This window comes from Podarcis vaucheri (assembly GCF_965113315.1).
Source record: "Podarcis vaucheri genome assembly, chromosome: 15".
Taxonomy (NCBI): domain Eukaryota; kingdom Metazoa; phylum Chordata; class Lepidosauria; order Squamata; family Lacertidae; genus Podarcis; species Podarcis vaucheri.
Genome location: NC_138753.1, coordinates 46219829 through 46341724, shown reverse-complemented (window position 1 = coordinate 46341724; position 121896 = coordinate 46219829). Strand labels below are relative to the sequence as shown.

General features: G+C 46.0%; 1 protein-coding gene across 2 annotated transcripts; it reads right to left on the bottom strand.

Annotated features, from left to right (window-relative positions):
* Positions 1-489: 489 nt before the first annotated feature.
* Positions 490-111560, bottom strand: PLEKHA2 (pleckstrin homology domain containing A2). Of its 2 annotated transcripts, XM_082200579.1 has the most exons (12): positions 111417-111559; positions 58660-58823; positions 51475-51531; positions 49924-49972; positions 42520-42617; positions 36155-36262; positions 28626-28766; positions 27305-27373; positions 25496-25566; positions 18777-18840; positions 7655-7732; positions 490-4640 (listed from the first exon to the last, which is right to left on the bottom strand). In XM_082200579.1, the coding sequence occupies exons 2-12, from the start codon at positions 58798-58800 to the stop codon at positions 4287-4289; spliced, it is 1230 nt and encodes a 409-aa protein (XP_082056705.1). In that variant the 5' UTR covers positions 58801-58823; positions 111417-111559; the 3' UTR covers positions 490-4286. The 2 variants fall into 2 exon arrangements, with proteins under 2 accessions (XP_082056705.1, XP_082056706.1); XM_082200580.1 differs by lacking the exon at positions 28626-28766 and having other exon boundaries at positions 111417-111560.
* Between the last annotated feature and the right edge of the window lie 10336 nt (positions 111561-121896).

Sequence of the window (121896 nt, the reverse complement as noted above, 5' to 3'; positions counted from 1 at the left end):
CACTAAAAGAAACCAACAGGGTTTCAAATTAGGACTACAATGCTACACATACTTACTCTGTGGAATGCAGTGGAATTTGCTTCAGAGTAAAAATGCACAGAATCACATGGCATGTGTGTTTCAAACACAATATAGGAAGCCTGTTGTATTTACACACATTTCACCTAGACCAAACAACTTTTTCCTTTAGCAAGTTGTAGGGCAGATTGAAATGGAGCAGAGGAAGAACTGGAGCACAATGCTTTGCAGCCACCTGCCCTCTGCCTATTAAAAGCAGACAAGGATTCCCAGGAAATTATTGGCAAACTTGACAAGGTACTCACGTGTTTAAAGTACAAGTTAGTGCAAAGGAATACTTATTTTGAAAAACACAACAGAACGGTATTGGTCAAATGTACATTTTTGTAAGCAAAGAAAAAGACAAATGGTCATCTGGTTCAATACTACTTCCATTCATTCAAATGAATTTTCATAGTTTCCAGCAAAGTCTACTTTTCCAGCATAGATCTCTTTTAATAATTATTTTGCATGTATTCACAAGGAAAAAGCAATGTGTAAGCCTCTTCTTTTCCTATAAAAGAGTAGGGAGTTAAGGTGCACAATCCTGAAACATCTCCCATCTTGAGCCTTGGGCCACATTTCAACATTATTAATTTGATTAATTCATTCTTTTGGGATGGGGGTCCACAGCTCAGCAGCAGAGCACATGCGGTGCATGCAGAAAGGACCAGGGCTGTGATGTGCATGCTGAGATCCTGGGGGGATGCAGAAAAAGTGCAGAACGTGGTATCAAGACGTGGTGCAATTCAGCTTCTTGAGAAATTCCACTTTTTAAATTTGGAGGCTGACAAGAGAAAAAGAACAATATTTTGACAGCTACAAAGTGTGTTGGCAATGCCTGCTAAAGAGCAAAACATGGCTGCAGTCTTGGGCACACTTGCTTGGGGAGTAGGCCTCACTTAGTAGGACTTACTTCCAAGTAAGCAAGTAATACTTGAGCAAGTTTTCTTCTACTTCCTTGCTTTTCTCTAGCTCCCTTTGGACATTCCAAATAAATTGGCGTAGGGAGGGTCAAGCTGGCACATATTAGCTCTGTCCACACTATCTCCATCCCAACAGGGCACAGCTTCAGACCAGGCTGGCAGGGAGAGGACAGCCTAGGGCAGCCTTTGCCCACCTGTGGCCAGCCATTTGTTGCTGGACTAAAAGCTTCTATCATCCCTGGCTATTGCCCATGCTGGATTGGTCTGATGGGGAGTTGCAGCCCAAGCATACCTGTCCCTACTTCAGACTGTCGTGCATGGAATATGAAAATATAATGAGAATGCCTGGTGGCCAACATGCTTGCTGGCCTCCCCACACGCTGCTCAGAGGGTCGCACAAGCATCGCACAAAATGTCTTAAGACTTTTATGATGAGAAAAACCAGAATAAGTGATGCAGATAGTAAATAAATTATTTTTAAAAATATGCAAACAGTATTTTTTGTGTGTGCAGCACACACAGTTAATTCTCTGTTTCCTTATTGCTTCATATATTAACGAGAATCTGTTCCAGGTCAATGTTGGCATTAAAAGGGGTGGGGGGAGTAATCTAGCTTGATACAAGTTATCACAGCCCACTCAAAAAACAAATAAATATCTTTTTGTGCTCCTGAAAAACCTGCCATATAAAAAGGGAGCATACCTGAGTATATTCTGACCACAGACGTTCACACTGTTTGAGAGTAGTCTTCGCATAGCGAAATCCTGTTTGATTTTTCCTTGCTAGATTTGCGTTTTGCTTTGCTTTCTGTTTTAGTCAGGCACCCGGAACAATTTAGGGGGGGAAATGATCACAACCCCACCCCTTTGCAAAGGCAAACGTTATTTAGATGACTACATTGTGACCTGGAAATATGGGAGAAGGAAACATTTAAAGAGGAGCTAGTCCTCACTGTGAGGACAGACTTTCCTTCTGTCCTGGACATTCAGAGCTAAGAAGTTCACTTAATGCAGCTATGTCACATCCAAACCATACATGTAAAGCACTCCTTATACCACTGTAACCGTCATGGCACCCCTCCCCCCCAGAGAATCATGGGAACTGTCATTTCCTAAGGGGTCTTCTAATAACTCTCAGCACCCTTGGCCAACTATAGTTCTCAGATTATCTGGAGGAAGCCATGGCTATTAAAGTGTTCCAAGAGGGCTGTAATTGCATGGTGTGGCTGTGATAGCAACCAGATTGTTTGTGTGTGACAGTCCTCATTTAGGAAGCCAGAGCCAAGGGCTGAATTTTAGAACACTGATTCTGTTGCACTAACTTTTATCACATTCTGTCTGGCCCTTTCTCTGTATTTCTTCATACTCCAGGCAACACAAGGAAGGCTGTTAAAAAAATCTTAGGAATTAAATCTCCTAGGCTGCAGCGCAGTTGCACAAACGCCATCTAGGACAGGCCTCCTGTAGCAAGTGGGTCTTGCTAGTCTTGGGCCTGATAAGCATCAGTGAGGCATTCACAGAAGGTCGGCGGTTCGAATCCCTGTGACGGGGTGAGCTCCTGTTGTTCGGTCCCAGCTCCTGCTCACCTAGCAGTTCAAAAGCACAGCAAAGTGCAAGTAGATAAATAGGTACCGCTCCGGTGGGAAGGTAGACGGTGTTTCCATGCGCTGCTCTGGTTTCACGAGAAGCGGCTTAGTCATGCTGGCCACATGACCTGGAAAAACTGCGGACAAACACTGGCTCCCTTGGCCAGTAAAGCGAGATAAGCGCCACAACCCCAGAGTCATCCGTGACTGGACCAAATGGTCAGGGGTACCTTTACCTTTACCTTTGGATGCATCGGAGTGCAGGGCAGGGTGGAGGAAAGAGCGGCGGCAAACATATTCTGCAGGCAATTGAAGTTCCTGGCCTTTCCAGGTAGGAGTGGAAAGATCTTGGCTGAAGTCGTGGAGATCCGTTGACAAATAATGTAGACAGCGTTGAATTAGATGAGCTAAGTCTGTTGTGGCACAAGACAGCATCCTGGTTTTAGATGCAACTGAGTTTTTGGTTGTGCCAGTTCTGGAAAAGTTCTTCATGGATTTCCTGTTGTTTTTTTTACTATTATTATAATGGTCTCACACACCAGCTGAAAGCACACTGTGTAAATCTGGGGTGGGGAACCAGTGAACAGTCAGGTGTTGGTGGACTTCAACTCCCATCATCCTTGACCATTGACTGAATTGGCTGGGGCTGATGGGAGTTGGAATCCAACATCTACAGGGTCATAGGTTGCCTGTGCTGGTGTAAATATAGCTTTAGCCAGTTGAACACACTGTAGATCACCAGAATGTCCCCATACCAGAGTTTGAAGAATTCCTGCCATAACCTTGCTTTATTTGCCCCCTGCCCCAACCTTCTGTGCAACTGCAGTTGATGCTGCTGTGTAGGAAAGGGCTATGGCTCAGTGCTGGATCAAATGCCTAGCATGCAGGAGGTCCCAGGTTCAACCCCTGGCATGTCCAGGTAAGGGTAGGAGAAATGCCCCTCTCTGAAATCCTGGATGGACAAGTTGTCTCAGGATAAGTCAGCTTCCTATGCTCCCTTCTGCAGGAAAAGCTCTCCAGGAACTCCACTTTGTTCCAACCCCTTGTACCTTGACAAAAAGAGTGTATGGCCTTCCCACATCAGCAGCATGGCTCACTGAAGATGAAGAGCATCTGTTACACACACAGGTTTCTGTGAGAGCTAGAGAGTTAGACATTCACATCAAAACTGACAGTCCAACACTGTTCCACAGGATTTCTTCAAAAGCCACAATTATGGAAGAACCCTCAAAGTCCTCTCCCACAGAAGTTAGGAGTGCTGCCTTCAACTCCTCTGCAGATCAAGCATGCAAGCCAGACCACCAGTGTGCTGCTACAAAAACAGTGGGGTGTACCTGGGCACATTGCCAGAAGAGGTCAAGATGACTCCAGTGAGTGACTGACACACACACAGAGAGAGAGAGAGAGAGAGAGAGAGAACACCCATACCAGGTTTCTAGCTGAATGGCAAAGGTGGTCTCTCCTTTACTACATGGGAAGGCATCTGAGATGAAGAAACCACATCACACTGAAAATGTGCAAGGAATGACTCCAGGGCTGGAGGTTGCATCTCATGTGCTTCCCATATTTAAGGTCATCACATCACAGTGACTGCTCCAGCTCCAGCTTCCTAAGCATGTGCAAGCTAGCTAGCATTTGCCCCAACACATCCATGTGTCAGGACCAGGGAAGCATCAACATGGTCTGTACATCGACAGGCGCTGCTTTGCAGTGCACAGTCACACATCCGAGGTCCGGATGCTCTCGTCATCCATGTCAAAGGGAAATGGATGCTCTTTAAAGTTCTGGGGCTCCGACCTGTGCCGGAGACGCCCACCCTGCGTGGCTCTAGCATCTCGCTGGGCAAACAGAGGGGAGAACTCCGAGTCCTTCGGCAGGCCGGCCTTCTGCTCTGCTGCAGGCTGCGGCTTCCCTTCCGACTGGGGCACCGGCATCCAAGGCAGCCAGCACGAGGCCGACGGGCTTTTGGCTGAGGCCTTGGGCTCCCCTCCCAGATGCTTCAGCCTCTCAATGGGAGGCACGGCTGAGCTGGGGCCTCCGCGCTTGTTCACCGAAACAGATCTCACCAAGTCCTGCATGGGTGGAGGGGTGTGGGTGAGAGAGGGAGAAAAGAGACACACCTTACAGCTTATGCATGCCAGAGGGGGTGCCAGCACAGTGCCCATGGGTGCAATGGTGCCCCTGCAGTCTTCCCAGGGACCGATGAAGCCCCTGTGCTCCCTTGGTCATGTGGAATGCGGTGGTTTCCTTTTTCTCCCTTGAAAGTGACTGTTTCCTACTTCATCTCTATGTGCTTTTTTATTTTTATTTTTTATTAAAGATTTTCTTGATTTACAAAAGTGTTTGCAATGTCTCTCTCTCGTATTCACCCCCCCCACGTAACATTTTTACAAATCAGTTTCATTTGTTGAGACATTAGGAAGAAAAGGGGGAAAGAGGTAGAGGGGGGGAAAGATGGGTGGGGTTGGGGTTGGGTGGCGATGTTTCTATTTTACTTACTATATGTAGGGTTTGGTGTCAGTGTTGCTTGTGCAGGTTCTTTGCTGTTTGCTTGTGTTCCTTTGGTGAGAGAGGTTGGGGTTGGCCTAGGGTGTGGTTATTTATTTGTGGTTGGCTGTGGTGGTCTTTGTTTTCATGTATGAGTGGAGTGGGTGGGTGTTTTGGATCAGGTTAGCCATATTGATTTGTATGCTGTTGGTGGATTTTTATTGTTGTCTTGCTGGGCTGTGTATGTGATAAAGGGGAGCCATACCGGAGTGAAGGAGTCTTCTTCTATTTGTCCCCGTGTCAGTTTCAGTTTATTGGTTAATTTTTCTAGTAGGTCTGTTTCCCATACTATCTGGTACCATTGGTCCATGTTTACTCCTGACAGGTCTCTCCAGTGTCTGGCTATGATGCTTCTGGCTGCTGAAAGTAGGTGGGTTATGAGTTCTTTGTGGTGTTAAGTGGGCATTATTGTCTTGGAAGATGTTTAGTAAGGCCAATTCTGGGGTGATTTCTAATACTTGCTTGATTATTTTACTTATTTCTCATATAGCTGTTGTCCAGAATAGTTGGATTTTGGGGCCCTCCTGCCACATGTGGAGGTATGTGCCTGTGGAGGTGTACCCTCTCCAGCATTTTGGTGAGGTTCCTGGGCGTATTAGCACTAGTTTTCTTGGTTTTAGGTACCACCTGTAGGTGATTTTTAGAGTGAGTTCTTTTCTTTTTGTTGATATGGATTTAAAGAGGGGGTTTAGATCACATTTTGATCCATTGAGTGGGGTTAACCTCATAACCTATGTCATCCTCCCTATGTGCTTTTCAAGGTTCAGACTAATTCTACTGGATTCAACTTCCCCAATGACTAGTTGCTTAATATACATAATTTGTACAGGTTGAAGAATTCAGCATTTCTTGGTGCAGAATATTACCGTATTTTTCGCCCCATAGGACGCTCCGTCCCATAGGACGCACCTAGTTTTTTTGGGGGGAAATAAAGGAAAAAAAAATTCCCTTTATTTCCCCCCCAAAAGCAGGTCGGGGAAACAGAGCCAGGTCGAGGAACAGCGGGATGGCGGCGCTGCGCCTCCCTGCTGTCCCCCGAGCTTGTGGGGCTGGCCAATGTCTGCCCCGCGCGAGGGGCGCTCTGCATCAGGGCGCCCCCCCCTGCGGGGCGGCAGGCTGCTATCCGCGGCGTGGGGAGTCTTGCCGGGAACTCCGTCAAGGCTCCCCACGCTGCGGATGTCTGGCTGGCGAGGGGGGCGCTCTGCTTCAGGGCACCCCGCCCGCCGGGCGGCAGGCTGCTATCCGCAGTGTGGGGAGCCTTGCCGGGAACTCCGGCATCAGACATTAAAAACTTCCCTAAAGAGGGCTGCCTTCAGTTGTCTTTTAAAAGTAAAATAGTTGTTTATTGCTTTGACATCTGCTGGGAGGGCGTTCCACAGGGCAGACGCCACTACCGAGAAGGCCGTCTGCCTGGTTCCCTGTAACCTTACTTCTCGCAATGAGGGAACCGCCAGAAGGCCCTCGGCGCTGGATCTCAGTGTCCGGGCTGAACGATGGGGGTGGAGATGCTCCTTCAGGTATACAGGACCGAGGCCATTTAGGGCTTTAAAGGTCAGCACCAACACTTTGAATTGTGCTCAGAAACGTACTGGGAGCCAATGCAGATCTCTCAGAACCGGTGTTATGTGGTCCCGGCGGCCACTCCCAGTCACCAGTCTAGCTGCCACATTCTGGATTAATTGCAGTTTCCGGGTCACCTTCAAAGGTAGCCCCACGTAGAGCGTGTTGCAGTAGTTCAAGCGGGAGATAACTAGAGCATGCACCACTCTGGCAAGACAGTCCGCGGGCAGGTAGGGTCTTAGCCTGCGTACCAGGTGGAGCTGGTAGACAGCTGCCCTGGACACAGAATTAACCTGTGCCTCCATGGACAGCTGTGAGTCCAGAATGACTCCCAGGCTGCGCACCTGGTCCTTCAGGGGCACAGTTACCCCATTCAGGACCAGGGAATCCCCCACACCTGCCCGCCCCCTCTCCCCCCAAAACAGTACTTCTGTCTTGTCAGGATTCAGTCTCAATCTGTTAGCCACCATCCATCCTCCAACAGCCTCCAGGCACTCACACAGGACCTTCACTGGTTCTGATTTAAAGGAGAGGTAGAGCTGGGCGTCATCTGCATACTGATGAACACCCAGCCCAATAATAATAATCAGGCCCACAAAACTGAACTGCATGGGATGGGGGTGGGTTATAAAGTTGCTCCAATTTCTAGCCGCCAATTTCTGCTTAATTTCTAAGCCACAGAATTATGATTAATATCTCCCCCCCCCCGGAAAGTTAAGCAAGTTTTGCCAAGTTGCTTGCAGCAGCTGTAGAGAGGCGGACAGATACATGTTCCCATTGCATAATGCTCATTAATTTCTCCGATCTCACCCGCTTTCCACTCCCGGTTTCTGTGGGATCAAGCCAAAGACTAGAAAGCTGCCTCCAGGAAGTGAGATATTTCTCAAATGTTTGCCCAAGACATTAAAATGGATGATGTCTGCTTAAGAAAACAAGCACAAAAAACTAATTAATTCTGCATGCAAAGGATATGACCTACCCTAGGGCAGCTCTTTAGGGCCTGCACAGCCCCGCTGATCTCCTTGATCCAGCTGTGCATGTCCTCAGGGCTATAGGCCTGCAGAGAGAAATAATAAAGACATCAGCCAAAAACAACACAGCCCACGAGACTCCCATCCCCAGAGCTGGATTATGCTGCACCATGACATTTCAGGCCAGGAGGAGGGTCTGCGGGTGAACTGACCTAGTGATTGACAAGTGGATAGCCTCATCCACCAGTCAGAGCTGCCTTGTGGGGCCAATACCCCACTCCTGCACTAGCCAAGTAGCTACCATGTTTAAGTTCCTTCCCATCGTGTTAAATGTGAAAAGAAGGGGTGAAAAGCTGAATGTTCACATCATGAAGAAGAGACAGCAAGACCTAATCAGATTAGAATCATAGAATCATAGAATCATAGAATTGTAGAGTTGGAAGGGACCACTAGGATCATCTAGTCCAACTCCCTGCAATGCAGGAATACGCAGCTGTCCCATATGGGGATCAAACCTGCTACCTTGGTGTTATCAGCACCATGCTCTAACCAACTGAGCCATCTGGGCTTGAATTAGACTCTAATAGGTTCTGTGTAAGTTCCATGTTGGACCCAGGACTGCTGGAGATAAGCACTAGACAATGGTTGATCTGTTTTGAAAAATATAAGGGCCACTCCAATAGACCTGCTTATTGAACATTCAACTGGACTTGCTTGCAAGAAGCTTATGTGGCAGTTAGCCTGTTTCCAGTCTCTCTGGAGCAATCTTCTTATTTGTTTGCAGGGCAGTGATATGACAATGAGCATTTGCCCCCCATTCATTCTGATTTGCTTGCAGCATGTTTACATTTCTTCCTGTTAGGCATTTGTTCATCCACACTTTTCAATGAATTTTCTCACCTCTCCCCAAACTACAAAGTCAGTGTGTTTGTTTGGTTTTTAAGTGGGTTTGTTGCGCAGGGGTGACAAAGGCCTGTCTGCAAATGTAAATCCCCTCTGCAAAATAGAGTCTACACTACAGGCACAAAAAGTTCACCTGTTGCCATGCAAACTTCCACCAGGGGACAGAAGTGAGACTTCAGAAATACATTTCTTCAAAGCACACATACATACACATCCCACAAAAGCAACAAATCCCCAGGGCCTTTTTTTTTTTTTAAAAAAAAATAGGCTTTCTGAGAAAGGGAAGCAGTTGCCTTCCAGATGGGCAGCACAATCTGAGAATGACAGCTCAGCTACATGAGTAAGCCCTACTGAAGTCAACAGGATTTGCCCACACATAAATAACAGCTAGATCTCACCCCAAATATCAAGGGAAGGGAAAGTTCTTGTCACTGACTGCTGCTCATCACAGCAAGGAGTGAACAAACACGGAGTAGCAGGGGATGCTCTCATCCTGGCCTTGAAGAAAGACACTGGAGAAGCAGTGTGAGCTAGTGGTTATTTATTTCATAAAATGTATACACCAGTTTACTGGGGGGGGGGGACGACCTCAAAGCGGTCAGAGCAAGGGTTGCCAATGTGTCACCACGGGCAGCACAATGATACCCTTGCAATCTTCCCCTGGCACCCGCTAAGCCCCTGAGCCCCCACCTCCTGGCCTCTTGCCTACTTTCCCTTTCCCTGAAAAATACATAGAGCTGAAAGTGGAAGTTGGAAGCATGTCACTTCCCCCCATTTCAGCTCTATATAAGAACCTCAGAAAAGAGTCTTCTGGATCAGGCCATTGGCCCACCTGGTCCACCATCCTGATCTCATAGTGGCCAACCAGACGCCTGTGGGAAACCTTCAAGCAGCACCTGAGCCGGAGAGCCCTGTCCCCTCCTGTGGTTTCCAGAAACATGGTGGCCTCTGGCTGTGGAGGCGGAGCATAGACATTGTGGCGAGTTGCCCTGGACAGCCTTTTCCTCCATGCATTTGTCCAACCCTCATTTAAAGCCCTGCAGTTGGTGGCCATCACTGCCTCCTGTGACAGGGAGTTCCATATTTTCTTTTATCTGTCCTGAAACTTCCAACCTTCAGCTTCACTGGATGACCCTGAGCTATGGAGGGAAAAATCTTTTTTCTATCCACTTTTTCCTTTGGTTTACTGAGGAGTTCCGGAAAATGAAGCAGGATCTCAGACAGCTAGAGCGAGTATGGCAACGGACTCGTGACGGAGCTTCAAGAACATCTTATAGGGTGCTTATGAAAGCCTATGAGATGGCTATGAAAGCTGCTAAGAAATCTTACTTCTCGGCCTCCATTGCATCCGCTAGCTCTCGCCCAGCACAATCCTCTCCCAGGTGCTTTTTAACATTGTTATGAACCCCCTTGCCCAGACTGTCCAGAGCTTTGGGCTGCGCTGTCACCAATATGCTGATGACACTCAGCTCTATCTGCTGATGGATGGCCATACCGACTCGGCCCCGGACACACTGACCAGATGTTTGGAAGCTGTGGCTGGATGGTTTTGTGGGAGCCGATTGAAACTAAATCCTTCGAAGACAGAGGTCCTCTGGCTGGGTCAGGATGGTATGGGGATGAGGGACCAACTCCCTTCTCTTGAGGGGGCCCAGTTAGTGCCATTGTCTTCCGTTAGGAGTTTGGGTGTAATCCTTGATGCCTCCCTTTCCATGGAGGTGCAGGTTACAGCAACAGCCAAGGCGACATTTCCCCCCCTTCGCCGCATCAAGCAGTTGGTCCCTTACCTTTCCCGCCCCGACCTGGCCACAGTGATCCATGCGACGGTCACCTCCAGGCTTGACTACTGTAATTCGCCCTTGAAGCTGTCCCAGAAACTCCAGCGGGTGCAGAATGTGCAGCGAGGCTCCTCACAGGATCTCTGCCATGGGAGCATATTCACCCAGTGCTTTTCAAGCTGTACAGGCTCCCGGTGGAGTACAGGGTCAGATTTAAGATGCTGGTTTTGACCTTTAAAGCCCTTCGCAGCCTAGGACCCTCGTACCTACGGGACCGCCTCTCCCGGTCTGCCCCACGGAGGACCTTAAGGTCCATAAATAGCAACACCCTAGAGGTCCCGGGCCCTAAGGAAGTCAGATTAGCCTCAACCAGAGCCAGAGCCTTTTCAACACTGGCTCCGGCCTGGTGGAACGCTCTGTCTCATGAGACCAGGGCCTTGCGGGATCTGATTTCTTTCCGCAGGGCCTGTAAGGCAGAGGTGTTCCGCCTGGCCTTTGGCTTGGAGTCAATTTGATTCCCTCCCCCTCTTTCTTTTTTCCTTTCTCCTCCTGTGAAAAGGCTGCATCTTAATGTTTTAATGTTGTATTTTAATCTTGTTTTTTAAATTGTATTTTAATCAACTTGTTTTTATTATTGATTGTTAGTAGCCTTGAGCCCGGTCTTGGTTGGGGAGGGTGGGGTATAAATTATCATCATCATCATTATTAGTTGCCTTCCAAGGCTCAGATTAACTCCACTAGCTCCAGCTTCTGCCAATATCTCTGGGAAGAGTAAAGTGACCCAAGGGGGGCACCAAATGTGCCTTTGGGCAGATAAAGGTTGGCAGCTCCCTGCATAAGTGTCTCAGACTCAAGGAGTCAGTCTCCGCTCAGCTAGGAAGCTCACTGGGGGTCCTTAGGCCCATCACTCTCTCTCAGCTTAAATCTAACTCACAGGGGATAAAATTAGGCAGGTGAGGAGAGAACCATGGATGCCACACTTGGAGGTGCTTGGAGGAAAGGTGGGATACAGATTAAGTAAGTGTTTGTTCCTTTCCTGCCAAAGTACTACATCAGTGTAGACAAGATGCTGTCCTCTTGGTGTTATTGGACTACAATGCCCACGATCCCTACAATGCCCATAATGCTGGCTGGGGCTGATGGGAGTTGTAGTCAACAGCATCCAGCAGGCACATTGGCTATCCCTCTACCACAGCGGCCAGCCCCACTTCCTCTTGTGAACAGGTGTCGTGGAAGATGCTATGGCAGTGGCAAAGAGGTGGAGGTACAAGACTCAGCAAGAGCAGAAGCTTCTTTGCTGTTCAGGCCGGCCAGCAAGCCAGACCTACTGCTTTACATCATGCTTTTCCTTCAAGAAGCTCTGGGTTGTGTACTTTGATCAGAATCCAAGCATTCCTGTGGTTTGTTGCCTGCAGGAATCAACCTTTTCTTCCTGTTCCACTGAATTCCCAGAAGGCCTCTGTCCCTGGCACTTTCCCGCCTTGTTGGCTCAGCTCAAGAATGGGGAACCTCAAGCATAAGCCCCAAATGTGGCCCTCCAAGGCTTTCTATCTGGCCCTTCGGACTCTCCCCAGGCCACACGCTTCCTTACCAGGTTGGATAGAGGAGATACAGGGGGCTGCTACATCGATTGCATAGGGATTCTCCAGATTTAGGAAGGAGAAAGTGTGTGTGAACAGTAGTTGCAGGAGAATGTCACATGGAGTGGGGTTTTTAAAGGAGGCACAAGGGGTTCCATATTAAGCTGAGGTATGGATGGGCTCTGAATCCAACCGCTGGGCCCTATACTGCCTGCTCTGAATGGCAGCTGTTGTCCAAGGCCTTAGGTCTTGCTAACCAATATATTTTTAACTTGAGACCCCAGGGATGGAATTTGCCTACTTCTACAAACCAAACATATGATCTCTTGCTTCTGAATCAAAGTGCTGCCCAACATGATGTTGGCACGCTCTCATGCACAAGACCTTACCACACAGTTATGTGACTGATAAACAAAACTCAGCCAGGTGCAACTCCTTGACGTGTGCATAGAACAGTAATCTGCTTTGCAAGAACCATTCTGAAAAACATATTTCCACCTGCCCCTATTATTCTGATCTCCTCTCATGGTTAGAGCATCTGCTGTGTATGCAGAAGGTCCCTGGCATCTCCAGGTAGGGCTAGGAGGAACTCTGAAGAGCTGCTGCCATTGACAGCACCGAGCAAAATGAAGCAACCGTATGACTAAGTGCAAGGCACCTTCCTATGTTCCAAATCTGAGTGAACGCTATCAAAACAAACTGAAAATATTCCACATATAGAGGCTGGTGGGGGCAGACACACAGCTCTGGTGCTGTCCAACATCTGATGCTGCTTGAGTTGTCAGAGACTTGAACTGGCCACCTTCTCTACCCTTGGGGGCTAATCCAAATGCTAGGCTAGAACACCCCCACTACCCCCCACAAACAGCCGGGCAGAGGGGGAGCACATGTTTGCATATGGCTGGCGTCAGGCATAGACATGGCTGGGGACCCAGCGAGGGCCCACACTCCACCAGGGACCCCCAGAGAAGAGCACCTTGGAGCCTCTCCAGACTGGCAGACTGGGAGGCCGTGGGAAGCCCTGTGCACAGAATACCAGTCTGTTCGCAGAAGCTATGGCAGTTAAAATGTTACATAGCCAGGTTTTAGAGGGCCTCTCCAGACTGGCAGTGGTCCCTTGGCCCTTCCAGAATGGGCATGAGACAGCAACGCAATGCATGCAAAACACACACAGAGATCTGACTGGGCTGTGCTTTGATGCAGACATGCGGCTGCTGGTCACCAGCAATGGCACCCTTGAGTCATGCTGCCCATGTCCTCCTCGGAACACGCAGTTGTAGTCACCCATGGCTTTCTCCTGCTAGCAGCAGCCAATGATACATACACTGATATATTATGGGGAAAGGAGGCAGATGATGAAGTGAAGATGCCAGATTTGGGCAACATCCTGTTATTTGCCTTAACATGAAGATGGATCCTGTTTGTTATTTTCCCTTGCATTACAGTTCCTTTGAGGGTGTGTCTGGAGGATAAGGACACTAACCACAAGGCCTATGTTCTATCCCAGCAGCAGAGGAGGTGTCCCTCTGACTACCAGCTGAGGGGACTCACAAGCGGAAAGAGTGGCACTCAGGTCTTGCTGGCAAGCTTCCAATGGGCATCTGGCGGCCACTGCACAACATAATGCTGGACTAGACAGGCCTTTGGAATGGTCTAGCAGGCTCTTCTTATGTCCATGGGACACCCATGTCCCAAGAGGAGCAGCTGGTCTCTATTTTCTGAAACATGCCTCTGGAAAAACTACTGCCCACATTTCTGGCCTTTGCAGGATACCTTGAGATGCTAAAATTCACCCAGAAGGATCGTAGCTCAGTGGAAGATCATCTGTTTTGCATGCAGAAGGTTCCAGGTTCAATCCTGGCCATCTCTGGGTAGGGATGCCTGACATCCTAGAGAGCCACTGCCAATCAGTGTGGACAATAATGAGCTCCAGGGACCAATGGGTTTGACTCAGGATAAGGCTCTTATTCTATATTCCTAATGGTCTCAAAAGTGAGGTGCTAAAATCTCCATTCCTGCCCTCCCCCCAAAATTTCTAGAATATCTTAATACTAATACTAAATGATGTTAACATTTTTAATTATACTGGTGGTGGCAGGTATGGGATTATGCCCCAAGATCTGGTGATGGCCAATCAACCTTAAGAGGAAATCAAATTCACAGAGGATAAGGTTACAACTGGCCATATGCCACAACATGCCAATGAATACCAGCCGCTGGAGAACACAAGTGGAAGAGGGCTGCTGGTGGACTTCCTTCCCATAAGCTGCTTTAGGAAACAGGATGCCGAATGAGCATTGGCTTTGAGCTCTTCCTATGTTTGTAGGGCGGCATACAGGATTCCCCGCTATTTTATCCTCACAAATCTGTGAGACAAGTTAGGCTGAAAGATAGCATCAGCCCATCCAACATCACCCCATGAGCCTCTTGGTTGAGTGGGGCTTTGAGCCCAGGTCTCCTTGGCTAGTCTGACTCTCTTAGCACGACTCCACAGCTGCATATACAGAGAGCAGCCTGCCCATGAATAGCCAGGAACTGCACAGCTTGAGGTATATGCTGGACTCTTGAGCACCCTGTGCAAAACCCCAACTCTGTCCACTTTCACTTGTTGCTGAAGGCTCTAAGCCAGGAAACAGGGAAGCTGTTGCCCTCTGGGTGTCATTGGACCACAAATCTCATAAGCCTTAGGCATTGTGGCCAAAGGGCAGAGATGGTGGGAGGGCCAGTTGTTCCCTATCTCTACTAGAAATGGCTGACCTGTGCAATTCTCCAATGTACAGTTCTGCCATTCACGTCCGTGGGGATTGCACAAAGTAGCTTTCAGGTGGATTGTGTATTTAGGAAGCTTCCTCCCCAACGGTGCATAACACAGGAAACATAAATGGAGAAGTCTTCTTCAAAGAAGACCTAGACCAGCTCTACCACACACTGTACATGTGAACAATCCCCATCTTTATGGTTCTCTTTTGCACCTGCACAAATAACTTTCACTATAAATATGATGGAATGGAGAAGTGAAATAGCTGCAAAAGCAGGCTGCCCTTGGTATGGAGGGCCCCAGAGGCCAAAAAGGAACTGTGTACAAAGTCTCAGCTCACTCAACCCTTTCTGCTTGAAAGGTTGTCAGCAAAGCATCCTGTTTGGCAGGGCAAGACCAGAGTTAACTGTTAAGGGCTAAATTTACTGTAGAGAAAAATAAACTTAAAAACAAACACAGTCCTCCCAACTGGGAACCAATTCTGAAATTGCATAATGTGTGCTGATCACTTGAGGACCAGTATACACTGATGTAGGGACACGGGTGGCGCTGTGGGTTAAACCACAGAACCTAGGACTTGCCGATCAGAAAGTTGGCGGTTTGAATCCCCGTGTGCTGGTCCCGGGGGAGGTTACCATGGGGCGAGGTCCAGGACCTGAGTCGAGGGTCGGCAGACAGTCCTCCACGGGCGAAGCGGGGTCAAAAGCGAGGAGCCGGGCAAGGACAGGAACTCTGGAGGAACAGGACTGGGTGCTGGCCGAAACAGCTCTTCAGCGACGTTGCTCCTGCAACCTGGGACCGGGCTGACTGGCCTTTATCTTCTCTGAGGCCAGGGGCGGTCCCGGCCCCAGGAGACCCGCCTCTCCTGGCCTTAAGGCAAGCACCTCCTCCTGGGAGAAACCAGTTCCCTCCGCCTCTCTGCCCTGAACCTCTGCAGCTCAGGAGAGGCTGGAGGGTTACTGGACCCAGGGGGAGACTCACCTTCCCCTGACAGGGCTGGGAGAGGCGCACCTGTAGGCACTGTGTCCTCAACCACCTCCGGAGCCAGAGTGGATTCACCTGGTGCCTGCTCCTGAGGATCCGGCACAGGTGCAGGCACTTCAGAATCCAGGCCCTGCCCCAGTTCAGCCGGCCCTGGAGGCGGGGACTCCTGTGCAGGCTGGGATTCCTCCGGTTCAGCCTCTGAATCGGATTCCCAGGCCATCACACCCCGCGACTGGGTGAGCTCCCGTTGCTCGGTCCCTGCTCCTGCCAAACTAGCAGTTTGAAAGCACGTCAAAGTGCAAGTAGATAAATAGGAACCGCTCTGGCGGGAAGGTAAACGGAGTTTCCGTGCGCTGCTCTGGTTCGCCAGAAGCGGCTTAGTCATGCTGGTCACATGTCCCGGAAGCTGTACGCTGGCTCCCTCGGCCAATAAAGCGAGATGAGCGCCGCAACCCCAGAGTCAGTCACAACTGGACCTAATGGTTACCTTTACTATTACACACTGATGTATATTTATCACTATAGAAATATTCTGGTTAGATAGTAGGGATGGATGGAATTGTCAATTTTGGCTTCTCTCAAGTTTCTCATTTCCACATTGGTTTGTGGTATTTTTTAACCAGTCATGAGAATTCATCAGCATTTTACTGCAGATTTATTCTAATATACATATTTATGTATGGAATTTCATTGAGTCAGTCTATCTATCTATATCTATCTATCTATCTATCTATCTATCTATCTATCTATCTATCATCTATCTATCTATCTATCTATCTATCTATCTATCTATCATCATCTATCTATCTATCTATCTATCTATCTATCTATCTATCTATCTATCATCTATCTATCATCTATCTATCATCTATCTATCTATCTATCTATCTATCTATCTATCTATCTATCTATCGTATATATTCATAACACAGACTTTCCAAATATGTATGTTATTTGTTGTATGTTATTTTCCCCAATACATGTATCTTTACGCAGAGGCAGTTTTAGGGGAGCGTGACCAGTACAGTACTGGGTGCTACATTGCAGGGACAACACAACAATGCTCTAGAACAGAGTGCAAGGGCGGGAGCACTAAATTTTAGCACTGAACAGGGTGCTGCTGAAATTTGAGAGCCTAAACTCCGCCACTGCTTTATGCACACTTTACTGTATTATATGCATTTTCCTACATGCTACTTGGCTGGAGAACTGCAATGCAAAATTTGGAGAAGTGTAAATTTTGAAGAATGCCTGTGCTTCAGTTCTCATAGTGTTTTAGAAAAATGTAAATTTGCTAGGTTCACTTTTAAACATTAACTGAATCGAATTTCTCCCCCATCTCTACACAGAGGAGTCTTCTGAGGACTATGACTCATCAAATGCAGCACAGAGATATTCTGGGGGATGTTCTGGGGTGCAGGTAGACCCTGGTGTGATGGACAGACCATTGGGTCCTCCTCCTGGAGGCTCTTTGCCAATCACAGCAGGGAGGAGAAACGGCCCATCAGGAGAGAGTGAGGAGGGTAAAGAGAGAAGCTGGCATTCTAACTGGCCTGGTCCAGGGAAGTAGCTAAGGGTGTTTGGGGCAGAATTAACTGGTTTAATTTCCTCATGTGGAGCGAAGAGGGCTAGAGATGTTTTACAGGCAGAGTAAAAGCAGATAGCCATTCTAGGAAGAAATAATAGAAGCAGTTCTGTTGTGGAGGATTATAGCTAAGAGTTCTTGTTTAAACCTGAAACAGTATTTCTGACAGAAAATAAGTATTATGCCTTTAACAGCAAAGCCGTCAAGCTTTATCCTTCATGCTGTGTTTATTTATAATAATTAAAAGATCAATTCCATTGTGCCGCAGCTTCAAGGATAAAGTTGTCACAGGAGCCTCTATAGCTGCAGATTTACATTATATGCTACCGCATAAAGTTAAAACATGAATTATCGGTTGTTATAGACAGGGAGGGACCATGGCTAAAAACCCCCAGACTTGGTCGTGTTTCCCCTTTCCCATTTGCTACATCTGTCGGTGCCTGAGCAGCAGCCGGCCACATGTCAGCCAGGCTCTTTGGGCTGCTGGTACCATATTTTTCGCTCCATAAGACGCACTTTTTCCCTCCTAAAAAGTAAGGGAAAATGTGTGTGCGTCTTATGGTGCGAATGCAGGGGGGAGGCAGGCAGGAAAAGCCCCCAAGAGCCACACACAAGCTCCGCAAGGCTCTTGGGGGCTTTTCCCCAGGAGGGAGAAGGGACTGACGTGGCCAGTCAGTCCCTTCTCCCTCCTCATAGGAAAGCCCGCAGGAGCCGCACACCCTTTAAAGAGCGCACTGCTTTTGGGGGCTTTTCCTCAAGGAGAAAAGCCCGCAGGAGCCGCAGGCTACTCAAAGGGTCTGCTTTAGCTGCGCGCCGCCTCTCCGGCCGGGAGAGGCTGCACGCGGCTAAAGCAGCCAGAACAGCGAGAGGAACCATCCCGCTGGCTGCCTTGGCTTCTGCCATAGCTGAGTGCAGCTTCTCCTGGCCGGAGAGGCTGCGCGCAGCTAAAGCAGCCAGGACAGAAGCTAAGCCAGCCAGCGGGATCCATAGCCACGCGCAGCCTCTCCTGGGAGCCAGAGGAAGCCAGGACAGCGAGCGGGATCCTGCTGGCTTTGCTCTTTGGGGCTGGGGGGGGGGGAACCCGGGCTTCCCCCGGCAGCCCCGAGAAGCTCTGGGAGAAGCGGGCAGGTTGCGCACAGCCTGTCTGCTGCTCTTTGGGGCTGGGGAAATAATATTTTTTTCTTGATTTCCCCCTCTAAAAACTAGGTGCGCCTTATGGAGCGAAAAATGCGGTAATTCTTAAGTCTCCCTGAAGAGGAAGTCAGAGAAAGCGGAGGAGATTCCAGAGCTCCTGGCCATCTTCCCCCGTCCCAGCTTTATGCTAGCATTCTCCAACCTGGTGCCCTCCATATGGTTTTGGACTGCAACTCCTATCAGCCCCAGTCAGTGCAGCCGCCTGACCTGGAAGAAGGCAAAGGAGTCCTAAAGGGTCCCTGATGCCAGACTTCGTAAAGGAGTTTCTCTCCCAGGAACCCCTGGGGTGCTTCCCCCAAACTGCCCTCCCTGCCAAGTTTCCACTGGTCAGTAAGGAGGGCATTTTACCTGGATATAGAAGGTCCTGTAGCTCGTTGTGATTTCAAAGAGATTGTCCCTCATTAGAAGATCACTAGAAAACACAGAAGGAAAAGCTGACATGTTGAAACCACACTTTTCTTCTTTATGTGAGTTATTTTACAAAAGTGTTGCAGTATTCCTTTGGCAAGACATTAAATGGCTAATGCACCATGTCATGAGACAAAGGTTCTTAAGAGCAGGAGCAGTAAGGCAAGGCCTACAAGGCCTACACAATCATTCATTAACTGCTAACTGTTAACAGCAAACTGCTGAATCATTATGACTCATCTACAGGATGACTCATTCTCTCTATAGATTTGCATCCTGTTTGCAGGCAGGCCAGTGTAGTGCCTGTGCCTGTGTGTCTTGTTGCAGGGAGAGCGGCTCCAGGACTCCAGTTAATCAGTGACTATGACTGTGGCTCTGTGAAGAGTCAGGTAGCTGCTATGAGCACTCTGTGTATGCTCTTTATCTATGCTGTTTCTGAACAAGTTTATTTTCTTAAGTAAAAGTTTTATTCAGTTTATGAAGAAGATTCTGTGTTGATCAATTTACCACTGTGCAACACACCATGTAATACACACATGCACACACAGGCCAGCAAAAAACAACAGTTCTCCCACACTATTAAGTTGTCTTCTGGAACACAAAATAAACCTGCAACCACCAGTGAGAGAACAGCTGCTTTGCCTGCAGAAATTCCAAGTTTCCCTTCCCAGCATCTCCAGGCAGGGCTGGGAGAGGCCCCAGTCGCTTTCCAACAGTGGAAACGTCCACCTCTTGAAAATAGGCATTATTGCCTTTTGTAACTTCCTTGACTCTGGCTCCGCTCACGTTGGAGACATGAATACCATGGGTATGCATAGCCTGTGTGTGTACCCCAAATTAGAAGGTGAATCAGGATAATTTGGCAAAGGTTCCAGCTCATGTTTCCAGGACAGATTGCATCTGTAACAGTCTTGCCTTGAGGAAGATCAGATCCCCTTTTTGAAAATAGGGACAACATTTGCCCTGAGGCAAAGAAGGCATTGAGGAGTTCAGCCCTTTCTGTGTCCCCTGTTTGCATTTCACCATCTTCTCCTCTGAGTGACCCCACTGTTTCTTTGATATTCCTTTTGCTACGAACATACCCATAAAAGCCTTTTTTGTTGCTTTTAACCTCTCTAGCAAGCCTGAGTTCATTCTGTGCTTTAGCTTTTCTGACTTTGTGTCTACACGCGGCTAGCTATTTGTTTGAATTCCTCTTTGGTGGTTTCCCCCCTTTTCCATTTTTTTGTACACATCCTTTTTTAATCTTAACTCAGTTAAAAGTTCTTTAGATAGCCACCCTGGCTTCTTTAGGCACCTTCCATGTTTCCATCTCATTGGTATTGCCTGACGTTGTGCTTTTACTATCTCCCTCTTAACAAACTCCCAGCCATCATGAACTCCCTTTCCTTTTAGTATTACTGTCCATGGTATCTCACCCAGCACTTCCCTAAGTTTTATGAAGTCGGCTTTCTTAAAGTCAAGAAATTGAGTCCTAGTATGCTTGGCTGCTCCTTTCCGCTGTATAGTAAACTTCAGAAGAGTATGATCACTCGCGCCTAATGATCCTTCCACTTCTACCCCACTAACCAGGTCATCAACATTGGTTAGGACCAGATCTAAAATGGCTGTTCCTCTTGTTGCTTCTCCCACTTTCTGGACAATGAAGTTGTCTGCAAGGCCAGCGAGGAATCTGTTTGACCTTATGCTCTTGGCTGAGTTTGACATCCAACAAATATCCGGGTAATTGAAGTCCCCCATTACTACTATCTCCCTTCCTTTTGCATGCTTGGCCATCTGTTCCAGGAAGGCATCATCTATGTCCTCCGTTTGGCTTGGGGATCTATAGTAAACTCCCACAATGAGGTTCTTGTAGTTTGGATCCATTGCTCCGTGTCCGCTTCTCTGGAGCAGCAGAAAACAACCTTTCTCCCTCCTCTATGTGACATCCTTTTATATATTTGAACATGGCTATCATATCACCCCTTAACCTCCTCTTCTCCAGACTAAACATGCCCAGCTCCCTTAGCCGTTCCTCATAAGGCATCGTTTCCAGGCCTTTGACCATTTTGGTTGCCCTCCTCTGGACATGTTCCAGTTTGTCAGTGTCCTTCTTGAACTGTGGTGCCCAGAACTGGACACAGTACTCCAGGTGTGGTCTGACCAGAGCAGAATACAGTGGCACTATTACTTCCCTTGATCTAGATGCTATACTCCTATTGATGCAGCCCAGAATTTCATTGGCTTTTTTAGCTGCCGCGTCACACTGTTGGCTCATGTCAAGTTTGTGGTCAACCAAGACTCCTAGATCCTTTTCACATGTACTGCTCTCAAGCCAGGTGTCCCCCATCTTGTATTTGTGCCTCTCATTTTTTTTGCCCAAGTGCAATACTTTACATTTCTCCCTGTTAAAGTTCATCTTGTTTGTTTTGGCCCAGTTCTCTAATCTGTCAAGGTCGTTTTGAAGTGTGATCCTGTCCTCTGGGGTGTTAGCCACCCCTCCCAGTTTGGTGTCATCTGCAAATTTGATCAGGATGCCCTTGAGTCCATCATCCAAGGATGAAGAGGAACCATTGATGAGCACCCTTTGGGTTCGGTCAGTCAGCCAGTTACAAATCCACTGAGTGGTAGCATAGTCAAGACCGCATTTTACCAGCTTCTTTACAAGAATATCATGGGGCACCTTGTCGAATGCCTTGCTGAAATCAAGGTAAGGTACATCCACTGCATTCCCTTCATCTACCAGGCTTGTAATTCTGTCAAAAAACGAGATCAGGTCAGTCTGACATGACTTATTTTTCAGAAATCCATGCTGACTATTGGTGATCACAGCATTCCTTTCTAGGTGCTCACAGACTTTTGCTTAATGATCTGCTCCAGAATCTTCCCTGGTATTGATGTCAGACTGACTGGGCGGTAATTATTTGGGTCCTCTCTTTTCCCCTTTTTGAAAATAGGGACAACATTTGCCCTCCTCCAGTCTGCCGGGACTTCGCCTGTTCTCCAGGAATTCTCAAAGATGACTGCCAGTGGTTCTGAGATCACATCTGCCAGTTCTTTTAATACTCTTGGATGCAGTTCATCTGGCCCTGGAGACTTGAATACATCTAAACTAGCCAAGTATTCTTGTACTATCTCCTTAGTTATTCTGGGCTGTGTTTCCTCTGCTGAATCATTTGCTCCAAATTCTTCAGGTCGGGCATTGTTTTCTTTATTGGAGAAGACTGAGGCAAAGAAGGCATTGAGGAGTTCAGCCCTTTCTGTGTCCCCTGTTTGCATTTCACCATCTTCTCCTCTGAGTGACCCCACTGTTTCTTTGTTCTTCCTTTTGCTACGAACATACCCATAAAAGCCTTTTTTGTTGCTTTTAACCCCTCTAGCAAGCCTGAGTTCATTCTGTGCTTTAGCTTTTCTGACTTTGTGTCTACACGCGCTGGCTATTTATTTGAATTCCTCTTTGGTGGTTTTCCCCCTTTTCCATTTTTTGTACACATCCTTTTTTAATCTTAATTCAGTTAAAAGTTCTTTAGATAGCCACCCTGGCTTCTTTAGGCACCTTCCATGTTTCTGTCTCATTGGTATTGCCTGAAGTTGTGCTTTTACTATCTCCCTCTTAACAAACTCCCAGCCATCATGAACTCCCTTTCCTTTTTTCCTTTTAGTATTACTGTCCGTGGGATCTCACCCAGCACTTCCCTAAGTTTTATGAAGTCAGCTTTCTTAAAGTCAAGAAATTGAGTCCTAGTATGCTTGGCTGCTCCTTTCTGCTGTATAGTAAACTTCAGAAGAGCATGATCACTCGCGCCTAATGATCCTTCCACTTCTACCCCACTAACCAGGTCATCAACATTGGTTAGGACCAGATCTAAAATGGCTGTTCCTCTTGTTGCTTCTCCCACTTTCTGGACAATGAAGTTGTCTGCAAGGCCAGTGAGGAATCTGTTTGACCTTATGCTCTTGGCTGAGTTTGACATCCAACAAATATCCGGGTAATTGAAGTCCCCCATTACTACTATCTCCCTTCCTTTTGCATGCTTGGCCATCTGTTCTAGGAAGGCATCATCTATGTCCTCCGTTTGGCTTGGGGATCTATAGTAAACTCCCACAATGAGGTCTCTGTTATTCTTCTCTCCCTTAATTTTGACCCAAATGCTCTCACTTTGGCTTTGAGGTTCTAAATCTTGGATCTCTTCACAGGTATACACATCCCTGACATATAACGCCACTCCTCCTCCTTTCTTGTCTGGTCTGTTTCTCTGAAATAGATTGTATCCCTCCATTATTACATTCCAATCGTGGGACTTATCCCACCAGGTTTCAGTGATGCCTATTATGTCATATTTAGTTTGCTGTACCAAGAGCTCAAGCTCATCTTGTTTATTTCCCATGCTTTGCGCATTAGTGTACAGACATTGAAGTCCATTAATCATTCCCCCGTGTCTCTTATTTAAGGATTTTTTCCTCCCACCACTAGGTCTGCGTGCTGTTTGCTCCATTTGGTCTATGACATTTGGATGATCATCTTCATCAATTGATAGACTCCTACCTTCAGGAGCACTGTCTCCCTCCCCCACATTAGTCAGTTTAAAGCCCTCCTGATGAGGTTTCTGAGATTTTTGGCAAAAACATTTCTCCCAACCGTTGTGAGGTGCAGCCCATCGCTTGCCAGAAGTCCATCTTCAAGAAACTGCAGTCCGTGATCTAAGAATCCAAACCGTTCCTGTTTACACCATTTGCGAAGCCAGCTGTTAACTTCCACTATTTTTCCCTCTCTCCCTGGGCCACGTCGTTCAACTGGGAGGACAGATGAGATGACAATTTGTGCATTTAATTGCTTCAATTTCCTGCCCAGAGCCTCGTAGACTCTTTTGATCTTCTGGAGGCTATTGCTTGCAGTGTCATTGGTTCCCACATGAACCAAGAGGAAGGGGGATTTGTCAGTGGGTTTTATGATTCCTTGCAGTCGTTCAGTTACATCTTGGATCTTAGCCCCGGGGAGACAGAGTCGTCCATGACCAGACCTAATGGTCAGGGGTCCCTTTACCTAAGTTTCCTGGTATGCTCTTGAATCCCTCTTACAAAATACCAGCAGTCTGAAGGTGCCCTGGGCTGCTTCCCAAAGTTACAGATACAAGTCAAATCTTGTGGCTGATGGAAGAGGGTGAAGGTACAGGAGAAAGAACCCGTTCCCAGGGCAAACCTCTCTCCCACACACACCCAGCTGCTGGTATTAGCTGCACAAAGGGAACGTAAAGTAAGGCAAATTGTGCTGGTGCTTCTTCTTTTCACAGCTAACAGATGCATGGGGGGTGGGGTGGGGGTGGGGAGATAGAATGCCCTACTTTGCATGTCATGGAAAGATTCATGAGTTACTATGAGCAACCATATAGCACTACTGGGAACACAAACTAATATTCCAAGCTTAGAATTTATGTCTGAACAAGGTAGTTTGTTTCTCTTCAAATAAACCATAACCCCGTTTGGACAAAACACTAAGCCAAAGACTACAGTTTCTGCTCCTATATGCACTAGGGAATAATTATCTTGATTTGCATTGCTAGTGGGTGGTTCTTAAGACCAGAGGGCTAGGAGGTTGCCTGCTCTTGATGGGGTTACACTCCCTCTCATGGAGTGGGTATGTAGCTTGGGGGTACTCCTGGATCCTTTGCTGTTGATCGAGGCTCAGGTGGCCCAGCTGCACCTCTATCTGGACAGGGGCAGCCTAACTATTGTCGTCAATGCTCTGGTAACCTCTAGGTAAGATTACTGCAATGTGTTACACACAGGGCTGCCTCTGAAGACAGTTCGGAAACTTCAGCTAGTGCAGAATTTGGTGGCCAGGCTGCTCACCAGAACAAAATGGTTTGAGCATATCACACTGATCCTGGCCCAACTGCACCAGCTGCCAATTAGTTTCTGGGTCCAATGCAAAGTGCTGCTTTTGACCTATAAATCTGTAAATGACCCCTATGACCTACCCGGACCCTGAGATCATCTTCTGAGCCTCTTCATCATGTGCCTCCTCCAGAAGAGGTCTGGAAGGCGGCAACACAAGAACAGGCCTTTTCTGCAGTGGCTCCCATTTGTGGAATGCTCTTATACATCTTTAGGCACCAGTCAAAAACGACATTTAAATGTATTGGGGGGTTATTGGTTTGTTTTTTGTTCTTATTTTTATTATGTATCTTATGTTTTTATATTGTAATTTTATTTTGTGAACTGTATACAAATTTGAAGAAGAAGAAGACGGAATGAGAGAGACTTGGTTTAGGTCCATGGTCTGTGAGAGAGGGTTTAAACTTCTATTCCCCTCTGAATCAAATCACTCCCCCCACTTTAAGCCTTTTCCTTAACTATTCCATGATTAGGCACCTGACTAGACAAGCTGAAGTTCCATTTGTGTCGGGCAAGAGAGGAACTGCAAAGGGATGACAGAGCTCTTCCTACCAATCTTAGCAGCGATCTTTTCTTTTTAAAGTCCCATATTTACAGGGTATATACCGCTTTTCATCCCTGTGCAATTGCCAAGTAATTGGGGCTGCCGCTATCTCTATCTCTCCAGTAAGGTGCTGGGGCCCCCAAAACCTTGGGTCTCACTGGTCCTCACAGACAGAACCTGCAGAAGTTGGCTCCAAGTGCCAATGCCAAATATAAAACCCAGCTGGAAACAAAAGCCATACCCGGATTTCACTAGACATTCATGAGTCTTCAGCACATCCTTCAGGAGGATTGATCGCAACGGCTCTTTGTCCTGAGGAGACAAGCAAAAGAGACGCCAGGTAGTTGAACTGTCAGCAATGAGAGCAGAAAATCTAGGCAAGAGCAGTTAATGGAGCCATTGAGTTGGCAGATGAGCTTCTGGGGAGCTGGTGGCAAGAGTAACATTCTTGGGAGGAAAGGTTACAACTTTTGAGCATTTTAGTAGGAAAAAAGTTAAGTTATGGGGCTTGTGTATACATGATAGAACTGTAGAAAGCTGTACAAAGAGGCAACAGAAGCTTTTCTAGACCTTGGGCTCATCCCACAAAGCCAAGTATTGAAAGATTCAGGATAGACAAAAGGAAAAACTCCTTTGCACAGCGCTGAGTTGAACAAAGGAATTCACTACCACAAGATGTAGTGATAGTTGCCCAACTGGATGTCTTGAAAAGGAGGTTAGAAACATTTACTGAGTGTAAGGCTTCTCCATGGTTGCTAGTCATGACGTGGAATAGTTGCTGGGAGCACAGTTTGTAAAACATGGCTGTGCCTATGTCCTGCCTGCTCGCATCTGGCTGCCCATAGTGAGAAAAGGATCTTAACTGGATGTACCATTAGCCTGAAACAGCAGCATTACTCTTTGGTGCTTATGACCATAAAGCAACTTCCCTTTTAGTCACCTTAATCTTCAATTGTCCAAACCTGACTCCCTCACAGCAGTCAGACAGCATGGGGCGGAGAATGCGATCCAGCTGGCCGACCAGACCCTTCTCTCTCCCACCCAGCCACCCTCCATGGGCTCTTTGGTAGGTGGGTGGGGGGGCCCAGCCGCTGAGGTCACTGTCATCAGGGGAACTGCTCTGGCCCACGCCATTTCTAAACAAACTGCGTGCAGAGCTTTGCAGGCACCTCTGGTCAGATGACGGGCAGCACAAACCCACTTTCAGCCCAGTTGCAGCTTTACTACACCTGCACCTGATGCCACCATGCACAGGAGTTGTGGCCAGCAGTTTTCCACCACAGACATAGCAGATTCACATCAGCCTCCCTTTTTTGCTTAATGGAAAACAGGCATTTGTCCTGAAGGAACTGGGCCCCTTGCACCAGTCACGAGAGCAGCCAAGAGCAAAAGGCAATTCTCAAAAGGCACAGCAGCCTGGCTTCCCTCGGGGGTCACCACTCTGGCTCCTGCAGCAGCCGGAACACAATGCCTGCAAAGCTTTTCAATGATGCACTCTGACTCTAAGCTTTTTTAAAAAATTAAACTTAAAAATCAAGTCTCTAGCCCAGGGGTTGTCAACCTGGTCCCTACCGCCCACTAGTGGGCATTTCAGGATTCTAGGTGGGAGGGAGGGGGTTCTATGGCACAAGCTGAATCCTCCTTCCATCGAGCTCTGGTGGGCAGTAAGGAAATTTTACCATCAGGAAAGATGCATTAGTGGGTGGTAGGTATAAAAAGGTTGACTACCCCTGCTCTAGCCCTTCTAGAAAGAAAGTTACAGAGCAAAATGTGCAGTTACGTTTTAAGCCATTTCTGAAAAAGGAAGGCGAATGTGGAGTAGCCAACCAGTACATTCTTCTTAGTCGGAACGTTCCCTGCTGCTGTCTTTAAGGGCAGGATGCCAAGGGTGGCTGTTTCTGTAGTTTTGTGCTGTGCCATGTTCCTTGTGGCAGCCCATTGGTGTGGTGCACCAGCCCCATCACAGCCATTTTGTGACTGGCCCCCAAAGCACTCTCTCAAAATGCAAAATATGCCCAGAAGTCCAAAAAGGTTGGTGCCCTCGGCTTACCTGCTCACACTTGAAGTAACTGATGGAAAAGTCATCCAGGGTGAAATACCGCCGTTTCCAGCTCTTCCTCTAAAAGACAGAAACAACCCCTTTTGGATGCTGATATATTCTATCAAAGTCTTCCACAGCTGTCCCAAACATCCACATTTCACAAGAGCCTGTGATCTTGCTCTCTGCACCATACAGACTTAACCTGTGTGATTTGCTGCCACCAGGTTAGATAGCTTTTCAAAACAACGTACAAGAATGGATAGTTTCGGGATGGGATTCCTCACCCACAGGCATAATAGTGCCCTTGTGTACAGAGGCTCTGAATGGTCAGTGTTTGGGACAAGCAGAGGACAGCATGGGAACCAGACCCTTGGCCTGACCCATATCAGGACTGGGGGAATCCCTGCAGATGTTGTTGGCCTACAACTCTCAGCATTCCTGATGGTTGGCTGTCCCGGCTGGGGCTGATGGGAATTGGAGGCCAGTGTATCCACTCAAAATGCTCTCTCACAGGTCCAGCCCTACCATTAGGCAAGATGTGGCAGCTGTCCCAGGTGGAATGTTTTTGTCTTGAAATGACAGAAAACTGGTAGCTATTTTAAATTTACTATTGATGTATTTTTACTGCCAGATGAGGAGGGGAGGTGCTTATGAGATGTGCTGTCTCAGGTGCCAAGATAACTTAGGTACCATGACTATAACTTGAGGGGGTGGGGTGGGGGCTACAGATAGGTGAATTTCTCAGTTTCACTCTCTCTCAGTCTTCAGTTCAGTTCTCCACATTTCCTCATGAGTTTGTAAAATACATTTTTAAAAGTCCTCATAAAGATTTATCAGCATTTTAGTGCAAATCTCTCCTAATATACACTGTTTTTATTTAACTTTGCCAAATATACACTTTCACATTTCCCCCCACTAATGCATGTGCATTTCTCTGCACACTTTACCTGAGTACATGCATTTTTGTGCACATTGCCTGGCTAGAGAGCGTCATTGCAAAACCCAGAGAATTTCAAATTTTCAAAAGAAACACTGTGTTTTGGTATGCAATATTTCAGATAGTGCAAATTAAGTGGGCTCGGCTTCAGATGTGAACCAAAACGGATTTCTTCCCCATCCCTAGATAGCTGACACTGTTTGCTACTCCATCTCAGGCAGCAAAATGCTGTGGGCCTACCTGGAATTCTCTCCAGGAGTCACCACAACCACCTTCATGTTCAGTCACCCCCCCCCGAGCCTCACTGGACGATTTCATCACCCACAACGGAAGCACCAGGTTTTAAAACTCAGCCCCACTTCATCACCAAGGCCGGCCAGGGCAGAGACCTACCACATTCCCCTGCTTGACACAGTAGCCGCTCTTGAGGACGGGTGGCCCAGGTGGCGTTTTGGTACTGGGGATGTAACTCTGGGACCGTTTCAGAAGAGGATGCACTGCTGGCTCACCGCTTTCGGAGCCATCCCCTCCATTCTAGGAGAGAAGGGGGGCAGGGAGAAAGCACACACACCAAGAATCAGGCTGCCACTGAGGCTGGACAGGAAAGGAACACTGGTCATCTGTTTTGCCAAAGTCCCATAACTGCCACACAAGACCCCAAGAGCCAAACTATATACAACACTTGTATGCAATTAGTCATTAAATGTAAACTGCAGGCATAGGGGCCTTGGTCAGGATTGGGACCGTGGTTTGTGGGGGTTAATAGGTGCCTTACTCCTTACCTACTATAAATGAGAGCTCCCTCTTCCCCACAATTCAAACAGCAGCCAATTCCTACTTCAGCATAGGAACTTTGTACCCAGCCAGATGACTGGTCTATTTAATCCGGTACTGTCTACACTGATGGGCGGCAGCTCTCTGGGGTTGCAAACAGGGGTCTCTCCCAGTCCTACTTGGAGCAGAGCAGATGGCCTAACTGAGCTCTTTCCCAAAATAGGTGGAAGCAGGAAGCAAAGGCTGCTACTCCTAACTCCAGGGTCCCAGTTTGTATCAGTCTGCAAAATCCAGTTATGTAATGGCACCACTGCTTCCTGAATAAATGGCATCTGGCCCAGTTTGCCCCTTCTTTATGGTCATTTATGTGGATAAAATTAATTGAGAGCCAAGCCAAGGCGGTGCAGAAGGGAGCGCTGGGAGCAGTTTGCAGTCCATCGGACAAGGGCTTCTGACTCCCAGATTATTAACAATACCAAGAACTGAAAGATTTTCCTCTTCCAAATTAGGCTGCTGAACCAAACCAAGTTTAGGTGGAAACCAGGAGTTGATTTTTGTGTGGAAGGACTGATACTGAAAAACAAATTGCTGGGTGTGCATGTGCTCAGAGACTCCCTGCTGCTTTCAAGTGAGCACGCCCCACCTGCACCACTATTTTGAACATGGGTCTGGTGGGTGGACCTGTGGGGTTTGTAGATCCTGCAAGCCTGATGTCTGCCACCACTACCCTAAGCGCAGTGGTGAGATTGCTGGCCTTGGGGACAAGGAAGTGCAGCCCCAATCCATGCACAACCACAATGCTCCCTGGGTGACTCAGGGCCAGGCATTCTCGGTCAGCCTAACTCAGACATGAGAATGGCATGAGACCTTGGACTGAGTGACATCAGTTGGGATTATATCAAGGCCTGTAATTCTGTATCGAGGAGATTTCAAAACTAGCATCAGAGGCCGCTGAGCCAGTCAGATCCATTCCTTTGTAAGATAGTGTCCTCAGCTGACCAGCTAATTTGCCACCATTTACAGGTCCAGAGAGGTTGCCCTGTTGCCTTAGAGACAAATGGGTGCAACATTCCTCTCCCACCTCACCCAACTGGAAGCAACATCACCTTGTAAGGTAGAAGAGCACTAGCTTGTGCTTTGTGCGTGAGCTTTGGCCAGTGCTGCAAGCTGGCGGCACAGAGGCTCGTCTTGCTCCATGCTGGACCCAAAGCTCATGGTTCGGAGATCTCCCTGGGAACCTAAATGGGAGGCAAGCTCTTTGGCAGTGCGAATGCTGTGAGCCCTTCCATCTTATGGTCAGGTTGTAAACAAAACCATAAATCCTAAGGATACCACAGTCTCCGTTGATCTTCATTCCAAGGAAACCAAACCCTGCAAAAGCACTGGAACCCCTGAAGTCTTTCGCTGTTTGGAGACTGGGTGCATGCAACAATAGGATGGGATACAAAGTGATACCCAGCATTTCCCCAGCTTAATAATTTGCCTATGGCTGTGCACCCTCTCTGGGCATGAAAGGGAATGCAAGTGTGTAACTCCAGCTCCTGGTGGTGTCAGAACAAAGCTCCTGGAATGACTGGGCCTTGTATGAATAATCCAGTCATTTGCCTTTTCCTGGGGACAGGGATGGACACAGCATCCAGTTGTTAAAATAAAACTTTTAAAATTTATTTTTTTAAAAAAACAACACAAAATTCAGATTAAATTTTAAAATGTAACTTAATAATTGCACAAAAAATCATCTTTAAATGATGTATTCTCTCCCCAAAATCAATTTTTAAAAAAGATCTACTATAAATATTTTTTAATTGTAACTTTATAACAAGAATTGCAGGAAGACTCAAATTATAATATGTATTCTATCTCAAACATTTCTAAACATTACTTTTATCTTAAAATAAATATTTTTATAAGCAGATTGGGGTTTTGTGTGTGAGGCTATAATTGCATTGCAAAATTTTGAGGAGTGTGAAATCCAGATATGCGTTATTGTATGCATATTAATCTGGAATTACAGATCAGATTAGTTTGAGTGGAATTTGCAAACAAATAAATTCCTCTAGCATCCCAACCTGGTGAATAAAGCGGTCCTTTCCAAATAAAGCCACTGGTCCTGGAAACCATTGGGGCAAGGTCTGCTTGTCATTACCCAGAGCCCTGGCCCAATCTTGTTATTGTGTCCTGGCTAAAATTGGGATTCTGGGGTCCCTTTCAGGACAACACCACTTAAGGATGCCACAAAGCACAAACCGACCTGAGAAAACAGCTTCCTTGCCACATGGAGTGGGAGGGAAAGGAAGGGAAGAGAAAGAGAGAAGTGGTGTGTGACATGGGAAATGAATTTTTTCACTCGCAATTAACAGAAATGCAGAAAAATAAGCCAGTGACAAAACACTAGGCTTCCACAAGCTTCCCTTGGCTAAAGAGAGAGTGAATGAAGCAAACTGTTCGTCTGATGCAGCTTTGACTTCTACAGAATGGGAGCCAAAGAAGAAAGTGGGCTTTTACTGGCTGCATAAATTTAATGGGTGAGTGCCTGCAGTCCCCAAAGGGAAAAGGGGGCAGACACTGGGCGCCATTGTGTGGTACATTTCAGGTAGCCCAAGTGGGGCACCAGGCTCCCTTGGCCTGAAGGGCCCCCAACAAAGCACACCTCCCCAGTGCCTGTGCCATGGTGGGGAAGAGCCAGGAGTGGGTTGGGGAGTGGGATTCTTCACAATCCCACTCAAGCTGGCCAGACCTTGACAGCAGCGCAGAGCATTGGACGTGGGGAGGAGGAAACATCAGTTCACAACAATACAAAGCAACAGCAGCAGTTAATAAAACAGTTTCCATCCTAAAACTAAAAGTCTGGGGAAATAAAAGGTCTCTGTCTGTCACCGGAAGGACAGCAAAGCAGGCAACAGGCATGCTTCTTTGAAGAGCAGGTGGTAGGAATTATTTTTGGATGCTCCCTTGTGTAAAACATTCCCTACAAGTGGAAATCTAGCAGTGGGCTGGAAGCTCTCTCATTGATGTGGTGGTTTTATTGTTATTATTTTCTTGCAAGGGATTACCTTAGGGTGACAGTGGCCATGCTGCATGGGCCTGTTTCCTTGCCTGTTTCCTACTTCTTCCCACAGCTCCGAGAGGGAAGAAGCAGAATTGCACTATGTTTGAAAAGCTAGGTGCTCAACTCCTTTGGCTCTGCTGAGAAGCCAGATGCATCAGGCTTTTCCTCTGTCCTTCTCAGCTGCCGCCTTGCTGCAGCCATTCCACCAGCTGCAGAAGAGGAAGAGCTTGAAAGCTGCCAGGCTCCTGTCAGCTCAGCTAAGAAGCCCGTTCTATCGAGGCGTCTTCCATCAAAGGTCACCTGGCAGCATCTATTCCATCAGGCTTCAGCATGGGCATGAGAAGAAGCAACTCAGCTCAGCGACATTTGGCTCCTCCACTTCATTCCATCGGGACATGACAAAGAACTAGGGCCTGAGTTTGATTTCCACCTCCCAGTCTCACAGTTCCCCTTCCTTTTTGTGTCCTGTCTTTTTGATTGTGGGCCTGAGGGCAGGGACTGTCTTATATACTCATCTTTTAAAAGTGACCTGGGACTGAAGAGAGGGGTAAAAACACTTTCAATAAACTAAGAAATGCTTTAAAAAATGGCATCTCCCTGCAGTCTAAAGTGGCACTGTCTTCTCTACCATCTCATTCTACTTTTGTGCCAAGCAGTCCCAGGTCAGCAATTAAACTGGGTCTGCTAATTGGACACAGAAACTATGGATACCTGCTGCTTGTTCTCAGCAGAATGAAGCAGAGCATCTAGAGGTCGAGTGAGTGTGTGATATGCACAGCCAAGCCATTTAATTAAACATGTGGGGCCAAGCCTTAATTAAGGGAGACATGCAACTGACAACAGGTGTAATGAAAAGCTGGAAAGACTTCCTCTTGTAGTTCAAGTACTCTGTACCTATTGGGTTGGTTGGCACTGTTTCTTTCATGCCCTCTCCTGCCCTGTCCTGAGGGCTCAGGGTGGATAGCAGCCTGAGAACCACAGGCCAGCAAAGCCAGTAATTAGGATACTGGGATATAGAACCAGAAGTCAATCTACATGTTCAGCAAAAGCACACAGGATAGTCTTTCCTGGCACTGAACCACTTGCTTGAATGCTAAGATGGCCAGGTAAAAGACAGACACAGAGAGAAAGGACACAGAATCTGCATCTTCAACAACTGCATAGATGATCCCTACAGTGTGTGTAATTTTGTATTGCGCTTTAATTGTACTATAATAATAATCTAATAATTTATTATTTATACCCCACCCTTCTGGCTGGGTTACTGCATTTGCTATTGCAAGGGTCGGCAATCTTTTGGGACCTATGGGAACGTTTGCAAACTGTTGTGTGCACCACAGGTGTGCTGCAACTCTTGGCTACCAACTGTAAAGACGGCTTCTGTTGGCTAAAGAAGGCTTCTTTCGAGCCTAATTTCAGCTGGGGGATGTGACTCTCTGGCGCCAGGGAAGGTCTCTGCAAGATGCACATGCCCACAGGTAACCCCTATTTCACTGTATCACTAGGCAGTTCATGACTAGGAGCCCACTGAGCCAAAAAGCAGCATATAAGTAAACCACAATAGGAGAGGAATAGAAGAGCGTATTTGAGGAGATGTGTAGCTTGTCATGCAAACTACAGCTGCTAAAATTCCATCTTCTCCACAACTAGTAAAGGTGAAGGCATTCTGCACTTGCCCAAGACGCATGGGGGGGGGGATGGAAAACTAGGGGGAACAGGAAGGAAAAGTGCTTTTGAGAGGAAGACATGCCTGCTGGCTTCCTGGAGAGAAGCACTCTGCATGGCAACATTATTTGGCAGGTACCACTGTGTTCTTTTTGCTTCTTAGCCACATTTCAGGTCATGGCTCAAAGGAAAACGCTCCTCCAGTCTCTTCCCTAACCTTCTGAATCCTGCATCACAGGATGGGCAGCCTCCTCTTTAAGAAAGGCACACACTGCTAAAAAGAGGAGGGTGGCACACTTTTCTCTGGCAAGTTGATGAGGCATGACAGGCCATTTGGCAAGGAGGCAAAGCAGCTGCTACGCCCCAGATTTTGTGATGCCCAGGGGTTGGGCAGGGTGGTATTATTGCTGTACCAGCAGGCGGTGGGGAAGCTGCATCCTTGCAAATGCTGCGAGACTCTGGCTCCCATCAGTCACATCCGCCAGCACCATCCATCACCTGGAACTTGCCAGAAACACCTGGCTGGCCACTTTGGGAAATAAGGTGATGCACTGGGAGGCTCTTTGCACTTATTTTACTGGGCTTTGTTTAGGTCCTCATGGCAGCCGTAGCTAACCTTTGGCCCTCCAGTTGTTGCTGAACTCCAAGTCCCATCATCCCTGACTGCTGGCTGATGGGAGTTGGGAGGGGCAACATCTGAAGGACCACAGCTTCCCCACTCTTGAGTCAGATCAGGATTCACTGCCATGCTGTTCATTTTATCACCATTCACTGCAACTACAAGAGGTTGTTGTGCTTTTTTGGCATGCATCCCAGCTAACCGGGTCATTGCCTGAATTTTTGCATTGCATTGCCCTCACTGCTTACGTTTCCACCCAAAGCAATGTGCACATTGTTGCACGCAAGCCCCAATCTCTGAGTGGTGAGAGACTCCAGGGGTGCTTCCCCAGGGTTCAGTTTCTTTAGAATGCAAGTCAGCACAGACTGTGGTGTCTTTTAGGACGTATTGTTTTGTGTACACATGCACGCAATGCAAGCACAGGATGGAAGGGATTGCAGCATCACCACCCCCACAGATCTTGTTTCCCCATTAGCCCCAAGCCCAGCACGGAACAAGACATGTCTCTGTGTCTCCCTCCAGCTTCCAGCACTGGCCCCCGCCTCATGCACAGTGCCCCCTTGACCTATTGCTCTCCATCCTGGGTGAGGCAACCATTTGTCTCTAGGGCAACCTCTGCAGACTCATAAATCATAATAATTTTATATTATTATTATTATTAATCAGAGTATTAACTGGCCAGCCAAAGCCATTCACTTAACTAAGGGACTGGTTGGGTCAGTTTCCTCTTATCAATTCTACCCCACATAAACAGGACCACAACTTTGGGATGTAGGGTATCATCCTGACTGACCCCCCCCCCCAACTCATAATAGAATATATCTGCACCTGAAGACAAAGAAGACTCCAGTCCATTGAAGCATATGCCAGAATAAATGTGTTAAAATTTAAAGTGACACAAGACTTACTTTTGCCACAAGACTGACTAATGCAGTGTCAGGGATGTGACTGAATCGAACGCCTGGGAAGAGTCAAACTCTGAAGATGAAAGAATGCAGACAGAGCAGGAGTGGGTTAGCTTGCCCCCCCCTTCACCAAGAGTTTCCAGACTCAGAGCAGCAGACTCGGACAGCTCGCAGGCAGAGGGAGGGGAAGAGATAGACGGCATTGAGGAGGTTGCTATGCAACCAGGTGAGAAACAGCGTTCAGAAGGCTCTTCTTTTAAGAGCGGGGTGGGGTGGGGGTGGAATTCCACCCACCTTCTCCCCGAACCAGAAGAGCTGAATGGGTTAAAATGCAACAGAAGTGCAAGAGAGGAAGGACTGGACTTTGGTGCCCTTTGTGCTGTGACAGAAGGGGAGACTCAGAGTGACCAACTTGCATCAAAGTGCAGCAGGCTGGGAGCCACGCTCTGGATGTAATTTATAAATAAATGCACCATAAAACTGCCAGAGACTTGTTAACTCTTATCAGGGCTTGCTTGCCTGCCTGAGATCATTACATGCAACTACCCTTCTGGAAACAAAACCATGGTTCCATGGGATCTTTGATCAGGGTCAAGGGACCAACCCATTATTAGAAGGGCTCATGCCTACATATTATATGTACACCAGGCCTCCACATGCCCTGTCTGGGCCCAAGTTTGCTTATTTTCTCCTTCCCTCCTCATACCTTTTTCCTTTTGTGCTATGTATTTAGATTGTAAGGCTGCAGACACAGGCTGTGTGCTTTTAAACTGGTCTTATATAAGCCACTCTGGGGGCCTTTTTGGCTGCAGAGTGGGGTAGAAATGCTGTAAAGAAATGCTGTAAACTTCTCCACCTCCATCCCTTTTCCAAAGCAACAGATTTGGCTGACCAGCCATTCCCTTCTCACCTGGTTGACTGAGATTGGCGTCTGCACAACCACCCCACCAATGATCTCAGTCCTGTAGGGACGCTTGACAACTTCTGCAGTTGGAGGGAAACTTTCACCCTTTGGAACCTAAGAGAGAGAAAAGGACAACTTATGTCTCGTGCCCAAAACCAAACAACTGCCTTCTCAAAATCTGCCAGGCTCTTGCTGCAAGAGACAGCATCCTTCTAAATCCCTCCAAATGTACCCTTTTTTGAAGTGCTTTTATCAATTGCTAGAGTGACACCTGAGGATGTATATGAAATCCCATTCAGCAAGGATTTCATAGAATCATAGAGTTGAAAAAGACCATGAGGGTCATCTAGTCCACCCCTGCAATGCTGGAATCTTTTGCTCAATGTGGGACTCAAACCCATGACCCTGAGATTAAGAGTCTCATGCTCTATCCAAGACCAACAAAGAGTCCAGCTGATTTGTAGAATTCCTGCAGTACTCCACTTTGAAATAGGGGTGCATACTGGAAATAATGGGCTGCATTTATTTGCATGATATACCTGTACTAAAGAAAAAAGTTGGTGCTTTAAGATCAAATTATTTTGCTCGATTATTTTTTGACAGATGGACTTGCTGGATTTGAATGACACAAGAGCCCCCACCCCAGCACAAAATCTGATTTGTGGAATCTTGCATATGTGTTGCACATTCTTGATAGTATTTTTAAAGTGTACATTTTTAAAGACCCAGAACTCTTTAATGGGATCTATGTATCATCTTTCCAGCACTAGCAAAGATGTCTTTGTACTTCAGCCCTGGTCCAACTTTTCATACCACAGCCTTGTCACACAGGCAGTGGGGAGGGAGGTCAAAATTTGACGCCCCCTCCAGTCCTTACACTGGCTGGCTGGGCTTTGCAAAGCTGGGAACGCACAAACTAGCATTTGGGAAGGAGGAAGGAGGACTCTTGGACCCTGCCAGAGCCTCATGCCTCCTTCCCAAAGTGCCTTGCTTTCACTTCTGCTTGACCCACACTTTCTAGGCATGGGTCCTAGTGGTTTGCCCCTTCCCTGGCTCCTTTCCTAGTGCTATTTTTCTAGCAAAAGAGGTGCTAGAACTCACCATGAGCACCTCCCTCTTTCTCGTAGAATGGCACCTGAGAGGGGCCAGAAATGAGTTCCGGTGAGTTCCCCCTGAAAAAAGCCACAGGAAAACCTACCCTTTTGCTTAAATTGGGGCAAATGTCAATCTGGAGAAAACCTGATTGGCGTTTACTCTGAGTGCTAAAGATTGGGTTTCCCTGGGGGAAAGTGGTGGGGAGTCTGGATGAGCCCCAAGTCTTGTTTAATTGCACCACCTTCAATAGGCTTCACTCTGCCTAATTCTAAAACGCACTGAAGTAACCATTATATAAATTAATAATAAAATTCCCTTGTATTAAATTAGACAGAACTGCCCATGATTTCTACAGCCATTCTTCTTAAATTAGTATCTTACTCTGTTTCCAACGTTGTCCTCACACCAAGCTTGCTACAACCTCCATATTTAAAAAAAACTTCTTTCTCTGAGGGATTAGTACCTTTGATTTGCAAAGCACAATACCCAGTCTCCTCTGGTGGTTCTACAGCATATGGAGCCATTCATGTATCTATTTCCTGAACTTTCCTCTCAGGTGCCTCCCTCTGCTCCTTCCCAATGCCTGCCCTGCATTGTCCTTCCAGATGGGGGGATGGCGGTGGCAGGGGCAGCAGCAGCAGCAGCAGCATGGCCCTTCAGGTGCCAAGCAGACAGAGATATCTAGCAGCTCTCAGCAGCTCCTTGGCCAGAGTACAAACCTAAATGTGGGTCTATATCAGATTCAGGAGGAGTCTGTGGCTTTCAACATGCGTTTCCCCTGCCTAATAGCAGAAATTCTTATCTACAATCTGGTAGCAAATGCTGGGAGGATTCACTTTCCAACCTTCGATCAAAGAGGTGAAGGTACTCTGTGGGCTGGGCAGGTAAAACTTGCTTTTACTAGGCTAACACCTACGTGACCCAGATCTTCGCCTCAGCTGGTCCGGTACATAACATTCCAGAGCGGATCTCAAACAGCTAATACGTGGAAGGAATTTCAGAGGCTGTCTGCATGCGAGTTCCCCATAAGATGGTTAAAAGGGCTTTGCTGGAACAAAGGGAAGCTTCCATCTAATCCCAGACACTCTTTTTCCCATGGTGGCCAACCAGACACATCACAGCATGAAGGCATGAAGGCGTTTCTTGAAGAGGATTAGACAAACTCACATGAGAAAGGGGCATCAATAGCTCATTTCATCAGATTTTGACCTTCCTGGAGCTATATGCTGCTGGGGGTTGGGGCTGGGGCCAGTAGAGGGAAAGGACAGGGCTGGAAGTGGCTGGAGAGCACTGTTGATTTCTGTCAACTTCTTCCCCCGTCCCCTACCTGCCCACCACCACTTGCACAAAATTAGAGTGAGGGTCTCATGTGGACCTCAGGCCACAGAGTAATGCAGGGATGGGCAAAGAGCAATTACCTTCACCCTGTACTTGGAGGGGGAAGAAGCTATTGGCAATTTTGACCCTAGCAAATGCCTATCAGGGTCATATTCCCACATGTGAGACCTTCCAGGGCCCACATGGTGACAAAAGTCAGAGGTTTCTACACACATTTCCCTCTCCTGGCATTATCACACTTCAAGGAAGCATTTGAGCAGCCAAAGGCCTTTGAGGAAGGGATGAGCAGGCCAGAGAGAAGCCTGACTGGCCACGTTTGGCTCCCCGGCCTGAGGTTGCTCCCCTCTGGTGTTTTAATGATACACATATGTTATGTACTGAATTGAATAGGATCCAAAATGCAGCAGTCTGATTGGTCCTAGAACAATAGGATTCAGAATGCAGCAGTCTGATTGGTCCGCAGGAGCCACCCAATCCAGCTCCAGGTGGAAGTGAATCCGCAACCTGATTGGCCTGCAGGAGAATCCCGGAATTAGCCAATCACGTGGGGCCCACTGTGTAAATAATGTATATAAAGCAGACATTCTGGGGGAACTTCCATTCCTCCTCACCACTATGAGCTGAATAAAGAGCATGAAATCCACTCTCGACTCCGAGTTATTTCACCATATTTGCAAACACAACTTTGCCCCCACTTGGTGCTCACATTTAATACATCTTAGATGTATGCCTAACCATAACACAGCATGCAAATGAAGCCACTATTGCCTAGATTTAGGAATCTAAAAAGGCTTCCTTTCATATTCATTTCTCAGTTCTTAAGATAATAATCCATGTTCCAAAACAGCAACCAGTTTTCGAAAGTCAAGTTTGGCCAGCTGAAGGGGAAGTAGCCAGCCCTCATGGACAGGGAAACAGGAAACAAGCATGTAATAGGAGCACACCTTCCTGTTTCAGAAGCAGCACAGCAATTTTACAGGGTGAGTGAATATGGGGAATTTAGTCAAGTTGCTGTCAAGTCATCCCTGTATTTAAGGCACCAGTGGCCAACCATTCTGGCAAGTGGGGCATGAGCCATGCCCACAGAGCTCTACCAAAAAACACTTCCTGCCCCTTCTCCTTGCAGGGTGGCAGAGTTGACAGGAGACCTCTATCGCCCTCACAGAGCTGCAGTTCTCAGCATTCCCTGTGAAGAGGGATTGGTTCCTAAACCACTGTGGGCATTATTGCTCTTTGAGGGGTATAAGGGTCCCCTAACAACCCTCAGCACCTTCAACAAACTTCAGACGCCAGGATTCCTTGGGGAAGCCATGACTGCTTAAACAACTATGATACTGCTTTAAATGTATAGTGCAATTGGGACCCAAGAGAGGGGGGGCATTGATTTTCTTTGCCTTTCAATGGGAAGCCACCTAATTTGCACGTCTTGAACCAATATGCAAATCTCATACTACTCCGAATTACTCCAACCAACCCGTGAGTACAAAATGTATCATATTAGGGGAAAGTGTGCAAAAAACCAAAACAAAAACCAACCCACCCTATTTTAGTGCAAACAACATGCAAAAATGAATTTTATTATGGGAAATTACTTTCAAAGATGTGTGTGTGAGTCAAAATTGCACACAACAATATGTTTAATAGGAAAAATTCACACAAAAATGCTGATGGATTTTCAAGAGTGTTGTGTTTTTTAAAAAAAAGACACAAAAATTGCTTCAAAAATGTGGAGGCCTGATTCTAAGACAAGAAAAATGAGACACCGAAACTGACCGACTTGTCCTTTGCTACACAGCCCATGTGCATCTCCCCAATGCTCTTAGAAGATGCCTCTAGGCCTTCAAACGCAACCAATGGCAGAGAGTAACTGCTGTATGGCACACAAGCTGCCTTTCCGTCCCTATTGATCAGTGGGGAGCCACTGGCCTGTCTCCAAGGAAGCTGGACAAAAAAAACCACAGGCTTAGATCCCTGCAGCTGCAGCTGCAGCTGCAGCTTGGCAACAGGTCTAATGTAAGCTATGCAGGAGGAGAGTCAAAAGGCAGCAGGCAGGGGGCATTTGATCTTCCAACCGCAGGTGTTGGCAGTGATACAAGATGCACCACACACCTTTCCCCAGTGCCAGAGCCATCAACACACCGAGCAAGGCATCCTCAACCCAAGGTTCCATATGATGTGGCAAACACCTGCCATCATGGAGAGAAGGAAACATCCCTCTAAGCTGGCCCCTAAAGTAAGGGGCTTCCTAGGCTCGGCTAGAGAAGTTTCGGGTTCCATATACATGTCACCACTAAAGCAAAAGAGAGTATCTTCCCCCTCCGTCAGGGAGTTAAATTCACACAATACACTGCTTCCAGGTGATCACGCCAAAAATGTGGGTAGTTCTTTTACAGGTTGTTGTTGTTTTTAGAACAACTCTTACAAAAGAAATGGGAAACCAGTGGCCCTCCAGAGATGGTTAGACTCCAACTCCCATCAACTCGAGCCAGCATGGTCAATGGTCAGGGCATGATGGGAGTTGTAGTCCAACAACATTTGGAGGACCCCAGGTTCCCTATCTTTGCTAACTGGGAACAAATGTTTGCTTTTCTCATGTCATGAATTACAGGGCAAAGCTTGTTCAAATTCTGTAAACAACAACAACAACAAATTAGATGTATATGCCGCCTTTCACCCAAAGATCACAGTTTACAGTATAAATCAATGTATGTACCATGGAAAGGAGGGTATATTAACAGCAGCCCATTTTTTCCATGGCATATAGAACACATGTAGATTGGTAAAATGCCCTGGGGAGAATTATCACACGCCAGGGTATCTCAGATTGGTTTGGCATTGGTCTGACAAGTGGTAAGGACAATTTTTACTAGATGTTGGGCACAGCTGGGGGAGGCAGGTTGGGGAAGGCTACTCTAATGTCTAACCCCTCTTTCTTCTTACTGGACTCCTGTTCCTGTTTTCTGCTAGGTGAGTGAGAATGGCAATTAAACGAACTCAAGTTCTTCAGAACCTGCAAATTCACCCCACCTATCAGAATTACTCTGAATAAATTATAAATCCATGCAATTTGTAAAATTGCTCAGCCTTGCTGGTCTGCAGGTGCCCAATTGCAGTTGCTTTTGCAATTCTCCTGAAGTAACTTTAACTAGAATAAATGGCTGGGGAAGCGTAACAAAGTGCTGTGGGTGCCCCCTCCCTGCCTGTGGTAGTACATGACTTTTCAGGCTATAAAATACTGACAGCTTATAGGGCCTTTTTCCTATTTGTGTCCCGGGTGTTCTATCTGTTTTGCATTTACTGGGGTGAGTTGTTAAGGAAAAAGTGGAGGAGGAACCTGTTTGTTATTACTTCTTACTTTACTATTTAAAGACTTTCTACACTGCCTTTTTACATTGGGCACTTCCAGATAATCGGTGTTTTCAGATGGGATTCAGTCATATACCAGCAAAAATTGGTTCAACAATTATGACTGGGAGGTCTTGTACAACAAACAGACTTCCTCAAAGGCCACATTTTTTGCAATAAGGTAAGTGACAGCAAAGTAAAGTGTGGAATAACATTTGCTTTGATGCAATGTTGTTTAACTTCCCCATAAGCAAATTGGAATGAATGCTCATTTAATAGCTAACATTGTCTGATCTACCTGCAAACTAATCAGGATGAATAAAAGAATAATTGGGGGGGGGGGAGAAAGATAAGACGTACTCCCTGTACCATAAGTGCAGACCCCTCTTCTTCCCCTTCCCCCAAATTAATGCACTCCACCTGTTCAATTATGTTTTAGGATTTTGGCCAAGATGCCCACATAATTCAGCTGAAAGGAAAGGAAAGAAATCCCTACATTTCAACCAGATTAAAGCCTGAATAAAAGGAAACCAACACGACCTCTTCTTTCCACTGAACACCAAAAAGATACCCAAAGCACTGGGCAAACCTACCGTGATCTTGCTGGCCCGATTTAGTGCCTCCACCCAGTCCTGCAGGTCCTTTTGGTCATTGGCTTGCAAAACATAGCGCTGAGACAACGCATTAATAACTGTGGACACAGAGATCAGTGTCAGTGTTTGGCACATTTAGCACATTTCTCCCCCACCCCAAATTCTGGAAATTGTAGTTAAGGTAAATTTAGCTCTATCCCTGCCGCCCTAATTTTTATAGATGCCGAAAAGGCCTTCGATAATGTATCCTGGCAATTCCTCATTAAATGTATGGAGAGGGTAGGAATAAGAGGGCCATTCTTAGAAGGTATCAGAGCAATCTACTCAAACCAAAGAGCGAAACTTATCATTAACGGCAACTTAACAAACTCATTTAAGATCACAAAGGGTACAAGGCAGGGGTGCCCATTGTCACCCCTGTTATTTATTATGGTCTTGGAGGTTATACTGAATAAGATTAGAGGAACTTCGGAAATAAGAGGAATTAAGATAGGCAAAAAAGAATATAAAGTCAAGGCTTATGCCGACGATCTTGTAATATCAATAGAAGAACCTTTAGAGAGGATAAATACAATCATTGATGTAATGGAGGAATTTGGGAGGTTATCTGGGTTTAAATTGAACAAAATTAAAACAAAAATGTTGGTTAAGAACTTAGACGAACAATCAAAAAGCAAAATTGAATTAGAATCTGGGATAAAGATATCAAAAAAGGTTAAGTATTTGGGTATTTGGCTTTCAACGAAAAATATAAACTTGGTGGAGGACAACTACAATAGAACGTGGAGAGAATGCAAAAGAGATTTAGACAGTTGGAGTAGATTACACCTCTCTTGGGAGGGGAGAATGGCCGCCATCAAGATGAACATCCTCCCCAAAATGATATTCCTATTTCAAAATATCCCGGTAATCAGGGGCACAACAATGTTCAAGAACTGGCAGAGGACCCTTTCCAGATTCATCTGGCAGGGTAAAAGGGCCAGAATCAAATACAAGTTGCTCACTGATAAAAGAGATAGAGGCGGGTTTGCGCTCCCAAATTTACAACTATATTATGAAGCCTCGTGTTTATGCTGGGTGAAGGAATGGATAGTTTTGGACAATACCGACCTGCTGGACTTGGAGGGTTTTAATGCTAGATTTGGTTGGCATGCCTACCTATGGCAAGATAAGGGAAGAGTGCACAAAGGGTTTTCTAATCACATCATAAGAGGAGCGCTGTTGGAAGTGTGGAATAGATGTAAGAACTTGGTAGAAAAAGATACCCCGCTATGGCTGTCACCCGTAGATATTCTAGTAAACAAAAAAGTGAATATGGAAGGTAGAAGATGGACTTATGCTGAACTCTTGAAAAGATCTGAGAAAGGATGGGAAATTAGACCCTACGAAGAGTTAAAAGATAAACTAACGGGGTGGATACAATTCCACCAAATTAATTCTTTATGGAATGAACATAAAAAAGCTGGAATGAGTAAAAACAAATCCAAATTCCAGTTAGAAATAATAGAAGGGAAGTCTAAACTCCTAACTAAAATGTATAACCAACTATTAGATTGGGATACTATGGATGAGGAAGTCAAAGAGGTCATGATCAAGTGGGCTATAGACATAGGACATCCTTTAGAATATGAAAAATGGAAAAAATTATGGACCAAGGATATGAATTTCTCAGCATGTGTCGGGCTCCGAGAAAACATGGAAAAGATGATGTACCGTTGGTACATCACCCCAACAAAATTAGCTAAAATGTATAAAACCGGAGATAAGACCTGTTGGAAATGTAAGAAGAAAGAGGGAGACTTCTTTCATATGTGGTGGTCCTGTGATGAAGTAAAGAAGTTCTGGGGCGCCGTTTATGATGAACTAAAAAAGATGCTAAAGTATACTTTCCCAAAAATACCCGAGGCATTCCTTCTGGGAATGGTGGGCAGTGAGATCAATAAAGACGACCAAACCCTATTCCAATATGCAACAGTAGCCGCTAGGGTACTGCTAGCGCAGAATTGGAAAAAACCCAGCATTCCAACAATTATGGACTGGCAAACCAAACTAATTGAATATATTGACTTAGCAATAATGACGCAGAAGATTAGGCATCAGAAAAATACTAAATTTATTAATGATTGGAACAAATTTTTTTCATACATGGAGATGACGTTAGGAAACACCAAAATCACAGTAGGTATAATTTAAAAACCGCGAGGTTGAACACGACGATTAGTAAAAGATGCTGCTGTAAATATTGTTGAGATAGAGGTCTCGTGGTGGTGGTGGGAAGTCAAAGAACGTAAATATTGTATATTGATTCCGAATTATTTTACTATCCTTGTTTTTTATGTGTTTTGTTCTATTATGTATATGTTCTTTTTTAGACGTTGGATTATAATAAAAATTCTTTTTAAAATTAAAAAAAAATTAAAAAATTTAGCTCTATGAAGAGTAAACAACGGTTCCCAGGATTCTTTGGGAGATGCCATGTGCTTCAATCGTATAGACTGGATTTGACATTGGGGCTCACCTGAACAGCTCTCTTGATCCCCCCCCCTTTCAGATGAAGAAAACAATTCTGTTCTGGAAGGCATTTGCCCTCACAGAATCCAGTCTGATCTAGTTGCTGGTCTTAGCACTTAGATTTAAATGGGTGTCTACATTAGGGAATCGAAAACCAAATGTCAATCTAAAGTTCTTGGCTTTGGTTTTTATGGCTGGGTTTCAAACCTAGCAGTTCGAAAGCCCGTCAAAGTGCAAGTAGATAAATAGGTACTGCTCCGGTGGGAAGGTAAACGGCGTTTCCTCTGGTTCACCAGAAGCGGCTTAGTCATGCTGGCCACATGACCCGGAAGCTGTACGCAAGCTCCCTCGGCCAGTAAAGCGAGATGAGCGCCGCAACCCCAGAGTCGTCTGCAACTGGACCTAATGGTCAGGGGTCCCTTTACCTCCCTTATAAAGGTAAATTCTGCAAGTGGGACCTGAAATAAAATGCCACACTGTATGCTCCCCTTCTAACAGAAGATCTCTTGTTCAGGGTTCTGGCCAGCCAGCCAGACCCACTCTCCTCCAAGGTAGTATAAATGGTTAGGGCAGGAATGGGGAATATTGAAGTAATGTTGTGGACTACAATATCACCAGACCCACTCAGCCAGCATGGCCAATGGCCAGAGATTATGGGTCCGTACAATTGGCAGCTGAGGCCTTGTTGGTGGTGCCACCTCTGGGGGCTGCCTGGTTTGCACTGACCTATGATGGGGCCTTTTCAATGGTGGGCCCCTGTTTGTCTGCCTTCCTTAATACTGACATTCAGGAAGCATCTACAAACATTCTTGCTTAGGCAGGCATTTGATGGCTGTTCCTGGCAAAACCAAAATCAATGGCTAAGAGAATGCTTTTAACTGTTTTTAGAGTGGTTTTAATCGTGTTTAGTACTGATGTGCTTTTCTGTTAGGGTCCCAAACAGACCAATGCACCCTCCTCCTGACCCCTCGTTTTCTGTTTTATTTTTCCAAATGACACTCAATATTCTGTGGTTTTGGAGAATACTCCAGTCTCACTGGGTTGTTCTAGAATTTTAGAAGGGGTGGGATTTGTTTGTTTGTTTGTTTGTTTTGGTACTTCTGCCAGCTTCAGGGTTCTCCGAGGCAGGCCAGTACCATCCTCTGTATTCTGGGTGGTCTCATTTTGCCTCCATTTCCTTTGGGACCAGAGTTTGCTATTAGGGGGAGTGAGATTGATATTTCATTGAATATATTTTTATTGTTCACAACTCTGATAACTGCATTTAAAAAAACAAAATAAAAAATACGTTGTGCTGGGGAATGTAGATTGGAAGTTGAAATGCAAGATTTTTTTTTTAAGAGCAAATGTTACTTACTGCTTGTACACAACCACCTTTTGGATGGGGGTTCGGTTATCATGCTCTTCTGAAGTTTACTATACAGCGGAAAGGAGCAGCCAAGCATACTAGGACTCAATTTCTTGACTTTAAGAAAGCCGACTTCATAAAACTTAGGGAAGTGCTGGGTGAGATCCCATGGACAGTAATACTAAAAGGAAAGGGAGTTCATGATGGCTGGGAGTTTGTTAAGAGGGAGATAGTAAAAGCACAACGTCAGGCAATACCAATGAGACGGAAACATGGAAGGTGCCTAAAGAAGCCAGGGTGGCTATCTAAAGAACTTTTAACTGAGTTAAGATTAAAAAAGGATGTGTACAAAAAATGGAAAAGGGGGGAAACCACCAAAGAGGAATTCAAACAAATAGCCAGCACGTGTAGAAACAAAGTCAGAAAAGCTAAAGCACAAAATGAACTCAGGCTTGCTAGAGAGGTTAAAAGCAACAAAAAAGGCTTTTATGGGTATGGGGTCACTCAGAGGAGAAGATGGGGAAATGCAAACAGGGGACACAGAAAGGGCTGAACTCCTCAATGCCTTCTTTGCCTCAGTCTTCTCCGATAAAGAAAACAATGCCCGACCTGAAGAATTTGGAGCAAATGATTCAGCAAAGGAAACACAGCCCAGAATAACTAAGGAGATAGTACAAGAATACTTGGCTAGTTTAGATGTATTCAAGTCTCCATGGCCAGATGAACTGCATCCAAGAGTATTAAAAGAACTGGCAGAGGTGATCTCAGAACCACTGGCAGTCATCTTTGAGAATTCCTGGAGAACAGGCGAAGTCCCGGCAGACTGGAGGAGGGCAAATGTTGTCCCCATTTTCAAAAAGGGGAAAAGAGAGGACCCAAATAATTACCGCCCAGTCAGTCTGACATCAATACCAGGGAAGATTCTGGAGCAGATCATTAAACAAACAGTCTGTGAGCACCTAGAAAGGAATGCTGTGATCACCAATAGTCAGCATGGATTTCTGAAAAATAAGTCATGTCAGACTAACCTGATCTCATTTTTTGACAGAATTACAAGCCTGGTAGATGAAGGGAACGCAGTGGATGTAGCCTACCTTGATTTCAGCAAGGCATTCGACAAGGTGCCCCATGATATTCTTGTAAAGAAGCTGGTAAAATGCGGTCTTGACTATGCTACCACTCAGTGGATTTGTAACTGGCTGACTGACCGAACCCAAAGGGTGCTCATCAATGGTTCCTCTTCATCCTGGAGAAGAGTGACTAGTGGGGTGCCACAGGGCTCTGTCTTGGGCCCGGTCTTATTCAACATCTTTATCAACGACTTGGATGATGGACTCAAGGGCATCCTGATCAAATTTGCAGATGACACCAAACTGGGAGGGGTGGCTAACACCCCAGAGGACAGGATCACACTTCAAAACGACCTTGACAGATTAGAGAACTGGGCCAAAACAAACAAGATGAATTTTAACAGGGAGAAATGTAAAGTATTGCACTTGGGCAAAAAAAATGAGAGGCACAAATACAAGATGGGTGACACCTGGCTTGAGAGCAGTACACGTGAAAAGGATCTAGGAGTTTTGGTTGACCACAAACTTGACATGAGCCAACAGTGTGACGCGGCAGCTAAAAAAGCCAATGCAATTCTGGGCTGCATCAATAGGAGTATAGCATCTAGATCAAGGGAAGTAATAGTGCCACTGTATTCTGCTCTGGTCAGACCTCACCTGGAGTACTGTGTCCAGTTCTGGGCACCACAATTCAAGAAGGACACTGACAAACTGGAATGTGTCCAGAGGAGGGCAACCAAAATGGTCAAAGGCCTGGAAACGATGCCTTATGAGGAACGGCTAAGGGAGCTGGGCATGTTTAGCCTGGAGAAGAGGAGGTTAAGGGGTGATATGGTAGCCATGTTCAAATATATAAAAGGATGTCACATAGAGGAGGGAGAAAGGTTGTTTTCTGCTGCTCCAGAGAAGCAGACACGGAGCAATGGATCCAAACTACAAGAAAGAAGATTCCACCTAAACATTAGGAAGAACTTCCTGACAGTAAGAGCTGTTCGACAGTGGAATTTGCTGCCAAGGAGTGTGGTGGAGTCTCCTTGTTTGGAGGTCTTTAAGCAGAGGCTTGACAACCATATGTCAGGAGTGCTCTGATGGTGTTTCCTGCTTGGCAGGGGGTTGGACTCGATGGCCCTTGTGGTCTCTTCCAACTCTATGATTCTATAAAGACCATCATGCGTTTTGCAGATGGGCAGAAGGAGTGCAGTGTATGGTTCACAGAATTCAGCTCTCTAAACATCTCAGTTTTAAAGTCAGATATTATCTCCTTAAACATCTTCTGGCTTCTATGGTTGCAAGGGTTTGCATGGACAAAATCCTCTCAAAAACCGGAGGGATAGCCAAGTCAGTTTCCCGAGGGTTGAAAGTGTAGCTGAGAAAGGAGGGAATCAAATTCACACAATAAGCTTGTGGTGGGGTGGGAGGAATCTGAATCCACTTCAAAGGTGCATTAAGGCACTCCTTGAAATATAAACTATGGTCTGAAGCATCCTTCACTAACCTGGTGCCTTCCAGATGTTATGGACTACAACTCCCATCAGCCTCAGCCAGCACATGCCAGCTGGGACTGATGGGGGTTGTGTTACAACACATCTGGAGGGCAGCAGGTTGACAAAGGATGAGCTCTGTTCTCCTGCCTCCCCCCTTACATGTCATGCACAACAACAACAACAACAACAACAACTTATTTATAGCCCGCCCATCTGGCTATGTTTCCCCAGCCACTCTGGGAGGCTCCCAACAGAATATTAAAAATAGAATCAAACATTAAAAACTTCCCCAAACAAGGCTGCCTTCAGATGTCTTCTAAAAGTCAGTTGTTTATTTCCTTGACATCTGATGGGAGGGCGTTCCACAGGGCGGGCGCTGCTACAGAGAAGCCTCTCTGCCTAGTTTCCCGTAAGCTCACTTCTTACAGCGAGGGAACCACCGGAAGGCCCATGGAGCTGGACCTCAGTGTCCAGGCTGAATGATGGGGATGGAGACGCTCCTTTGGGTATACTGGGCTTAAATCGTTGAGTTATGTTTTGGAAGTAAACTTAACCATGGATTGCTGGTTCAAATGTAATGGCAAATTATGCTTTGATGAAAATAGGAAGTGACAAAAGTCTGAATGCAGACCAACATTCAGCCCACGCCATCTAACTGGCATAGTGTTAGCTTTCCTCTGCAACCACGAAATGAAATTAGAGCCCTTTTGGGGAGACTTGAACTAAACAGCCATATTACAGAATCACTGGTGTCCATCTTCTCTTTGATAGACAACTTATGCATCAGCGTCCCCTAATTGATGGCTGAAAGTAACATTGAGTGATGACTTGTGTACATAAACCTAAGTCATACAGGTTAAAAAGCCACAGGTAACATTAAGTGTTGCAAGTGCAGCTGCTTGTTTTCAAGTGCACTGTGCTTTGAAGGCTTACATGCATGTGTGAACCAGCCCTTTCCCTTCCCCACTTCCCTGGAATGCCTTCTACTTACCAAAGCAGAGGGGTGTTTTTGGCTTTTGTTTGGGGGGAGCCACACTGACCTGCAAGGAAAAAGGGAGGTGAGACAGCTGATGACGCAGCCCTCAGTAATTTTGTCCTAGCTATTGGGTAAGTTGCAAAGGTTTTTCCCAGGGTGCCTTTAGCATAGCAGGCAAACACTCAGCACCCTAAACCTTTCTCAGGCAGGATTGAGCAGGTGAAGCCTTTCCTACCATGCAGCATTTAAAGGAGGGGAAATCTTTTGCAAGGCCAAGGGCCACATTCCCTTGCAGACAAATCTTTGGTGGCTGCATGCTGATGGTGGGCATGGCCAGAGGCAAAACTGGGTGGGTCAACAGCTGTGACTCTTTCCTTTGCATAGCAGGCTACATTCCAGCCATATCAAAAACAGAGGTTCCTCTGCATCCCCCATCCAGGCAAGAGGCAGCCTTTGTCACAGGTCCAGGATACTTAACCAGGGGCATCTTGCCCATAGAGGCCAGGGTGCCACGTTCTGGAGGGTGCCAGGGAAGAGGCGGAGGATGGGCGCGGCGCCTCCCAGCATCCGCTTGCCGCCCTTGCCCGCCTTGCTGAAGCAGCAGCACACCCGGAGCCTTCGCCTCTTCCCTGCCGGAGGAGCCACCCTGCAGCTGCTGCCCGCCTCCTCCAGCTCCACAAAGCTGCTGGCAGCGCCGTAAAAAGGTTGGCAACTCTGGGAAACGGGGGTGGGGAGTGGGGGTGGCTGCCGGAGGGATCTTTGCAGCATGACGCCGGATATACTTAAGATGGCCCTGTACTTAAGTGAGCCTTCATTGACAGCAACACAGGGCTCTGCAGCCAAAGGACCAGAACAGGAATGAATGGGGAAGACTGCGCCCCTCCTGATGTAGGGCAACAACTGCCATAATCCCTGAGCACCGGCCATGCTGGCGGGGGCTGTGTAGAGTTAGGCTCCAACAACAGTTGGAGGGTCACAATTGCCCCCGCCCGTGGACCAGAAACTTGGCTGTTAATAAGTGGGTAAAGCTAACATTTTAGAAATGGCACACTTTGCAATTGGCCCCCTGACCGCTGGGTTGCTCTCTGCCCCAGCAGCAGCATCATAGTTCTGCCTTCTTCCTCCACATTAGGCAAAGGCTTCCTCTTTCCCCTGAGAAATTATACTTTCCTCAACTGAGGATTTGTGAATCACTGGGTTATGCTGGGCAATGAGAAACAGGTTTGTCCCCAGTGGAAGTGGTGGCATTTTGTGTCCAGCTATGGATACGTTGCTATTGCAGCTGAATGCCTACTCAGCAGCACTGGGGCATGCAAACCAATATAAAGAATGCAGGAATGGTGCCATCCTTGACCAGGGATCTGAAAACAGCCCATCCAACCAAACTCAGATTTTGCCTATGCTGTCACAAGCTCAAATGGTTATAAGAGTAAGTGCACCCATAGTTATAAGCACAGAACTGGTGGGCTTAAAACAATAGCAACAAAACCTTGAGGGCTAGAAAAGTGGAGAAGAGCAACAGGCTCTGCCAGGTTCCCGCCAATCGTATCTCCACCTTGTTCTTACCTTCGAGATGTAGGTCAGCTGCAAAGATCCCACTGCTTTGGCCCCCACAGCCAAGTTCTGAAATGGGTTAAAAAGTCAATCAGTCAAGTGGTAATGAACAACCAAACCCTCAGGTTGCTTATTTAGAATTAGTGATGACCAATGGCAAGGATGCTAAAATTGAGCGACTGGAGCAGCCTTCTTCAAGCAGCCTAGCGTCCTCTAAACCCCTAACCCCTGGCCATGCTGGCTGGGGCTGATGAGAGATGGAGACAACTGGAAGGCACCATGTTGGAGAAGGCAGCTGTGGAGGATCTGGCCCACTGCCTGCCTGCCCTGGAGCATGGCTGCCCAAATCTCTTTTCTGATGAGAGCAGCTTTTGCATCTCATTTGGAAACCAAGGACCCAGAGTCTGGGGGAACAATGAGGAGGCACATAATGCCAGATGCTTGAAGTCCAGTGTGAAGTTTCCACAGTCTGTGTTGATTTGGGGAGCCATGTCATCAGCTGGTGTTGGTCCACTGTGCTTCATTCAGTCCAGGGTCAACGCAGCCATCTACCAGGAGATTTTGGAGCACAGACAAGCTTTATGGGGATGCTGACTTCATTTTCCAGCAGGACTTTGGCACCTGCCCACACTGCCAAAAGTACCAAAACCTGGTTCAATGCCCATGGGATTACTGTGCTTGATTGGCCAGCAAACTCGCCTGACCTGAACCCCATAGAGAATCTATGGGGCATTGCCAAGAGAAAAATGAGAGACATGAGACTGAGCAATGCAGAAGAGCTGAAGGCCATCCTGGTCTTCCGTAACACCTCAGCAGTGCCACAGGCTGATCGCATCCATGCCACGCCACATCGAGAAAGTAATTGATGGAAAAGGGGCCCACACCAAGTACTGAGTACATATGCATGCTTCTACTTCTCAGAGGTCCAATATTGCTCTATTTGCAATCCTTGTTTTGATGATTTCATTTAACATTCTAATTTTCTGAGATTGTTAATTTGGGGTTTTCATCAGCTGTAAGCCATGATCATCACAATTATAACAAATAAAGGCTTGACATATCTCGCTTTGCATGTCATGAGTCTATCTCATATATTAGTTTCACCTTTTAAGTTGAATTACTGAAATAAATGAACTTTTCCATGATATTCTAATTTTCTGAGTTTCACCTGTATTTGTGCACCTGGTTCTTCCTGCCTAAGTGCAGAACCTTACATTTGTCCCTATTGAAATTATTTTTATTAGCCTGGGCCCTTTTTCTCCAATCTGTTAATGTCATTTTGAATTCTTATTCTGTCTTTTGCAGCATTAGCTACCCCTCCCAGTTTGGTGTCATCTGTACATTTGCTGAGCATCAGGCCAAGGGAAAATACCTGGCCAAGCATCACACATTATGTTTCATGGCTGAACAGAGCCCATGAGGACAATCCCATCAACTGTTCATAGACAACTGTTCTTGTCTAAATCTTCTGCCCATGTGTGTTATAGCACACTGAGCCCTTCTACTGTTCCTTTTAAAATACTAAATGGATAGATACTGAATAAAATCTGTGGTAGTTACTTCAAATGGATGAGTGCAAAGGAAGGGGTGCAGATCCCATACCAGCTTCTAAACTGACTTTGTTCAGTTCTCAGCTTGCAAAGTCCAGTTGTCTAGGGGGGTTTCCCAGACAAGACTTTTTGTTGTGGCTTCCTTGCAAAGATTCTCAGACAGTTCAAGGCATGATATGAGTCACAGCAAACCGCTGGGTCAGATTTCCTCTTTGAGCTCATGAAGCTGAGCTTCACAAGAGCTGGTGTGTGTGAGTGTCTATTTTGATGTCTGGTGGCAGCATCCAGACTTGAGATCCTGTTTGCAGGGTTCTGTCTGGTGTTCTGGAGTGTGAGACAGGAGCTGGGTCTGAGTTACCATAGAAGGTGAGTGCTGTGGCCTTAGGAGAATGGAAAGGAGCAGAGGTGGAAAACATCAACTATGCTGACTGACAGCTCGAACTGAGCCTTTGGATTGGCCAGCCCTGCTATAAATATGAGAAGCCTGGCTTTCTGCCCCCCCCAACAAAGAAACATCTCCCTGCTGGCCAAGCAACTGCTCTAGCATAGGACCCTCTTTGCAGCTATAGCAATGGACAGCAGGGCTGGCATTAAGCAGTGGCATGGTCAGGCATCTGCCAGGGGCCCACACTGCAAAAGGGAGCCACCAGGACCTGCTGCAATGGGGACATGCTCATAAAACTAGAACACATGGACTTCCAATGAAGCTGAACATTAGACAATTCTGGACAGAAAAAAGAAAGTCCTTTGCATAGCACATGGTTAAACGATGGAACTTGCTCCCAAAGGATACAGTGATGGACATCAACTTGCATGGCTTTCAAAGAGGATTAGACAAATTCATGGAGCTATGTTTTACAATGCTTCTGAATTCTAGTTGCTGGAAAGCACAGGAGGGAGAGGGGTCTTGTGCTCAAATCCTGCTTGTGGATTTTTCACAGGCATCTGGTCAGCCACTTTGAGAACAGGAGGGGAGACGGGATGAGCCACTGGCCAGATGCAGCAGGCTCTTCCTATACTCTTAGGTTCTTAGCCTCACACTGGAAATTATCTTAAACATCATTGAGTCCAACCCACCTTCTCCACACATGCCCACGATAGAAATTTGCCCACATAACTGGCAGAACCAGAAAGGGGGGAGACCTGCAGCATCACTCCAATAAGAGCCAAGGAGCCTGAGGCTACCAGGTGCCAGGATCACATCTCACGAGCAGCTTAAGCTCCATTCTCAGTAATATTAATTTACCCACCCCTCATTGTGTGATCCCAGGGCAGGTTGTAGGACAATAAAAAAGATAAAACAATTTCCATAACGTTAAAATACAACCAAGTTCAGCAGAACCAAGAGTGGGTGAGGATAGAAGACCAGCCATAGGTCATCACGGTAGCAGCACTCAAACATCCCATGGAGATTAAAGGTAAAGGTAAAGGTACCCCTGCCCGAGCGGGCCAGTCTTGACAGACTCTGGGGTTTGTGCGCCCATCTCACATCTATTGGCCGGGGGCCAGCGCTGTCCGAAGACACTTCCGGGTCACGTGGCCAGCGTGACAAAGCTGCTCTGGCGAGCCAGAGCCGCACACGGAACGCCGTTTACCTTCCCGCTGGTAAGCGGTACCTATTTATCTACTTGCCCCCGGGGGTGCTTTCGAACTGCTAGGTGGGCAGGCGCTGGGACCGAGCAGCGGGAGCGCACCCCGCCGCGGGGATTCGAACCGCCGACCTTTCGATCGGCAAGCCCTAGGCGCTGAGGCTTTAGCCCACAGCGCCACCCGCGTCCCGCCCCCATGGAGATTACTGCCCCACAAAATCCTGGGCAAAAGAGGTAGGTCTTTATCTGGCGCCCACTGCACAGGTGAATCAAGAATGTGCAGAAGAGCTTTCTCCAACCTGGTGCCCTCCAGACATGTTGGACTACTATTGTCCCACCGTCCCAGCCCATTCGTGGAAATTAATTGGAGAAAACATCTAACTGCTCACCTCCACTGGTGGTGCTCATCCTCCTGTACTGCAAGGGCCACAGCAACCTGACTTAAATATAGTTCAGAGATCTATACAGTCACAAGTTTGTGGGGTAAAAGTGGAAGGATCATTAGGCGCGAGTGATCATGCTCTTCTGAAGTTTACTACACAGCGGAAAGGAGCAGCCAAGCATACTAGGACTCAATTTCTTGACTTTAAGAAAGCCGACTTCATAAAACTTAGGGAAGTGCTGGGTGAGATCCCATGGACAACAATACTAAAAGGAAAGGGAGTTCATGATGGCTGGGAGTTTGTTAAGAGGGAGATAGTAAAAGCACAACGTCAGGCAATACCAATGAGACGGAAACATGGAAGGTGCCTAAAGAAGCCAGGGTGGCTATCTAAAGAACTTTTAACTGAGTTAAGATTAAAAAAGGATGTGTACAAAAAATGGAAAAGGGGGGAAACCACCAAAGAGGAATTCAAACAAATAGCCAGCACGTGTAGACACAAAGTCAGAAAAGCTAAAGCACAGAATGAACTCAGGCTTGCTAGAGAGGTTAAAAGCAAAAAAAAGGCTTTTATGGGTATGGGGTCACTCAGAGGAGAAGATGGTGAAATGCAAACAGGGGACACAGAAAGGGCTGAACTCCTCAATGCCTTCTTTGCCTCAGTCTTCTCCGATAAAGAAAACAATGCCCGACCTGAAGAATTTGCAGCAAATGATTCAGCAAAGGAAACACAGCCGAGAATAACTTAGGAGATAGTACAAGAATACTTGGCTAGTTTTGATGTATTCAAGTCTCCAGGGCCAGATGAACTGCATCCAAGAGTATTAAAAGAACTGGCAGATGTGATCTCAGAACCACTGGCAGTCATCTTTGAGAATTCCTGGAGAACAGGCGAAGTCCCGGCAGACTGGAGGAGGGCAAATGTTGTCCCTATTTTCAAAAAGGGGAAAAGAGATAACCCAATAGTGCCACTGTATTCTGCTCTGGTCAGACCACACCTGGAGTACTGCATCCAGTTCTGGGCACCACAATTCAAGAAGGACACTGACAAACTGGAACGTGTCCAGAGGAGGGCAACCAAAATGGTCAAAGGCCTGGAAACGATGCCTTATGAGGAACGGCTAAGGGAGCTGGGCATGTTTAGCCTGGAGAAGAGGAGGTTAAGGGGTGATATGATAGCCATGTTCAAATATATAAAAGGATGTCACATGGAGGAGGGAGAAAGGTTGTTTTCTGCTGCTCCGGAGAAGCGGACAAGGAGCAATGGATCCAAACTACAAGAAAGAAGATTCCACCTAAACATTAGGAAGAACTTCCTGACAGTGAGAGCTGTTCGACAGTGGAATTTGCTGCCAAGGAGTGTGGTGGAGTCTCCTACTTTGGAGGTCTTTAAGCAGAGGCTTGACAACCATATTTCAGGAGTGCTCTGATGGTGTTTCCTGCTTGGCAGGGGGTTGGACTCGATGGCCCTTGTGGTCTCTTCCAACTCTATGATTCTATGATTCTATGATTCTATGATTCCCGGCAGACTGGAGGAGGGCAAATGTTGTCCCTATTTTCAAAAAGGGGAAAAGAGAGGACCCAAATAATTACCGCCCAGTCAGTCTGACATCAATACCAGGGAAGATTCTGGAGCAGATCATTAAACAAACAGTCTGTGAGCACCTAGAAAGGAATGCTGTGATCATCAATAGTCAGCATGGATTTCTGAAAAATAAGTCATGTCAGAATAACCTGATCTCATTTTTTGACAGAATTACAAGCCTGGTAGATGAAGGGAACGCAGTGGATGTAGCCTACCTTGATTTCAGCAAGGCATTTGACAAGGTGCCCCATGATATTCTTGTAAAGAAGCTGGTAAAATGTGGTCTTGACTATGCTACCACTCAGTGGATTTGTAACTGGCTGACTGACCGAACCCAAAGGGTGCTCATCAATGGTTCCTCTTCATCCTGGAGAAGAGTGACTAGTGGGGTGCCACAGGGTTCTGTCTTGGGCCCGGTCTTATTCAACATCTTTATCAACGACTTGGATGATGGACTCAAGGGCATCCTGATCAAATTTGCAGATGACACCAAACTGGGAGGGGTGGCTAACACCCCAGAGGACAGGATCACACTTCAAAACGACCTTGACAGATTAGAGAACTGGGCCAAAACAAACAAGATGAATTTTAACAGGGAGAAATGTAAAGTATTGCACTTGGGCAAAAAAAATGAGAGGCACAAATACAAGATGGGGGACACCTGGCTTGAGAGCAGTACATGTGAAAAGGATCTAGGAGTCTTGGTTGACCACAAACTTGACATGAGCCAACAGTGTGACGCGGCAGCTAAAAAAGCCAATGCAATTCTGGGATGCATCAATAGGAGAACTTCCTGACAGTAAGAGCTGTTTGACAGTGGAATTTGCTGCCAAGGAATAATAGAATCATAGAATCATAGAATCATAGAGTTGGAAGAGACCACAAGGGCCATTGAGTCCAACCCCCTGCCAAGCAGGAAACACCATCAGAGCACTCCTGACATATGGTTGTCAAGCCTCTGCTTAAAGACCTCCAAAGTAGGAGACTCCACCACACTCCTTGGCAGCAAAGGAGTGTGGTGGAGTCTCCTTGTTTGGAGGTCTTTAAGCAGAGGCTTGACAACCATATGTCAGGAGTGCTCTGATGGTGTTTCCTGCTTGGCAGGGGGTTGGACTCGATGGCCCTTGTGGTCTCTTCCAACTCTATGATTCTATGATTCTATGATTCTATGATTCTATATCTTGGGCCCTTCCCAAGGCTGCTTAGAACTTAGTGGAAGAGGTTACTGAACCACCCAAATTGGTTCCTTTGTCAAGGCAATGACTTTGGCTGGCCACTTCAGTACGCTATTTACCATATTCAAAGAGGTTGCCCTGTTGCCATAGATACAAATGGATGGGCCTTTTCTCACCTCACCTGACAGGATGCCACAACATTATATGGATGGGAAACAACGGGTCAGGCGCTGTGTCTGGGAGAGTTGGATGCAAGAGTTTGGCCCTATATCCCAGTTCCCACTGTCCTTCATTCCAAGGAAATGGTGCCTTGGGTAAGCACACGGCACCCTTGACTGCGCACAGGTTGCTACCTCATCTGTCCCCCAAGAGGAGGAAATTCTGGGAGCGGGAATAAAGGTCACTCCTCTTTCCCAGCCTTACATGTGTTCCAGCTATTAGTGCTGGCCTTACTGCTGGATTTAGACAGGATAGTGCTAAAGCAATAAATAGACACAGGTCATTGCAGCTGGCACCCTTCAAACAAGATCTAGGATTGCAGGATGCTATGAAGATCTAATGGGAGCTTCTCTTCAGGAGCAAACAACAGCTTTTGCATGCTGCACACATTCCAGACCCAATGGTCAGTATTTAAATCCTTAAACATGCACATCAACTGCTTTCATACAATTAACATTGAGTCCAGTTTGGGCTGAGTCTCAGTGATAAAGAAGTAGCACCTCAACATCCATCTCATTGTTTTACCAAATGGGGCACTAAGACTTTGGAATGTGCTTCTTCTTTTTATCACATGATTTCTATATAAATCTAACAGGACTGGGGGAGGGGGGACTCTACAAAGGACCTGAAGAATGTCACAGAAAGGCTGCTGCTTTCAGGTGGGCCACTGGTGTCTACTTCTGAGGACAGGCATTACCTGGGGATTGTCCATGTACCACAGAAGGCTATTGGCCTGGGTATCCAGGATGAAATATCTTCGCAGGAACTTCCCACAGGACTCATTGTCCTCAATGTCCAGGAACCCACAGATTCGGTTCTGACGATCCACATAAGGCATTCCGGGCTCCTTCTAGCATCACCCTGTGAAGCAGATACACAGAGATGTGAACCAGGCCTTTTGTAAGCATAGGTGCCCTGTACAATGTCCCACCACCCTTCCTTATTCTTGCTACAGAGATCTCTACATCTCGGGACTTCCGGAGGCGGCGCGAAACGGCAATGGCGGTCCTCTTCGTGCTGTGAAGAGGGGCTCCGCGGAAAAGGGTTGTCCGCTGCAGCAGAGCGGAGATCCGTTAAGAAAACCCACAGGCAGAGTGAGCCTGTGGTCGTGGGACTCGGCGGGCACCAGGAGCGACCCTGGAAACGAAGAAGGAACCCCGTAAGGGGCTCCGGAACGTGGAAGGGGGAGCGGTGCTGTGAGTTCATCGCTCTTTCCGCGGAAGCGAAGCCGCGCGGCTGCTGCTGATGAGCGCTGACCTTTCTTCCTGGAACATCAGACTCTAAACTTCATACTCGTGAGTAAGAATCACAAGATTTTGGGAACTAAAATTATTAAATTCGGCTGAAAATGGGAGACATAAACAGGAAGTCCGCCTTCCGATTCTGCTTAAAGATCAAAGCAAAGACCCCGACAAGCGGGAAGCGCTGAAAGGGGATTATAAAAGAAGTTGGCTTTATCGTGCAAAGTTTGAACTCGCTATTTAGAAGCAAAAAGGACTAGTTTTGTGCCAATTGATTGGACTTGGATTGGAATTGTTCCTTTTCTTGGTGGATTATAAAAGTCTTGAGAAACCAAATCTACGGGCTGTCAGGATACAAAAGAACTGTCAAATTGCGGAAACTGTATTCGATGTTGAATGTGCTACTTTTGAGCGTTACTGCTGGATACAAATAAGGAAACTGTTACTTGCACCATTACTGATACTTTGTCTTAACTTGGGGAAAGCTCTGCAAGTTTTAAGGGATATTGAAGGTGCCTCTGCAATTTTTTTTCCTTTGGACTGCTGGGATTTTAATGGCGGAAAAAGTTTTTCTCTTTTTCTGAAATACAGGGGAGCTCCCCCTAGCGGATTTGGGATTACTTAGTCTCTGGGAACTGCATATTGTTTTGTCTATCTTTTGCCTGGTTGTTTACACTTTGGACTGTCTTTCCCATGGGATTTACATGGGAATTTACATGACCTTGACACATAGACAGCTGTGGAATGAGTGGCTCAGGAAAACCAAGGGCTGCCAAATCAAAAGCAAAACAATCTGTACAGCAATTGTTACAAACAACTTTGACTGTGCAGCCACGTAGATCATCTGTCCCAACTGTTTTAAGCCAGCAAGAAGGAGAAGTTGAGCAGCCAGTCCCAGAGGATATGGCTTCAGGAGGGCTTGACCCAGTCTCAAAAGAAATTCTGGAACAACTGGCAGTTTTAAACAAAAAAGCTGATGAACAGTCGACAAAATTTGATCAAGTTACAGCCACTATCAACAAATTGACTGAGCAAGTCTCTCAAAATACACAAGCAATTGGGAACCTTCAAGTAACAACTGCAGAAAACCGTAAGCTGGCTGAGGAAGCCAATCAAAAAGCAGAACAAGCAAATCAGAAGGTTGAGGCAATAAAAGGGGAGGTAAGGCCACTGTGCAAGCAAATCAACGAACAGCAGGCCTATCTGTCTATGGTGGAATTGAAGAATCGGGAAAACAACCTCAGATTAAGAGCTATCCCAGAACTTGAACAAGAAGATTTGATTGGTTATTTGACATCAGAACTATCAAAGTTCTGGGGTACAGAAGAAGATAAGGACTTTAAAAATTTTCCCTGTGTAAAGGTCAGAGGGGGCAGGGTTTCTGTTGAGGCAGGGGATTAGCTGTGGGAGGAGCTTAGCAGAGTTTGCAGGGCAGCAGTTGAAGAAGGAGCAAAAAGGGTTTTATTGTGTGTGTGTTTCTTTGTGGCTGATTAGCTGTTTTCCCTGTGTAAAGGTCAGAGGGGGCAGGGTTTCTGTTGAGGCAGGGGATTAGCTGTGGGAGGAGCTTAGCAGAGTTTGCAGGGCAGCAGTTGAAGAAGGAGCAAAAAGGGTTTTCTTGTGTGTGTGTTTCTTTGTGGCTGATTAGCTGTTTTCCCTGTGTAAAGGTCAGAGGGGGCAGGGTTTCTGTTGAGGCAGGGGATTAGCTGTGGGAGGAGCTTATCAGAGTTTGTAGGGCAGCGGCGCGCGCCTAGCGGCGCGCGCAGTTATACCCATCTTTTAGATTTAGGGGAGCTAGTCTCAAACGTTTGTTGGGGGAGACCTAGTTTTTTTTTTGTGGGGGAAGTTATTTGTCCTGTCTTCAAGCTTTTTATGATGGAGGACCTCTGTAGCCACCCCCAACGACACGATGGAAGGGGAGGGAACAGCTGCAGTCGCCTGCGATTCCTGCGCAATGTTTGCCATCTTGCCAAAGGTTGCAGGCAGCTTTACCTGCAGCAATTGCATGTTGATTGCCCTTTTAAAAGACAAAGTCCAGCAACTGGAGGAACGTGTCGCTACGCTCCAAAGAATTAGAGAGCTGGAGCTCTTCTTGGAAGCAACAGAGCACACCGTCCCCACCAAGGAGGAGACAGGGGACTCCCCTGAGAAGGAGGCTAGTTCACCAACACAGGAGCCAGATATATGGAGAAACGTGACTCAAAGAAGTAGGAGGCCCAGGGTTCACTCTGATTGTTTAGAAATACACAATCGCTTTGAGGTCCTCTCCCCTAGCATGGAAGACGGAGAGCATACTCCATTTGAGGATCTCTCCCTCATTACAGTCGATCAGGTATATGAAGACGAGCAGCAAAGTCAGTCCTCAGGGAATGTGCAGGCGACCTTGGAACGGACAGCTCACGGAAGAACCCCGACCAAACCCAAGAGGAGGCGTGTAGTGGTGATAGGGGATTCCCTACTGAGGGGAACAGAGGCAGTGATCTGTGGGCCTGACAAGATGTCTCGGGAAGTGTGCTGTCTCCCTGGGGCTAAGATCCAAGATGTAACTGAACGACTGCAAGGAATCATAAAACCCACTGACAATTACCCCTTCCTCTTGGTTCATGTGGGAACCAATGACACTGCAAGCAATAGCCTCCAGAAGATCAAAAGAGACTACGAGGCTCTCGGCAGGAAATTGAAGCAACTAAATGCACAAATTGTCATCTCGTCTGTCCTCCCAGTTGAACGACGTGGCCCAGGGAGAGAGGGAAAAATAGTGGAAGTGAACAGCTGGCTTCGCAAATGGTGTAAACAGGAACGGTTTGGATTCTTAGATCACGGACTGCAGTTTCTTGAAGATGGACTTCTGGTAAGTGATGGGCTGCACCTCACAACGGTTGGGAGAAATGTTTTTGCCAAAAATCTCAGAAACCTCATCAGGAGGGCTTTAAACTGACTAATGTGGGGGAGGGAGACAGTGCTCCTGAAGGTAGGAGTTTATCAATTAATGAAGATGATCATTCAGATGTCATAGACCAAATGGAGCAAACAGCACGCGGACCTAGTGGTGGGAGGAAAAAATCCTTAAATAAGAGACACGGGGGAATGATTAATGGACTTCAATGTCTGTACACTAATGCGCAAAGCATGGGAAATAAACAAGATGAGCTTGAGCTCTTGGTACAGCAAACTAAATATGACATAATAGGCATCACTGAAACCTGGTGGGATAAGTCCCACGATTGGAATGTAATAATGGGGGGATACAATCTATTTCAGAGAAACAGACCAGACAAGAAAGGAGGAGGAGTGGCGTTATATGTCAGGGATGTGTATACCTGTGAAGAGATCCAAGATTTAGAACCTCAAAGCCAAAGTGAGAGCATTTGGGTCAAAATTAAGGGAGAGAAGAATAACAGAGACCTCATTGTGGGAGTTTACTACAGATCCCCAAGCCAAACGGAGGACATAGATGATGCCTTCCTGGAACAGATGGCCAAGCATGCAAAAGGAAGGGAGATAGTAGTAATGGGGGACTTCAATTACCCGGATATTTGTTGGACGTCAAACTCAGCCAAGAGCATAAGGTCAAACAGATTCCTCACTGGCCTTGCAGACAACTTCATTGTCCAGAAAGTGGGAGAAGCAACAAGAGGAACAGCCATTTTAGATCTGGTCCTAACCAATGTCGATGACCTGGTTAGTGGGGTAGATGTGGAAGGATCATTAGGCGCGAGTGATCATGCTCTTCTGAAGTTTACTATACAGCGGAAAGGAGCAGCCAAGCATACTAGGACTCAATTTCTTGACTTTAAGAAAGCCGACTTCATAAAACTTAGGGAAGTGCTGGGTGAGATCCCATGGACAGCAATACTAAAAGGAAAGGGAGTTCATGATGGCTGGGAGTTTGTTAAGAGGGAGATAGTAAAAGCACAACGTCAGGCAATACCAATGAGACGGAAACATGGAAGGTGCCTAAAGAAGCCAGGGTGGCTATCTAAAGAACTTTTAACTGAATTAAGATTAAAAAAGGATGTGTACAAAAAATGGAAAAGGGGGGAAACCACCAAAGAGGAATTCAAACAAATAGCCAGCACGTGTAGACACAAAGTCAGAAAAGCTAAAGCACAGAATGAACTCAGGCTTGCTAGAGAGGTTAAAAGCAACAAAAAAGGCTTTTATGGGTATGTTCGTAGCAAAAGGAAGAACAAAGAAACAGTGGGGTCACTCAGAGGAGAAGATGGTGAAATGCAAACAGGGGACACAGAAAGGGCTGAACTCCTCAATGCCTTCTTTGCCTCAGTCTTCTCCGATAAAGAAAACAATGCCCGACCTGAAGAATTTGGAGCAAATGATTCAGCAAAGGAAACACAGCCCAGAATAACTAAGGAGATAGTGCAAGAATATTTGGCTAGTTTAGATGTATTCAAGTCTCCAGGGCCAGATGAACTGCATCCAAGAGTATTAAAAGAACTGGCAGATGTGATCTCAGAACCACTGGCAGTCATCTTTGAGAATTCCTGGAGAACAGGCGAAGTCCCGGCAGACTGGAGGAGGGCAAATGTTGTCCCTATTTTCAAAAAGGGGAAAAGAGAGGACCCAAATAATTACCGCCCAGTCAGTCTGACATCAATACCAGGGAAGATTCTGGAGCAGATCATTAAGCAAACAGTCTGTGAGCACCTAGAAAGGAATGCTGTGATCACCAATAGTCAGCATGGATTTCTGAAAAATAAGTCATGTCAGACTAACCTGATCTCGTTTTTTGACAGAATTACAAGCCTGGTAGATGAAGGGAACGCAGTGGATGTAGCCTACCTTGATTTCAGCAAGGCATTTGACAAGGTGCCCCATGATATTCTTGTAAAGAAGCTGGTAAAATGTGGTCTTGACTATGCTACCACTCAGTGGATTTGTAACTGGCTGACTGACCGAACCCAAAGGGTGCTCATCAATGGTTCCTCTTCATCCTGGAGAAGAGTGACTAGTGGGGTGCCACAGGGTTCTGTCTTGGGCCCGGTCTTATTCAACATCTTTATCAACGACTTGGATGATGGACTCAAGGGCATCCTGATCAAATTTGCAGATGACACCAAACTGGGAGGGGTGGCTAACACCCCAGAGGACAGGATCACACTTCAAAACGACCTTGACAGATTAGAGAACTGGGCCAAAACAAACAAGATGAATTTTAACAGGGAGAAATGTAAAGTATTGCACTTGGGCAAAAAAAATGAGAGGCACAAATACAAGATGGGTGACACTTGGCTTGAGAGCAGTACATGTGAAAAGGATCTAGGAGTCTTGGTTGACCACAAACTTGACATGAGCCAACAGTGTGACGCGGCAGCTAAAAAAGCCAATGCAATTCTGGGCTGCATCAATAGGAGTATAGCATCTAGATCAAGGGAAGTAATAGTGCCACTGTATTCTGCTCTGGTCAGACCTCACCCGGAGTACTGTGTCCAGTTCTGGGCACCACAGTTCAAGAAGGACACTGACAAACTGGAACGTGTCCAGAGGAGGGCAACCAAAATGGTCAAAGGCCTGGAAACGATGCCTTATGAGGAACGGCTAAGGGAGCTGGGCATGTTTAGCCTGGAGAAGAGGATATTAAGGGGTGATATGATAGGCATGTTCAATTATATAAAAGGATGTCACATAGAGGAGGGAGAAAGGTTGTTTTCTGCTGCTCCAGAGAAGCGGACACGGAGCAATGGATCCAAACTACAAGAAAGAAGATTCCACCTAAACATTAGGAAGAACTTCCTGACAGTAAGAGCTGTTCGACAGTGGAATTTGCTGCCAAGGAGTGTGGTGGAGTCTCCTACTTTGGAGGTCTTTAAGCAGAGGCTTGACAACCATATGTCAGGAGTGCTCTGATGGTGTTTCCTGCTTGGCAGGGGGTTGGACTCGATGGCCCTTGTGGTCTCTTCCAACTCTATGATTCTATGATTCTATGATTCTATGATTCTATGTTTCTGCTTTCAGACTGGGAAGAGTTGTGAGGAAAGACAGATCAAGAGATTGCCTGATCATTTTGAGATCCAGGCAAGAAAGAGACAAAATATTAGGCCTACATTTTGGAAAATCATTAGTAATTCAAAGCAAAAGAGCAGAAATTTACAGAGACATACCGAAACAACTTTTGGATCTCAGAGCTACATATACAGAACTAGCAAGACTATTGAGAAACAACTCAATTCCCTACAGTTGGGAGTTCCCTCAAGGATTATCTTTTAACTTCAAGGGAAAGAAAGTTAAAATTAGAACAGCAAAAGACCAACAAAAGTTTCTCAACGATCACGGAGAGGACCTTCAGAAGGGAGCAGCAGCATCTTGGCCTCCACCTCCGTCTGCACTGGTACCAACACCAGCACCTCTGGGTCCAGACGAAAAAGAAGACACACCACTATAGTACCAACAGATTGATCCAGGATGTCTCTGCAGCTCCTTAGCTGAAACATTAATGGTGGGAATTCCCCGGAAAAAAGAAGAAGAATCTTTCATATATTGAAAAAAGAACAATTGGACATTATTTGCTTGCAGGAAACGCATGTGACTAGGCGCCATAGGAAAGTGTTAATTAACAAAAGACTAGGCCAAGAATTTATTTCATCAGACAGAGTGAAGAAAAGTGGCGTGGTGATTTATGCAAAGGAGAACCTGTCACCGAAATTTTTATTTAAAGATGAGCAAGGAAGAATTTTGGCAATTGAAATACAAACACAAGGAGAAAAATTTTTGATATTAGGAATTTATGCACCAAATGAGGGGAAATCAGAATTTTATAGGAAGCTGCATGAGACAATGCTGGACTATCTGGACTATACCAACATCATTATGATGGGAGATATGAATGGGGTGGTCTCTACTTACATGGATAAGTCACAAAATCAAAATTTAACTAAAGAAGGCAGACTACCTAAAACTTTCTTTGAACTAACTGACAGTATGGACTTGATTGACATCTGGAGGACAAAGAACCCCCTAGGTAAAGAAGGAACATTCTTCTCTGAGGCCCACCTGTCATGGACAAGGATCGACCAAATATGGACAACTAGAGGGCTGGCACCTAAGACCAGAAAAGTGGAAATCTGCCCAAAAACCTGCTCCGACCATAACGCTTTGAAAGTGGAACTGAGACTTACTCCAACTGGTTCCTTCAGATGGAAAATGAATGACACCCTACTAAGAGACCAGGAGATTGTGAAGAAGGCCCAAAAAGCTTTAAAAGACTATTTTGAAATTAACTTGAACACTTCGGTGGAAAAGAGAACAATCTGGGACGCAAGTAAAGCAGTCATGAGAGGGTTTCTGATACAACAGAATACGATTAAGAAAAAACTCTGGAATGGAAAAAAGGATAAGTTACTAGAGAAGATAAGAGATGGAGAGAAAAAACTGAGATTAAGACCAAAATCAAAAGAAGTCCTAAGAGAAATTAAATTCCATCAAGCACAATATGCGAAATTGATAAACCAAGAAGTGGAATGGAGAATTAAACAAATGAAACAAAGATCATTCGAATCGGCGAACAAATGTGGGAAACTGCTAGCATGGCAGTTGAAAAAGAGACAAAAACTGAACTTTGTTACCAATCTGGAGGTTGAAGGGAGAAATATTCAGAAACCAGAAGAAATTAGAAAGTGTTTCCAGAGATACTTCAAAAAACTTTTTGCGTAAGGGACCCAGGAAGAGACTGAGATAGATCAATTTTTAAAAGTTAATGGATTACCAAAACTATCTCAGGAGAAGAGAACAATCTTGAATCACAGAATAACACAACAGGAAATACAGGGAGCCATTCAGAACATGCAACTAGGCAAATCTCCAGGCCCAGATGGACTTACCTCCAAGTACTATAAGTTATTAAAAGACTACTTGATACAACCACTCCTGGAGGTTTGTAACCAGATTATGGAGGGGAAGAAGGCACCGGAATCGTGGAAAGAAGCTTTCATCACATTGATACCTAAACTGGAAACTGAAAAGACTCAACTCAAGAACTACCGTCCCATCTCACTCCTAAATGTGGATTACAAAATTTTTGCAGACATTTTGGCAAGTAGATTCAAAAAAGTGTTAAATGAAGTAATTCATAAGGACCAGGCAGGCTTTCTCCCAGGCAGACATTTGTTTGACAACACTAGGAACATTATTGACATTTTGGAGCTTTTGCAAACTAACATTAATACTAAAGCAGTGTTAATTTTTATTGATGCGGAGAAGGCCTTTGATAACATTTCTTGGAAGTTTATGAAGAAAAATTTGGAAGGGATGGGAGTGGGACGGGGGTTTGAAAATGGAATAGAAGCAATCTATTCAGAGCAAAAAGCTAAACTGATAGTGAACAATGTGGTGACAGAAGAGTTTAAAATTGAAAAAGGAACACGACAGGGGTGCCCTCTATCCCCTCTTTTATTTATCTCAGTCCTGGAGGTGCTTTTGAATATGATTAGGGAGGACCGGTTGGTGCAAGGTATACAGATCGGAGTGAAACAATATAAATTGAAAGCTTTTGCAGATGACTTGGTTTTAACATTACAGGAGCCAGAATCTAGTACAAAAAGAGTTTTAGAACTGATTTATGAGTTTGGTCGGGTGGCGGGATTTAAGTTGAATAAGCAAAGAACTAAAGTTTTGGGGGAAAACTTGACACCTTTAGAAACAGATGGGTTTCAGAAGGAAACAGAATTAAATGTGGTTAAAAAAGTGAAATACCTAGGGGTTAATTTGTCTTCCAAAAATCTGAATTTATTTAAAGATAATTATGAAAAATGTTGGTCAGAAGTTAAAAAGGATTTAGAAATTTGGTCAAGATTGAAACTTTCCTTGTTGGGTCGAATTGCAGCTATAAAAATGAATGTATTGCCAAAGATGTTGTTTTTGTTCCAAACCCTACAGATTGTGGACAGAGTGGAATGTTTTGGAAAATGGCAGAAGGATATTTCTAAGTTTGTTTGGCAGGGCAAAAAGCCCAGGATAAAATTTAAAATATTAACTGATTCAAAAGAAAGAGGGGGATTTGCCCTGCCAGACTTAAGGTTATATTATGAAGCTGCAGCCTTCTGCTGGATGAAGGATTGGTTTCTGTTAGAAAACACTGATGTCCTAGATCTGGAAGGGTTTAACAATTCTTTAGGATGGCATGCATATCTGTGGTACGACAAGGTAAAGACTCACAAAATGTTCAAAAACCATATTGTCAGAAAAGCATTCTTTATTGTCTGGACTAAATACAAAGACTTATTAGAAAGCAAGACCCCGAGATGGTTGTCACCAATAGAGGCTAAGGCCCGAAAAACCCCCAATATGGAAGCCGTTTGGCCAAAATATTGGGAAATAATAGAAAAAATTGGAGATAATTGGAGGTTGCAGAGCTTTGAAAAATTAAAGAATAGGGTGCAAGATTGGTTTCATTATGCTCAAATTCAAGAGGTCTTTAAACTAGACAAAAAAACAGGAATCCAGGTGGAAAAATCGAAATTAGAGACAGAACTGTTAGAACCAAAGACTAAGGTTCTTGCAAGAATGTATAATTTGCTGCTTAAATGGAATACTCAGGACGAGACGGTCAAATCAGCCATGATAAAATGGGCACAGGATATCGGGCATAACATTATGTTTGAAGACTGGGAAAGGTTATGGACCACTGGTATGAAATTCACGGCATGTAATGCCTTGAAAGAAAATATTATGAAAATGATATATAGGTGGTACATGACCCCAGTCAAGCTTGCAAAGATATATCACCTGTCTGACAACAAATGTTGGAAATGTAAGGAGGCTGAAGGGACATTCTTTCACCTCTGGTGGTCCTGTCCAGGGGTGAAGGCCTTCTGGGAAACAATTTACAATGAGTTAAAAAAGGTATTTAAGTATACCTTCCCCAAGAAACCAGAGGCCTTCCTCTTGGGCATTGTCGGCCAGAAAGTGTCAAAGAAGGATAGAACTTTTTTTATGTATGCAACTACTGCAGCAATAATTCTCATTGCAAAATACTGGAAGACACAAGATTTACCCACACTGGAAGAGTGGCAGACGCAATTGATGGACTATATGGAATTGGCAGAAATGACTGGCAGAATCCGAGATCTGGGAGAAGAAACAATGGAGGAGGATTGGAAAAAATTTAAGGACTATTTACAAAAATACTATAAGCTATATGAATCTTAAGAATTTGCATGATCTGGAAAATTTAGCTTCAGCAATTAAGACTTGGTAATATGGGAAACTAAGTTATAACTATGAAAGGACTAAAGTTTAAAGTAACACGGTATTTAATTTAGGACAAAAGTAAACTGATAATAAGCACCTTAGACTTAAAATATATTATTTTAAAAGTACAAAAGAATGCATGAAACAAGGTAATAATTTGCTGATATTTTTATTGTAAAGAATGCAGTGTGAGGGAGACTTGGGGAAGTCCGGTTGGTGAAGGAAAAATGTCTCTGAAAGATGGATTTATTTTTCTTTCTTCTTTATTTTTCTTTCTGTTATTTCTCTTTTTATATCTGACTTTATATCTGTACCTGGAAAGCAATAAAAATATTTTTTAAAAAAACAGAGATCTCTACATCTCATGACTCAGTCGAGTGACAGTGCTGCTGCCATGCAGTCTGTGTGTACCAAGAATGACATCATTATTTGACAGAGCACTGTGTGAACTTTTCTGGGCTCCAAGACTGGTCAGAAGAGGCCCCACTTAAGTGTCCACTATTCAAATAATATCATTCCAGAAGCCACAAAGGACAGGGCCTTTTTAGTGGTGACCTATGGAATTTCCTTAAGTGGGATGTGCTGTTTCTAAAATGACCTTAAAGCAGAGGTTTTCAACCTTTTTGAGTCCCCGGCTCCCTTGACCAACTACATTCTTTCTGCAGCTTCCCAATGGGGCTCAGGAGCCCAGCTATGTCCCCCCCCCCCTTGCCTGCAGAGCCGGCAGCCCCTCACCCCTTTTCAATAAGAATAATAATTTATTATTTATACCCCGCCCATCTGGATGAGTTTCCCCAGCCACTCTGGGTGGCTTCAAATCAAGTGTTAAAAACAATACAGCATTAAATATTAAAAACTTCCCTAAACAGGGCTGCCTTCAGATGTCTTTTAAAGAGAAGATAGCTGCTTATTTCCTTCACATCTGAACGGAGGGCGTTCCACAGGGCGGGCGCCACTACCGAGAAGGCTCTCTGTCTGGTTCCCTGTAACCTCACCTTTCGCAATGAGGGAACCGCCAGAAGGCCCTCGGTGCTGGATCTCAGTGTCTGGGCTGAACGATGCGGGTGGAGACGCTCCTTCAGGTATACAGGACCGAGGCCGTTTAGGGTTTTAAAGGTCAGCACCAACACTTTAAGCAAGGTTAAGCTTAAAATTCTACAAGGAAGGCTCAAGCAGTATGTGGACCGAGAACTCCCAGAAGTGCAAGCTGGATTTAGAAGAGGCAGAGAACCAGAGACCAAATTGCAAGCGTGCGCTGGATTATGGAGAAAACTAGAGAGTTCCAGAAAGACATCTACTTCTGCTTTATGACTATGCAAAAGCCTTTGACTGTGTCGACCACAGCAAACTATGGGAAGTTCTTAAAGAAATGGGAGTGCCTGATCACCTTGCAGCTTGCAGGGCAGCGGTTGAAGAAGGAGCAAAAAGGGTTTTCTTTGTGTGTCTTTCTTTGTGGCTGATTAGCTGCTCTCTCTGCGCAGTTTGATCCATCTTTTAGATTTAGGGGAGCTAGTCTCAAACGTTTGTTGGGGGAGACCTAGGTTTTTTTGTGTGGGGAGTTATTTGTCCTGTCTTCACACTTTTTATGATGGAGGACCGCTGTAGCCACCCCCAACGACACATTCTCAAGATGGAGGGGGATGGAACAGCTGCAGTCGCCTGTGGTTCCTGCGCAATGTTTGCCATCTTGCCAAAGGTTGCAGGCAGCTTTACCTGCAGCAATTGCATGTTGATTGCCCTCTTAAAAGACAAAGTCCAGCAACTGGAGGAATGTGTAGCAACGCTCCAAAGAATTAGAGAGCTGGAGCTCTTCTTGGAAGCAACAGAGCACACCATCTCCACCAAGGAGGAGACAGGGGACTCCCCTGAGAAGGAGGCTAGTTCATCAACACAGGAGCCAGATATATGGAGAAACGTGACTCAAAGAAGTAGGAGGCCCATGGTTCGTTCTGATTGTTTAGAAATACACAATCGCTTTGAAGTCCTCTCCCCTAGCATGGAAGACGAAGAACAGACTCCATTTGAGGATCTCTCCCTCATTACAGTCGATCAGGTATATGAAGACGAGCAGCAAAGTCAGTCCTCAGGGAATGTGCAGGCGACCTTGGAACGGACAGCTCACGGAAGAACCCCGACCAAACCTAAGAGGAGGCGTGTAGTGGTGATAGGGGATTCCCTACTGAGGGGAACAGAAGCAGTGATCTGTGGGCCTGACAAGATGTCTCGGTAAGTGTGCTGTGTCCCCGGGGCTAAGATCCAACATGTAACTTAACGACTGCAAGGAATCATAAAACCCACGGACAAATACCCCTTCCTCTTGGTTCATGTGGGAACCAATGACATGCAAGAAATAGCCTCCAGAAGATCAAAAGAGACTACGAGGCTCTGGGCAGGAAATTGAAGCAATTAAATGCACAAATTGTCATCTCATCTGTCCTCCCAGTTGAACGACGTGGCCCAGGGAAAGAGGGAAAAATAGTGGAAGTGAACAGCTGGCTTCGCAAATGGTGTAAACAGGAACGGTTTGGATTCTTAGATCACTGACTGCAGTTTCTTGAAGATGGACTTCTGGCAAGCGATGGGCTGCACCTCACAACGGTTGGGAGAAATGTTTTTGCCAAAAATCTCAGGAACCTCATCAGGAGGGCTTTAAACTGACTAATGTGGGGGAGGGAGACAGTGCTCCTGAAGGTAGGAGTCTATCAATTGATGAAGATGATCATCCAAATGTCATAGACCAAATGGAGCAAACAGCACGCAGACCTAGTGGTGGGAGGAAAAAATTCTTAAATAAGAGACACGGGGGAATGATTAATGGACTTCAATGTCTGTACACTAATGCGCAAAGCATGGGAAATAAACAAGATGAGCTTGAGCTCTTGGTACAGCAAACTAAATATGACATAATAGGCATCACTGAAACCTGGTGGGATAAGTCCCACGATTGGAATGTAATAATAGAGGAATACAATCTATTTCAGAGAAACAGACCAGACAAGAAAGGAGGGGGAGTGGCGTTATATGTCAGGGATGTGTATACCTGTGAAGAGATCCAAGATTTAGAACCTCAAAGCCAAAGTGAGAGCATTTGGGTCAAAATTAAGGGAGAGAAGAATAACAGAGACCTCATTGTGGGAGTTTACTATAGATCCCCAAGCCAAACGGAGGACATAGATGATGCCTTCCTAGAACAGATGGCCAAGCATGCAAAAGGAAGGGAGATAGTAGTAATGGGGGACTTCAATTACCCGGATATTTGTTGGATGTCAAACTCAGCCAAGAGCATAAGGTCAAACAGATTCCTCACTGGCCTTGCAGACAACTTCATTGTCCAGAAAGTGGGAGAAGCAACAAGAGGAACAGCCATTTTAGATCTGGTCCTAACCAATGTTGATGACCTGGTTAGTGGGGTAGAAGTGGAAGGATCATTAGGCGCGAGTGATCATGCTCTTCTGAAGTTTACTATACAGCGGAAAGGAGGAGCCAAGCATACTAGGACTCAATTTCTTGACTTTAAGAAAGCTGACTTCATAAAACTTAGGGAAGTGCTGGGTGAGATCCCACGGACAGTAATACTAAAAGGAAAAAAGGAAAGGGAGTTCATGATGGCTGGGAGTTTGTTAAGAGGGAGATAGTAAAAGCACAACTTCAGGCAATACCAATGAGACAGAAACATGGAAGGTGCCTAAAGAAGCCAGGGTGGCTATCTAAAGAACTTTTAACTGAATTAAGATTAAAAAAGGATGTGTACAAAAAATGGAAAAGGGGGAAAACCACCAAAGAGGAATTCAAATAAATAGCCAGCGCGTGTAGACACAAAGTCAGAAAAGCTAAAGCACAGAATGAACTCAGGCTTGCTAGAGGGGTTAAAAGCAACAAAAAAGGCTTTTATGGGTATGTTCGTAGCAAAAGGAAGAACAAAGAAACAGTGGGGTCACTCAGAGGAGAAGATGGTGAAATGCAAACAGGGGACACAGAAAGGGCTGAACTCATAGAATCATAGAGTTGGAAGAGACCACAAGGGCCATCGAGTCCAACCCCCTGCCAAGCAGGAAACACCATCAGAGCACTCCTGACATATGGTTGTCAAGCCTCTGCTTAAAGACCTCCAGAGTAGGAGACTCCACCACACTCCTTGGCAGCAAATTCCACTGTCGAACAGCTCTCACTGTCAGGAAGTTCTTCCTAATGTTTAGGTGGAATCTTCTTTCTTGTAGTTTGGATCCATTGCTCCGTGTCCGCTTCTCCGGAGCAGCAGAAAACAACCTTTCTCCCTCCTCCATGTGACATCCTTTTATATATTTGAACATGGCTATCATATCACCCCTTAACCTCCTCTTCTCCAGGCTAAACATGCCCAGCTCCCTTAGCCGTTCCTCATAAGGCATCGTTTCCAGGCCTTTGACCATTTTGGTTGCCCTCCTCTGGACACGTTCCAGTTTGTCAGTGTCCTTCTTGAATTGTGGTGCCCAGAACTGGACACAGTACTCCAGGTGTGGTCTGACCAGAGCAGAATACAGTGGCACTATTACTTCCCTTGATCTAGATGCTATACTCCTATTGATGCAGCCCAGAATTGCATTGGCTTTTTTAGCTGCCGCGTCACACTGTTGGCTCATGTCAAGTTTGTGGTCAACCAAGACTCCTAGATCCTTTTCACATGTACTGCTCTCAAGCCAGGTGTCACCCATCTTGTATTTGTGCCTCTCATTTTTTTTGCCCAAGTGCAATACTTTACATTTCTCCCTGTTAAAATTCATCTTGTTTATTTTTGCCCAGTTCTCTAATCTGTCAAGGTCGTTTTGAAGTGTAATCCTGTCCTCTGGGGTGTTAGCCACCCCTCCCAGTTTGGTGTCATCTGCAAATTTGATCAGGATGCCCTTGAGTCCATCATCCAAGTCGTTGATAAAGATGTTGAATAAGACCGGGCCCAAGACAGAACCCTGTGGCACCCCACTAGTCACTCTTCTCCAGGATGAAGAGGAACCATTGATGAGCACCCTTTGGGTTCGGTCAGTCAGCCAGTTACAAATCCACTGAGTGGTAGCATAGTCAAGACCGCATTTTACCAGCTTCTTTACAAGAATATCATGGGGCACCTTGTCAAATGCCTTGCTGAAATCAAGGTAGGCTACATCCACTGCGTTCCCTTCATCTACCAGGCTTGTAATTCTGTCAAAAAACGAGATCAGGTTAGTCTGACATGACTTATTTTTCAGAAATCCATGCTGACTATTGGTGATCACAGCATTCCTTTCTAGGTGCTCACAGACTGTTTGCTTAATGATCTGCTCCAGAATCTTCCCTGCTATTGATGTCAGACTGACTGGGCGGTAATTATTTGGGTCCTCTCTTTTCCCCTTTTTGAAAATAGGGACAACATTTGCCCTCCTCCAGTCTGCCGGGACTTCGCCTGTTCTCCAGGAATTCTCAAAGATGACTGCCAGTGGTTCTGAGATCACATCTGCCAGTTCTTTTAATACTCTTGGATGCAGTTCATCTGGCCCTGGAGACTTGAATACATCTAAACTAGCCAAATATTCTTGTACTATCTCCTTAGTTACTCTGGGCTGTGTTTCCTTTGCTGAATCATTTGCTCCAAATTCTTCAGGTCGGGCATTGTTTTCTTTATCGGAGAAGACTGAGGCAAAGAAGGCATTGAGGAGTTCAGCCCTTTCTGTGTCCCCTGTTTGCATTTCACCATCTTCTCCTCTGAGTGACCCCATTGTTTCTTTGTTCTTCCTTTTGCTACGAACATACCCATAAAAGCCTTTTTTGTTGCTTTTAACCTCTCTAGCAAGCCTGAGTTCATTCTGTGCTTTAGCTTTTCTGACTTTGTGTCTACACGTGCTGGCTATTTGTTTGAATTCCTCTTTGGTGGTTTCCCCCCTTTTCCATTTTTTGTACACATCCTTTTTTAATCTTAATTCAGTTAAAAGTTCTTTAGATAGCCACCCTGGCTTCTTTAGGCACCTTCCATGTTTCCGTCTCATTGGTATTGCCTGACGTTGTGCTTTTAGTATCTCCCTCTTAACAAACTCCCAGCCATCATGAACTCCCTTTCCTTTTAGTATTGTTGTCCATGGGATCTCACCCAGCACTTCCCTAAGTTTTATGAAGTCGGCTTTCTTAAAGTCAAGAAATTGAGTCCTAGTATGCTTGGCTGCACCTTTCCGCTGTATAGTAAACTTCAGAAGAGCATGATCACTCGCGCCTAATGATCCTTCCACTTCTATCCCACTAACCAGGTCATCAACATTGGTTAGGACCAGATCTAAAATGGCTGTTCCTCTTGTTGCTTCTCCCACTTTCTGGACAATGAAGTTGTCTGCAAGGCCAGTGAGGAATCTGTTTGACCTTATGCTCTTGGCTGAGTTTGACGTCCAACAAATATCCGGGTAATTGAAGTCCCCCATTACTACTATCTCCCTTCCTTTTGCATGCTTGGCCATCTGTTCCAGGAAGGCATCATCTATGTCCTCCGTTTGGCTTGGGGATCTATAGTAAACTCCCACAATGAGGTCTCTGTTATTCTTCTCTCCCTTAATTTTGACCCAAATGCTCTCACTTTGGCTTTGAGGATCTAAATCTTGGATCTCTTCACAGGTATACACATCCCTGACATATAACGCCACTCCTCCTCCTTTCTTGTCTGGTCTGTTTCTCTGAAATAGATTGTATCCCCCCATTATTACATTCCAATCGTGGGACTTATCCCACCAGGTTTCAGTGATGCCTATTATGTCATATTTAGTTTGCTGTACCAAGAGCTCAAGCTCATCTTGTTTATTTCCCATGCTTTGCGCATTAGTGTACAGACATTGAAGTCCATTAATCATTCCCCCGTGTCTCTTATTTAAGGATTTTTTCCTCCCACCACTAGGTCCGCATGCTGTTTGCTCCATTTGGTCTATGGCATTTGGATGATCATCTTCATCAATTGATAGACTCCTACCTTCAGGAGCACTGTCTCCCTCCCCCACATTAGTCAGTTTAAAGCCCTCCTGATGAGGTTTCTGAGATTTTTGGCAAAAACATTTCTCCCAACCGTTGTGAGGTGCAGCCCATCACTTGCCAGAAGTCCATCTTCAAGAAACTGCAGTCCGTGATCTAAAAATCCAAACCGTTCCTGTTTACACCATTTGCGGAGCCAGCTGTTCACTTCCACTATTTTCCCCTCTCTCCCTGGGCCATGTCGTTCAACTGGGAGGACAGATGAGATGACAATTTGTGCATTTAGTTGCTTCAATTTCCTGCCGAGAGCCTCGTAGTCCCTTTTGATCTTCTGGAGGCTATTGCTTGCAGTGTCATTGGTTCCCACATGAACCAAGAGGAAGGGGTAATTGTCAGTGGGTTTTATGATTCCTTGCAGTCGTTCAGTTACATCTTGGATCTTAGCCCCGGGGAGACAGCACACTTCCCGAGACATCTTGTCAGGCCCACAGATCACTGCTTCTGTTCCCCAAATGCCTTCTTTGCCTCAGTCTTCTCCAATAAAGTAAACAATGCCCGGCCTGAAAAATTTGGAGTAAATGATTCAGCAGAGGAAACACAGCCCAGAATAACTAAGGAGATAGTACAAGAATACTTGGCTAGTTTAGATGTATTCAAGTCTCCAGGGCCAGATGAACTGCATCCAAGAGTATTAAAAGAACTGGCAGATGTGATCTCAGAACCACTGGCAGTCATCTTTGAGAATTCCTGGAGAACAGGCGAAGTCCCGGCAGACTGGAGGAGGGCAAATGTTGTCCCTATTTTCAAAAAGGGGAAAAGAGAGGACCCAAATAATTACCGCCCAGTCAGTCTGACATCAATACCAGGGAAGATTCTGGAGCAGATCATTAAGCAAACAGTCTGTGAGCACCTAGAAAGGAATGCTGTGATCACCAATAGTCAGCATGGATTTCTGAAAAATAAGTCATGTCAGACTGACCTGATCTCGTTTTTTTGACAGAATTACAAGCCTGGTAGATGAAGGGAATGCAGTGGATGTACCTTACCTTGATTTCAGCAAGGCATTCGACAAGGTGCCCCATGATATTCTTGTAAAGAAGCTGGTAAAATGCGGTCTTGACTATGCTACCACTCAGTGGATTTGTAACTGGCTGACTGACCGAACCCAAAGGGTCTCATCAATGGTTCCTCTTCATCCTTGGATGATGGACTCAAGGGCATCCTGATCAAATTTGCAGATGACACCAAACTGGGAGGGGTGGCTAACACCCCAGAGGACAGGATCACACTTCAAAACGACCTTGACAGATTAGAGAACTGGGCCAAAACAAACAAGATGAACTTTAACAGGGAGAAATGTAAAGTATTGCACTTGGGCAAAAAAAATGAGAGGCACAAATACAAGATGGGGGACACCTGGCTTGAGAGCAGTACATGTGAAAAGGATCTAGGAGTCTTGGTTGACCACAAACTTGACATGAGCCAACAGTGTGACGCGGCAGCTAAAAAAGCCAATGAAATTCTGGGCTGCATCAATAGGAGTATAGCATCTAGATCAAGGGAAGTAATAGTGCCACTGTATTCTGCTCTGGTCAGACCTCACCTGGAGTACTGTGTCCAGTTCTGGGCACCACAGTTCAAGAAGGACACTGACAAACTGGAACGTGTCCAGAGGAGGGCAACCAAAATGGTCAAAGGCCTGGAAACGATGCCTTATGAGGAACGGCTAAGGGAGCTGGGCATGTTTAGTCTGGAGAAGAGGAGGTTAAGGGGTGATATGATAGCCATGTTCAAATATATAAAAGGATGTCACATAGAGGAGGGAGAAAGGTTGTTTTCTGCTGCTCCAGAGAAGCGGACACGGAGCAATGGATCCAAACTACAAGAAAAAAGATTCCACCTAAACATTAGGAAGAACTTCCTGACAGTAAGAGCTGTTTGACAGTGGAATTTGCTGCCAAGGAGTGTGGTGGAGTCTCCTTGTTTGGAGGTCTTTAAGCAGAGGCTTGACAACCATATGTCAGGAGTGCTCTGATGGTGTTTCCTGCTTGGCAGGGGGTTGGACTCGATGGCCCTTGTGGTCTCTTCCAACTCTATGATTCTATGATTCTATGATTCTATGATATTTATCAGGGACTTTGACCAAGAGCAGCTGCCATACAGCCAGAATCGCAATTGGGGTATCCCAAGGGCATTTGCAACCATGGAGACAGAATGCATGTTTAAACAGAAAAGAAAAGAAAACTGATACCCTCCATTTTTTGAAGGCAGAACTAAAAAGCTATAAATAAAAAGGTTTTCTTTTTTATAAAAAGTGTTGATATGATAAACATGCACAAGAAAGGAAGGATGTGGTCACACTCTGACAGACACAACCAGCAAGAGTTAAAATTACTGCCTATGCCCCTGATGGGCACCAGACTCTTCTCAGCTTCACATGCAACAGCAAGAGGACAAAAGGTGACAGGAGCAACACAGGGCAGCTCTGGCCAGGGCCCTACAACCGGCAAAGCAGCCACAGCCCCAACAGTATTCCCACCCCCATCCCAGGAATCACTTTATGCAGAGAGCATCCTGAAAGTTCACCTGCGCAAGATCCTGAGGGGGAGGGAAACAACATTACATTGACAGAAGAGCACCTGATAACATTGCAATTAGATGCACATGAAACTGAGGTGGTGCTCCAGAAACCTGCTAAAGGGCAAGAAACTACCAGAAGGAAGCAGATGGATAGAACAACTTGCTGCTTCAGTTGTCTGTGCATACAAGATGACAAATATGACCTGGTAGGCATTACTGAAACCTGGTGGGACCCATGACTGGAATGTAGGGATTGAGGGGTATAACCTGTTCAAAAGGAATAGACAAAACAGGAAGGGAGGAGAAGTAGCAATATATGTAAAGAATGTGTACACTTGTGAAGAGGTCCATGACCTGGAACATGGAAAGCAGATTGAGACTACAGTGGTACCTCAGGTTAAGTACTTAATTCATTCTGGAGGTCCATTCTTAACCTAAAACTGTTCTTAACCTGAAGCACTACTTTACCTAATGGGGCCTCCTGCTGCTGCCGCACCGCCGGAGCACGATTTCTGTTCTCATCCTGAAGCAAAGTTCTTAACCCGAGGTATTATTTCTGGGTTAGCAGAGTCTGTAACCTGAAGTGTATGTAACCTGAAGCATATGTAACCCAAGGTACCACTGTATATGGGTAAAAACTTGGAAACCAAATCTCAAAAAATGGAAAAAGTGAATGAATAATTTAAGGAAGAACAAGAGGTAATAAAGTGAAACATAAGAGGACTATCTGGCAGTCAGGACCAATTTGAGGACCAGCTTGCCCTTTTAGAAATGAGACAAAAATCTAATATTCTCTGAAGAAGAGGTCTCCCAGAAAATGAGGGGGATCAGGACTTAATGACATATATAGCTAAGACATTTGCTGAGTGGCTGGAGGAGGATCAGTGGAAGGAATTATATAGAGCTGCTACCGGGTCAGTCAGCTAAAGCTAGAAAGCAACCTGGAGACGGTTTGGTAATGTTTGTATAAAAAAAAAAAATTAAGGACGTTATGGTCCAAAAAAATTATGAAAACAGACTCCAGGTGGATAGTAACCTGGTTGCCATGTTGAAAGAGATCCCTTCCAGATTGCTTCAAAAATGCCAGAAATTCCATTACATAACAAATGGATTGCTCAAAGCCAACATCAAATTCAGACGGGAATTCCCAGAGGGAATCTCCTTCACATACAAAAGTAAGAACTACAGATTGGCAAATGGAGATCAAGCTTGGGAATTCTGGCAAAAATGTGGTAAAGATTTTGACTTTGACAATCCATATAATGTACCAGAACCACTGGGAGCAGGAGGTGGAGCAGGGGAAGGACCAATAGTAGGAGCAATAGGAGGGGTGATAGATAAATTAAATAATCAAGACAAGGGGAAAGCATAGATAAGACTTAGAGAAAAAGACACAGTAAAAACATAATGGCATATTTAAAGGTTGTGCGTTGCAATGTAAATGGCTTAAACAATAATGCAAAAGGAACAAAATTCAACATGTAATTTTAAAACAAAAGTTAGATGTAACTTGTCTTCAAGAAACACATATTGCGAGTAAACATAAAAGAGTCCTAATTAATAAAAATTAGGAATGGAATTCATAGCAGCAGATAAATAAATTAAAAAATGTGGAGTGGTCCTTAACATTAAACCAAAATTTGAGCCCAAACAAATGTTTAAAGCTGATCAAGGAAGAGTTATGGCGGTACAGATTGTAGTGCATAGTGAAAAAATCTTATTAATAGGAATTTATCCCCCTAATGAGAAAAAAGCAGAGTTTTATAAGAAATTGGAAACAGATTTAATGGAATTTGCAGATCAAAAAATTATACTGATGGGTGCTCTGAATGGGGTCTGGTCGCTGGAAGTGGATAGAACAATTAGGAAGAAAGACACCAAAGAAAGCAAACTCCCAAAAACTTTTTTTGAAATGGTAGATAATTTAAATTGGATAGATACTTGGAGAAGCAAACATCTATTAGATAGGGAATTCACTTTCCATTCACATCTGCATGAAAGCAGTGCAAGAACAGATGTGAATTAGAATTAGAATTAGAATTAAAGGTGAGGAAAATAGAAATAAGGCCAAGAAAAATTTCAGATCACAACCCCTTATTTTTAGAATTGCAAAATGAAAATCAATCCACCTTAAGATGGAGACTGAATGAAGATTTATTAGATGATCAGAACTATTTAGAAAAAGCAGAAGAAGTATTAGGAGACTATTTTGAGTTAAATCTTAATAAAGAGACCAATGTACAGACAGTTTGGGATGCCAGAAAAGAGAAATCTTAGAGGCCCTAATGAAGAAAGAAAGAGAATTAATAAGTAAACCAAATAAAGAATCCATGAAGCAAGCAATAAAATTATTACAAACACAATATTCAATGATCATCAGTAATGAAATTAAGTAGAAGATTAAAAGAACGAAAGAAAAATATTTTGAACATATGAATAAACCAGGGAAATTATTAGCATGGCAAATGAATAAAAATTAGCAAAAAATTGCATAAATACCATATATGAAAATACCACAAATGAAAAATACCATAAATGAAATGAAATGAAAAAATAATAGATAATCTAAAAGAAATCAGGAAAACATTTGTTAAACATTTACAGATTTATATAGGAAAGGATCTGAAAAGGGGATAGAGAGAGATGAATATTTGAAGGTAAGTAATTTACCATAAAGAAAGTTGAAGGCTGATCGCCGAAGAATTGATGCTTTTGAATTATGGTGCTGGAGGAGACTCTTGAGAGTCCCATGGGCTGCAAGAAGATCAAACCTCTCCATTCTTAAGGAAATGAGCCCTGAGTGCTCACTGGAAGGACAGATCGTGAAGCTGAGGCTCCAATACTTTGGCCACCTCTTGAGAAAAGAAGACTCCCTGGACTTTACCCTGATGTTGGGAAAGATTGAGGACATAAGAAGAAGGGGGTGACAGAAGATGAGATGGTTGGACAGTGTTATAGAAGCTACCAGTATGAGTTTGACCAAACTGTGGGAGGCAGTGGAAGACAGGAATGCCTGGCGGGCTCTGGTCCATGGGGTCACAAAGAGTCGGACATGATTAAACGACTAAACAACAAACAACAACAATTTACCAAAAATTAAAGAAGATAAATTGATAATTTTAAATGCCCAGATAACAGCTCAGGAAGTACTAGATGCAATCAAGCAAGCAAAGACAGGAAAATCGCCAGGACCAGATGGACTATCAGCAACATATTATAAGAAATTAAACAAACAACTTTAAATACCATTACAGGATAAACGTAATGAATGAGATTTTAAAATTAGGGAAAGTCCCAGAGACATGGAAGGAAGCATATATAACATTAATTCCAAAACAGGAGGGGCCACTAGGGGCGCATTCGAAGATGGCTGACAATAACATCTCTCCGACCCACACGAGGTAATTAAGAGGCTGTGAGGGAGTATGCAGCCTCCCTGCCCCCCCAAGGGAATGGGGGGGGACTGCCCTTGCCTGCTGTGCCCATATACCACCCCTGAACTCGAGGGGGTGGGGGCACTAGGCAGAAAGCCATTGTGCGGACTTCGGCTCTCCTGGACGCTGTCTCACGCCAAAAGCTGCAGCAACTTCAAAAGAAACAATTAGGATGAAGCAAATGCACATATTTCAAGGAAGAATGGGGAGTAAAGACTGCTAATTGAAGGGATCTCTGAGAAAGAAGACGGGTCAGATAAACAGGAATATATCATGAGAAGACACACCAAGGCTCGGTATGTCGGCAATGGGACTGGATGGGGGGGGGACATTCCTTTCTTTCTTCTACGTGATTAACCAATAATCCCCCCCCCAAGTCAGAAATGCTGCTTAAATGACCTAAGCAGAATGATTTAAGACTGTGTGGAGAGAATTTTTAACCAAAACCATGTTTTAAGGAGACCGTAGAAAGTACAAGAGCTTTGGGATGACGCAGTAAAAAAACAGCGTCGCCATTTTGCCAAGTTCTGTCGAAAGATTTATGTCTGGGAGGAGGAATGCATCTGTTTTCATACTGCGGTCGAACCTCAGCAGAGGACTAAAGGTGACAGATTTATCCCAAATCCAAATCTTTATTACGGTCGTAGACCAGCATAAGTAGGGTGGAGCACAATCATTTAGAATCTATAAAACATTTTGGAAAGTTAAACAGTATTAAAACAGAGGGTATATCTAAAGAACTATAAAAATCGAAAAGAAACTAAAATAATTTGGCACTGGTATCAGGACAGAGTTCTGCTTCATGAAAACCATGCTGTCCTTTTCAAGTTTCAAGTTTCATTGCGGCCAAAGCCAGTGACACTAAACCCCACAAGATCAGACAGGAAGAAATCAACAACAACCTCAGAAAAGGAAAACGGTTACGCAAGGGAACTTCGCAGTGTGCCATTCAACAGAAGAGATTTACGCTTCCTAATTACTAAAGTGCAAAATTTAGCCACCTCATATGATATTGAGCTTGAGGAATCTTCCAGGAGGTATTTTCGGAGAATTTCAGGGCAGGATTCCAAATAATATTGAAGGGGTATAAATTTTGATAGAAGCGGTAAAATAAGTTGAACTCGTTCTTCACTATAAAATTCGCAGAATAGGAGAGTGTGTGTGACAGATTCTACCTTATTAGACATACAAGGGCAGAGACGCGCATGCATTGGAACCCGCGTGAATTTGCCGTACAGCGCTGCTGAGGGCATTGTCTCAAAGCGGGCTCTAGAGAAAGCCCATCTATAGGCTTCGTTAGTGATGTTGGTTAAGTAAGAGGCAGCTGCAAAATTAGGCCAAGCTTTTAAACATCTATACGTCTCCGGGAGTAGGGCGCCTTCTTGTTGTAATTCGATATCATAAAGTCTCCGAGTGACAATAGCTTTTGCCTTGTTCAGAGTTCCAATAAAAAGATTTTCAGGGTTTAGACTAATTTGTTTGATCTTGTTAGTTATTTGCATAAGCCAAGGAGGATAGGGAACTGCGGCCAGGAAACAAGGTAATAGACCCTTAGGATTGTAGTGGATTTTCAGCCAGAGGGATATTGCTTGTTCCCAGACTTTTAATTCCACTCTGGGCAGTCCTGCCTCTTGCCTCAAGACTGCATTAGGTGTACACTTAGGAGTAGCAAATAATGATCTTAAGAATTTAGATTGTACTGTTTCAAGGATCTTAAGGTTGGCAGAGGGGTTAATTTGAGAGCCATATAGAAGTTGGGCTAAAGATTTTGCTTGGAAGACTGTTAGGGCCATCGGGAGGAAGCCCGCTCCTTTCCTTCTGAATAATCTAAGGATAGCATTTGCACTTCTTTCTGCTGATATAGCTGATGTGGTCAGGTGTGTTGACAATTTGGCATTATAAGAGAAAGTAATGCCTAAGTATTGGAAGGTCTTAGTCTGTTCAATGGCGTTTCCCTTTACGCTCCAATTATCCTTCCTGAAGGAGCGGTTAAAATGTACAATTTTGGTTTTGGCAAAGTTAATTGTTAACAGTTCAGTGTTACATTGGTCACTAAACTTTCCTAGGGCACGTTTCAGACCCACTTTGGTTTGGGAGAGAAGAACAGCATCATCCGCATACATTAAGACTGGTACTTTTCTGCCGTTAGAGAGCACAGGGGGGTGGGTTTCAATTTCACGGCAGCATGTGGCCAGGGAGTTAACATAGATGTTAAATAGGAGTGGGGCTAATAGGCATCCTTGTCTAACTCCTCTTTGGACTGGGATTTCTCTAGAGAGTCTGCCGTCCTGTGCAAGTCTTATCTGGAGGGTATTGTTCTCATGAAGCTTAATCATCAGAAGTAATAACCTTCTGTTGATACCCATATTGGCCAATTTGGCCCAGAGCCTACTCCTGGATACAGAATCAAATGCTGCCTTTAGGTCCACAAAGGCCGCATATAATGACTTTTTCCAATGTTTCGCATACTTATAGACAAAGTAATCTAGCACTAAGCAGTGATCAATGGTGGAACGTCCGGATGTAAACCCTGCTTGTTCAATTTCTAGCAAGTTGTTATGATCTAACCATTCACATAGTTTTAGGCATAGGTGTTTTGTATAAAGTTTACAGATCACATTCAGGAGACTAATTGGTCTATAATTGGATGGATCAGAGGGGTTGCCCTTTTTAAATATGGGAACAATTATAGCTAGTCCCCAATCTTTAGGGATTTCAGTCGTCTTATCTATATATGAAAATAGATTTGCAAGGACCGGGGCCCACCAGTTTATTTGTGCTTTCAAAAGTTCAGCGACAATGAAATCACTTCCTGGAGCTTTGCCAGATTTCATTTGTAGGATTAGCGAAGTGATTTCAGTTTCAGATGTTGGGGGCCATGGTGTAGCATTATCTAAGGGGATGTTAAGCGGCGCAGAAGGACGATGTTCCCTAAACAGCCCTTTATAGTGCTCTTCCCATGAATTTGCAGGAATTATTGTGCCCTCATTAGGAGCTTTGGTTTGACTGGAGATAATTTTCCAGAAATTGGAATTATCTTTTTCTATTGACGCTTTTATGAGGGCCTGCCAAATGAGAGAGTCTGCGGTTCTTTTTTTGTTTTTTAATAGCTCTTTGTAGTTCTTTTTTTTAAGTTGTAACTCTAATTTAGTGATAGGGTTAGGATTTTGCTGGAAGACCTTAAAGCATTCCCTGAGTATAAGTTTTGCCTGAGTGCATTCGTGGTCAAACCATTTTTTGTTGGTAGGGGAGTCATTTTGGTTAGATCTTCTGGGTCTTGATAATAACGGTTGGAGTTTTCCGATTAATGTGTTATAATGGTCAATTGGGGAGGTCTCTTCAGTGTCGTTGGAAGTCAAATCAGCCCAAAGGAGTTGACCTTCCATTGATTGTATCCAAATACCAAAATTGTTATTAACATAAGGGGACCATTTAATTCTGGATTTGCCTATTTGTTGTAAAGCACTAGGATCAGGAGTCTGCGGGGCAAGCCCGCGTCTAGAGGGTTCCCAAAATTCAGTCCTTTTAAGATTTAGGGGTAAATGGTCACTTTCGGTTCTTATGTCTACAGTAAATTCAATATATTCATCAAAGAGTTCTTGGGAGACAAGGATGTAGTCAATAACAGAGTGCCTTAAGCCTGACCAGTAAGTAAATTGGCCAGGGCAGTCTCCCAAGGAGAGGCCGTTTAAGATAACAAGGTTTAATCTAAGTGCCATTAAAAAAAGACATGTACCAGCAAAATTGGTAACTGGGTCAAGTGAGTGACGCCTGAATAGGGGCCAGTGTTCATCATTAGCATTTAGGGGACCCATTCCACTTTCCTTGATTAACTGTTCGTCTGAGTGGCCTAGCCTTGCATTAAAATCCCCGCCAATAATTAAGGAGGCAGAGGGAAACTTATTTGAGACAAAGAGAATGCAGTCTTCCAGTTCGTTCCAGATGTTTTTAAGATCAGTTTGTTTCATAAGTGGGTGAATATAAACATTGATGCATATGATCTTAAAATGGGTGGAGAATATTTTAACGGCCAGAATCCATTTTTTGTCGGTTTTCAGTTGGATAGGGGAGGCTCCTAGATCCGTCGATACGAAGGTGCTCAAACCTCCCGTCGGTCTTCCGCCTTTTGGGCCGATTGAGGCAGGGGAGTGGAAAGCAAAGTAATTGTGTAGTTCAAAAGGATTTTGCATCCAGGTTTCTTGAAGCAGGATGATCTTAAACTGTGATACGTAGGCTAAAACGTCTTTGTCCCTTCTTTTCGATTGCCATCCAGCAACGTTCCAGGATAATAGTAGGGGTGAGAGTCATTTTGTCTCTTCAATAGCATCTAGGGTTTTCCCGGGGTCGTGGAAGATGCAACCATTGGATGGTTGAGTCTCCGATAATGTGATTAGGGGCGCCTCAGAGATTTCGGCGTGGATTTCAGTTGGGCAGAGTAGGGGTGTATGTTCTGCTGTGACCTGAGGAGATTCATGAAGGCAGACTGCCATATCATCCGTTATTGGAGTCCCAGTGTTTGGCAGGGGTTTCTGGGGTGTTAGCCCCTTCATGACTGCGTTCCTTTGATTTAATAGGTTGCTATGACCAGGTTTTGGGGAGATTTTCTCTTGAAGTACATATGTAAGTTGCTGCTTAAGTGTATCGAGCCTGTTTATAACTTCCTGCTGTTCTAGTAATGGCAATTCGCCATAGGATGAAATAAGGTCCCTCTCCTCAGAGGTGGCCAGATGACTTGGCCCGCTTTGGTCATGCTTCTCTGTTGCTGGAGTAGATAAACCAGGAAGCTTGGGCTGAGAGGGAGGGTGAGGATCCCAGGTGGGCAGCTTGGGTTTCGAGACTATGTCACGCCTGTCTGGCGAGCGGATACCTTTTTGTACGATACTACGGAGAAGAGGTTTAATCCTGGTGTCGTTAAAGACTCTCGTTGGGAAGATACCCCAGGTGGCCAAAAACGCTTTACGCCTAACCAGTATGGAGGGAATTTTTGGTGACTGGAAGGAGAGCAGTACTTTTTGGAACCGATGGTGGTAGTGCAAAAGTTTCACTGTATTGAGGTCTATTAGCGGAGGCCAAATCTGGAGGAACTGCCTTAGATGAACTTTGACATCTCTCGGATTATTCCACCTTGGGGACCTGGGGTCACTGCTGCGTATAGTTAGGCATATTTTGTTTGGTTGTAAAATCAGAGATTGAAAGTCCAATTGAGTTTTTAAGAGGTGGCCACCAGTACCACTTTCATGTCTAACAGGGGAGGTACACCTCTGTCCCTTTAAATCCCTCTGAGGCAGAGTGAGGTTGTGCTGCAGCTCCAGCAAGTGGGCCTCAAGCTTTTGGTGGAGATTATTCACCTGCATGGAGATCCCATTTATGCTCTTAAAGATGCAGCGCAGGGTCCTGATTATTAATTGGAAATGATTGAATCCCATGCCATCGCCCAGGGCCAACTCGGGCTCCCCCTTCGAGGTGACTCTCACTTCTTTGTCATTATCATTATTCGTTGCCTTTGAGTTCGCCCCCTCCACTTCTATATCGGCTGCGAGGTCAATTAAAGGATTAAAACGATTGTGAGTTTCAACCGTGTAGCTATCTTCCTCGTTATTTCATGACAGATTTATGAAGATTAATGATGGAAAGAGTGCTTTTATTTATGGAACTGATGATATATGGAAAACATCTCGATATGGTTATTGGACAAACGGAAAAACTCACACAGGATTACAATTTCTGTTTACCTGCTTAAGGAGATTATCAGAAGAGATCACAAAGAAAAAAGAAAAATATATGAAAATAACAAGATGAGATGTGGGAACAGCAAGATAGGACTGGATAGAATTGTGAATATTATTTGGACAGATTTGTGGACATTAATGCAGCAGTAAGAAGATGATTGGAATCCCCTTCGGAACTTGAAATATGGGTACCCCCAACAAAAACAACAAAAATTTAAAATTCGGCTTTGTAATTCGGAATTTATGTGATGTGATTTGATTGGTCGGTTAATAAAAATTATCTTAAAAAAAACAACATTAATTCCAAAACAAGAGCAGGTTTGACTTCAATAAAAAATTATAGATCAATCTCGCTATTAAATAATGATTGTTTGCTAATATAGAATCATAGAATCATAGAGTTGGAAGAGACCACAAGGGCCATCGAGTCCAACCCCCTGCCAAGCAGGAAACACCATCAGAGCACTCCTGACATATGGTTGTCAAGCCTCTGCTTAAAGACCTCCAAAGTAGGAGACTCCACCACACTCCTTGGCAGCAAATTCCACTGTCGAACAGCTCTTACTGTCAGGAAGTTCTTCCTAATGTTTAGGTGGAATCTTCTTTCTTGTAGTTTGGATCCATTGCTCCGTGTCCACTTCTCCGGAGCAGCAGAAAACAACCTTTCTCCCTCCTCTATGTGACATCCTTTTATATATTTGAACATGGCTATCATATCACCCCTTAACCTCCTCTTCTCCAGGCTAAACATGCCCAGCTCCCTTAGCCGTTCCTCATAAGGCATCGTTTCCAGGCCTTTGACCATTTTGGTTGCCCTCCTCTGGACACGTTCCAGTTTGTCAGTGTCCTTCTTGAATTGTGGTGCCCAGAACTGGACACAGTACTCCAGGTGTGGTCTGACCAGAGCAGAATACAGTGGCACTATTACTTCCCTTGATCTAGATGCTATACTCCTATTGATGCAGCCCAGAATTGCATTGGCTTTTTTAGCTGCCGCGTCACACTGTTGGCTCATGTCAAGTTTGTGGTCAACCAAGACTCCTAGATCCTTTTCACATGTACTGCTCTCAAGCCAGGTGTCCCCCATCTTGTATTTGTGCCTCTCATTTTTTTTGCCCAAGTGCAATACTTTACATTTCTCCCTGTTAAAATTCATCTTGTTTATTTTTGCCCAGTTCTCTAATCAGTCAAGGTCGTTTTGAAGTGTGATCCTGTCCTCTGGGGTGTTAGCCACCCCTCCCAGTTTGGTGTCATCTGCAAATTTGATCAGGATGCCCTTGAGTCCAACAGAATGAAAACAGTAATGAAGAATATATACATTATGACCAGGCAGGATTTCTTCCAAGGGACATACTATAGATGTTATAGAATACCTGGAAGTGAAAAATGAAAAGTAAGAAGCATTGATGTTTACAGATGCAGAGAAGGCTTTTGATAATGTCTCTTGGGAATTTATGAAAAAAGTATTAGAAGAAATGAATTTTGGAGATAATTTTAGAAAAGGAATTCAAGCTATTTACTCAGATCAAAAAGCAAAACTAATTGACAATCAGGTGCTAACCGATGAATGTAAAATACATAAAGGAACAAGGCAAGGATGTCAGTTATCACCTTTATTATTTATTTTGGTGAGAGAAGTCCTGACAAGAAATATAAGGGCAGATGAAAGGATTACAGGAATTAATGTAGGAAAAAATATAAATTGAAAGCATATGCCAATGACCTGGTAATTACAGATCCAAAAAATTCTCTTCTGATAGTGTTAGAAAAGATTCAGAAGTTTGGGCAAGTTGCAGGGTTTAAATTAAATAAAAACAAGACAATACAGATTTGTTAGATCTGGAAGAACATGACATCAGATTTGGATGGCATGCATATTTATGGCATAATAAATGGAAGGTACATAAAGGCTTCCATAATCATATAATTAGGTGTCAGGGAACTGCCATCAGTGCCGGAGGGAGAGAGCAAAAGCCAGAGGGATTCCAGAGAGCGTCCAGGGATCGGGAGAAGCAGCCCATCTTCTGGGGAAGAGAATCAGCATAGCACCAGTGGAGAAGGGGGACAGATGGGGGAAGCAGTGAGGTGGTCCCATGACTCCTTGCCTGGGACCAGCGGGGAGAGCAGGGGTCCTCCGTTGCTCATGCCCTCCTTGCACAGAAGGCTTTCACGCAGAGAGGGTAGGCAGAGACTAGGCATCAAGGAGCTTCTTTGCTGGAAGAAGTTTAAGAAACGCCCACTGACGGATTCTGCCAGTGACTGAGTCAGCCACGGGTGAGTGGTGTCCAGACAGATAAAGTTTACTTAGGCAGCCAGGCCATGCGTTTGCGCCCAGCCAGAGAGATAGTTGCCTGCTTACGCATGAGCAACCCCTTAGAAACCTTTACAGCAATCCGTCAGTCCCTGATGTTGCTTGTGCGCAGCCCGGGGAAGGCAGCACGATGAGCCAGACAGGACCAGCCGGAGGGACAGAGCAAGAAGCCATGGTGCGAGGTCTGGTCGAGAGGAATCGAGACCTAGAGGCACATGTCGCTACCCTGTCAGCGCGGCTGGAGGAGAGACGGGCTCAGGATGCGCAGGTCAGAGTCACCCCGATAGGGTGTAAGGTCCCCGGGCTTGTAAATAAGTTTGGAGGAAAGCCCCAAGACTACAATGCTTTCCGAACGGAAATTCAATACGCTTTGGGATTACAGAAAAATGACTTTGCTGATGACAGGGAGAGGGTGCCGTACATTATTGGACATCTGCAGGATGGGGCGCGGGAATGGATCAGACCCTTGATGGCGCCGTAGAATGATGCATTAAAGGACCTTAAAAATTTGGGGGGGCGAGTGAGGTGGAGCAAAGTGTGACACGGAGGGAGCTGCTGGGGTGCAATCAGGGGAGCATGTCTGTCAGAAGCTACTGGGCGCGTTTTGCAATGTTAGTGCAAAAGCTCGGCTGGGACTTAGATTCTGAGCCCGTGCAAATGCTGTTTGAGGCAGGTTTGGTGCCCGAAGTGAAAGACGAGTTGTCCCGCGCGCCCCACCTGCGGTCGATGGATCAGCTTACAAAGACTGTGCTTGCGATTGGTGTACGCCAGGAAGCGCGGGCTCAAGAGAAGCGGGAGATAAGGGGGGAGCGTTTCCATGGCAACCGCATTCTTGAGATGCCGAGGGAGCCTTCCCAGGCCGCAGAGCCAATGGAAATCGATGGAGCGCACACGCGCGGAGTTTCAAACGCCAGTGAGGTCTGGAAAAAGGAGTGGAAAACTACCAAGAAGTGTTTCCTTTGTCAGCGGCCAGGACATTTTGTGAAGGTCTGTCCCCAGCGAAAGGCCTGGCAAGGGATGATGGGGACAGCAGACAACGAGGAGGAGGGGGGGAAGGGGCCGGTGCAGGGAAACGAAAAAGCCTGGCTGCCGACCAGCAGGGGCAGCAGCCAGGCCAGCGACCAGTAGAAGTGCCCCGGCCTGACCCTCCCAAGGCAGCTATAGCCATTGAAGTGGTGCTAGAACTCCCAAATGGGCACCCAGTCAAGGTGAATGGTCTGCTTGATTCCGGCTCCTCATGTAATTTCTTCAGTAGAGACTTCACCCTGGAGACCAGCTCCACCTGTTGCCTCTAGATTTCCCCTTGCAGGTGACCACCATTGATGGCAGGGAACTACGGGGGGGGGGAGTGACACACCAGACACCGCCAGTGTGGATGAATGTTTCCAGGCACACAGAAACCATTGCCTTTCACGTGGCCACACTGGCAGGACCCCCAATAATACTGGGAATGAGCTGGCTGGCAATACATGACCCAGTGGTGTCATGGCATCAGCGGTCGATCACCTTTGGGTCAGCTTACTGCTTAGAACACTGTCTGGGAGGGAAGGAACCAAGAATGACTGTGGCCAGGGTGGCTGGGGTGGCCCTGGAGGAAAAAGGGCGGGTGCCACCACAATATGCAGATTTGAAGGAGGTCTTCAGTGAGAGGGAGGCAGACAGACTGCCCCCCCACAAGCCATTTGACTGCCAAATCAACCTGCTTCCAGGGGTCCAGTTACCGGTGGGTAAGCTGTATGCCATGTCCGACCGGGAGATGCAGGAGTTGAGGCAGTTTATTGACAAGAACTTGAAGAGGGGCTTCATAAGGGAATCGAAGGCAGTGGGGGGGGGAGTCCAGTGTTCTTTGTGGACAAAAAAACAACCAACCAGCCCAGACTTGTGGTGGACTACCGCCGTTTGAATTTGGTGTCAGAACCCATGACTTTCCCAATGCCCCGAATCGATGATATTCTGACACGTGTGAGGCAGGGAAAGATTTTTACCAAGCTGGACCTAAGGGGGGCATACAATCTGATTAGAATACGGGAGGGGGACGAATGGAAAACGACCATGTTCACCCCCCGGGGGCTTTTGAGTATTTTGTTATGCCATTTGGATTACAATCGGGATCCGTCTGCTTTCAAGCTTTCATGCACCATGTGTTGGGGCCCCTGCCGTACAAGAATTGCGTTACTTTTTTGGATGACGTCTTAATCTATTCGGAGAATGAAGCACAACACATCAAAGACGTCAGGGAGGTGCTACAGAGATTGAAGAAGCATCAGTTGTGGGTCAAGCTGGAAAAATGCCAATTCCATGCCCGGGAGGTCAAGTTCCTAGGATACAGGTTGTCAGACAAGGGACTGGCCATGGACCCAGGCAAGGTGGAGGCAGTGCTGGAATGGAAGGCCCCCAGAAACCGAAAGGATGTGCAGAGGTTCCTAGGCGTCAGCAACTTCTACAGGAAATTCATAAAGAACTTCGCCCACTTGACAGCACCCATTACGGATTGTCTTAGTAGCAAAAAGAAGTTCGCATGGACAGAGGATGCGCAGCAATCCTTTGAGAAATTGAAGAAGGCGTTCGCCTCGGAAGAACAGCTCCTGCACGTGGATCCGGAGAAGCCCATGAGACTGGAGACGGATGCGTCCGACCGTGCGATTGGAGCAGTATTGTTGCAACCCGGGTCCAAGGAGAACTGGAGACCGTGTGCCTTTTTCTCCAGGAAGCTGAGCAAGTCGGAGCAAAACTATGCAGTGTATGACCGAGAACTGCTTGTGATTTACGCGGCATTTTGTCAATGGAGACACCTTTTGATAGGAGCGTGGCACAAGATCCAGGTCCGAACTGACCACAAAAACCTGGAATACTGGCGGACTGCGCGGGTGCTTAATCAGAGACATATCAGATGGTCCCAGGAGTTCGCCAAGTTTTTCTTTGAGATACAATACATGCCGGGAGGGGAAAACGTGAGGGCGGATGCTCTCTCCAGGAAACCAGAATACATGGCAGGGGAGGGGCCACTAGAGACCAGGCACATGTTCCCCGAGGACCGGTGTGTGTGTGGGGGGAGCGTTAGTAGGGAAACGAGAACTAGCAGGGCTCACCAGAGACGAGTTTGCTCAGACAAAAATCAGGGAGCTCAGGGACGGTAAGGAAGACAATGGGGAGTTTGAGGAAAAGGAAGGGCTACTGTACTACAAGGGGGTGCTGTATGTACCAGGAGAGACTTTGAGGGGGAAGGTACTTAAACAGCTCCATGACAACCCAACAGCTGGGCACTTTGGACAGCACAAGACCATGCTACTTGTCACCAGGCAGTTCTGGTGGCCAAAGGTGAGGGAAGACGTACGAGAATATGTACGAGGGTGCGACCAATGCCAGAGGGCAAAGGGAGAGAGGGCTGCCCCCGCAGGGCTACTGGAACCCTTACCTACACCTGGGAGGCCCTGGGAGTGGTGTCCATTGATTTTATGACAGATCTGCCTAAGTCAAGGGGAAAGACAGCGGTCATGGTAGTGGTCGATCTACTGACTAAAATGTGCCATTTCGTAGCTTGCTCGCATGCAGTGTTGGCAGAGGAGACAGCTAGGCTGTTTGTGGACCACATTTTTAGACTGCATGGCACCCCATTGAGGGTAATCTCAGATCGCGGGAAACAATTTACCTCCCGGTTCTGGCGGAGACTCATGAGCTTGCTGCAGGTCGAGGCGAGCTTCTTGACGGCGAGGCACCCAGAAACCAACGGACAGGCCGAAAGAGCGAACGGTATACTCCAGCAGTACCTCGCTGCTATGTCAGCGAGAGGCAGAACGATTGGGTAGAGAAATTAGCTTTGGCTGAATTTGCGTACAATAACGCTGAACACGTGTCCACAGAAATGAGCCCTTTCACGGCCAATTACAGGTGTCACCCCAGGGCCTTCCCGTGGCGGGGGGAGGAAGGATGGAGTGTACCTGTGGCTGAGCAATTTGCTGAGGAAATGGAGGCCTTACACCAGCAACTCAGGCTGAACTTGGAGCGGGCCAAGGAAGCTTACAAGAGGGAGGCAGATAGGCACCATCGGGATGGGGAGGCCATATGGGTGGGAGACCGGGTGTGGTTGTCATCCCAAGGGTTGCCCCTAAAGGGAGGGTGCAAGACATTGCAGCCTAGGCGGCTGGGGGCTTTTGAGCTAATACAACAGGTTAACCCAGTGGCATTTAAACTCAAGTTCAGACCTCACCTGAACCTGGTCAGACCTCACCTGGAGTACTGTGTCCAGTTCTGGGCACCACAGTTCAAGAAGGACACTGACAAACTGGAACGTGTCCAGAGGAGGGCAACCAAAATGGTCAAAGGCCTGGAAACGATGCCTTATGAGGAACGGCTAAGGGAGCTGGGCATGTTTAGCCTGGAGAAGAAGAGGTTAAGGGGTGATATGATAGCCATGTTCAAATATATAAAAGGATGTCATATAGAGGAGGGAGAAAGGTTGTTTTCTGCTGCTCCAGAGAAGCAGACACGGAGCAATGGATCCAAACTACAAGAAAGAAGATTCCACCTAAACATTAGGAAGAACTTCCTGACAGTAAGAGCTGTTTGACAGTGGAATTTGCTGCCAAGGAGTGTGGTGGAGTCTCCTCCTTTGGAGGTCTTTAAGCAGAGGCTTGACAACCATATGTCAGGAGTGCTCTGATGGTGTTTCTTGCTTGGCAGGGGGTTGGACTCGATGGCCCTTGTGGTCTATTTCAACTCTATGATTCTATGATTCTAAGTTGCCCAACAGCATGAAGATATATCCGGTGTTCCATAGGTCCCTACTTTCACATTACAGGGAGGGGCGGGAATTCCCGGGACGGGAGGGAGGGGTTACCACCCACCCACGGGTAGAGGAGAGGGAACATTGTAACGAAGCTACGGAAATACTCAATTCGAGGTGGCAAGGTTGCCAGGTAGAGTACTTGGTAGCTTGGGAGGGAGAGCCCAGGTCTGAAAACACTTGGGTCCCTGCTGAATCAATCACTGATGGGTATCTGGTGGAAGAGTTTCATGGTTTATTCCCGGGGAAGCCCAAACCATTAGCTAGATTCTGGGAGGAAGAATTTGGACCCACAGATGACGAAGGGGACTTTGTGGGTTTTCCTGCCTCCGAAGAGGAGGGAGGGGAGGTGTCCAAAGGAGAAGAATCAGACTGGGAGGTTCAACCAGCTGGAAGAGATCCGAGCGGATGGGAGGCTGGTTTTGAATCCTCAGAAGATGATGACAGTTCTTTCAGGGGATTCCCCGCATCGTCGGTCGAGGAGAGAGAGGATAATGTATTGGAAGATCGTGCCAGGGGTGGGGTGGGGGTCCTGAGGAGGAGGTGGATGTCAGGGAACTGCCATCAGTGCCGGAGGGAGAGAGCAAAAGCCAGAGGGATTCCAGAGAGCATCCAGGGATCGGGAGAAGCAGCCCATCTTCTGGGGAAGAGAATCAGCGTAGCACCAGTGGAGAAGGCGGGCAGATGGAGGAAGCGGCGAGGCGGTCCCATGACTCCTTGCCTGGGACCAGCGGGGAGAGTAGGGGTCCTCCGTTGCCCACGCCCTCCTTGCGCAGAAGGCTTTCACGCAGAGAGGGTAGGCGGAGACTAGGCGTCAAGGAGCTTCTTTGCTGGAAGAAGTTTAAGAAACGCCCACTGACGGATTCTGCCAGCGACTGAGTCAGCCATGGGTGAGTGGCGTCCGGACAGATAAAGTTTACTTAGGTAGCCAGGCCAGGCGTTCGTGCCCAACCAGGGAGATAGTTGCCTGCTTACGCACGAGCAACCCCTTAGAAACCTTTACATTAGGAAATCATAAAGTATGGGAAAATATAAAGAACTATTAGAACAAAAAATGCCATGGTGGGTATCCACAACAGAAGCAACTTCAGTTAAAAAATAAATATGGAAAGCAGATGGCCTACATATAGAAAGCTGGGTACTAAAGGAGCTTGCAGATGTAATCTCAGAGCCTTTGTCTACGATTTTGAGAATTCTTGGAGAACAGATGAGCTCCCTGCAGATGTTATTCCCCATCTTCAAAAAGGGGAAAAAAAAGAAAACCTAGGTAACTGCTGACCAATGAACTTGACATCAATACCAGGACAATAATAATAATACCAGCACAGATAATTAAACTGTTGGTCTGTGAGCACTTAGAAAAGGATGCTGTGATTACCAAGACCAGCATGAGTTTATCAAAAACAAGTCACACCAGACAAATCTCATTTCTTTTTTTGATGAAGTTACAAGCTTGGTGGATCAGCTGAAAGGTCATCAACATGGAATAAAACATCCCCTACCACTCTCTGGAAACCATTTGGATCAATTAAGTGACGGGGGCAGACCATCCAAATCGGTCCCACCTCCCTGCAGAAGAGAAGGGTCGCAGAGAAGTCCAGTTGCCCCAGGAAGTAATCCGACCATGGCACTTCTTTTGTTTCACTTTTACTTAGTGTCAGATTACCCACATCTATAGAGGTTGAACTCTAGGTCTAAGGCGACTGTGAGTTGGGCCAAGCTTATTCAGGGACAGCCCCATGGAGGCCATGCTTTCCATGAAGTCCTGTGCAGCCCCTTGTAAGGTAATGTCAGCACGGATGTTTAAATCCCCATGGACAATCAAACTAGGTGTCTCCAGGAGAAAATCCGCCACGACTTGAAGCAGCTCGGGCAGGGAATCCTTGGTGCAGCGGGGAGGTCGGTACACCAGTAGGAATCCTGTACTGTCCCGATTGCCCAACTTCCAGAACATACACTCAGAAAACTGGGTCTTCCCAATAGGACGCCCAGTGTAAACTAATGACTTCCTAAAAATCACTGCAACCCCCCCTCCCCGCCCATGTGACCTGGGTTGCTGTGCGTAAGAGAAACCTGGTAGACAAGCAGCGGCAAGGACAGGCCCATTTGCTTCATCCAACGAAGTCTCTGTCACAAGCCTCCATCCACAATCAGGTCATGGAGGGCAGTGGTCTTATGAATCATTGACCTGGCATTGCGCAGCAGCACCTTCAGGTCATGTGTGTCTCCCTTGCTGATTCCAGCATCATTCCAGTCAAGACCAGACCCGAAGGCAGGGATAGTCCTCAAACAACGACTAAGCCTGTCTCCTCGGCGATGCCATGGTCTGGTCTTAGCGTGACCCCTCCTCCTGCCCGTAATCCCTGAGATCAGGTGTACCAGTGCATTCCGCCTTGTGGAACCTGCCACAGCCATTCTGTTGTCTGGGGCCCACTCCCAGGCAGCCCTGACCCTCTCCCCTTCAGAGCGAAGTATAAATGATACAATAGCCAATAAAACAGTAGGGGGGAATAAAAAATACAATTATACCAAAACTAAACCAATCCAGAGCCCCAACCAAATACCCACCCCACCCCAACACAGCAAAAAACAAACAAAAAACAGCAGATGCAAAGGGGCAGAGGTAGGATTGAGATCATGCCACACGTAGAGGGGAGCTAACCAGGGCTTGCTCCAGGTTTGAGGGGGTCCCTAACATGGGGTTTTCCAATGCTGAACCCTGCTGGTGGCAAGTGGTTCCATCCCTCCCATAGTTCAGTGGCAGAACATCTGCTTGGCATGCAGAAGATCCCAGGTTCAATCTCTGGCATCTGTGGGGGTGGGGTGGGTGAGAATGTCCCCTATCTGAAACCCTGGAGAGCCACTGCCCGTTGGTGCGGACAACGTTGAGCTAGATGGATCCATGATCTTCCTTGGCATGAGGCAGCCTCCTCTGTTCCACAGGCAGGAAGAGGGCAGGCAGGCCTTGCAAAGGAGTAAGAGCAGCAGCACTCTTTTGAAGAGAGCCCGGCAGAAGCCACTTAAAGGCCCATCATGCCCAGAGTGACCGGCAGTGCGCTGCAGGCATTTGTGTCCAGAGGAGGGCAACCAAAATGGTCAAAGGCCTGGAAACGATGCCTTATGAGGAACGGCTAAGGGAGCTGGGCATGTTTAGCCTGGAGAAGAGGAGGTTAAGGGGTGATATGATAGCCATGTTCCAATATATAAAAGGATGTCACATAGAGGAGGGAGAAAGGTTGTTTTCTGCTGCTCCAGAGAAGCGGACACGGAGCAATGGATCCAAACTACAAGAAAGAAGATTCCACCTAAACATTAGGAAGAACTTCCTGACAGTGAGAGCTGTTCGACAGTGGAATTTGCTGCCAAGGAGTGTGGTGGAGTCTCCTACTTTGGAGGTCTTTAAGCAGAGGCTTGACAACCATATGTCAGGAGTGCTCTGATGGTGTTTCCTGCTTGGCAGGGGGTTGGACTCGATGGCCCTTGTGGTCTCTATGATTCAAAGAAATGCTAGAGAAGTGGGCCCAGGGCAGCAGCACTCCCAGCACAAGGATGCCACTGCAGACCAACCCTTTTGCCCCCCAGGAACTGAGTTATGGAGGGGGCACCTACCTTCCTTTCTGGTTTGTTCCTATCTGCTTGTGCCAGATAGGATGGGCACTATGCTTTATGGAGATAAGGTTTTTGGCTTACCTGTACGTGTGACTGTGGGCAGAGTGAAGCCTCTGGATACCCTCAGCTTAAATATTAGGAATTCCACTGTCTGCCTGGCCAACAATGCTTGGTCTCCTTCTGCTTGCTGCATTTCAGCTTCCAGCTCAAGCCAGTGACTGCAGAGAACCTGAGTTCATACCCCAGCCGACAGCCTGCTCCACAAGTGTACACAGACCTTGGCTGGTTTGGTCCCGACCTGCAGCCTTCTGCCTTAAAGCTGGACTATGAGTTCCAAAACAGAACAGGGCATGTCCTCCTGAGATGGTACAACTTCACTGCAGGCAACAAAACCATAGACTGCCCCTTATAGACAAAGCTCCATCCCACCAGAGGAAAAAGAACAAGGCCTTCTAGAGCACGTGGTACAGCCTCTCAGCACACCTTCCCCGAGGACAGACCAGAATAGATGGGGAGAAAGCCTGAGGCTGATAAGGAAGGAGCAGACAGACTTCTCACCCTGCTGCCGACTACCCAATTTTGGACCCGAGAGAATTCAAGTGATTTGTGTAATCTCTCCAGACACAAAAGCAGGCTTCTGTTTTTAACATCATAAGACTGTCTTCACACTGCAAGATTTGCAGTTTCCAATTTTATTTTGCCACCTGGCTTACTAAGGGGGCCAACTGAAGACATGATTCAGTCAACCAGAGACCACTGACTGTGGCAGACTCCCAAAGGAATTTTGTCAGCACCGTGTTTGTGTTTGTGTGTGTGTGCACGTGTGTGCTCAGATTAAAATTCTGCCTTAAGAGTTCAATTTTACAACCAATGTGTGTTGCGCAAATTAAGATAATTTGCATGCATCCTTTTATTTTGCATAAGGATTAGGTGTGGTTTTGTGTGTGCCAGTCAGGGACCTTGACTCCCCACCCCACCCCCGCACACTTTGCCAGGTCATGCATTGCTAACACACTTTCACTGCCTGGAGGGCTACAAACTTGTACTGAAAGATTAGATTCTCAATATGCATTTTTTTTTGTACAATAACAAACTACATTCCTGATCATTGAGCTGCAGAACATGCAGTGCCCTGTATAAAGTCTGGCTGCCGGAAGACCTAGAGGTAGTAACTTCTAGCTAAATTGATAATGGCAATTCCATTCATTTTGTTTAATTTACTGGATTTGTACCCTCCCTCTTAAAACAAAAGGGTTCACAAGACAAGAGAACTGGTGGAGATGGATTACAAGGAGGCAGTATTTCCTGACTTCTACCTTTGCAAACATTTTCAGACCCTTCTCTCTTCCATTTCCTCAGCTCTTGTACAATTAAAAGCAGCTGTAATATATTCCATCCTGGAAGTCACATGAAATAAGCAGATAAATGCAAAGACATCCTCCATTTCTAGATTCGGTTCTGGTTACAGATCTGCAATTACATGTGCTGCTGCAGAATCTGGATCCGCACCTACTGTCTGAAGGCAGGCCCAGGGCCACCATGCACAAACCTGACAAAAGGAAGGTGTGTCCCCAAGGTCACTTCCCCATTGGAACTTGGGTCATGAGTGGAGGACTGGCAAACAGGGGCCCAAACTGCTAAAGGCAGGAGACCACCAGGCTCCCAGCTGAAGCCTGCCATTCATTCCCTTGAAGACTCCTGCTGCAGGAACTGCCAGTAATAACATCTTACCTAAAAGACAAGCCCCCTGGTGCCCCAGCCGTTCACTCCTGAAAGCTTTTGCGCAGAAGATGGGCTTTCTGAGTTCATAGCAAAAGTGACTACGGAGCTTGAAATTTTGTAAAAAGGAGGAACCATATATTGTGTAAACCGGTTGCAGTAAATGATTTGTCATGCTCGTTGTGGGACCATTTTTCACTTTGCATATTGAAGATAGAGGGGGGAAAGTTGGGAAACAAATGTACCATATCCTGAAATGCCTCTACAACTCCAAACATTCATAGTTATTGTCCACACTGCATGGGACTGATGGGAACTGTAGCCCACAAAATCTGAAGGGCACTACGCAGACTTTACCAACCACCACTCATAGAATCATAGAATCATAGAGTTGGAAGAGACCACAAGGGCCATCGAGTCCAACCCCCTGCCAAGCAGGAAACACCATCAGAGCACTCCTGACATATGGTTGTCAAGCCTCTGCTTAAAGACCTCCAAAGTAGGAGACTCCACCACACTCCTTGGCAGCAAATTCCACTGTCAAACAGCTCTTACTGTCAGGAAGTTCTTCCTAATGTTTAGGTGGAATCTTCTTTCTTGTAGTTTGGATCCATTGCTCCGTGTCCGCTTCTCTGGAGCAGCAGAAAACAACCTTTCTCCCTCCTCTATGGTCATATCCGCAGCAACCATTCAAAGAACAGGACTTCCACCAAAGAATTCTGACAACTGCAGTTTACCCTCACAATACTACAATTCCTGGAATCTTTTGCAAACTACAGTTCCCATGATTCTTTGGGGTTCAGTCACATACTTTGACATATGTTGTAGATGTGAACTATAGGCGGAGGAGATATTAGGGATGGAAGCTGGGACCTTTGGCACATAAAGCTCTACCAACAAGCTATAGTCCCGCTTGAAAAACAGCGCTTTTGCATGGGACCCATTCACACATTCATGCTGCTAGTCCCCATGTACAGTACATGAGGGGTGGGGCACCTCAGGCTCAGGGCTCCATGTGGCCCTCCAAGGTTCCCTTTCTGGCCCTCAGGATTCCTCCAAGACAAATGCCCTCCTAAGCTGCCCCCCGGCCTCACTCTGTACTTCCCTCAGTGCTGTTGGGAAATGTCCTTTAAGTCCGATAGCGTCTCTTCTACTTACTTACATATATATACACACATACTGCTATTTATAAAAAAATCAGAGTGGTTAACAACAACCATACACAAAAGAATACCATGAACCCCATATAAAAATGTTTAAATCAGAAGTCAGCTAACAATTATGGGAAAAGGTATTCTTAATTTCCTGCAAAACCTGATGGAAGAGTAAAAGGTCTTTCACCAGGCATTCAGAAGTTGAAACAGAAGGCACTTGTGATGGGCTCAGAGAGCTGAAGGAACTCAAGCCCAACCAAATTTGCACTGGTATGATAAACCTGTTTCTGGTCTCTGTCACTTCAGAATGCAGGAAAAGGTTCACTGCAAGAAAGGGGAGTCTCAGCTTTGCCCTTGTAGAACACAGCAGGGACAGCATTGGAATGAAACTAGAGCAGCTTGGCTCTCCCTATGGTTGGCTCTGGCGCCACCTACTGTGGGCCTCCTGCCTTCTGACGCACCCGTCCCAAAGGGCATCACAGCCCCAGGAAACCACTAGCCATGAAGTTCACCTTGGGTCATGCTCAGTCTAACCTAACTCACATGGGTGCTGTGAAGGAAAAACAGAGGGGGAGAACCATGCATTGCCTTAAGCTCCCTGGAGAAATAAATGTTGTAAATAAATAAAACAATTTTTAAAAAATCTTCCCCATTCTCCCCACAACATTAATTTTCCAGAGGAAGTGGGTTGGGGGTTTTTCATACAGAGGAATATTCAAATCATAGAACAGCCTGGAAATAAGACAATCCTCAGAAGAGGACAGGTTTGTAGCCTTTGCCTCTCAGCAACTTGGGTTATTACACCAGACTGCCTTTCCTTCAGGTGGCTGAAGGGGCCAGCCCTAGATGTGAAGGCCCTGCCACAAGTACCACAACCTTTGGGTGATTAAATTGTGGCCGAGATGATGCTTCTTGTAGTCAACTAGTCACTGACTGTAGCCCTTGGGATCAGCTGAGAAGACAAGTCCAACCTCCCGGTCTGACCTGGGAGAATTATCTCCCTCCCTCCCTCCCTCCCCCTCTGCCCCTCTCCTTCTCTCTCTCTGGCATAAGCTTCTCCCATCTATGGATTCAGGACGGAATAAAACGAAGCACAAACTCAGCACTTTCCAGCCTTCTCACAACAACTTTGCAAGGCAAGTCGGTCTTCTTATCCCCTCTATGAGGAGAGACATGTGTTTGAGAGAGTGGGTCTCACTTCAAGGTACCCAGCTTGGATACCTTGGATATCCATTCTGGGCTACATCAATAGGAGTATAGCATCTAGATCAAGGGAAGTAATAGTGCCACTGTATTCTGCTCTGGTCAGACCTCACCTGGAGTACTGTGTCCAGTTCTGCGCACCACAGTTCAAGAAGGACACTGACAAACTGGAACGTGTCCAGAGGAGGGCAACCAAAATGGTCAAAGGCCTGGAAACGATGCCTTATGAGGAACGGCTAAGGGAGCTGGGCATGTTTAGCCTGGAGAAGAGAAGGTTAAGGGGTGATATGATAGCCATGTTCAAATATATAAAAGGATGTCACATAGAGGAGGGAGAAAAGTTGTTTTCTGCTGCTCCAGAGAAGCAGACACGGAGCAATGGATCCAAACTACAAGAAAGAAGATTCCACCTAAACATTAGGAAGAACTTCCTGACAGTAAGAGCTGTTCGACAGTGGAATTTGCTGCCAAGGAGTGTGGTGGAGTCTCCTCCTTTGGAGGTCTTTAAGCAGAGGCTTGACAACCATATGTCAGGAGTGCTCTGATGGTGTTTCCTACTTGGCAGGGGGTTGGACTCGATGGCCCTTGTGGTCTCTTCCAACTCTATGATTCTTTGATTCTAAGGTATTAAGCTAGTTATGACAAGAAATGAGATTCAAGAAGTCTTCCCATTTTGAAGGCTGTGCCAGCTTCGTATATATTATCTCAGTAATTTTCTAGAGCAACCTGAGTATTAAGGACCTCATGGTGCTATGTGGGACTGCTGGAATTGGGAGAGCAGAGCAGAGGAAACCTGACAATTGTTATGAATCACAACCCAAAGGCACACTGTGGCCCAAATAGCCTCATCCCCACTTTGGTGAGACTGTGTCTTAACTGCTCATTTGCTTATACAAATTTTGAGGGACTAGAGTGCTGAATATTAAGGTTGAGCAAGGATAAATTTATGGGGGGGGGAGGAAAACACACTTAATTTAAAATAATTACAAGGCTAAAATTAATAGATCCTCAATTATTTCTGGCAGAACACAAATGCAGATGCTGAGGCACCATAACTAAAACTATTATTAGGACAACCATCCGAGAGGGATGTTGGTTTTGAATATTACTGCATTTGCAAACTCCCCCCCCCTTTTTCCAGAAGATTTAACTTGCAGCACGCCAAGCTGGGTAGCCCATCAGCTAGGTTATAGCAGCCCACCAAGGGCTCGACAGACCACCCAATTCTCCCGCCTGCCTGTGAATGCAGGAAGGGGCAGGGGAGGCAGGGGGCAGGAGGAAGTGTTACAACCAGCCACAAGTGATAGCTGGTCAGCTGTGTTTAGCTTGCTTGGTGCGGTATTAAAAAGAGCCTGGATCAGGCCATGGCAGCCAAGAGCTCTCTCCCCCTCTTTGGCAGTCATGGCATTCAAAGGCATCTCAAAGGGGAGGGAGAACAGTGGCCATGGACAGCCTTATCCTCCAGGAATTGGTCTAGTTCTTTTACAGACTTCCAAGGTGGTAACTATCACCATATTCCGTAAGAGCAATTTACATAGTTCAACTATGCATGATGAATAGAAGTTATTTCTTTTGTTTGTCTTGAATCTCCCAATATTCAGCTTCGCAAGATGGCCCCGTTAGGTCCTAGTATGATGAGAGAGGGAGAAAAACTTCTCTCTATCCAAAGTGGGGCCAAAGAGCAGGGCCGGATTTATGTATAAGCTAAACAAGCTATAGCTTAGGGCCCCACTCTCTTGGGGGGGGGCAAAAAAATTAAAGGGAAAAAACTGGATGTACATTTCCAAAATATAAGATAAAAAACGAATAAAATAAAACCTACATACAGCAAGAGTGTTTTGTGTTGTGTAGACTCCTATGATGTAAGTCATGGGCCCCACCTGCTCGCCTGCTCCCTAAAATATCACTGGCTTGCTCCTTTCTATATATAGGTTGTCTACATTCTGCATGTGCAAATGGCTTTAGATACCTATTAGGTCCATAAATTACCATACAGCATATATTCAACACAAAAAAACAGTGACAATTTGTTGTTGACAAAGGGCAGCTGGACATATAAAGGGCCCCGTTACCTTCAGTAGCAGAAGGCCTCATCAAACCTAGATCCAGCCCTGCCAAAGAGTCAGCGTTTTCCTTCTCCTGTGGCAGCGGCTGTTCCTTGAAGATGGCTGCAGGGCCTCTCTAGTCACTCAGCAGAACACCAGCCACATTTGGCTGCTCCTTTCCTTGCACTCTTCCATTGCAGCTGGGCATTACAAGAATGCCGTTACAAAGGGGGCTAATGCCTACTTTTCTCCTCCCTGCCCATCTCTTTTCCTTTTGTGTCATGTCTTTTACATTTTAAGTCTGATGGTAGTGTTTGTCTGTCAGCCATTACAGACCATGCTGAGCTACATGGGCGCAATGATCTGGAGTCTGCATACGACAGCTGCTTACATCCTATTTTTGATATTTGTCAGCCACTCTGGGAGCCTTTTTCAGCTAAAGAGCTGCTAAAAAAATCTTTCTTCCTACACACATCAACCTTTAAGGTGCTGTAATGCTCTGCAGTTCAAATGGCCACCAACTGGCAGAGCTGCTTAGCGTAGGGGAAGACCCTTCACACAGCGGTTTAGCAAGCCATGGTGTGGTGTGATAGAACAACCGGGACCTCAAGGACCACGCAGTCCAACTCCCTGCAATGGAGAAATATGCACCCATATGGGGATCAGGCCCGTGGCCTCGGTATGATCAGCACCTTGCCCTCACCAACTGGGCTCACTGGCAACTGCATGGCCACTCCTTAAAAAGGGCTTGGGCTTTTGGGCTTGGGGTGAGCAGGTGAAGGGATAGGCAAGAAGGTAGGTGAGCTGGGAGGGAGGGGCTTTGGTTGGGGTGGGGCAAAGACAAAAGGGTGGGCAGGGCTGGCAGGCAGAGACCTCAGCCCCTATACAATGATATATAAAATTATCCACAATGCCCTTCAGGACAGTGTGAGAAATTAAAATGGCAGCCTCCAGTTGGAGTCTCAGAGCCAGCATTTACGTCTCGCAACATGGCATTTCCCCAGGACATTGCAAGTAAATAAAACAGTGTCTGTTTGTGTCCTAGCACCCCCCATGTGTCCTGCTCTCATCTGAGTGTTGCTGCCTGCTACTACCACAACCACCAGGTTAGCCTTCCAGAGATCCCTGCAATGTAAGAGGGGGCCCACCAGCAGGTATTTTGCTAACAGCGCCCTCAAACCTGGAGCAACACCTGAGTACAGACACATATATGCAATCTCAGTGAGAACAAGGACAAAAATGAGCCATTCCTGCAGCACACACAGCCTGGCAATGCTAAGCTGCATAGATGCAACACCTTGAACACACCTCTGAAGCAAATTCTTTCCCTCCAAGAATTCTGAGCAGTTTGGTTTACCTCTCACTAAGCTACCATTCCCAGCACCCTTAAACAAACTACAGCGCCTGTAATTCCTTGAGGGGGCAAATGCACAAGTAAACAAGCACACCCTAAGAAAGAAAAAATATTGTTTCCCTGTTCTGGCAAGGCATTTAACCCTCCAGCGATAGAAAGGCTGTTTTGTATGAAGCCAAGCAGCTCGACCGACCCTTATTTTTCAGAACCTCATCCCCTGGGAAGGCTGCCAAGTTCCTCTGTGCTTGCAGTCTACATAGCTTCCTCTTTGGGTGCTCACAAAGCACATGCTGACTTACATTGTGTGTAAGAGGAAGGCACACCAGAAAAATCCCTTTTCAATAAAGTGGGGAAGGGACAAGGACCACTGATGCAGAAGAGATCCAGACAATGGACATTACAGAGTATCTTGTGAATCAAAATACATATCTGAAGAGGAAAAGCCAACTTTGACTGTGCACACACCATGCATTAGAATGCATTTAAAGCACATTTTCACCTCCAAAGTATCCTGGGAACTGTTAGTTTGTTAAAGGTGCTGGGAACTGCAGCTCTGTGAAGGGTAAATTATAATTTCCAGGATTGTTTTTTGGACGGGAGAGGAAAATGTGCTTTAAATCCAGGGCACCCTTGCAGCCCTCATCACTGCAGCTCCTCAACCTCAACTCATGCCAAGACATGTTTCCAAATCTGAGGAACAGGCAAAGAGGTGATGATCCATGCTGAGATTTTCTGATGTTCCTGTATAAGAGCTTCTGCAGTATTTATGGTTGCCAAGGCTCTTCTTACGGCAGGCTTCTGAAACATTTGTAAGGTAGGCAGAATTTTAACAAGGGAAGCTTTTGTCTGGCATGGAGATGAAAAAGAGACGAGCTTCAGCTATGGAGTATTCTGCCTCTAATGTAGGGGCAGACAAGCCTTTCCATGAAGGAATGTGGTAACATTAACAGTGCTCAATAAGTAGCCAAAGAAAAAAGCATCCACTCTATTTTTGTTTGCTTGCAACCATTTTAAGAGCTGATGCAGCATAATAGTTCCAGTTAAAATATCTTCTCACAGGATTGCTTTAGGCAAACCAGCAGCTTCCTTCCCCATCTGCAATACAAGGATAACACCAAAACTAGCCGGACGATATAGGGGAGGTGCTTTGAATATTTGAAGCAAACTACCAGAAAAGCTAAGTATCCTGAATCCAATCATATGCTCTCCAATTATTCCAAGGCATAATGCATATAGGTTTCTAACTTAAATATAATGAAGAATACTTGAGCCTGGGAAATAATGGGTAGGTGGGGGATACAGTTTGCATGATTTTATTGACCATAAGCACAAAGATGCAGAACCCCATCCCCAGATTGGGTAACCTCTGTCCCACAGCTAATACCTTTCACTCAAACACCCAGTGCACAGAGGATTCTGCAATTACCCACAGAGAGACCTGTTTGCAACATGCTCTAGTGAATGTCCAAATCACATTTCACTCCAGCCCAATACACACCAAGCAGTCATAAAAAGAAGCAAGCCAGCCTTATTTTCTCTGGTTCTGGTTAAGCCCCACCCAATCGCACCCTAGGGAAAAGTCAAGGGTTGGCTTCCCCAAGCTGGGCTCTCCATAATTTCTCCACAACAGCTCCAATCCGCGCGCCTGCGCTGGCTGAGCTGAGGGGAACCTAGAGGGCACCAGGTTTGGCAGGGCTGCATGGTGGTCCGTTCACATTATCCAAGTTCACAAATACTTTGTGGTGGGAGAATAAAAAGCCACAAGGATGCATCCCAATACATCTGGCAGCAAACTCAAGAGGATCTGCTTGCAGGCTTCCCATAGGCATCTGGTTGGCCAACGAGAGAGCACATGATGAGCCAAATGAGCTTCTGGCCTGATCCAGCAGGACTCTGTTTCCTTTCTTAAGAGGGCAGATCTCTATACAGCTCAATGGATGACCTTGGACCAGCCACCTTCCTCTTTCTCTCTCCTTTCTCTGGTTGAAGATAACATGGGACAGTGTATAGGTGCCCCAAGTGTCCTAGAGCAGGGGTGGCCAACTCCCAAGAGACTGCCACCTACTGACAGAGTTAAAGACTGGCAGTGATCTACCCCCTTTTGGGGGGTTCAGGTCAAACTTGTTGATCTGCCCGTTTTTTGGGGGGGGTGAAGGGCCAAAATGTTGAGCTTTTTTTAGGGGAGCCAAAGTTGTTCAGCTTCTTTGGGGGAGCCACTGATCTACCAGTGATCTACCCACAGACGTCAGACGTCCAGTGATTTTCCAGTAGATCACAATCTACCTGTTGGACGTGCCTGTCCTAGAAGATGAGCGGAATACAAATGCAATAGAGAAACTGTTTCTGGGAGGTTTCAAGGCACAGACTTTCTATTTTGGCGCAATCAGCATCCAGGGCAGCAACTTTTATTTCAGATGAACAGCAGTAACAAAGCTAAAGAGATACCAATGGGAACAGAGAATGCATTTTATTGAGTAGAAAAATAGACATTGCAATGGATTTTTAATACTAGTAGCGCTAATGAATAGATGGAGAGGTCCTCATTTGAAGAGTCTACTTTCTCTTGTTCTTTATATAAAACTCTCCATGGACCATAGATGCAATAGCAAAACACTTCTATGGTGCTTTCTGTGGGGGCCTCCCGATGTAGGCTTACTGGTGCAAATCGGTTTTTAGGTAAAGACTCCTGACCATTAGGTCCAGTCATGACCGACTCTGGGGTTGTGGCGCTCATCTCGTTTTACTGGCCGAGGGAGCCGGCGTACAGCTTCCAGGTCATGTGGCCAGCATGACTAAGCCACTTCTGGTGAACCAGAGCAGCACACGGAAATGCCGTTTACCTTCCCTCTGGAGCGGTACCTATTTATCTACTTGCACTTTGACGTGCTTTCAAACTGCTAGGTTGGCAGGAGCAGGGACTGAGCAACGGGAGCTCACCCCGTCGCGGGAATTCAAACCGCCGACCTTCTGATCGGCAAGTCCTAGGCTCTGTGGTTTAACCCACAGCGCCACCCGCATCCCAAAATGGGTTTTTAAGATACCACAAACAGGCCATTTGTGACAGGTTTTGCTTTGTTTTTACTTATTACATTTCCAGCACAAAGTATAAATCAGGATTGGGTGGGGTGGCCAGGCTAGCATTTTAATGCAAAATCATGCTGCACTGCAAAAAAACTTAAACAGATGAGGAGCACCAACCCCCAGAATAAGCATGCATCCTGAAGCATCCTCAGGCTGTGTGTGCCCTTTTAAACTCCATGACTGTGATGTCTATTATGGTGTGGATGTACTTATCCAAGCAGAGAAAGACTGGGGCTCAGTGACAGAACATTCGCTTGGCATGCAGAAGGCACCCTCTTCAATTCCCAGGAAGGGCTGAGAAAGACTCCTGTAGGATATATAAAAGGATGTCACATAGAGGAGGGAGAAAGGTTGTTTTCTGCTGCTCCAGAGAAGTGGACACGGAGCAATGGAGCCAAACTACAAGAAAGAAGATTCCACCTAAACATTAGGAAGAACTTCCTGACAGTAAGAGCTGTTCGACGGTGGAATTTGCTGCCAAGGAGTGTGGTGGAGTCTCCTTCTTTGGAGGTCTTTAAGCAGAGGCTTGACAACCATATGTCAGGAGTGCTCTGATGGTGTTTCCTGCTTGGCAGGGGGTTGGACTCGATGGCCCTTGTGGTCTCTTCCAACTCTATGATTCTATGATTCTATGATTCTATGATTCTAGGAAACCCCTCACAGTCCATGCAAAGGGTTTGGAGTTTTAAGACCTGGGACCCACCTTGAGCTGAAACAGGCTTCCCCCCCCTATTGGTCTGACTCAATACAAGGTAACATCCTATGTTCTTCAGGATGGAATACACACACACACATTTTGACATACTTTGTGTGAATCATCTTGACAACAACCCTGGAAAGCAGGCCAGTATTATCATGTGCCTACTGCAAATGAAGCAACCCAGTTGGCTTGCAGTCAAGTTAAAATTCAGACCTGGGACCTCCCACTCCTCTCAGCCATCACCAAATCCCAGCACCTATCTTGAGCTGCCCCACAAAGTCAAACAGGGCAATGTGTGGGCAGGCAGTGTGTGACCTTGAGCTCCTTAAGGCGAGATCCCCTGGGAGCACCACCCGTGCTTCTCAGCCGCAGACTGGGCTCAGAACTCTTCCGAGAAGTAAGGCAAGAACATTAGGAGAGCCCTGGTGGATCAGGTGGTGGCCCCTCAGGTCCCCCACATCTTCTTCTCACTGTGGCCCCCCAGATGCCCCTGGGAAGAAGGCAAGCAGACCAAAGTCCAGCAGCCCCCGCCCCCCCCCCCACCCTGGGATGCCCAACAACTGGTATTCAGAAGCACTTCTGCCTCCCATAGTGAGGGAGAGCATATTCCACCAGGGGTAACAGCCACTGAGATCCTCCACAAATTGAACACAGTTAAAGGTCTGGAGAGGAGACAGAACTCAGTTGCTGTTTTAAAGGATGCCTTGGCCCGGCGCAAAGGGCAGCCGAAAGGGACACCCCCCCCCCTGCCTCGCCCAGTGCCAAAGCGCAGCACAGCCGCTCTTCCCGGGACTTCCAGAGACGCTGCATGGAAAGGAATGATCCGTCTGCACGCGGACGTGGGAGGAAAGTCGCACTGAACTCGCGGGGTGTGGGCGTTTACTTCGGAGGCTGCAAAAACTCCGACTGCAAGTTTCTTACATTTTCTTAGCCCACTAAGACTGCACGCGGGGAGCGTGGATCAGCGACGGGAGTTCCATGATGTCGCATGGGAGTCGGGACCATTGGCGTTCCCAGGGCTTACTTCAGAGTAAAGATGCAAAGAGCCCCGCCACGCGTGCTTGGGTTTCTTTTCAAAAAGCTTTTCCCGTCCCTTTGACCTAGAAACTTCTTCTAGTGAGGAACTTGGTGCCCTCGTTGTCCCGGTGATCCCAGCACATGCCCAGAGGCCCTCTCGCTTCTTGGCCCGGTGCCTCGGCCTTCCGGACAGGTTCCGGGCTGAGCCCCAGCGGGCGGCTGCTTCTGGGAGCATCGGGCCGTCCCAAGCGCCCCGTCCTCCCCGCGAAGGGCACCCCCCCGCCCCGGCCCCCTCGGCTGTGCGCGTCCCTCGCGGCCTCCGCCCGCGCCCGGCACTCACCCAGCTGCGTCTCTGGCCGGCGCGCCCCGGACATGGCCCGCGACACTCGGAGGCGGCGCGGCCGCGAGCAGCTCCCGTCGCGCCTCGGCAGCGCCTCTTTTTTCCGGGTTGCTGCTGGTTCCCGGAGCCAAAGCCAGCCCCGGATGTGAGTGCCGGGTGCGCCGAGAGCGCCCGCAGAGGCTTGCCGTCGCCTGCGCGCCGGCCCGCCCGCCCATCCTCCGGGGTGCGGCAGCGGCGGCGAGAGCGAGCGCTCCGTCGGAGCGGGAGCGCGGGGGGGGCTCACCTGGGCATCCTCGGCGGGGCGCGAGCGCGCGCAAAGAAGACCAGGCGGCCGCCGACAACAAGCGGACCCTGCTCAAGTTGCAAAGTTGCAAACCAAACAGAAACCCAAAGTTCCTCTGCCTTTAACCGTAGCCCGGAAGGAAGAAAGGCGTGCGTGTTCGGTAGAGCAAAACCCCCTGCCATTAGCAGGGCCGACTTCTGAAGAAACGCGCAGGTGATCGGGCTAAGCAAAGTGCCCGATCCTGCTGGGAAAAAGCCCCACGGAGCCGAGCGGGAGTTACCCTCTTTGTTGCCACTCCGTTGGGGAAGTCACTAGCAACTCCTAAGCAGGGATTGGGTATCAAGACGGCGGCTTGCTCTTGCCATTAATTCTGCCAGCAAAGGAAATATGCATTAATTACATGCATGTCCTGCCTTTCCACCAAAGAGCTGGGGGTGCTGTACATTGTTTCCCCCTTCCCTTTTCATATGTGGGCCAGGCTGAGAGAGAATTACCAGCTCATGGCCACTTCATGTCTGAATGGACAGGGATTTGAACCTGGATCTCCAGTGGTCTTGTTCCAGCCACTGTGCCATGTTTACTTTCAAATGCTTAGCATTTTTGTTGTGGTTTTTGAATCTGCAAAGTGATTTACATATTTTATTTTTTGCCCTATCACAACATATGGGATCCACTCTCCTTCCTTCACCATCTCCAAAACTGGAGAGAGTGGGACCCATATCATATTTTTGGTGTGGGGAGAGCACCCGGGAGGGGGGCGGGCGGTGGAGAGATGGCATTGCATAACGTTGTCCTTTGTGCTATGTTGAATACAACCCCTGGCAGATAAATCAGAAAAGTCAGAATTATACAACCACACTACATCAGTGAGAGAGACTCTGTGACCCTCCTGAAGTTGCTAGACTCCCAACTCCTATCATCCCTGGCTCTTGGCAATGCTGGCAATGGCTGGTGAGAGTTGGAGTCCAGCCACATCCAGAAGAACAAACCTTGCTCCGCCTTCTCCAATCTGATGCCCTCCAGATTTTTGGGACTCCTACTCTTATCAGCCATAGTCAGCATAGCCAATGATCAGGGATGATGGGACTAGTAGTCAAAAACCTCTTGAGGCACCAGTTTGGGAAAGGCTACTGCAGATAGTGGCTTTGGGGCCAATATTAGGGATATGATAAGGTCATGGCAATTTTTGAACTTTTCATGTCGACATTCATTGCTCACAGTGCAGTCTTACACATGCATCTCCTCTAAAGTAATTCCCACAGAGTTCAACAGAGTTTGCTCTCACTTAAGCCACTTAGTGGCATTAGCCACTATATTTGGGGTTATATCTGCCCCTTATGCCCACTGACTTGATTACTCTTTAATGCACACTCGGACTTTGCTTTTGAGAGAGAGAGATCCCATCCTCCCACAGAAACCTGGGGAAAATATACTAGTGTTGCCTAATCCAAGCAATCTTTCCAGGAACTATTGGAGGAATAAACTAAGATCACTGCTGAAGGGCATTAGATTCCCCCTTCAGCAGCAGGCAAGCTCGTATACAGATGATAGCATTATTTTACCTTCTACTGTACTCCTTTTCAGGTTGAGACAATTTCTCAGACGAAGAGACCTGTGCTGCAAACAAGCATCTCAAAACTGCAAAGAGGTCATGGTTTCTGGTGGGAGGCTACTAATGTTACACTAATAAACAGTTTGATTGTCAAGAACTTGAGTGATTAAAAAAATTCCTTCCAGTAGCACCTTAAAGACCAACTAAGTTAGTTCTTGGTATGAGCTTTCGTGTGCATGCACACTTCTTCAGATACACAGATGTGTATCTGAAGAAGTGTGCATGCACACGAAAGCTCATACCAAGAACTAACTTAGTTGGTCTTTAAGGTGCTACTGGAAGGAATTTTTTTATTTTGACTATGGCAGACCAACACGGCTACCTATCTGTAACTTGAGTGATTAAGTTTTTTCAAAAATATATGGAAATTTGAAAATACAGGGAAGCATGTATACAAAAGAAGAGAATGAGGGTCTCGCTGCCAAATTGAGATTTGAAAAGGCAAGAGGCATCCATATGGTGTTTCCAGGTGTGAAAGTTCCTTCATTGTAGAATATCAGTTGCTTTTTCCAAGCAGCACAAAATATGAGGCAGCCCTTGGCAGAATTTGGTTTTTGGAGTGGGCAGGTATATAGGTCTCTCTGACCAATTGTCACCCACGCCCATTGAGTGGTATTCCAAGGAATGCAAGAACACACCTGATTCAAATACTGCTGCACACACCTATTTGCTTGAGTTATGCTTCCTGTTTCTGTAAACATTCTACTTGCTAGACAAATCTCTCACTCTCGGATCTAGAGCCATGCCTAGGAGGATGCAGAACAAATCACACGGGGTGGGGTGGGAAGTCCCTGCCTCACTGCCTCCTTCGGTCTCTGCTGCCCCATCCCCTCTCCAGGGTGTAGGTGCCAATGGTGGCTCCCCCCGCCCAGCTTATGTTTCTTCTTAGCTATGGCAGCATTTATCTATTTATCTACTTGCACTGGTGTGCTTTTGAACTGCTAGGTTGGCAGAAGCTGGGACAGAGCAATGGGAGCTCAAACTTCCACCATTGTGCATATTTGAACCGCCAGCCTTCTGATTAGCAAGCCCAAGAGGCTCAGTGGTATAGACCACAGCATCATAGTCTACAGCACAGTTCAGCATGAATGAAGGACCTATTTTTTTCCCCCTCTCCCCTCCCTCCCCTTCTTATAAATTTGTATAAGTTCTACTTGTTATTGATACAAAATACCTTTTACTTATGGTCACCAATCTAAGCAATACACATTACTATATGTAATAATTATTATCTGTAATAACTGTAATAATTTTAGTATATACACTTTGACACAACTTTGTTAACATATTCAGAAATGTTTAACTGAATGTTTATTGTTTTATTTTTAATATTATGTAATGGTTTCATGTAATATGCTCTTAAGTAAACAAAGTTATATCTTAATGCAACCATGTTAAACAGTTTAAAGATTAAAATGAATTAATTATAATGATAATAATACTTTCTCCATGGTGACACCTTCAGTTTGGAATGTGCTCTCACTAGAAGCACGACCATGAATCTGGAAAAGTGAGATGCAAGAAAAACACCTCTTTCTCCTCTCCCCACCATAACTCCCCCCCCATGAGATACAAGAGGTCCTCACTATCTCAGAACAACTGAAAATATTTTCATTCCAAGAAGCTTTCCCAGCTGAATGTAGAGATCTCTGCCATGTGTGCTTATTCTGTATTGTTTTTAATTTATATGCTGTTCTTTTTGTGGGGATTTACACTGTTTTTTATATTTTGTATTTTGGTGTTTTGTACATCACCTTGAGATGTGTGGAAGGTGAGAGAACTGGTAACAGATTGGCTACCATATCATCAATTAAATGATTTTCAAAAAATGGATAAAAAGAAAGTTTTAGTTATGAGCTATCAAGATTTCAAAAAGAGATATTAGAAGATAATTTTAAATTGTTGTCAAAAATGTATAATTTGTTCTTGGAATGGGATACAAAAGATGAACAGGTCAAATCTGTGATGATCCAATGGGCGAAGGATGTGGGACATGATATACAAATAACAGAATGTATAGATAACTTAGGAAGATGAAAAATTGGAGAAGTGTTGATATGCAGTTGAAAATAGAATCAAAAGCACCCATGGAATGAATAGACGGAAGTCAGGAGATTCAGAGTAATCTCCATATTTGGATTTTGTACTGTTTTTGATGTATGTTTATCCCCACCCACCCTTTTTGAAAATCAAATAAAAAGAATTTTAAAAAGAGATGTGTAGAAGGTAATAACAACAACAACAACAACAACAACAACAACAACAATAATACATCCCCTTCGTGGATTACTGCCTTGCCGTGGCAAAGGCACTTGAATAACTCAGAGAAGCTATGAGCTATGCCATGCAGGGCCACCCAAGATGGACAGGTCATAGTGGAGAGTTTTGACCAAACGTGATCCACCTGGAGGAGGAACCGGCAAGCCACTCCAGTATCCCTGCCAAGAATCATAGAATCATAGAGTTGGAAGAGACCACAAGGGCCATCGAGTCCAACCCCCTGCCAAGCAGGAAACACCATCAGAGCACTCCTGACATATGGTTGTCAAGCCTCTGCTTAAAGACCTCCAAAGTAGGAGACTCCACCACACTCCTTGGCAGCAAATTCCACTGTCAAACAGCTCTTACTGTCAGGAAGTTCTTCCTAATGTTTGGGTGGAATCTTCTTTCTTGTAGTTTGGATCCATTGCTCCGTGTCCACTTCTCTGGAGCAGCAGAAAACAACTTTTCTCCCTCCTCTATGTGACATCCTTTTATATATTTGAACATGGCTATCATATCACCCCTTAACCTCCTCTTCTCCAGGCTAAACATGCCCAGCTCCCTTAGCCGTTCCTCATAAGGCATCATTTCCAGGCCTTTGACCATTTCGGTTGCCCTCCTCTTGACACGTTCCAGTTTGTCAGTGTCCTTCTTGAACTGTGGTGCCCAGAACTGGACACAGTACTCCAGGTGAGGTCTGACCAGAGCAGAATACAGTGGCACTATTACTTCCCTTGATCTAGATGCTATACTCCTATTGATGCAGCCCAGAATTGCATTGGCTTTTTTAGCTGCCGCGTCACGCTGTTGGCTCATGTCAAGTTTGTGGTCAACCAAGACTCCTAGATCCTTTTCACATGTACTGCTCTCAAGCCTTGAAGTTTGATCCTGTCCTCTGGGGTGTTAGCCACCCCTCCCAATTTGGTGTCATCTGCAAATTTGATCAGGATGCCCTTGAGTCCATCATCCAAGTCGTTGATAAAGATGTTGAATAAGACCGGGCCCAAGACAGAACCCTGTGGCACCCCACTAGTCACTCTTCTCCAGGATGAAGATGAACCATTGATGAGCACCCTTGGGGTCTGGTCAGTCAGCCAGTTACAAATCCACTGAGTGGTAGCATAGTCAAGACCGCATTTTACCAGCTTCTTTACAAGAATATCATGGGGCACCTTGTCAAATGCCTTGCTGAAATCAAGGTAGGCTACATCCACTGCATTCCCTTCATCTACCAGGCTTGTAATTCTGTCAAAAAACGAGATCAGGTTAGTCTGACATGACTTATTTTTCAGAAATCCATGCTGACTATTGGTGATCACAGCATTCCTTTCTAGGTGCTCACAGACTGTTTGCTTGATGATCTGCTCCAGAATCTTCCCTGGTATTGATGTCAGACTGACTGGGCGGTAATTATTTGGGTCCTCTCTTTTGCCCTTTTTGAAAATGGGGACAACATTTGCCCTCCTCCAGTCTGCCGGGACTTCACCTGTTCTCCAGGAATTCTCAAAGATGATTGCCAGTGGTTCTGAGATCACATCTGCCAGTTCTTTCAATACTCTTGGATGCAGTTCATCTGGCCATGGAGACTTGAATACATCAAAACTAGCCAAGTATTCTTGTACTATCTCCTAAGTTATTCTCGGCTGTGTTTCCTTTGCTGAATCATTTGCTGCAAATTCTTCAGGTCGGGCATTGTTTTCTTTATTGGAGAAGACTGAGGCAAAGAAGGCATTGAGGAGTTCAGCCCTTTCTGTGTCCCCTGTTTGCATTTCACCATCTTCTCCTCTGAGTGACCCCACTGTTTCTTTGTTCTTCCTTTTGCTACAAACATACCCATAAAAATCTTTTTGTTGCTTTTAACCTCTCTAGCAAGCCTGGGTTCATTCTGTGCTTTAGCTTTTCTGACTTTGTGTCTACACATGCTGGCTATTTGTTTGAATTCCTCTTTGGTGGTTTCCCCCCTTTTCCATTTTTTGTACACGTCCTTTTTTAATCTTAACTCAGTTAAAAGTTCTTTAGATAGCCACCCTGGCTTCTTTAGGCACCTTCCATGTTTCCGTCTCAATGGTATTGCCTGACGTTGTGCTTTTACTATCTCCCTTTTAACAAACTCCCAGCAATCATGAACTCCCTTTCCTTTTAGTATTACTGTCCATGGGATCTCACCCAGCACTTCCCTAAGTTTTATGAAGTCGGCTTTCTTAAAGTCAAGAAATTGAGTCCTAGTATGCTTGGCTGCTCCTTTCCGCTGTATAGTAAACTTCAGAAGAGCATGATCACTTGCGCCTAATGATCCTTCCACTTCTACCCCACTAACCAGGTCATCAACATTGGTTAGGACCAGATGTAAAATGGCTGTTCCTCTTGTTGCTTCTCCCACTTTCTGGACAATGAAGTTGTCTGCAAGGCCAGTGAGGAATCTGTTTGACCTTATGCTCTTGGCTGAGTTTGACATCCAACAAATATCCGGGTAATTGAAGTCCCCCATTACTACTATCTCCCTTCCTTTTGCACGCTTGGCCATCTGTTCCAGGAAGGCATCATCTCTGTCCTCCGTTTGGCTTGGGGATCTATAGTAAACTCCCACAATGAGGTCTCTGTTATTCTTCTCTCCCTTAATTTTGACCCAAATGCTCTCACTTTGGCTTTGAGTTTCTAAATCTTGGATCTCTTCACAGGTATACACATCCCTGACATATAACGCCACTCCTCCTCCTTTCTTGTCTGGTCTGTTTCTCTGAAATAGATTGTATCCCTCCATTATTACATTCCAATCATGGGACTTATCCCACCAGGTTTCAGTGATGCCTATTATGTCATATTTAGTTTGCTGTACCAAGAGCTCAAGCTCATCTTTTTTATTTCCCATGCTTTGCGCATTAGTGTACAGACATTGAAGTCCATTAATCATTCCCCCGTGTCTCTTATTTAAGGATTTTTTCCTCCCGCCACTAGGTCTGCGTGCTGTTTGCTCCATTTGGTCTATGACATTTGGATGATCATCTTCATCAATCGATAGACTCCTACCTTCAGGAGCACTGTCTCCCTCCCCCACATTAGTCAGTTTAAAGCCCTCCTGATGAGGTTTCTGAGATTTTTGGCAAAAACATTTCTCCCAACCGTTGTGAGGTGCAGCCCATTGCTTGCCAGAAGTCCATCTTCAACAAACTGCAGTCCGTGATCTAAGAATCCAAACCGTTCCTGTTTACACCATTTGCGAAGCCAGCTGTTCACTTCCACTATTTTTCCCTCTCTCCCTGGGCCACATCGTTCAACTGGGAGGACAGATGAGATGACAATTTGTGCATTTAATTGCTTCAATTTCCTGCCGAGAGCCTCGTAGTCTCTTTTGATCTTCTGGAGGCTATTGCTTGCATGTCATTGGTTCCCACATGAACCAAGAGGAAGGGGTATTTGTCAGTGGGTTTTATGATTCCTTGCAGTCGTTCAGTTACATCTTGGATCTTAGCCCCGGGGAGACAGCACACTCCCGAGACATCTTGTCAGGCCCACAGATCACTGCTTCTGTTCCCCTCAGTAGGGAATCCCCTATCACCACTACACGCCTCCTCTTCGGTTTGGTCGGGGTTCTTCCGTGAGCTGTCCGTTCCAAGGTCGCCTGCACATTCCCTGAGGACTGACTTTGCTGTTCGTCTTCATATACCTGATCGACTGCAATGAGGAAGAGATCCTCAAATGGAGTCTGCTCTTCGTCTTCCATGCTAGGGGAGAGGACCTCAAAGCAATTGTGTATTTCTAAACAATCAGAGCGAACCCTGGGCCTCCTACTTCTTTGAGTCACGTTTCTCCATATATCTGGCTCCTGTGTTGGTGAACTAGCCTCCTTCTCAGGGGAGTCCCCTGTCTCCTCCTTGGTGGAGACAGTGTGCTCTGTTGCTTCCAAGAAGAGCTCCAGCTCTTTAATTCCTTGGAGCGTAGCTACACGTTCCTCCAGTTGCTGGACTTTGTCTTTTAAGAGGGCAATCAACATGCAATTGCTGCAGGTAAAGCTGCCTGCAACCTTTGGCAAGATGGCAAACATTGCGCAGGAACCGCAGGCGGCTGCAGCTGTTCCCTCCCCTTCCATCTTGAGATCGTGTCGTTGGGGGTGGCTACAGAGGTCCTCCATCATAAAAAGCGTGAAGACAGGACAAATAACTCCCCCCACAAAAAACCTAGGTCTCCCCCAACAAACGTTTGAGACTATGTCCCCTAAATCTAAAAGATGGATCAAACTGGACTTCCGGAGGTGGCGCCATTGGCAATGGCGGATTCCCTCTAGCCTCGAGGGAGTAGCTCCGCGGAAATCGGCTCTTGCCGCTACGGCGAAGCCGGGACCCCTTCGAAAGCCACAGGCGGGTGAAGCCTGTGACCGTGGGACTCGGCGGGCACCCTTAGCGCCCCCCCAATCTGCGAGGGAACCCTGTAAAGAGTTCCGGAGCAAAACGGGGAGTCTGGCGCGGTGCTGAGAGTCAACTGCTTCTTCCGTGGAGTGAAGCCGCGGAGCTGTTGCTGGAGAGCGCTGACCTTTTTCCTGTGACAATTCGGCTAACAAACAACTACCCGTGAGTAGGTTAAGTTTGAAGATTGGGAAATTTAATAGCTCATCTCAGCTATCTGCCAATCTCCCATTCCCACCACCCTTCTGAGTAATACCCCTCCCCACCTTCTCACTATATAGAAGGATCTGGCAACTTCTGTTTCAGTGTATCTGAAGAAGTGTGCATGCACACGAAAGCTCATACCAAGAACTAACTTAGTTGGTCTTTAAGGTGCTACTGGAAGGAATTTTTTTATTTTGATTAGGGCAGAAGGTGAACTCAAATACAGAATCTATTGAGAAACTGCTGCAGGAATCTACTTTGAACTGAAAAACAGCTGAAGAAGCCAAGGAAAAAGCATTGGCTGTAGAGGAAAAGATACCACCGATATGTAGACAGCTGGAGGACCACAAGTCATTGCTCTCTATGACTGAATTAAAAGAAAAACAGACAAATCTAAGGATCAGGGCTGTACCTGAACTTGAGAAAGATAGTTTGATTGACTTTCTTACGCAGGAATTTGTAGACTTTTGGAATTTAGACTCAGACAAGTTAGATTTTAAGATAGTAAGTGCTTTTAGACTTGGAAGAGGGGGGAGAAAGAACAGGGTGAGAGACTGTTTTATTACCCTCCGATCAAGAGAGGAGAGAGACAGAATATTAAGTCTGCACTTCCAGAAGACCTTGGAAATAGGTGAATCAAGAGTGGAGATATTTAAGGACATCCCCAAACATCTTTTGGATCTCAGGTCCAACTACGGAGATCTAGTGGCCCTGTTAAGAGGAAACATAACCATTTTTAGGTGGGACTTCCCCCAAGGCCTATCTTTTACCTTTAAAGGGAAAAAGTTTAAAATAAGATCAGTGGAAGATAAAGAAAAATTTCTGAAAGAACACGGAGAAGACCTGCAAAAAAGCTGAAGAAGAGCCAAGAGCCTTAAAACCAGGAATACAAGACATAGTACCACTACCTTTGGGACTGGACAAGTTAGAGAAGGTGATACCACCGACAGAACAAGAACAATTACTTGGTGCAGTTGGAGGAAAAGCAAAATAAACACACCATGTCCCTGCAACTATTAAGTTGGAATATTCATGGATTTAACTCGCCGGAGAAAAGGAAAAAAGTATTTCATCTATTGAAAAAGGAACAAATGGACATGATTTGCTTACAGGAAACACATGTGATAAGGCTTCATAGGAATGTATTGATTAATAAAAGATTGGGTCAAGAGTTTATTTCATCGGACAAGGTTAAAAAGAGAGGAGTAGTAATTTATGCGAAAGAGAGCCTATCACCGAAATTTATTTTTAAAGATGACCAAGGAAGATATGTGGCGATTGAAATCCAAACACAAGGAGAAATTTTTTTGATAGTAGGAGTATATGCACCAAATGAGGGGAAATCTGAATTTCTTAAGAAGTTGCATGAGACATTGTTAGACTATATGGATTACAACGTTATCATGATGGGAGATATGAATGGAGTGGTATCTACAAACATGGATAAGTCTCAGAGACAGGTAGTTACTAAAGATGGCAGACTACCAAAAACCTTTTTTGAGATGACTGACAATATGGACTTGATTGACATTTGGAGAATAAAGAATCCCTTGGGCAGAGAGGGAACCTTCTTCTCTGAAGCCAAAATGACATGGACAAGAATTGACCAAATTTGGATAACTAGAGGACTGGCACCTAAGACTCAAAAAGTGGAAATTTGCCCTAAAACTTGCTCCAACCATAATGCTGTAAAAATGGAGATGAAATTAACACCTACCG

What these genes read in the sequence shown, in the direction of transcription:
- PLEKHA2 (XM_082200579.1), bottom strand. Translation starts at nt 58,800, where the DNA reads ATGCCTTATGTGGATCGTCAGAACCGAATCTGTGGGTTCCTGGACATT. An exon ending in AAAAACACCCCTCTGCTTTG is followed by an intron (nt 42,618 to 49,923) that starts GTAAGTAGAAGG and finishes CTGTGTCCACAG; the next exon opens with TTATTAATGCGTTGTCTCAG. An exon ending in CCCTAAAGAGCTGCCCTAGG is followed by an intron (nt 4,641 to 7,654) that starts GTAGGTCATATC and finishes CCACCCATGCAG; the next exon opens with GACTTGGTGAGATCTGTTTC.